We start from the raw sequence: 144,179 nt of genomic DNA, 5'->3' as shown, positions 1-144,179 counted from the left end.
TAGGGTACCTCAACTAAATGGAGCAAAAAGGGAAAATGTTAAGACTTGGTAAATCTAGTTGGTGAGTACACAAATATCCACTCTGTTTTTCTCTTAGGTTGCATGTATATCTGAAGCATTTCATAATACTTTCAGAATTAAAAAATACATGAATAGATTAAAATAAGTCATGAATGTTTCATTCTTTGCTTGTTTCTACATACAGAAGAGGAAAAAATTCCCATTCTCTATGTGCTGTAATTAACACATAAGGGGAAATAAAATAAGAACCCTCCAACTCCATTAAAATGACATGTAGCTGGACCTCATAAAAATTTAGAAATCAGTCTCTTCTCTCCCTCCAATTGGTCTCTCATCTCTACTTTTTATGTATCTATTTCTTCTTTCTGACTCTTCACCAAAAGTCATCTATACTTCCATGACTTCAGCTGAAGCACCTACACTAACTGTGTCTCTATGTATCTCAGTCCAAAGTCCTGACTGACCACAGCTAAACACATGGATTATCTATCTGGCCTTGGGTCAAATATATACTTCTAATTCAATCAGTTTGGGATAAGAGAAAGGGAGTAATATGATCAATAAGGATCCCTTCAAGGGTTTTGTTGACAGAATGAAAATTTCAAGAAAGGTAAGATATTCAAACTCCCCCCACCCAGTTCATCAGCTTACTTTAAAAAGGAGGAAAGAGCATGGAATTAGAACAGAAACCTGCTCAGAAATAAAGAATGTTCTTGAGGCAGAAGCTTCTGTCAATCCACACTACTTCTTGAGTGACCATCTCAAGGCTAAATAAAGATAATTGCTCACATGGAATTATTGGCATGGATGACAAACTCCGTGCATATATATGCATGTATGAGAGCCAGGTGCATATATATGCATGTATGAGAGCCAGATGGAAGAGTAGCACTGTACAGAGAATGGGAGCAGTGAAAGCTAGAGGTCTTCTGGGGAGCCCTTACAGGCAAGAAGTCAGACATGACACTAAACCTGATCATTGCAGTAGCCAGAGCCCAAACTGAATTCACTATCTCCACCTCCAATCCATGCAGGAAAACTCTTTTTTTCTGAAACTCTTATCTCAATAAATAGTGTTCCTCTTTTAGCCAGAAACCCTAAGGGTAATCTTGTATCCCACATAATCCTAACCTACCACAACATTCTGCAACTTCCTCCCCCTTTCCATTGGTCATTGCCTTCTCCCACCATTTCAACTTGCTCTTATCTGTCACCTGGTTTTCCACAAGACATATTCCCTATCTCTTGCATTCATTCCACCATCACTTATTACATTTCCACAACGTGTCAGCCACTGTGATGAGCATTAGAAACAGCCTGGTTAGAAAAGTCAAAGGGATCCAGGCATTCTCAGTGGTGGACAGACAGCCATTAACAAATAAACGTGGAAAGTTGAATTGTAAGTTGGATATTTTTTAACCAGGGAAACTGCAGCAGTTGGGAAAAACTTCTCTGGGCAGTGGACATTTGCCCTGACATCTGACAGAGCTGCAGTCCCCTTCTCAAAATCTTTCATTACTTCCCCTTTTTAAGGATGAAGATAATACATGGCAAAGCCAGAAATAATTCAGCTTTTACTTCCCTTCTTCTCTGACTTCGTCTTCAATTTCTTCCCTGCATTCCTCTCTCCAGCCACCCTAAACACCTATCTGATCCCTGCAAATATTAAGAAAACCCTTCTTGTCCATTTCTCTCAGCCAATCATTCATCAGGTATCCATTAAATGTCACTTCTTCCAGGAAGCCAAACATGAGCATCCTTTTGAAAAGGGGGTCTTCTTGAGTTTGAGTACCATACATATTGTTACTTCCAAATACCAAATGCTCTGGTGATCATCTCTTCAAAATCACTTAGAACCCTATCTTTTCTATTTTGTATTTCCCATGAGATTGGGAAATTTTGAAAGAACAGGAATTTGTTTCTTACATTTCTGGTGGCTAGGAATTCCCTGTTGAGGGTTAGCATCTGACCCTACTGTATTATCCCCGTGGTAGAAGGCAGAAGAAAGAATGTGAGAGACAGAGAGATCAAACTCACAACCTAGGTCCTCTTTATAATCAACACTAATCCATTCATGAGAGTGGAGCCCTCAACCTAAACACTTCTCATTTAGGCCCCATCGCCAAATACCATTGCATTGGGAATTAAGTTTGAGGGCCACATTCAAATGCTTGCAAACTCTAAGCTCCATGTGGGCAGGAAAATTTCTGTCTTGTTTCGCATATATCCCCAGAGCCTGGCTTATTAAAGGGGCTTAAGATATAACTGCTAAATAATCAAAGAAATAAAATAAATGCCCTCACTGATGTGTCTTTGTAGAAACTCAGAACCTTAGAACTTAAAAGATCCTCAAAGTCACCTGTTTTTCTTTCCAACAGATCATGCACAGTACACATTACATCTTTTGCCAACATTGCACCTATCTCCCCAGATCATCAGTGAGTTCCTCAAGGGCAGAGACAGTGGCTTATCCAGCTTAGTATCTCCTTACCCTATAGAATCACTAACCAAATAGTTCCAAGACAATTATTATCCCCACCACAACCTAGAAGCATGTAATATAGAATCAGCAAGTGACCTGTCTCCAGAGATTCGAACAGATCCAACTGCAAAAGCATTAACCCGGCCTCCTTCTGGTTCATTTCTCCATTGGCAGTTTCACTGAAGGTCACTCTAAACTCATGGCAACCCTGCCCTATAAGCCATTCCATAGTGCCCAAGATTCCCACTTTACGACTTTCCATTTTCTTCCCAGCACACCCATGCCAAGTTTCACAGTGCCTCTGCATTCTGACTAAATGCCTAGTGAGGCCCTGGGATTATCTGCAGCACTGCAATCTCTATCATAAGGAATTACCAAGGAGCCAAAATTCAGGGCGTATGCATGCGTGCATGCCCAAGCAGGCGCATGCCCAAGCAGGCGCATACCCAAGCAGGCGCATGCCCAAGCAGGCGCATGCCCAAGCAGGCGCACGCCCGCGCGTGCGCACGCGCGCGCACACACACACACACACACACACACACACAGGCACACAAAGCTCCAGAAATGGAATTTGCTTCATTTCCCCATCTTTAGGGCAGCCTCCAGCTCCAAGTCCTCTACTCTTGGCAGCATCCTTTGCCTTTGGGAGAAAGACAAGCAACTTTAGAGTGATATGGAAATCACTCCCTAAACATTTGCAAGCCTTGCAGGACTTGGAGCTGGTCCCAAACCAAATTCAATCAGCCCTTTTTTCCCCCCACATTTGCTGCCTCCAGCTGAGATCCTTCTCATACAGTGAAGCCCAGTGAATGGGGTGCACCTGATGAGTCCCAAGAGGCCCCTGCCCCACAGAAAGTCATGCGAGAAAGGAGGAACGGGGGAGGAAAGGAAACAGAGCCAGGCCTGGGACAGCTGCCATCCTGCGCTCGCTTTTAACAGAGGCCTCTGCCTACACTGAGAAGGACCTTCGCCTAAAAACACAAATGTACACGCAAGGAAGTGATGCTGCTAGCCTGTGGGGCCCAGTTCCTGAGCTTTTAAAGACTGAAAATGTTCAGCTTCTCAGTGTTTGACTCAGAAAGCCCTAAATCCTTCTGGCTTCTCAGGTTAATAAATGGTATTTGCAACTGGATGCTGTGATACTGGCTCTTCTCCCCATCTCTTATCCATAGAAACCTAATTGTAAAGCATTCATTGGATTCGATCCTCTGATGAAACAATGAAATTTCAAAGGATCCATAAAGAGGCTGAAGAAAGCCTTCAGCACACATTTTATGTGCTCTGAAAATATAATAGTGAATGTGTGTAATTGTGTCTCTCCTATCAATAGGAAAATTGGGTGATTCATGAGAAGGGCACAATCTTAAGGACCAGAGACTGGCCAAATGAATATAGGGTGAATATTGGATACAAATTTCATAGGGCAGCCACCCAGGACCTAATTCAAGCTGTTTGCCCTAATCCTTCTCAATATTGATGGTTACACAATATGTTCTCCACCTGTCACACATTACAAACTCTCTGACTGCCACGGGTACACACAAACCCAGGATTTTCCTAACAAAGCCACCACCAAATCCTGTTATATCAAAATATTTGGAGGATTTGAAAACCCCTAAGTGATGTCTCTCTTCTAACATGGTCACTGTCTAACAGTCTAAAGTGGAATTAGAAAATCTAAATGATGGAAACCCCTCCCACTTCAGCTTTAGAAAGCTGTCATGGTCCTTTAAGCAACAAGATATTTTGTTTTGTTGTGTTCTGGTCTGTTTTTTTGTCCCTATTGCACCTGTGTTTAGAGAAATAAAACAGAAACACTGAGGCCAAATGGTCATGATTTTGTGACCTGAGACTAAACTCTCAACTTCTTAGCACCTTGATACCCTGGGGTACAAATAAGGGTAGGGATGGGAATGACACACTCTGTATTTTTGTGAGACCAGTAAGTGTTGTTATCAGTGACATTTGTGATTTGTGAAACCTGCTAAGTTCATCACAAAGTCCCTGTGAAAAAGATCTCCAAAGCCTGCCCTGCTCTGGCAGTACAACACCAGGACCTACAAAGTTACACGAATGAGAAAGCCCTGTTTGCTGAGCCCTGCTGGTAAATGATACCAAATCCTCATGAATTATACAAAATGCCTCATGTGTAAACAGAGATATCATTTAAAGCAACAAAGTCACTTCTGAATTTTGCTTCAGTGGCCATGAACTATGGATTCTTACTTAGCTGCAACTTCTGATTTCCTAATTAAATCCTGTCTCCCAAAAAGGAGACTGAAAGCATATGCTACCTCCCCCTGGAGGACAGTCATCTCTGAGAATGGACTTGAGAGCACTGGTCACCTACGTGTCCCTAAGGTACCCTGCTCCTTCGGCAGTGCATTCTAACAGTGGAGTTATTTCCCAGACTCAGGGTCCATGCAGACTGCTGGGGTCAAGTTCATTTCCTGCCTGCAGTCTGTTTCATTCCTTCTGAGTCCCTTCTCCTGCACTAAGTCAAGGATGCAGCTGTGTTTGTGCTGACATTCCTGCAGAGGGGAGAGAACATTGCTACAAGGCAATAAGAGGATGATAATTAAAACAAACAATAAAATGAAATTTTCATCAGCATTTTAAAAATATGAGTTTTTAACCAACAGCATTTTATACTGAGCTGGGACAATTCCATTTTGGCAGACATCCTAAATCCTTTGAAGCAGGGAGACTACCCATGTCCTTTCAGGAGAGGGATCTGGCTGGGCCCTCTGGAGAACTGGCCAGGAGAGCATATGTTGATCATGGCCTGGGTCTTCCCTTTGCTATGAGCTTGGGCTATACTGCTCTTGTAATGTGATTGCAAGAGCTCTGAAATATCATGCTCTAAGAGGCAAATGGGAAGGAGAAGAGACATTCATCAAAGGCATTGAGCCAATCATCTCTGATTTGGGAAACCTGACAAATACAAACAAATGGGGAAGAAGATGCAACCAGATTAGATAGGACAAGGCTGAAAAAAAGGCTAAGAATTCAAAAGGCACCTAAGGGTAAAAGCCAGACTTAAAAGCTGGCCAGGTAGTCCTCAGAAAAGCTAATAGGCCAGAGAGGAGAACGTCCCGAGTCTGGAGCAGGTGGTATAAAAGAGAAGGGAAATGGATAGAGCATAGTAGCAGAACAGTTGGAAGAAGATTATAGAAGAGGATTGCCTGGGCTTTTCAAGATGATCTTTGATAATCAAAATGAGTAGCTAAGACTGTGGACAGAGTCTAACTGAGGTCCAGCCCTAAGGAAGCACACATCTATCTTCCGAAGAGTCAGAGGCTGCAGCCCCATGGAACTGTAGCAGAATGTAGGAATGGAGCACCACAACAGGAAGCCCACAGCTGGTACACAATGGGAAGAGCAAGAATCTTCCAAATAATCAAAGCTGCTTCAGAGATGGCAAGACACGCCAAAGAGAAAGCCCCTCCAATCAGAAATCCACCATGTGTATCCTCAACTATTTATAAATTTTTTGTATTCCTCAAGTTCCTTCTAAGGTATAGTGTATATTTAAAAACCTGATTTTTTTCTAATTACCAAAGCAATATATATTCTCAGCAGAAAAAAATACAGAAAGCACAAGGAAGTGTAAAAATTACCTATACATCCCCCACTCCATGAGTAATCATTATTTATGTTGATGTTTATTCTTTATTCTTTATATATCTATATTATAGTGTCACAAGTTCAAGATCATAATGCACAATCTATTTTGTAGCATAATATTTCACCCAAAATGGCATGAAAACTCTTCTACATTGTGTCTGTCTCAATCAACAATTGTTTATGCAAAAATGGAGCTGAATAAAACTCAATAACCATAGGAATTTAGGACATAAATTAGGAATCTTTCACAAAATGCAAGAAATGACAGCAGGAATATGACATTTAAGGACCCTTCCTTACTGTCCCAGGCACACAGTGTCCTCTCCACTCTCTCTGCTCAGTGCATGGTGCTCTCTGTGACCCAATTCCCTGATTCTATGCACAGTAAGTAGCAAGCAACAGCAGACCAGCCCCACCAGCTCCAGTGGACCTCTCTCATCCTGAAGGCATAACAGCAATCTCCTAAACTCCCAAATCCAGATGCCCACAGTAGGTAATCTCTGTTGAACTCCATGTACATCATCTTCACACCCCTGAAGTAATCAGCATAGCTGTTGGAACTGGAAGAGGCAGGGACTGATGTGCCAGTCCATTAGAGACATGGACTTACTTACAAATGTTATTTACTGTTTCTTCAAAGGATATGCCAAGAAAACAGCCTGCATTAGTCAGGGGAAACAATTGCTATTTACAAAAACCCCAATGACTTATTTTTTGCTCACATACCAGCCTACTCTAGACCAGTGGGGATGGTGGGGGTGGGAGTCAGGGGGTCATTCAGAGACTGGTTTCTTCCATCTGTGGCTCCCCCATATTGTAGGACTTTGGAGTCCTCTACTGGACTCTTTCAAACAAACCTGTGTGGAGAGCAAATGAAGAAGTCTATGTAGAGAAGCACTGAGGGCTCAGCAAACAGGCAGAACCTGTCAACACATATACCAGTAAATGAGCCTTCAATACTCCCAATCTCCAGCTACCATTCTCCCTGCTAAACCCTAAACACTGGGGGAGTAGAAATGAGATGTCCCTGCTATGTCCTGTTTGAATTTCTGATGCACAGAAGCTAGGAGTATAATAAATGGCTTATGGTATCAAGTTGCAGGGTGATTTGTTACAGCCATAATAGCAAGAATATATTCGATGCTTCCACATTTCTGTATCCTTTCTATTTCCTTATTTTTCTTGCAAATCATCTCGTTCTTTCCTAATTCTTTTTTTCTTATAATATCTTGCAAAGGCAGTCAATAAAAGCCCACCATGCCTATATGTATACTCACTGCTAATATTCTATTTTCCAAATACTTCTCCTAGAGCTAAAATCTCCCTTCCAAATACCATTTTGTAAGCTTTTACAAATTGCTTTGCCTATGCAACATGGGATTCTCCAGCCTTTTAGTCTCTGGCCTGGGTTTTTTTCACTATCCACTGCCTGATTGTAAAATAAGCATCCCATGTTTAAACTTTATTGTTAGGGAAGTACTCATTTCTGAAATCAATTTCTATATTATTCAAGGTAGACTAACTTCTGTAGCCAGGCCACCATTTACAGAGTCCTATTTATCATTCACATCCTGGCCTGAGCCTGTGGAAGGGTCACTGCTCCTTCTGTCCAGTTGATTCTCCATCTCCAGCACTCAGCAATCAGCCTGGGTCTTGTGCATTTGCCATTGGAGGGGATCCTGGCACTCCCAGGAGACCTGGGCCTAGAAGTAGCCCCGTCATCTTACCCACATTCCATTGGCCACAACTCAGCCACATGACCCTTCATAGCTACAGTTAGTGTCCCCTTACCTGTGATTTCCTTTTCTGTGATTTGTAACCCCTGAGAAATTGTGGTCTGAAAATATTAAATAGAGAATTTCAGAAATAAACAATTCATAAATTTTAAGGTATACACTATTTTAAATCTTGCATGGTCTTGCTCTTCCCTGATGTGAATCAGCCCTTTGACCAACATATCCATGCTATATATACTGTCACCCATTAGTTAGTTAGTAGCTGTCTCAGGCATCAGATGGACTGTAGCTCATCCCAAAGCTTGTATTCAAGTAACTCTTTTAGAGGACCCTAATGCTACCTTATAATGCCTACATCATACACTTCATTTCATCTCATCAAAGAGTCATTGTATCATCTAACATCAATGCAAGAAAGGTAAGTACAGTACAATAAAATATTTTGAAAGAATACATTCACACAATTTCTATAATGGTATAGTGTTATAATTCTTCTATTTTATTATTAGTTATTATTGTTAAACTCTGGCTGTTCTTAATTCACATTAACCTTTACCATAGGTGTATATATATAGAAAAAAACATGGCATACATGAGATTTAGTATTATTGCACTTAGTATGTATCTCTCATGGACAAGAGGACTACTATATAAAGATGGCTTATGAAATTAGTTGTGCCCCCAAGAAGAAGAAATGGATTTAATGAGCATCTAACCAGCTTCCACTACACTACCAAAAGTGAGAAAGAGTTTTGGCATAGTCATTTGTAAGAAAGTGGGGAACTGGAGAACACCATATAAGTGAAATAAGTCACTCAGAAAGTCAAGGGTAGTATGTTTTCTCATATGTGTAAACAAGAGCAAAAAATAAGTGGAAAAAAGGGACCTCATGGAAATTGAAGTGAGACCAGTTGAGGGGAAAGAAAGGGGTAATAAAAAGCAAAATATTGGAGAAAGAAATTGATCAAATTATGATGTGTGCTCAATGAATTCCACTATTAAAATGCACCAATAATTTTTTTAAAAAAGAAAATATCTGCTTTCTTTCCTCTCACCCTTGAGGTGATGTCTCATAGCCTACCAAATGCCAAATTGAACAGGTGGTGTTAGAGAGTTTGGGAAAGTTTTTCACATTCAACATAGTATTTCTTGTAGTTATGAAGATAGTGAAATGCCATATTATCACTCTTTCAAGATAGACTCCTCTACCCATTTCCTATCAATGAATCATTCACAAATTGAAGGGAAAAAATAAAAATTGCCAGCCCAGTGTTATCATTCTACATACATGTGATGCCCTGACCAGTTGCCTGCCCAGAGCCCCTGCTCTGTGAGACCAGGCCTTCTAGCAGCTCATTCTTGGAGAATTGCTAAGATTTTGGTAGGTATTGCCAGAAGGGTAGGCACAATATTGAACCCCCATAGATGTCCATGTCCTAACCCCAGACCATGAGAATATATCACCTTAATGGCTAAAGGGGCCTTACAGATATAATGCTAAAGGCTTTGAGATTGGCCTAGATTATGTGAAAGGGCCAATCTAAAGTCAAAATTCCTCAAAAGCAGAGAAACCTTTCTTGGCTATGGTCAAAAATGGAGTTGCACTCAGAGAGAGGTACTGTCCCTGGCTTGAGCCCAGAAACCAAGGAATTCTAGACGTTCAGAGTCGGAAGCAACCACAGAAAAGAAACCAAGAAAGGTGCATGACCCTGCTGACATGTTGGTTTTAGTTCACTTGGGCTTCTGACCTATAGAACAGTAAAATAGTAAATGTATTTTAAACCCACAAGTTTTGTGTCATTTGTTACTGCAGCAATAGAAAAACTAAACAACCAGAAACTGCTCTAAGCCCTAGAGGCTGAGTCTTAACATTTTACTAGCACGCAGTGCCCAGTGCTCTGTACTAGGAGCACACGGTAGGAGTACATTCCATGTTCCTCAAACCAGAATCTGGAAACTCCAAGGGCAGCCTTTTCTAGAACTCTAGCCTGTCTTCTACACACACACACACACACACACACACACACACACACCCCACTCCATCCCTCTTCTCTTTCTCCCCTGCACCCAAACCTCTGAGAGTCATGCTCTGAAGGAGGTCCTATCAGTGAACCAGGCAGTGAACATCCATCTGAACACATTTGTCTGCCACATGCTGTGAAGCTCTGGATCTGCTTTTGAGCTTGGCCTCTGGTAGAGCAGAAACACAGCAAACTGACCAAGAACTGTTGGTCTTCCACCCAGGAAGGGTAGTATGTTTTCTCATATGTGTAAACAAGAGCAAAAAATAAGTGGAAAAAAGGGACCTCATGGAAATTGAAGTGAGACCAGTTGAGGGGAAAGAAAGGGGGAATAAAAGGCAAAATATTGGAGAAAGAAATTGATCAAATTATGATGTGTGCTCAATGAATTCCACTATTAAAATGCACCAATAAATTTTTTAAAAAAGAAAATATTTGCTTTCTTTCCTCTCACCCTTGAGGTGATGTCTCATAGCCTACCAAATGCCAAATTGAACAGGTGGTGTTATAGGAGGTACGCTGCTTCTACACAGATCCAACCTGCTCAAAGACAATGTGACCACTGTAGTCTTACCATCTCCAACAACTCTCCTCAAAAAAGGATTTGAAAATTACCCCTCTCCCTGTAGATATTAAAGATGATAGTGTAAAACTTTATGTGGTCACTTACATGCCCATGGAAACAGGCCCATTTTACATCCTCTATGGTTTAAGCCAAAAAAAAAAAAAAAACCCTCAAAGTGTAGGATTTTAGGTAGCGTGTGAAGTATGAATAGGATTATTTGAGTCTCTGCTTTCAGCCTTCCATGTCTGATATGCTACCTGCCCACCTCTAAATGTAGTCTATCCTAGCCATGAAACTATGTACACCTTTGGGGCAGAAAATAAGGAGGAGAGCTAGACAGAAAGGAAGAGAAGTAAGAACTGCAAGTACATGTGTAGAACTGAATAACATTCTGGCTGAAGCATGGGAAATGCAGCCCTTGGGGGTTAGAAGGATGTTTAAAATTCTGTGAGTGGGAAGAGAGAAGTGAAGAGCAGGGGATGGACTATTGGCCCCCGTGTTTTACGGGGGCTCTGACTTGTGGTAAGGTGGCAGCTCCTTCAGCAGTGCAGAGCCGGTGCCAAGCACACATCCTACCCCGCAGCCCACCCAGAAACCTCCACTGCTTTTCCTGGAACAATAACCTTCAAAGGCCCCCAGCTGTCCCCTCCTGGCTCTTTCCAGACCTGTTCTCCTTGAAGGCTTTTCCTCATTTCCCAGGGCCACACTTCCTCGGCTACTGGGTGGGCCAGGCAGTGAGGTGGAGAAGCTTCCCAACTCTGTGGGGTCTTGGGGTGCTCTCCCAAGAACCTCCCAAGTCCTAGAACAGCCTCTTCAGATCCTCTGGGGAATTCCTGACATAAACTCAACCGGGATTCCCTCTGATGAGCCATAAAAATTGATTAGCATAATTAGATCAGACATACTATGATATCATTACAGTCTCCTCTGCTGTCTTCTCCCTTCATTAATAAAATGTACACTCAGAATATAATTGTCTAGTGCTGTCTTTGCTGGCTCTGAGTGAAGTCCTGTGTGGACAAAAAAAAAAAAAAAAAAAAAAGCAGAGAGAGAACAGAACTAGGGGGTGACTTTTGGCCCTTCTCACTCACATTCCTTCATGCCTCCTCTCTGTGCCTGTGTACTCCTCCCCAGCTGGAACTGCCAGGCACCAGGTTTCTGCAGGAGGGGGAAATGCACATTGAACTTGGAGTGCCGGTGCTAAACCTGTTGTCTAGAGGTGGCTCATGGACTGACCTTCCTGAGGCTAAAGGAGGACACAGCTTACATAAGTATCAAAGATGAGGGACTGCAGCATTCAGGAAAGCACACACAACCCTGAGGCAGGGACACATATACAGTAGCAGTGAAGTGTTCCCAGCTCAATCACAGAGAGAAGAGCAGGAAAAGTTTGAGCTAAAGGGACTTTGCACATTATCTGGGTCCCTCTGTTTAACTGAAAATTTCTAATGGGTCTTTGTTCCTCAAGACACATTTCAGTTTCATCTCTCTAGCCCAACCTTTAGATGATCAAAATATTGAAGCTTTCTTCAAAGATTGTACCAAAAGAAATCCCCTTATTCCATTCAATAAAGAATCTAGGCCAGTGATATCATAAGATTTAAGGACCAAGGTGATCCATCTGGGAGGGAAGCAAGCTGAACCCACAGGCCAGGTGTCCTGTCACCCAGCCCCATGTTCTCATAGTTGTATATACAATGGAGTTGTTTACAATAACCTGGTAGAAAATGGAATATACTTGAGTATTTTACAATAAAAGCCACCTTCTGCTTTCTAACATACATCTGACATATTATTTCATGACTTCTGAGACAACAGGTACATGTTATGGTGCATCTTCCAAAGGTTCATGCCTGAGTGCATTACCCAAAGACTCATGTGCTGAAAGCTTGGTCCACAGAATGGTGGTGTTTGGGAGGTAGTAAGGCCTTTAGAGGCGAAGACTAGTAGAAGGTGGTTAGGTCATTGGGGGCTCCACCCTGGGAAAGGATTGACTCTGACTAGTGACTAATTCTGAGGACAAGCAGTTATAATGAAAATTTGGCACTCTCTCTCTCTCCCTCTCCCCATTTCTTTCTCTCTCCTCCCCCCACCTTCCTGTCTTGCATTGCCATGTTTGTGATCTCCTCTGCATATGTTCCCACCACTGTGATACTATCAACAATGAGACCCTCATCAGAGTGAAGCAGATGCTGGTGTCATCAATAGTCTTGAACTTCCAGAACTGAGAGTTAAATAAACATCTTTTCTTTATAAAGTACTTGGCCTTAAATATTTTGTTATAGCATCAAAAAATGAACTAATACAAGGAATCAAATTCAAAATATATCAACAGCAAAGATATGAAAATGGTCAGAGATATTTTCTTCTGTGAGAATGTTATTAACAACCTTATCAAGTGAAAGTAGCATTGGGGGTGGGGGAGCACTTGGACATGTCAGGCCTCTCCTCTGTTAAGTATTTCTTTATGCATTCCATTCATTATTCCTCCTAAACATCCCAGGAAGGAATGATTGTCATTGCCCCCATTTTCCAATGAAGCAGCAAAATAATAGAAAAAGTAACTCTCCTCATGTCACTTGATTGATAAAGCACTGAGTAGGGATTCAAACCAGACCTGGGTGGCTCTCAGCCTTTCTGCTCAATTTCAGTTCTGATTCAACCCCTGGGCCCTTTCCCTCGGCCCTATGGTGGAAGTAGACTCAAAATTCTTCTAATCACTAAGGGACAGGTGTCTATTGACTGCATAACAATGTCACCAGTGTTCTTATAGGTACTGACAGTAACACAACCAACAGAGCAAGCAAGACCTCTGCTGTCTTGGTGGAGCCTGGTAGCACTGAGAAATAGACCAAAAAAAAAAAAAAAACCATGAAAATTAGAAAATTACACACTCTGTGAGAAGGTGATAAGTTTAAATGCAATGGGGGGAAAAGGGCAGGAAAAAAGAGAAGAGAAATGCTAGAGCAGTCTAATTTTAAAAAGGGTGTTCAGGGAAGGCTCACCTAGAAACTGACATGGGAACAAAGACTTGAAAAGGTTAGGAAGCATGTGCATGGTATATAGAAGCTGTTCGAGGAAAAGTTCTCCCCTCCCAGGCATGGAAGACCCTAATTTCTCAGAAGCTCAACATTTATTTCTTTATAAAGAAATACAGGATGTGTGATACTTACTGGCACAGAGTAGGTATTCACCATATGCTAATTTCCTTGCCTCTTAACAAGGATGGGTTTTCTTTCTAGGAAGAATATTTTTAAAGAGTTCAGAAATTTGGGTTATTGAAGGACTGGAATAGAGATGAAACTGAAAGGGGCTTTGAGGAACAAAGGCTCATTAATAATTCTCCGTTAAGCAGAAGGACCCAGCCCTGTCACAAAGATCAAATTAAAGATGCTGCCTTTCCTTCTGTAATGGAAGGGACTTTGTATGCTTAAGGCCTGATCCCCGTATCTCAGAATGTGACCTTATTTAGAAATAAGGTCATTATAGATGTAATTAGGTAAGATGAGGTCATACTAGAGTGGAATGGGCCCCTGTTTAACATGCCTAGTGTCCTTTTTAAAAGGGAAAAATTTGGACACGGAGACAAATACACAGAAAGAATGTCACATGAAGATGGAATAAGAGCTAGGGTTATAGAGCAAAAGCCAAGGAACAGCAGACTTGGCCAGTGACCCATCAGAAACTAGGATAGGGCCTGGAACATCATCTCACTCAGCAGGAACAACCCTGGGGACCCTTAAATCTTAGACTTTCAGCCTCCAAATTTATTTTGGGGAAGCCATCCCGCTTGCAGGACTCTGTTATGGCAGCTCTAACAAACTAATACAGCTTCCAGGCCTATCGTTTCTGATGTCTCGTGGTGGCTGTTATTCGACTGAGAGAGGGGGCCATGGAGAAAAAGAAGGAAAAAAAAAAAAAACACTTGAGAACAAAATCTTGGAAAGAAGTTCAGGTGCTGATGCTAGCATTTGGAACTGAATAGAAGCAAATAGTTCAGAAACCTATCAAGTGTTCGTGGAAGTGAGTACCAAAGAATCTATTAGCAGGCCTACAAGACATGTCAGTGAAAAGCACCTGCCAGTAGAAAGGGTATTCCCTGGGGCTGTCCTCAAATGTGACCACAGGAGGAGACAGAAAAGGAGGAATCTCCAGAGGGTAGGGCAGGAATTCTGGAGAACAATGGACAAGAACATTTCTCTCCAAAAACAGAAACAGAGTTCAGGTAAGGAACAGGCCCGTGGCCAGGTAAAGCATTCTCACGGGGCCAGATGTCATCCCTTCCGTGGGTGTCGTGTGCCTGCAACTGACACAGTCTAATGGGCGTTCTTGGTAGTTAGCTTGACCTCTCTTCTCTCTTGTATCCTGAGGGTAGGTAAATTGCCCTTCTACTTCATAGGTAGAAAGGAAGGAAGGCTTGAGAAAGAGTACGTGCTGGAGGTCAGGCTGTGTGGAGGTGTTTTGCATGGGGAGGAGAGCACAGGCAGCTTGCCAGCTGTCCTCAGCAACCAGGTTTCTGTTTTCCTCCTCTTTCTGAGCAATGTAAGACTGTATGGGAGTCTTCCCTTATCTGCAATTTTGCTTTCAGTGGTTTCAGTTAGCTGTGGTCAAGTGACATCTGAAAATAGTAAATAGGAAATTCCAAAAATAAACAATTCACAAGTTTTAAGTAATTTCTATTACAGGATATTGTTAAAATTGTATCTTATTAGTTGTTATTAATTTCTTCCTGTACCTAGTTTGCAAATTAAACTTTATCATGGGTATGTGTATATAGGAAAAACACCTAGTATATTTAATGTTTGGTAGTATTCTTGGTTTCAGGCTTCTGTAGGCTATCTTGGATCTTATCTCCCATGGATTAGGGTGGACTACTGTATTTCTTAGTCTCTCTCATGATTAGGTATGGCCACTTACTCGAGCTCTCCCCAGTATAACCTGGGTAAAACAGATGTGTTTCTTTTCTAGGCCAAAGCTTCTAAGAAGCCTCTGTTCCCCTCCCAGCTCTCTGGCCTTCCTCCATCTTTAGGAAGAGACAGAAGAGCCTTGGGAGATCAGAGAATAAAAGACCACACAGTAAAAGATCTTGAGTTCTTGAATCATTGTGGCATGGAACGCCATCTGCTGATCAGAAATTCTGCTTTGTACTGTTACATGAGCAAGAAATAAACTTCCACTGCACCAAGCAACTGACCTTTCAGAGCAGCTAGAGTTACCTTATTTAATACGTGCTGCTCAGTCCACCTAATAGCAGAAGCTCTTCTCTGGGGAGACATCATAGTGTCCTGAGCTAAGGCCTGGAGTAAAGTTATTTCCAGAATCAGCTCTGTCATAAACCAGCTCCTTGACCAGAACAAGACATGAACATCATGTTTTCACACTGCATGCCTTTGGCACCCAGCAGTGTGGTCTTAAGGGCTGAGTGAATGGGGCTTCAGGCAGCGTCTCCACTACAAAGAATTGCCAGCCTTGATTGTTAGGTGTTCTGGGCTAGCATGTAAGGTTTTTTCTGAGGACACAAGAGTGTAAGAGGTATACCAATACAAAGAAAACTGAAAGCCCCTGCTCCAAGGGCATCCCTGAGGATCTTTGTCTTGGTCAAAGAGACTCAACAACTCCAGGCTCTCCAGTTGATGGTACCACAAAGTCAGAATGCAGATCTGGCTCCCTGAAAATCAGACCCCTCGTAGATACATCTGAGGGGCCCACAGTTATTGACCAGTGGAGCAAGGAAAGCATAAAAACAGAGGGCCTTGTGTGGTATAGACACCCTCCATTCAATTCTCTGCACTTACACAACAGGCAATATTTTCCCTTCCATACACATAACAAACCTCAGGTTCAGAGAGTGACCAGGCATGCCAGAGGTCACACTGCTAGGTGACATAGCTAGAACTGCAACACACATCTGCTTGACTCCAAAGCCTCTAACACCAACCCAGTGTCACATCCACATCCTCTCTGTGTGACCAACTGGAAGAGCCTGGTGTCTTCTCTCTACCCCTCTGTCCTTCACCACACCCATCCATAACCACCAAGCCAGGGAGGAGCCCCCTTCCCCACCATGCCAGGTAGGGGGATACCCTGTTTCAGAGAACAGACTGTTTTTCCAAAGCTCCTTTCTCCTATCAGTGTGGAGGTAACATAGATTCTTCTGCCTTCAAAGCAATGCTTCACAAATATCTTAAATATTCACTGTGATTTAATGTAAATGTGCATATTTCTATACCTTATTACAACACCATTTCAAACATAACCCAAGGAACCTGGATAAACCACCCCTCTACTGTTTCCTCCCTCCTTCTCTCCTTTTCTTCCTTTATTGTTTTATTTTATGTTTTGTCACCCTAAATCCCTAAATCCTTTCCACTACCTGTCCATCTAAATGCTAAGGCAAGCTAAACTAATTATATTGCTAAATTTCTTGGATAAAAAAATTAAACATCATTTTGTCATAAAGTAAAAATTATTTTATTGTCTTCTATTTAACATTACCCACAAGCAATTTCAAATCAAAATTTAACTGAGAATGGGAATGTCTGGTTCTAACAATCACAGCTTATGGAACACAAAGATATGCAGGGTTTTATGTGAAGGTCACAGCTATGGGACATGCACCAGGCAGCTGCCATTATCCCCATGAAACTGATGAGAAAATTGAATCTCAAACATATTATGTGAATTTCTTGAGGGAGTACAAGGTAGCCAAGGGATGGGAGCATTTCTTGAGGACCTGTGGGCATATATATAGATGGGGAAGCTCTTCACCCTTCCACCTTCTCCACTCTTCAACACCTGCAAACATGCAGGTCCAGCCCAACATCTGCAGTAAGATCAAAAAAGTTTTAGCAGAATAAACCTCTGGCATATTATTCATTTGAATGGCAGTGCATAATGTGAAGATGAATTTCAGAGTTTGGAGCCAAAGATTGAACTTAGAAGTGGGTTCATGTTGGAATATTAATGTCAGAGGTGGGAATGGAGAGGACGAGGCAGCGAAAGCCAGAGAGGGAAAAGAGAGCTGTCTACTTCTGTCAGGCGGGAGCTCCAGAGCAATAGAGATATACTGGGAGTTCAATTTCTGTTTGCCTGAGCCAGGGAGAAAATCTAATTAAATATGGTGTCTGAGTTTGGAGAAGCTGGGATGGGGCTGGAATATAAAGTGTGGCAGCTACCCATAGATCAGAGGGCAATATTAATAAACCCACAGAAAGGGACAGCAGGATCCGCCTGTGGTATTGATAAAATGCAAAGCAAAGACAAAGCAGGCTGGGAATATTGCATGATAATGCTGATAAAAGCGCACTAGGGACGCCTCCCCTTCCACCCCATCGAGGCTGGGATTGCTGCCTGAGGAAGTTGGAGGCACAGCTGCTCTTCCCCTTCCCTCTTCCTCCTTCTCCTCTTCACCCTGACTCTGGTCTCACTTCTGCTTCCCACAAGCATGCGAACTCAGCATCAGTGAGCTTTTCTGAGAACAACTGAAGTCAGGATGGGCTATAAAGAATGAACAAGGGGAATAAATGAGTCTCCATTTCAGCTGAGAACATTTGGCAAAGAAAGAAATAATAAAGACTACAGAATTCCTGTCTCTGTTTCTGCAAACTTCAAGAAGCGGCTGTCGGCACATTTGGTTCATATAGAGGAGTTGTGCTTAGAGGCTGAGGCTGCCTAGGTGACCCTATGGAAATGTCTCTTGCTAAGCAAACCATGAAAGTGTTGGAAATTTGCAGCATTTTCCAGCCCCCTGACACTTCCAAAACCAAAGCAGGAGCCTTGAGAACTTACATAAGTCCAATTGTGTGAAAGCTTGGGACTCCTTGGAAGTCTAAAGGTATAGGCCAATACAGTTTCAAGGACAGCCTGGAAACTAATTGCCGCTCTTTCCTGGCTCCTCAGGTTTCCTGAGAACTATACCCCAAAGGGGTAGACTGGGGGCTTTTCCTGGCAGGTAAGAAGGACCCCCTCCTTCATTCTTCCCCCACCCCCTGTCTTTCTCAGTGGCCACCGTCCCAGTTGCAGCAAGTCCCTAGGATTTTAGCTTTAGTCATCTGTAGTTAATGACCATCTACTGGCATGTTAAGATTTTGTCTTTTGTCTTCTTTTCCTAAGCTTTCTGTGTTCTAACAGGCATAGAGTATTTGATTGTGCATTTCTGTGCAGCCTATAATGCTGTATCATTTTCCAAGGAGCCTGTGTGTGACAGTAACAACAGCCATTTCTCTAAATAAGTCCATCTCTGCTTACGTCAATCCAACTTTAAATCTTTACCTTGACCTGCCCCTATCCTACCTACACCTACATTTCTTCTGAATCTAGATTAAAATGGTTTTCATTGAAAACCCATCTTCATCACTTGTGTGTATTAACTGCTCTGAATTCCCTGAACCTCAGTTTCCTTTTTCACTAAATGGGAATAATAATCATTTCCACCACACTGGATGGAGTAAGAGGTTTTTATGAGATCATCTATGAAAAAGATAATCAAGTTCTGACACTGGTTTCTGGCCACAAGCCTGGAGAAATGGAAATTTGTTCCACCATCAGGAGAGGGCCTAATTATTGGGATAACGGATTGTGTTTTGTTTCCATTGTGTGTCACAGCTTCTAGCAGCCCTTATCAAACATTTCATTTGATCTTGACAATCTCTTATGAGGTTTGGCAGCGCTGTCCTCATTTTATAGATGAGAAAACTGGATCATAAAATGAAAAGAGATCTTGTAAGACTCCAAGCCGATCATATCATTCTGCTGTTTCCTTAAACTTTTATCTAAGGAAAATGACTGTTCAGAATCCTAATCAGAGCCCAAGGCCCACTGAGCCTCACCCAGGATACCCTTTGCCAGGCTCTTCCTGGGTCATTTGTCCTCACTCTCCACACTAACTGTATCTCCTTGGAGAAGGCACTTACAATCACTCAACTCAACTGCAAGTCCCCACCCACTAGGTTCTTCCTGCTCATTCTGCTCCAACTGCAACAGCTGCTTCTTAGACGGTCCAAGCCCACTTATGCCTCAGAGCTTTAGCAGGTACTATTTCTTGTCCCTGGAACCCCCTTTTCTAGATACTGGTAATTCACTTCTTCACCTCATTTGAGTTCATCCCCAAATGTTACCTGTTAGCAAAACTCTCAGTCACCACAATATTTAAAACAGCAACCTGAAACCACTGTCTGTCAATTCTCTGCTTTACTTTCTTTCAAAGCATATAGTATCATGGGCCTTCTAACTATTGTCTATCTAACAAAATTTATCCACTGCCTGTCATCTATTATCTACCTTTCAATCTGTCTACCTGTCACCTATTTATCTTTCTATCACCTCTCCTCTGTCTGTAAATGTGCTTATTTTCTACCCCATCCTCCCCAAAATGTAAGAGCAGGTCCTTACTTTTACTGACTACTGTGACTTCAGAGCCTGTAAAAGTGTCTGGCAACTAACAGGTGCTCAGGAGACAGCAGCAGTAAATATTCCTGTTTTTCTATTTCATTCTCACAATAATTTCAACCATCAATAGGAGGTATGTACAGGTTAATAGGTGTACAGGTTAAGAACCAGACAATAAAAGCAAAAATCTTGGTTTCTCCCTTGGTAATCTGTGGGATCTTTCCCTAGTTCCTTGGGCTCCCTGGATCTCAGCTCCACCACCTATAAATACAGATGCACAGGGCTGGGGATGTGGCTCAAGCGGTAGCGCGCTCGCCTGGCATGCGTGCGGCCCGGGTTCGATCCTCAGCACCACATACCAACAAAGATGTTGTGTCCGCCGAGAAGTAAAAAATAAATATTAAAAAAAAATTCTCTTCTCTCTCTCTCTCTCCTCTCTCACTCTCTCTTTAAAAAAAAAAATACAGATGCACACAGCACCAATGTAAGGTTGTTTAGGGGAGTAAGGGATGATGTAACTAAGCATGGAGTAAATATTCAGTAGATGTTACCTATTACCATTATTATAATTGTCATCATTGGCATGGTCATCACCACCATCATCATTGTTAGCTTTAACCTGGTGAATTAGACCCAATGAATACAGTGCTCAAAATAAATAAATAAATAAACAAACAAACAAATAAATAAATAAATCCATCCCAGGGAGGTTAATTGTCTCAAGAAACAACAATAACAAAAAAGTGACTGTCACAACTGAGAAAAGAGCCAGTCTACATATCTACTAGCCAAGATTCCTGCCATCATGTCCCCTCTGTACCACAGGTGGGTACAGAGCATCCAAATGGCAGAAGGAGCAAACTCCTTCCCTTGCACCATCCCTACATGGCAGCCAGCCTTTGATATGGAAAACTTTCATTCCTGTTTTAGTTAACTTTTTCACTGCTGTGACTTAAAGACCTGACCAGAACAATTGTAGAGAAGGAAAAATTTGAGGGCTAATGGTTTCATAGGTAATAGTCTATAGAAGGCCAACTCCATTCCTCAGGGCTCAAGATAAGGCAGAACATCATGGCAGAAGAGTGTGGCAGAGGGAAGCAGCTCACATGATGATCAGTGACCAGAGAGGGAGAGACTCCACTCACCAGATACAAATATATAGAACAAAAATCCACACCTCTAATGAACTACTTCCTCCAACCACAGCCACCTGCCTCCAGCACCACTCAGTCAATCCCATCTGGGATCAATTTACTCATTAGGTTAAGGCTATAACCCAATCTTTTTTCCTCCAAACCTGCTTGCTTTATCTCACATGTGAGCTTTTGGGGAACACAGCATCTAAACCATAACACTTTCCAAGACTTACAATTGATGTTGTTTGTTGCCTGTCCTGTAGCCATTTCCCCTCATCTTTATTGCAACCAAATCTCATTTCTATTTTGACAATGTTCCCAGTCCCCAGGATGAATCATCACTGCCCTAAATCAGTCACAGAAACCTGACTCTCCCTTGACCAATACTGACCAACAAGATGGAAGGGTACCCTGCAGAAATCTCACGGGTAATATTTCCTCTAATAAACAAGAGAGAGCCACCCCAAGAAAAGATCCTTTTGCACCTCCCTTGGCCTCTCTACTTGGGATGCTGCTGTGTGCTGACATAGTGCTTTGGGCTGTAGTCTTCATCTTGCAACCACAAGCTGATCACATGAGAAAACAGTGTACGTAGGCCAGCTGAATATGCAGGAGGAGGGACTGAGAGAAGCCAGCCCTGAAACTGTCTTCTCTGGGAAACTAGCCTAATCCTGGAAGCTGTGGTGTGAGAGGATTATATGGCTTGATCATTCAGCCATTGCTAGTCTTGTGTTCTATCACTTGCTACCAAAAGCATTCTGATACCACTCACCTGGGACCTCCATCCTTTTCCTGGCATCACCCCTTCATGGTTTATCTGGTTTTCTGTCTATTGCTTGCAATGCCAGTCTGCAGTTGCACAGCTGAAATAGGCAATGAGCCTATTTTCTTGATGTGCACAAGCCCCAGCAACTGTGTACTACAGCCGAACTCTCCCTCACCAGCTTTCTTCAGCATCTTCCCAGAAGAAAAAACCCTAAGCTCTGTCATCTCACTGGTCATGTTCATTGACCCTGGTGTCCAGCTCAGACCCTCCCCAACAGTTTTCACATATTCACTTGTGAAACCTGCCATGTGAAAAGAACTGAATAGTTGTACTGGAGAGAGAGAGTGAACAAGATACACATGGTTTTCACCTTCATGGAAGGCACTTATGTCATACTTTACACTTCTTGATCTTTCAATCATGCTATTAAGATAGGACAGAAATCAGCAGTTCAATAGTTCATTGTAGATATGTAATATTTAAATGAGGCTCAGAGAAATTAAGTCATTTGCCCTTAATTACATCTAAGAAGTAACAGAGTTAGGATCTCAAACTTGATTTTCTTTCTATCATATGAAAGCCTAAATTCTGAATAAATACAATTCAAGTCTACTGTGATACAAAGAGGAGGTCTATGGTCAAAGACATCCTTTAGTGACAAAGATTGTTAGAGTCTGTAAAAAAGTCAGGATGGCGCCTGGCATTTTGCCAGGGGGAGTGGTTTGTGAGGTGGCGCCAGCGAGTCATTAAGTGTGAAGATTTCTTATTGGTTGACTGCTGTATCTAGTTTATGTTAATTAAGATAAGCTGTGTGGAATGTATATATACCCCTCCTGTCCTACAATAAACGGCTCCCACTCCTGCTGTATCGATCTACACAAGTTGTTTGTCACCCCCCGGTTATTTTGCCCAGCCAGCCGGACTGCGGCAAAAGATGTCACTACAAGTTATGCCAGCTGTTGGGCCCTCTTGGGCCATGCCATGTGCCCCTATAGCCACTCATTTCATTTCACTGTAGCACCAAGAACAACTTAACATCAAGGTCTTAGCCAGGCCTCCTAAGCACAAGGGAGCAAAAAGATTGGTGAAACTGTAACACACCCCCTGTTTCCAGACCTTCCCAACAATTTAGACAGGACCAACTCTGAGTTGAGGGCACTTCAACAGTCCCATGTCCATGTCCCAGAAAGGTAAGCTGAGGGTCTACCTACACAGAATGACTTGCCTATTCTCTTTGGAGAAAAGAGGCACAAGAGGAGGAGTTATCGAAGTCAAGTGGCTGAACCACAGTCTCACAGTAGCATGGACCCAGCTGGACTGCCTCCCTCCACTTTCCTCCATGTAGCTCACCAGGGTGCTATCCTTGTGAAGACAGCTGGAAGCGTGCAAACTCAAAGAATGACACTCTCTTCACTTTCACTTCATGAGCATTATTTGTTCCGCAGGGTAGTGAAATGTGCACAAACATTCACAGATACCCCTTTGCCCATGTTTCTTCAGTGTGAATGGTGACATTCTCCTGGTAACACATAGAATGGCCAAACCGATGATGGTGGATTGGTCTTTGCAGTAAGCACAGCCAACCCTCTTCTGGAAGAATTCAGAAAAAGCTAGAAACCCAAGAAGCCTTATGTGGGTTGGATTAAAAGTAAGGGAGTCAGGATGGGAGGGGAGGTGGTAATGGGTTCAATAGGTTTTTTTTCTATAGCTTGTTTCACTCAACTTCTCTTTTGTTAACTCTCTTGGACCACAGCTGGGCAAGACACTCGAAGGTAGTCTCAGGTATAACTGGCCAAATATATCCCTAAAGACCATGTGAAAGGCATAAAAGATGTAGAATATCCTGCTGCTGACTGTGGAGCGGCAAGTTGTCTAAGGGAAACCGCATATTCATCTCCGTGTGTCTCAATCATAGCCTGAGGATAGCTGTTTTAGTATCACCCAGAGGGCACTGATAAAAATGCAAGTTCCTTGGCTCCATGGCCAGCCTATCAGACAATATGAATCAGAGTGGTGCCCACTGATCTGGATTTTTAACAAGTCCCTTCCTGGCACTGGCCTAGCCAGGAAAGTCAATGAAGAGTCGCTCTACCCCAAGCTCAGATGACTTACGTCCCAAACTTAGGTCCCAAAAGGAGGCTCCTGAGCACTGGATTGTGATTCACAGCAATGTTTCTTCCTTTATCTGTGCTGGCCATGCCTGACCCCTCACCCCAGCCCCTCTCACAGGAATCTTAGCTGGATCAGAAGACCCAAGTGCTGTGCAGGCAGAAATGTTGTGTTTATGGAATGGTCAAAAATAAATGAATTTACTCCCCTGCTAATCACCTCTAGAACCTGCTGCAGCCAAGGGGGAGCATGCACTTCTCCTCTAATAGAATAAAAGGTCGACTATCCTCTGCTCCCAGCTGGAGTCACTTCTGTCTTGAGAGGGCAGAAGAGGAGTTCACCCACTGGAAGGACAACCACAGAGTCAACTGCAGTGCCAGTGGGAGTATACTGCTGTTTGGGCACAGAATGCTGCGTGGAGATCATCTGAGCACTCCTTTTGGGATTGACCCCGGCCTTTGGGATTACCAAGAGGGCCCAACAGCTGGCATAACCGTGCCAACAGCACCATCTACTGGTCACCCAGCACCATAGCACCTTCCTCCAGGTCCAAACCCAGAGGAGCCTTTCCTCCCTGCCACCAGGCACTGTTCCTAGAGTGTGGGAAGTCCTGGGGCCAGGCCCTTCCCAGGAGGACCTCTCTTCAGAGCCCATAGAACCAGGACTCAAGCACGAAGAGGAACTAATCCCATCTTGGCTAAACATGAATCTATGTTGACAAACTCTCGCTCCCAGATGTACACTGAACTTTTTTTTTCCCCAATGCTGGAGATTGAACTCAGGGTCTCATGTATGCTAGGCAATTGCCCAACCACTGAGTCATACCCCCAGTTCTAACACTAAATATTTTTAGTTTTCTTAGATATTTGTGGTTCCCCGTTATCTTTACAGATCTCTACAATCTTTCATGTTACAGTATAAGTTCCTAGAGGGAACAATGACTGGGTATTTCTTTGCGGAGTGACTAGGTCACCAGCTCACATCGCAATAGACTTTGGAGAGAGTTCGTGGATGTGAGGAACAATAACCAGCACTTGTCATTTGTAGAAAGCACTGTGCTCTCGATGATGGCACTTCCCTCTTCCTGGCATGAGTCATTGTGGCTGTTCTGCGCTGAGGCTTACCAAATGTCAGGTGTATGCAGCACACTCCACAGGGGTTATCTCACTTAATCTTCACAAGGACTCTAGGAAAATGATTCAGAGAGAGATTAAGCAACCTGCTCAAGATCACATTGCCACCAAATGGGAGAGCCAAGATTCCAGGCCTGAGCAATCCAAAGCTGGAAACTCCCATCTTAACAGTTATGCTATCTGCCTCCCAGAAAAGCCCATGCAGTCAATTCCTCATTAAGCCTTCAGCATTCTACCTATCAGGTGGAAACTGCCACAACTCCCTTCTCCCTTTAATCACTTCTCAAACATCAGTTCTTCCTGTATGACCAGGTGGCCTCATTTGCCGAACCTGCAGGCCTGCCCACGTAGGAGGAACTGGGAGGGTGGAGAAGGCCCTAGAACCAAAGTTAGCACTAAGAGTTAACAAAAACCAAACTCAGACGTGAGATCCCTGCAGTCATTCCTTTGTTCTACAACTTTTTATTGAGCACCTACCAAGTAACATATAGGGGGAACTAGAGAAACAGCAATAAATGGAGATGGGTGTGTACAAATATGTAACAATAAATCCCACCAGTGTGTACAACTATAATACACCAAGTAAAAAGATGTGAGAAAGAAAGAAGGGCCCTCCCTGTCCCTCTGGAGGTGTATATCATAATGGTGGAGACAATTGGCAAATAAAGAAATGGGCAAATAATCATAGACAGTGGTTATGCCAAGAGGGCTGAAAAGAAAGTGGATGGTTTGCTCTCTGCTCTCTGATCATCATGTGAGCCACTTCCATCTGCCACACTCTTCTGCCATGATATCCTGCCTCACCTCGAACCCTGAGGAATGAAGCCTGCTGTCTATGGACTGAGACTTCTGACACCATAAGTATGTCAGAGTGGAATTGTTGAAACAGTACCATATGTTCCAGTGAAAGGTATTCTTTCAAAGAAAGAGGCTTAGCAGAGTGAAGAGGATTGAGGGAGCAGCCTAGGACCACCAATTGGTGAGAATACTCACAATTGTCCTTCTTTCTGAACTCCCACAAAACTGTACCTGAAGCTTTGTTTCCTGCATAAAAAAAACAGCAATTGAGGATATTATTTTCATCTTCCATCAAAATCCACATCCTCAAGAAGATCATTAGGCCCTGTGGAATTCAGTGTCTCTACCTAGCCTCTGAGGAAACCTCACCACCTACAAGTAGGAATCTAAGACGCTGCCTTTCTGCTTCCCTGGAAGAAGTGTGTGTTACTCAACTGGAACTATGCAAAGCCTTGTGGTTAATCTGGTATGATGGGAGTACTGGGGAGATATAAGAAGTCAATTCCAGATGCAGAAAGCATCTCAGTAGGTAACTGAAAACCAAAGATAATGTTTCCAGCTGGTTTGGGGTTGAGGAGTGATGTTGGAGAAGAACCACACATCTCTGATCTCAAAGGAGACCCAGTAGATGAATGTTAAAGAATGATCCTCACTATCTGGGAAATCCATGGTTGGAAAATTGGTAGTTAACTGTTCTCACTCTTTGCCAAATAGCATATGTTACAGCTACCCAATATCAACCATGACCTGGACCTACTAGAATTTATAAACAATCTGGAAGAACAATAAGAAAACTCTTATTGGAGTTCTGTCTGTATATCCCTTATGAAAGTGAATGATCTCTGATGGAGAAGAGGGGAGGGTCAGGAAAAGAGAGGAATGGTGGAATGAAACCTACACCAAACTATCCTACGTACGTATATGAATATACATAGCAAATTTTACCTTTATGTATATCTATAATGCACTAATTTAAAATAAAAACTATAAGTTAATGGAAGAAAGGCCATCAGAATAGAGAAAAGGGAAAGGGGAAGGAGTGGGAAAGGAAGGGGATTAGGAGTGAGGACTGATTTGGAGCAAATTATATTCCATGCATGTATGATTGTGTCAAAATAAACCCCAAAAATATGCATAACTCTAACGCATTAGTAAATATTTTTAAAGTGGAAAAAAACACAGAAAGTGGATGGTTGAAAGCCACTAGGCTGGTTCCATAACTTGGCTATTGTGACTGCACTGTTATAATGCCTCCATTATAGTTTGTTGATTTTAGTTCTTTTGGATAAAGTAGGAGTAAAATAGCTCATCAGATGGTGGTTCCATTCCTAGTCTTTTGAGAAATCTGATAATGATTTCCATAGTGGTTGTAGAGAATTGCAGTCCCACCAACAATGTCTGTGTTATAACACAATGGAAGTCTGCTCAGCCATAAATGAAGGTCTGCTCAGCCATGTCATCTGCTGGTAAATAGATGGAACGGGAGAACATCATGTTAAGTGAAGTAAGCCAGACTCAGAAAGTTAAGGATTGAATACTTGCTTTCATATGTGGAAGCTAGAGGAAATCAATCGAATTATACTATGTGCATATGCAAATATACCCCAATGAATCCCACTTTCCTGTATAATTATAATGCACTAATTTTTAAAAAATAACAGAAGGGTGAACGGTAGAAGAAAGGAAGGGGACCAAGGGGAGGGGAAAAGCGGCAAAAGAGGAAGTACTGGGTAATGAAATGGAGCATATTTGTGTTATGTATAAATATGTGATGATGAACCCACTATTATAATCCACTTTAAAAAAAAAAAAAAAGAAAGATTGGGCTGGGGATGTGGCTCTAGCGGTAGCGCGCTCGCCTGGCATGCGTGCGGCCGGGGTTCGATCCTCAGCACCACATACAAACAAAGATGTTGTGTCCACCGAAAACTAAAAAAATAAATATTAAAAAAAAATTCTCTCTCTCTCTCTCTCTCTCTCTCTCTCTCTCTCTCTCTCTCTCTCTCTCTCTCAAAAAAAAAAAAAAGAAAAGAAAAAAGAAAGTAACCGGTTTGGAGCTCCTCCACGAACCAGTCCCTGGCTTTTTGAGCAGGGTGCAGGGAGCGGGGTTGGAAACCTGGAGGCCTGGGGTCCCCAGGGCTCAGCCTCTTCCTGCATCCCGCGCGCTCAGTTCCCAGTTCTGGCTGGCTGCTTCAAAGTTTCCCAACTCGCAAGAGCAGCTGCCGCTTTCTCTTGCCTTTGTTTTCCCCCTCTCAGGATGGAAAATGAATTTCGAGCATCGCTGCGGAGGCTGCCAAGTAATTGGAAAACATGTCGAACAATGTGTCTGGTTGCTCCGCGGGGGCGCGGTGCCCCCCTTCTGGTGGTTTCCTTGTCGTTCCAGGAGAGGACGAGCAGCACCCTCCCCAGGCTGTGAAGTCACCGCCACACCCAGGGTGGGAGAAGCTGAGAAGCAGCTTGTGTGGAGAGAAGGGTGTCATTTGGGCACCTATATAAAACAGGCCGATATCAGAGCCGCGGGGCATACCGCAAACAGAAGCAGAAGCTGTCCGGGTGTATGCCCTCTACGTGGAGGAAGTGCTGACCTATAAGTCATCAGAGGCGGATCTACGCCCAGCAGCCAGAGCTTTTACCTCAGACCCCACAGGGGCTGAAACACAGGGCCCTATCGGCTCTCCCCACTCCTTCTCCACCTCCAGCACCCTCCTCCCCATCCATCTGCCCCAGGCCAATTCTCCTGGGCGGAGCACCAACCTGGCAGCTCACAGGGAGCATCTGCTTCCAACATTTTGAGCCCAACATGGCCCATTTTTATGTGCTGATTTGGCATCCTTGCCTAACCTCCTTCTCTGGGAATGAACCAGTGCCCCACCCCATCTAGCAATGGATACCCAGGACACTGGCTGTGTCTTCACTTTGGGAGTCCCCACGACATTTACTGCAGTTCGTGAGAGCAGCGTTTTAAGTCCCCCTTACATCTCACTCTACATTGACTGTCTCTGGAGACTCCTGCGTATAGCTGATATAAACAAACCCATCTCCCCTTTCGCTCCCTGGCTAGGCTTCGCATAAGGTCTGTCTTGGATGAGATATACCAAAAGGCCCAAGTTGGGTCTAGGTCCCTGTCTGTCTAGGATTAAAAAGGTCCTATGAGGAAGGGACACACACCTAGATGATAAAGACAGACCAATGCCCCTCCCCAACTAGCACTTCAAGAAGTTCCTGGGTATGACCTGTACCTGTGCAAGCCTAGACCCTGCGTACCTGCCCACCTCCCTCTCCTAGCCCTCTCATCAGGGAGAGATCCATGACCCAAAAAGCCTATATTAGCTCTTTCAGCTCCATTTAACTACACAAATGGTTTGGTCACAGCTGACTGGTCCCAAATTTGCCAGTGATTTTCTTTTAATTTACCGTGGCTCAGTCCCCCTGTAATACAGGTAAAGGAGGCATATTTGTTTCCAAACTCCCCTCCTGGGGTTAATCATGCACAGAACAAAACTCCATTTGAGCCACTTAATGATTTCATTTCCACCCTAGGTTTAAAGGCATTGTAGCTATAATACTAATGTGGGTCCCTCTATCCCCAAACTCCAGATGTTTGTGTATGCTCAAGAAAGTGAGAGCTTGTCATTGTTCAACCATTCCCTACCAGGCCAGAGCTGGCAATAGTAAGTATCTGTCACTTTCTGCATGGGATGGGCCCCCCCCCCCTCTTTTCCTAGGCTCATCTTCTGTCTCATAGGAAGCCATATTTGTCTCATGTGATTATTTTTACACCCACCTGTAGGATCTGCAGTAACCTCTCAGCTTCTTCCCTCCTGCCATGTGCTTCTCCCCAGCCTCCCTTGCATTCCAGACATTCAGAGCCAGGCCTATTTCCCTAAACATCATCACATCTCTCCATATGAGCATTTCCTATACCTTGAGGACTCCTCCTTTATCATAAGAGTCTGGCAACACCTCCAAAACTCTGCTTAAACATCACCTCTGTGGCAATCAGCTGATTCTTTAACTCTCTAGCACAGAAAGTCAATCCCACCTCTGTTCCACCATCTATATTCTTTTGGCTTATTTTCACACAGTATCTCATTTTGGTTTGCATGGCAGCCCTTCCACCCTCTCTGAGTTCCCTGGGGGTAGAAGATTATTCTATATTCTAGCATAACACTAGGTATAAATGCTCGATATGTTTTATTTGAATGAACAGCCCCTATATCATTTTATGTATGTGGCTATGAATTATATTCATAACTAAGTAAAATATACAAAGGCAGTCCATCTGCTTAGGCTTCCCAAAAGGTGCTAAAATCTATACCAGGCCCTGCACAGGAGCTGACTCAGGAAAGACCAAGTCACCTTCAGAAAATGTAGTTTTTGCATGCAAATGGCGCCATCTGGTGGTTTGAGTCAAAACAGCACGTCAGCTTGTCATAGTGGACAAAAGGCTTCACCCCTGGGGTCCTGAGATTGGTGTTCCCTTCAGAAGGCTCCCTACCCTCTCTACCTCTCTTCTGCTGAGATCTAGGTAGAGCCCTTCCTTAAACAGTCAAGGGCCTTTCCTTGCCAGCAGCTCTTGGATGTGCAACTTCTCCACTTTGAACATTCTCCAAGCTTGCACCTCAGTTTGTACCTGGAACTCAGCCTTGTGTCCACCCTCGATGAGCTCAGGACCCAAACTGAACTTCTCCCTTTAGCCTTGGTCTATCCTATCCTCAGGACCCTTATCATCACTTGTCCATGAAACACATATTGCAAGTCACCTATCCTGTCTCAAATCCACCCTCTTCTCACCTCTCCTTGGCCTAGCCCATACCAGCACCCTTTCTAATGTTCCAGGAGCATCCACATTGCCTTCAACATACATTGCTGAAAATTGCCTGTCACCTCCCCTCAAAGTTGTCAGCCACATGTCCCCAGAGCCAGACTTCCAGCATTGGATGGATGAGTGGGTGGGTAGATGGCAGGCATAGCATCTGTGCCAACACCAGGGCAGGTTGTTAAATAGCTTGTCTCTTTATTAGCAGTTCAGCAAGAAGATTCCAGTGCTACCACTGTCAAAATGAAGGGCTCACCCACTGGAGTCTCTCTGCCCAGGTCTGGTCACCCTTCAGGTCAAGCGGGAGGTGGACCTTCTTCTGACACAGGCTGCTCCTTGACCCTGAAAGCCTTCAACAGGGAAGCAGACAAACGTTTCAGGGGCGCATCATGCAGATGTGATGTCTTCTTGTAAGCCTACTGTTTTTCATATTCTCACCAGGAAAACTCACAAAAGAAAAGTGGTAGTGGTATATCAGACTGTTGGGATTGAAGCCTGGCTCTGATTATTCCAACTTCAGAAGCCACTGAAAGTTGCTTACACCCATCCCAGCACCTGTGATTTCTCATCTCCAGGAATATTAGCAAACAATTGATGTGTGTTTACCATGTGCTAGACAGTCCCCCCAAGACAACCCTCTGACATAAACACTGCAATTGTAGATGAAGAAATTGAGGCACAGAAGCACCTGTCATGGGTCAGCTGGATTAGACCCTGGCTTGGTTTACCCTCTGCTGTCTGTAAAATGGTTGATTTGGGATCAAATGAGAAACCTTGACAAAGCGTCTTATGCAAAACCTGGAATATAGTAAGTGTTCGATAAATGCTAACATTTTATCTCCATAGCCTTCTTTAAGTATGTAAAGGCTGGCTGTGAGTAAATCATGCCTTTAACCCCCACAACAACCAGAGCAGTTTTTCATCCCAGCAGGGATGCACTGACTGTTTCTAGCAAAGATCCTGTGTTGGAATTGCCCTGCCATTGACCTTCCACCTTCTGAAACTACATGAACAGCCACTTTTACAACAACTAGTACTGAGCACAATCAAAGAGGCTATGTATGACATGTACCCAAAGTCATGTACAATATCCCTGGTTGGTGCCAGGTCCAAAATCGATTTACCCTCTCTCTGTGATCCTGTGACTCAAAGTGAGGCTGGTAGACCAGCATGAGGCATTACAGAAGCCTGAGCAGCACTGCCCAGGAACTATTAGAAATGCAGAAATGCAGCCCTACCAAAACCTCAAATATGATGTACTAAGCCTGCGAAGGATTGAGAAATACTGGTCTCTGGCACCACAGTTAAGAGAGACAGAGAGGCCATTCTGAAACTTAGTGATATGTCTTTTCATAAATTTAAGAGAGTCTTTTGTAAGAACTTAACAGCAGCTGCCGTCTCCCTGGGCCTCATTGCCCCCAAGCGCATCTGCCCCACCCACCCACACACACTAATAGAGATATAAACTATGCCTTATTATGGAGTTCCCCATCCCAGAACTCTTTCTTACTACCCAGGATAACCATCTGCTCAGCCCAGTTCCTCACCTGCCTGCTCTCTCACCTGTGACTCTCAGCAGTTTGAGAGGGAAGATCGGAAACTTGTGTCCTGACATGAGTCAGTCCTAAGATGGGAAATGCTGTAGGAGACAGGAGAGGGGTGGGGTGGAGAGGAAGCTGCTGGGTGGCAAAACCTATCCAAACCAAATACCCAGATGACAGCACAGGGGCAGGGGCTGCAGTGGGCAGGATGTGGTTGGGCCATCACCACCTGTAGACCTAGGAATGAAGTCCTAGGAAGAGAGCCACAGCCCAGAGCCCTTCTGTGAGTTGGAAGGCACTGTGGGAGGCCTATGGAGCCACCACCATGTATAAAACAGGAGAGAGAACAGTAGCCCTGGGAACTGCTTGTCCCTGCCCTCGGTGTTAGAACAAACACTAAAAAGAACATAGCTGGGTTTGGGCAGGAAATCCAACAGTGGCTCCCACCCCACCTACCCCAGGTGAGAAATGCAAAGCATCCTGTCTCAGTGACTTACCTTCGTCTCACTTGCTCTATTCGATCTTGTATGACGTCATCCATCATCTCACTTGGCACTTGGAAGACACGGGTATGGCTGCAAAATGTGATTCAGACATGGGGATCCTGAGCTCCTTTTGAACTAGGCATAGTGAAACTGCCAGAGTTGAGATCATAGGAACAACGCTGTTGCCTATTGCTGTGAACTTTGAAGCTGACTCCTCACCGTTCTCATGTAAGGTTGTTTTGTTTTGGTTTTATTCTGTTCTGGTTTTTGTTGTTGTTGTTGTTGTTGTTGTTTTTGTTTTTAACTAACCAACTACTGGTGAACCACCCAATCATGCTGAGCAGGCAGCAAATGTTCCTAAGGTGAGTTAAAAAAACAAAAAAAGCTTAATCCTTACTAATGCCAGCAAGACATTGGTCTTGCGGAAATCTCAATTCCCCTCTAACTTTATTTTCAGCTCTTATGATCAGTATCATACCATATATACTATGACTTAGAGAATTTTCTAGAAAATTCTGTCACAAGGAAGCTGCAGACACCTCCTTGTTATCTTTTCTGCTTGACTTCACCAAGCTGGACTTGCCTCCCCCTTTCTAGCCCACTTGGCACCCTTTCAGATTCTGAATCCCAGTTCCCTTCAGAAACCTGTGATCTGTCCACTGAATACCCCACTTCAGTGCCCATCAACACTGCCCTCCCAAGGCAATGACCTTTTCCTGGTGCTGTGGGCATTTGAAAGTGACAACAGCATTGATACTGCCTCCAATGGTCCTCTGCCCACGAGGAGGTAAAGGTGTAATCCTGAATATGGAGCCTACAAGGCAGAGACAGATCAGCACCCAGATGAGGAGATGAAGCCAAGGAATTGTCCCCAATTGAGGGAGGAATTCCCAGCCTGGAAGGGAAAGGAGTGCTCCAGAGAAGAAGGGGTCACAGCCTTGGACCCTGGATACACATGGGATACCATGGGTACCTGACTCTCCTGGTCTCTGAAACTCTCATCCTATCCCCTGTTTCTCCAGTAATGGCTAGTTCAAGAGCCAGTCCTGGCAAAAGGCCTGCTATGGAGTTTCTCAAAAATCCTGGGCAGCAAAGCCCAGCACATGCGTGACCTACGTCCCCCATGCTGTGCTCACAGATACTCCGTAGGACTTCCCTAACACTTTCTTTAACTTTCTCACACCATATCTACCAGGTCAACTTTTAACCCTCTGAAATTAATGACTGTGTCTTGTTCTTTTCTCTCCTCCAATGGGGCCAGCAAACATTGGTGGTGAGTACCTGTCTATTAAACCATTTGTGTGGGTGGGAAACAGGAAGATGCTGTTGGTTTAAAATCTCCATTGAAAATCCAGAGTAAAAAACTTGTATGTTGAAAATCTGCTGATTCCTATATTTTTTCTAAAGCTTAAATCTAATTAGGCTATACAGCAAAGATTTTAAAATACTATAAGATGATGTGCATATTATCCAAGAAATACAACACTTAGAATTCCATAGTGCAACTGCTATGGAGAACCTTGGATTACAATCGACAACATTAATGATTTAAGGATCCCTGGCAAGTTTCTCATTCAAGAAGCTCCTTCCCAGAGAGTTCTCAAATTCCACCGTTGGTTATCCCTTCCTGTTATGTGGTTACTGCACATTTAAATTCTCCTAAAATGTAGGTGCCACTGGAAAACCTGATATCCTGAAACAAAAATACATGTCTTGAGAAATACAGCCTCCTTGAGAGCAAAGAACAAAACCAAAGATTAGTGCAGAAGAGTTGAAAGATGAGAGTATTCTTCAGTTTTCTATAGACCCGTTTAAGCCCACAATCTGTCTACTAGGAAGGGATTTGGAGTTGTCCAAAGCTTCAGCCGAATTCAGGGACCAGAAAGGAAGTTAAAAGCCTCTGCCCAAAGAGGGGCAGCTTCACACCAGCTCTCTCTTCCCTTAGTGTTAGCATCATCACAACCCAGAGAAAGGCTAGCCTGCAGAGAATAACGAAGCCACCATCATGTGGTTTTGTCACAGCATTCTAGCCTTGGGCACTGGGAAACTACCACACACCTCAGTTGCAGAGGAGGCCTTTGACTTTTGCATTTTAGAGATTATTTTTTCGGGCAGCTCTTAAAGTACAGGCACTTCTGAACAATTCAAGTGCAAAAAAATGACAGAAGTCCGAAATGTATTCGGAAGCATTTAGGGAACAGAGAGCAAGCCCAGTTTCCCAACCCCTCAAGTCATTTAAAAATATACGAATGATCTGAGCTTTCAAGATAGCAAAAATATTCCCTTAAGACCCCAAAGCAAGACTGAGAAATTTTGTGTAACTAATTACAACAAATAAATAAACAAAAAAGACTGAGAAATTTCTTAGCCAAAGGAGATGGCATCTCTAGAGAAGAGCAGTTGTAGGTTTGTATTGGCCCAGGGGGTCCTGGAGAGAAGTACCTGTGCTTTCTCATCGGCCCTCCCCACCTCTTTGCTCAGGGAAAATTATGCTTTACCTCCATCTTATGAACTGAATCCTTGTTCTTTCCTCCAGTACCTCTTGACTCTGGTTTGCTAATAGATCAGACTTCGAAAGTTGGTGCTTCACCTAGGAAATCCAGGCAGGGGTCCATGTGATTACTGGCCAGCATGGGCCCCCATAGCTGGGAATGGGCTGAGCCCTGGCCCAGCATCCCTCATAGTGGGTCATCCTGCCTCTCCTCAAACCCTCATTCCCAGGGTAATCATCTCAAACACAGTTACCACATCTCTGGTCACGTGCACATCTTGGCCATGAGTAGGAGAAGAGTTGGTGGACATCTTCTCCTTTATGTCCTGGGAAGCCTCTTCTTCTGTCTGAAAAGGGAGTAATTTCCTCCTGAGAGTGTCATTCTCCTTTTTTTTTTTTTTTCTTCATACCAGGGATTGTGCTTAACCACATCCCCACATCCCCAGCCCTCTTTATGTTTTATTTTGAGACAAGGTCTTGCTAAGTTGCTTAGGGCCTTGCTAAGTTACAAAGGCTGGCTTTGAACTTGTGATCCTCCTGCCTCGGCCTCCTGAGCCTCTGGGATTATAGTTTTTCATGACAACACCAAACATCACTCCCCTTTAATTCTGAGTCTTCCTCTTTTATTCCTTCTCTTTTCTTCTCCATCATACCACACATAACATGCATCCATGAACATATACTCCATACCCAACAGTTCCTGCACTAAGCTCCTCTGTTTCTACTCTCCTTGAGGTCCCAGGGAACTCCCCAAGTCCCTGGCCCTATCTCACAGTGTTCCTGAGACATGTGCCTGGTTTATGCTGATGCTAACACATATCTTACCAGGACAAGAGCCTCATTGTCTTTGTGGACATTTGGATGAATTAGATTCAACTCTAAGCAGGTATCTCATAATGAACTTGAGTTTCCCAGTTTTATGAAGAGAGAAGTCTAGATCCTTGGCCCCCCAAAACTATCTTTCTAGATCTTTGGATACCCAGAATCAGAGAAGTATCCTACTCACCTTTTTCAACCAGTGCTCTACTACCGATACAGCCTCACTTTCCACAACTTCAACATCCTGCAACAAATAGGTAATTGGATAATCTCAGAAAACCTAGAACCCAGCCCCCACCCCATGTCCCTTATCCAAACATAATACTTTAATCTTTTTTTGAAGTGCAGTGGGGGTGCAGTGGGGAGAAGGTAAATGGGGAAAAATTTCACATGGCTACCACCAAAACCACTTACCGAACTCATCCTTGGTGGGAAGGGGAGCCCTATACCTTTCCGGGCGAGAATGTACAAAATCCATGTTGTAATGATCATCTTTGAACTTACACTAGGCCACCTTCTTAGCTCCCTCCTTCCATTGAAGCTGCCTGAGAACTTCTATAGGACAGAGAGGTCATTGGAGGGAAATGCCCACCTGATTGGCTGACCAATGATGATGTGACAATGACCTCTCTTAATCTCCAGGCTCAGAGTAGAGATGGAGAAGAGAGACTAGGAAATTCCCATCTTAGTGATGATCCTAGCTCAGAAGGGTGGTGGGGAATGAGAAGTAAGGGTAAACTATTGCCAGTAAGAGCCCAAGAAGACACCAAGGAGAATTTACCCAAACCATGGATAGAAAATGTTAGGGTGGAGCCTGGAGTTGGGGGTAGATTGATGACTGGTTCAAGTCCTAAAAAAATGCTCAAAAAGAGATTTTTCAAATCAAAAGAATAAATCTGTGGCAAAAATTACCCGAGCCTTCTAGATAGTCATTCACAACAATGTCAGAGGTATTTCCTGTTCTCCTTATGTATAGGGGCACAAGAAAGCTTGTTATCTATCCAGAAAACACCAAATATGGGACAACAATTTTCTCTTCAGGGATATTTGCTTTATTTTTTGTCTACTTTAAATTTAAATCATTTAAAAAAAAAAGCAAACAATAAGAAGTAGGGAGTAAACAGTGAAAGCATATTTCTTTGAAAGACATTTCCTGATGACTTTAGTTCATCCTGGGTGGAAAAAGAATAAAGAAAAGGACAAGGAGATCTCCTGTGACTTGAGACTTGGGGGCAAAACAAAACCTGATAAGGGTTCAGATAGCTACTCTTTCTTCCCATCTAGACTTTTTACCAGGAATTGAAAGAAGCTCGGAACATCCCAAAGAACCCTGAGCCATGTGCAGCGGCTCTCAACAGCAGCTGGAGTTCAACTCAGTGGATTCTGAGATGTTAGGCTACTCTCAAGGTCTCAGAAACTAGGCCTATAATTCTGTCTCTCCGTTAACTTGTTCCATGCCCTTGACCTGATCTCTGGTCTGAGTTTCTTTGTTCTTAAAATGAAAATAAAATGGGATCTCTAGTCTCCATCTGGCTCTAATCTTCTATCAATCTCCCCATTCTTATTCTTCTAAGTATTGTAGAAAACCTTTCTCTCTCTCCTCAATTTTCCCAGTATAACCACTAAGTCTCCTCATTCTCAACAAATCACCTCAATTTTATGTCATCCCTGTTTGGGGCAGAATAGGATAAACTGTGTTAAAAGTTGAGGAAACAAATGATCTTCCAAATCAAAAAAGGTTTCTTTTGCACTTTCAAAAGCTCCAGTGCACGGTAGGCAACTCTTCAGAGCAGCTGGGCTCCACGTGGTGACTCAGAGATGCTGGAAGCTTCCATTTTTCGGCTGCATGCCTTTCAGGATGTGTCCTCCATTACAAAACTGGGGGAAAGAGCACACTGAGGGGTCAAATCAGCTCTTCTGGGTTTCTGCCCAGAGGCTGCTCATACTTAGAGAGCCTTTGGGCTGTACTAGTCACAGGGCCCCAACATATCTCCAAAAGAGACTGGAAATTGTATAGAAAACATTTTTTTGTCATTATATTCGTGTCTGCTTCCACCTCCTAAAAATTATGTGTTCTTCCTTTTGAAATAATTTTATTTTTTAATAGCAAAATATTAATATGATTCAAAAATCAAAACTATGTGAAAAAGAGAAATTTCATCTTCTCCCCTAGACCATTCTAAATCACTTCAGAAGTAAATTTTCATAGTTTCTAGGATGTATATTCTGTGTTTATGTTATCAAAATGAAGCAGATACATAAATATACTCTTGCTTTTTATTACTATATAAAAGCATTTAGTAAAATGTAAAAATATATCTGTACCCAGAAAAATTTTTACAAATACACCAATTTGGCCACTTCCACATAAAGAAATGTATATTTCTAATACGCCAGCCAACTTCCAGACAATACTTTCCCAATAGCATTTTTTACCTCACTTGCTATAGTTTAAGTTCTGCCTAGAAAGATACAGTATGTATTCTTTTCTCTCCAGCCTCCTTCACTTAACATTATGTTGTTTCACGAATCTGAATCTGTAATTTATCGTTTCATTTCCTGATAGTATTCTGTTCTACTACTGTAGTGCCAATTATCAAATTTATTATTAATATGCATTTTTATTATAACTAGCTTGATGCTTTTAAAAATAATACTACTAGGTCTTGGGTTGTCACTCAGTGGAAGAACACTTGCCTCTCCTGTGAGGCACTAGGTTTCATCCTCAGCACCACATAAAAATAAAAAAATTTTAAAAAGATATTTTGTCCATCTACAATTTAAAATATTTTTTAAAAGAATGCTACTATGAACATTCTTTACTTGTGTTTTGATTGACATACAACTAAATCTTCTGAGTATATACCAGATATTGGAATTGTTCATGATAAGTTTTAAAGATATTCAAAATTAGTATATATCAAAAAGTAATGCAAAGTGTTTGTACCAATCTACTGCCCATAAACAATGCGTGAAAGTAATAATTGCTCCATATTTGTGTCAACACTTGGTATAGCCACCTCTCTAATTCAGCCAGCCTGGTAAAGTGATAATTTATAATAATTTAATTTGTCTTTAACTGATTATTAATGGGATTAAGCATCTTTTTTATTTGCCAATTGATTCTTTGGGGTATTCTCTGTGTGTGAAATGCCTCTTCAAGTCTGGTGCTGCCCTTCAAATATCAGTGTTTTCTTTACTGATTTGTAGATCTTTTTTTTTCTTTATTTATTTCTTTGCTTTTGTTTTTATTTTTAGTACTCGGGATTGAACCCAGGGATGCTTTACTACTGAGCTACATCCTCAGCCCTTTTCATTTTTTCTTTTGAGGCGAGGTCTCACTAAGTTGTTGAGGGTCTTGCTAAACATACTGAGTCTGGACTCCAACTTGCCATCCTCCTGCCTTGGCCTCTTGATTCACTGGGACTCCAGGCATACACCACCACACATGGCTCTAGGATTTCTTTATTGTGGATAGGAGTGAAGCCAGATTTAAAGTTAGGTAGTCAGTGTAGTTAGGTAAATCGGGTCTAATATCGAGTGAAATCTAAAATGGAGGCCATGCTGGGAATGACTCAGGGAAAACACAGGACAACTCATGGAATGTTAATGAAGTCCCGAAAAGGCTCTAGGCCAAAGTCCACCTCAAAGAAACAGCCCCCAACAGATTTGGAGATAGCCCATCCCAGAGAAGTGATAAGCCCATCCCAAAAGTCCTTCCTGCCCGTTTGGCCCACCTGTGTCCTAACCCTTCCCACCTACATTCCATCACCAAAACTACAAAAAGGGGAAACAACTGCACTTCCACGGATTCCACCTCTTGGGTCCCCTTCTTCCTCCGGGAGAAGTCTTTTCTGCTGTCCTTTAATAAACTTCTAATTTCTCTTCTGACCTTGCCTCGGCGTGCTTCTTTGGTGTTATTCTTCAACATCGGGGAAGCAAGGACTCGTCACCGGTCAACAGCGGTAACAGGAGTACTTTATAAATATGTGTTTTACAACTATTTTATCCCAATCTATGATGTGGATTTTCACTTTTAGTATTGTCTTTTAAGGAATAGAGACTCTTAATTTTTATTTTTGTTTTTTTTTTTTATTGTTGTTGTTGTTTGTTTTTGGTGTGTGTGTGTGTGTGTGTGTGTTGCTAAGAATCAAACCCAGGACCTTCTGCATGCTAGGCAGATGCTATACCACAGAGCTATATTCCCAGCCCTGAGACTCTTAATTTTCAAAGTGAGTTTTATTGATTAAATATTATACAGTTCACCCATCATAATGTGTAATTAAATGATTTTAGTAGATTTATAGGATTATGCAATCCTCACAGCAATCCAGTGTTAGATCATTTCTACCACCCCCAAAATCTCTGCCATACCCATTTCCAGTTAATCACTGTTTCTATTCTCTGCCCCAGTCCACTTTCTACCTCAATAAACTTGCTTTGTCTGGACAGTTCATAATCTATTTTCTGTCTCTGTGGATTTACTTATTCTTACCTTTTCATGTGAATAAAATCATATAATACTTGTTCTTTTGTGACTAATTCCTGCAACTTAACACAATGTTTTTGAGGGTCATTCACACTATAGCATATAGCAGTCATTTCATTTTCTTATTGAAAACAAGTAATGTCCCTCACTTATTTCATTGAGCATGATGTTTTTAGAGGGTTATCTACAGGGTGGTATGTATCCTAAATGTGTTCCTTTTTATCAAGGAGTAATACTCTTCTCTCTCTCTCTCTCTCTCTCTCTCTCTCTCTCTATATATATATATATATATATATATATATATATATATACTACATTTGTTTACCCATTCACCAGTTGACGAGCATATAGATTGTTTCCTATATATATTTACATATATGTGTGTTTGTGTGTGTATGTACATGTGTTTTATTCTCTTGTATAGATTAGCAGGAATGTATTGGTAATTTTATGCTTAACCTTTATGTTTCATGGTGCCATGGGTCAAACTCAGGACTTCATGCATGCTAGACAAGTACTCTACCATTGAGCTATATCCCCAGTTTTCTCTTTTTTTTAACAGATTTATTGAGACATAATTACATTCCATAAATTCACCTATTTAAAATATACAAGTCAGTAGTTTTCAGTATATTCAGAGATGTGCAATAATCACCTCTATCCAATTTTAGAATATTTCCATCACTCCAAAAAAGAAACTTTGTACCCATTAGCAGTCAAATCCCATTTCCCCCTAACCTTCCCTCAGCTCCAGGCAACCACTAATCTACTTTCTGTCTCTGTGAATTTACTTATTCTTACCTTTTCATATGAATAAAATCATACAATACTTGTTTTTTTGTGACTAATTCCTGCAACTTAACACAATGTTTTTGAGGGTCATTCACACTATAGCAGCAGTCATTTCATTTTCTTATTGAAAACAAGTATTTCATTGGCTGGATATACCACATTTTGTTTATCCATTCTTTGGTTGATGGACATTTGGATTGTTTCTATGTTTTGGTATGAACATTGTGTTCATATATACCATGAGCATTGTGTTCAGGTTTTTATGTGGATATGTTTTCTCTTGGTTTATTCCTAGCAGCTGAATTGCTGAATCATTCGGTAGCCCTATGATTAACATTCTGAGAAAACCAAATGTTTTCTAAATGGCTGCACCACTTTAACTTTCCACCATCAGTACAGGAGGGTTCCAATTTCACCACATTCTTGTCGACATTGTTGAATCCATTAAGCTGACTGCAGCCATCCTAGTGAGTGTGAGGTAGTGTCTCATCCTAGTTTTGATTTGTATCTTCCTAATAATTAATGATGCTGAGCATTTCTTCATGTGTTTAACAGCCATTTGTATATCTTCTTTGGAGAAATAGCTATTCAAATCCTTTGTCACTTTATAACTGGATCCTTTGTCTTTTTATTATTGAGTTTTAAGCACCCTATACATATTCTGTAATATATATAACATATTTATTAGCATGATATATGGCTAGCAAACATTTTCTCCCATTTTGTGGATTGTATTTTCATATTTTTGGCAGCATAATTTGAAGTTTTGAATTTTGACAAAGTCCAATTTATCTATTTTTACTTTTGTTTCACGACTAAGAAACCATTGCCTCATCTGTTGATCATGAAGATTTACTCCTATGTCTCTCCAGAATTAAATAGTTGTAGCTCTTAAGTTTTGTTATGATCCATTTTTAATTTTTATAGAATGTGTGAAGGTGGTGTCCAGCTTCATCTTTTTGGATGTGGATGTCTCACTGTCTCAGCACTGTTAAAAGAACATTCTCTATTGATTGTCTTGGCACCTTTGTCAAAAATCAATTAACCATAAAGGTAGAGTTTATTTTTGGAGTGTAAGTTAACCTTTTTTTGCCTGTCTATATGCAAATATCAGTTTTTATGACCAGCTTTCTGGTATGTTTTGACATTGGAAAAGCATGAGTTTTCCAACTTCACTCTTCCCGTCTCCCCCAAGATTATCTTTACAGGTTTCTTAAATTTCCATGTTAACTATTAAGATTAGTTTGTCAATTTCTATCCCTTCAAAAATCTGCTGGCACTTCATTAGGGATTGCATTAAATGTGTTCATCAATTTGGGGAGTATTGTCATATTGATGATACTAAGTCTTCAATTCATAAAAATGGAGTGTCTTTCTATTAATTTAGATCTTAAATTTCCTTCAGTGAGTTTTTGCAGTTTCAATGTATAAGTCTTCTACTTCATTTGTTATTATTCTTAAGTATTTATTCTTTTTCATGCTATTGTAGATAGAATTTTTTTCTTAATTACATTTTGGATTTTTCATTGTTACTGTATAGAAGTACAGTGGATTTTTGAACAATGGTCTTGTACCTGTGATATTGTTGAACTCATTTATTGTAACCAATTTTTAGTGGTTTCCTTAGAATGTTCTCTTTTTTAATTAATCAGCAAAGAAAGTCAAATATATAAAATATGATCATATATATATATACATACATATGAAGGTATATAGTTTGTATGTATACATATATAAGGAGAGTATATATCGAATGTGAACCCTTTTCACTAGTTTTGTTAGAATATTCTGACAAGGTGAAGAAAAGTAAATTATGAAAATACATAAGAATTTGTGTAAAATATTGTTTTACCTAGATTTTTTATATACTCACTATAAGAACTTATCAATTCATCAGTTAATAAGAAGACTGAGAACACATGTCCACTTTGAAATTAGTAAGACTTTTTCCTTAATTTCTGTAGTCATATATTTTGTTTTTTCTTCTCAGTACCCAGACATGCTTAAATACAAGATCAAACGATCTGCAAATAGATATAATTTTCCTTTCTTTCCAATCCGGATGCCTTTTTACTCCTCACCCCACTTGCCTAATGGTCCCAGCTACACAATATTAAGTAAAACTGGAGAGAACAAGCACCCTTTTTACTATTAAGATGATGTTAGATGAGGGTTACTTTTTTTAAGATGATACCTTTTATCAGATTGAGGAAGTACCCTTCTTGTTCCTAGTTTTTTTAGTGCTTTTATCACCAAAGGGCACTGGGTTTTGTCAAATGCTTTTTCTCTACCAAGGAGATCATTTGGTTTCTGCCTATTATTAATATCACATGTTACATTTTTATCTTTATTTTCAGATGTCAAATCCCTCCTGGGATAATATCATTTGATCATGGTATATAATCTTTTTTATTGTGCTGGAGTTGTCTTGCTAGTATTTTGCTGAGGATCTTCACATCTCTGAGAGACGCTGGCCTATAGTTGTGTTTTCAGGTGTCTTGTTTCAGGTGCCTTGTCTTGTTTTGGCATCAGATTGCTACTGAGTTCATAGCATGAACTGGGATATGTTCCTTTCTCTTCTGTTTTTCTAAAGAATTTATAAAAAGATGAGCAGCAGATCGGTATACATTTAAATTCTTAATAAATGCCTAAAGTTTTCCAACAAGACTGTAATGTTTTACTCTCTCATCAGCATTGTATAAAGTTCAACCTTCTCCCCATCTTCATGACATTCATATTGCCTTTTTTGACATGGCTCTTCTAGTTGGGGTATAAAAAGACATATCGTCTGTCTTAATTTAAAATTTTTAGATCTGATTATGTTATTAATCTTTTATGTGTGCTATTTCCTACATGTATTAGTGTAACATCCAACTCACTTATTTTTTTTTCTTTTTCTGGAGTTACAAGAGTTCTTTACATGTTCTGAATGCAGTTACTTGAACAAATAACATGATTTGTAAATAATTTCCTTCCATCTGTGGCCTTTTTTTTTTCATTTTCTTAATGTTATCTTTTGAATGGAAAAAAAAAGTTTTAATTTTGATGAAATCAATTTTTTCCACTCATGGAATCCTTTTGGTATCACATCTGCACAGTCCAAGGTCAAGTAGAATATTTCCTGTTTTCTCCTAAAAGTTTATGATCTTAGTGTTTATGTGTTGGTGTATGGTTCACTCTGAGTCATTTTGTAATGTACGCTATGGTTTGAATGTGGTTTGTCCCCTCTGAAACTCATGTTGAAATTTAATCCCAGTTATAAGATAGTAAGAAATGAGATCTAAAAGTGATTATGGCTCTTCCTTCACGAATGGATCAATTCATTCATGCAATTAGTGAATTTATGAATTAATGTGTTAATAAATTATCTCCAAGGTATATGCTTTAAAAAGTCAGTTTGGCCAAGTCTACTGCACACTCCTTGTCTCTCGTCCTGCGCTATCATGACTCTGCCCACAAGAAGGCCATCACCAGGTGCAGCTTCTCCATCTTATACCAGGACCCATACTTGACCTGATGTGGGAAAGCATTCTAGCCAATCATGGCAGAACACACATCTTTGTAAGTATGCTCGAAATATTCTCTAAAATAAAAATGTGCTGTTGTCATAAAAGAAATCTCAATAAATTCTTAAAAATTAAATAAAAAAATATATTGTCTGAATACAAAAGCATTAAATTAGGATTCAACAATGGGGAGAAATTTGGAAATCCCTAGTTATTTGAAAGTTAAATAATATACTCCTAAACAACACATGGGTAAAATGATAAGTTACCAAATTATAATATATTTTAGAATTGAATTTATATGAATTGGTAGAATACAACTAAAACTATGTATAAAAGGAAATCTATATCTAACACCTATAGTAGGAAAGAAGAAATATTTCAAATCAATAATCTAATCTTCCACCTTAATAAATTAGATAAAGAACAACTAAACCCATACGGGGAAAAAGAAATGATAAAAACAAGAATTAAAAATCAATAGATTAGAGAACAGAAAATCAAAAGGAAAACAATGGGGGATCTCAATATAAACAAAAAATGATCTTTGAAAACATTTTTTTTAAATTAACAAATCTTTAGCTAGGATGAACAGGAAAAAGGAGAGAATATATAAATTACCAAAATTAGGATTTAAAGAGAGGACATTATCACTGACCTCATAGACATTAAAAAGTTTCTATGGATACACTATGATATGCTTTATACCATAAATTTGACAACTTAAGTAAATTGATCTATAACTTCAAAATAATGCCTATCAAAATTCCCGCATGGTCGGGCGTGATGGCACATGCCTGTAATCTCAGCAGCATGGGAGGCTGAGGCAGGAAGATGGCAAGTTCAAAGCCAGCCTCAGCAATGGCGAAGCGCTAAGCAATGCAGTGAGACCCTGTCTCTGAATAAAATACAAAATAGGGCTGGAGATGTGGCTCAGTGGTTGAGTGCCCCTGAGTTCAATCCCTGGTACCAAAAAATAATAAAATTTTTAAAAAATTCCAGCATGCTTTTTTTCTTCAGTCTGTTACTGTGAGGTATTATATGGATTGATTTTTTAATACTGGACCATCCCTGCATTCCAGGAATAAACCCCACTTGGTCATGGTATATGATTTTTTAGTATGCTGTTGAATTCAGTGTGCTATCCTTTTTTGAGGATTTTTGAATTGATATTCATAAAGCATATCAGCTTCTATATTTCTGGTTTTGCAACCTCTTTGTCTGCTTTGGTATCAGGACATAAATGACCTAAAAGAATGAGTTTAGGCTGGGCACAGTGGTGCATGCCTGTAATCTCAATGGCTTAGGAGGCTAAGGCAGGAGGATCACAAGTTCAAAGCCAGCCTCAGCAATTTGTCCAGGCCCTAAGCAACTTAGGGAAACCCCATCTCAATACAAAAATTTTTTTAAAAGGATTGTGGATGTGCCTCAGTGTTTAAATGCCCCTGGGTTCAGTGCCTGGTACAAGTGGGGGAAATGAGTATAAGTGTTCCCTCCTCTTTAGTTTTTTTGGAAGAGTTTTGGAAGGGTTGCTGTTACCTCTTTAAATGTGTGGCACAATTTGCCAGCAAAGGCATCTGGTCCTTGGCTTTTCTTTAGTGGGAAGTTTTTTATTATTGGTTCAATTTCTTTAATAGTTATAAGCCTATTAAGATTTTTTGTTTCTTAATGATTTAGTCTTGGTAGATCACGTATTTCTAGAAATTTGTCTATTTCTTCTGTATTATACAATTTGTTGGCATACAATTGCTCATAGCACTGTCTTATAATCATCTTCATTTTTATAAAATTGGTTATGGTATTCTCTCTTTTATGTCTAATTTTAGTTATCTGTTACTCTCTTTTTTTATTAGTCGACCTGATTAAATAAAGTCCTATCAATTTTGTTGATCTTTTCTTAGGACTTCCTGGTTTCATCAGTTTTTTATATTTCCATTCTCTATTTTGTTTATCTCTGCTACTATTTATTTATTTCCTTCTGCCACCTTTGTGTTTAGTTTGTTCTTTTCTTCATTCCCCAGGGTATAAACTTAGCAGGGATTATAGGCATGTGTCACTGCACCTGGCAGTTTTTGTTCTTTCTTTTTTTTTTTTTTTTTTTTTTTTAATGGTACTGGGGATTGAACTCAGAGGCACTCAACCACTGAATTTTGTATTTTATTCAGAGTCAGGGTCTCACTGAGTTGCTTAGCACTTCAAGGTTGCTGAAGCTGGCTTTGAACTTGTCATCTTCCTGCCTTGGCCTCCCAAGCTGCTGAGATCATAGGCATGCGCCACCATGCCCAGCTGAAGTTTTTGTTCTTTTTAATGTAAGCATTTATAGCTACAAATTTCCCTCACCACTGTTTTCATCGTGTTCCATAAGCTTTGGTATATTGTGTTTTCATTTTCATATGTCTCAATTATTTTCTAATTTCTCTTGTAATTTCTTTTTGTCCCACTGGTTATTTACATTCTGGGAAACATTTGTGGATTTTCCAGTTTTCCTTCCACTATTGATTTCTAGTTTTATTTTATTGTGATTAGGAAAAATACTAAGTGTGATTTCAATCTTTTTAATTGTAGTATAATTTATTGTGGAGCTGGGGCCTAGTGATAGAACACTTGCCTAGCATGCACAAAGCCTTTATTTTGGTCCCCAGCACTGAAAAAGAAATAGAAAAGAAAAGAAAAAGGAAGGGAAAAAAAAGATTTGTTTTGAGACCTGACATATGGTGGATCTTGGAGAATGTCCCATGAGCACTTGAGGAAAATATGTATTTACCTGTTGCTGAATGTAGTGTTTTTTTATGTCTTTTAAGTCACAGTGGTTTAGACTTACTCAAGCCCTTTATTTCCTTATTAATCTTCTAACTGGGGATTTAGATGAATTTTCTATTCACCCACCCATTTACTTTGACCAGTATTCTTCATTTCTTCATGTGACTTTGAGTTACTATGTGTTTCATTTCCTTTCAGTATGAAAGAATTCCTTTGATATTCCTTATAAGGCAAGTGTGATAGGACACATTTTCTCAGTTGTTTGTTAGGAAATATCTTTATTTCATCTTTTTTTAAAAAGATTGTTTTTTTCTAAATATGAAAGTCTTGATTGACTATTTTTTTTGTCCTTTCATCATTTTCAATACAGGCTTCATTCAGTATCCACAGGGTATTGGTTCCAGAACCCTGTGGATACCAAAATCCATAGATGCTCATGTCTATTAAATAAAATGACATAGTAGATTCATAAGCCTATTCACATCCTCCAATATTATTTAAATCATCTCTAGATTACTTATAATACTTAATTAAGTATAAATACTATGTTGTCATACTGTATTGCTTAGGAAATAATGACAAAGTAAAAGATGTGTACATGTTCAATACAGATACAACGTTTTAAAAATATTTTCAATCTGTGGTTCATTCAGTCTTGTTGTTTTGGAGGGCTAACTGTATGTCCTGTATTGTTTCTATTGGGAAGTTATCTATTAATTATGTTGCTGTTCCCTGTATATGATAAGTCATTCTTCTTCTATTCTTTGTGATGGTTAATTTCACATGTCAACTTGGCTAAGCCATGGTGCCCAGTAGTTTGGTTAAATGCTAGTCTAGATGTTGCCATGAATATCTTCTGTAGATGTGATTAACATTTACTATCAGTTGACTTTAAGTAGACTAAGTAGTCATTTTTGTGTCATTCTGACCCAAATACCTGATAAGTATCACTTAGAGAAGGAAAAGTTTATTTGGAGCTCACTCTTTCAGAGGTCTCAGTCCATAGATGGCTGACTCCATTGCTCTGGGCCCAAGATGAGGCCAAATGTCAGGGCAGAGAAAAGAAGCTCACTTCATGAGGGCCAGGAAGCAGAAAAAGAGAGGGAAGGCCCCTAGGAAAGATGAACCCTTCCTGTGCACACCCCAGTGACCTGCAGCCATGCCCCTGCGGCCTATAGTTACCACCCAGTCAGTCTGTTCAAATTAGGATGGACTGATTAGGTCATGGCTCTCATGATCCAGTCAGTTCACCTCCAAACAATCCTGCATCAACACGGGAGCTTTTAGGGGACACCTTATATCCTTACTATCCATAACATGGGTGGGCTTCATTCAATCAATTGAAGGTTTGAAGAGAAAATGCCAAGGTGTTCCCAAGAACAATGAATTCTGCATTAAGAAGGCAACATAGAAATTCTGCCAGTTTCCAACCTGCTGGTCTTCTCTGAAGATTTGGGCTTTCTGGAAACCATAATTTTATGACCTAACTCCTTAAATAAATGTTTTGATCAATAGATGACAGATAGATGATAGACATACCTATGTCTATGAAGATGTAGCTATAGATATTTTATTATTTCTATTTCTCTAGAGAACCCTGAATAATACAGACTTTGGTACCAAGAGGGGTTCCAGAGGATAGAATACTAAGGATAATTTTTCTGAATGATTTTGGGATTTCTGTATTTGGTTCTCCACTAGTAAAGAGAGCACTGATAGCATGAGATGGCAATAGAGATATGAAAAATATAACCACTGGTTCTCCTAATAAAATACTTTTAAGAAACAAGGTTCTCAGTAACCTTGTATTTGATATGTTAGAACATTTTTGTTAAACTAAGGAATTGTAATGACTTTGCCAGATGGCTCTTAATTATACTAGACATAATAGGAAAAGAAAAGAATGTGTGCAAGGACTCAGATTTTTAGGTTAAGCACTGCATAAATGACATGAAAGTTTCTGTGTCTGCCATGAAAGAAAGTCTTATCTCTTCTGATCACAGAAAGGAGGTTGCTGAAAACCAAACCAAGTCTCACCCTGTGAGTTGTTGAATTACAACACAGATTGAATTCCCAATTCTCTTACTCCTTTCAGAATTCTATAGCAAAATACCTTAGACTGTATAATTTCTAAGCAAATGGAATTGATTGTTCATAGTTCTTGAGGCTGGGAAGTTCAAGATCAAGGCACTGGCAGATTCAGCATCTTGCAAGAGCTCATTCTACTCCATATGTGGTACCTGTGCATCCTCACATGGTGAAAGTACAAGGCAGCTCCCTTCAACCTCTGTTATAAGGGCACCCATCCCTCTCATGAGGGTGGAGCCCTCACAACTTAATCACTTACCAAAGACTCTAACTCTTTAACACTATTATATCAAGGATTGATTTTCAACAAATTAATTTTAAGAGGAAACCAGTAATCAGAGCATCAAGTGTGCAAGGTGTTTGCTGTTGAAGTGAGCACCTTGATTGTGAAATAGTGGGACCCTCAAATTCAAAATAAGAATATATAGAAAGATCCTCAGGTAGCTGTGGACATGAAAAACCTAAATTCTTCTGAGTCTTTTTTTCCAGAAGCTGTTCTTCCATTCCTTCTGAGGAAATCAGCCCTGCTTTGCTCGAGCAACCTGTAATAGATTCCCTTGTAGTATCTGCCTTGCAAGAAAATGCTCATTCTCCCCAGGAGCTGTGCCCACTACCCCTTTGCTTCTATTCTGCAAGTACATTCAAGTCCCAACAGTCACCATAAGACAAAGTGTGGCCAATGAGGGGATAAGCAAGCCTCGAAAAGAACTAAATGGTTTTTTTAAGTGTATTCAGACCAAAATTTGGGGAAGATATATTTTAAAGAATATTAAGGATATAGGAGAATGGTGAAAGGAACATAAAGCTTGATTAAGCTGAGTGTATTCATATGGGCCCACTAAGCAGAGATTCTGGATTGAATATTACAGCTCAAAGAGTAAGAAAGAGTCATATTTTTTTTTTTTTGCATGTGTGAACCCTCCATATGCTTTCCCCATTTCCCTATTGAACATTTAACTATAGGTTGGATTCTTGAGAGTTTTCTTATGCATTAGGTATACTAGACCTATATCTTTAATACATGTTGCAAATATATATTTCTCAGTTTGTCATTTTTCACTTTCAGCCTTATTTACGGTGTTTTGCCATGGAATTTTTTTTCCGATTTTTATGTAGTCAAATGTATTTTTTTAATTGTGTCAGGATTCTGAGTTATAGTGAAAAAGCTTTTTGTCACAACCTAAATTATGTAGGAATTTACCTATGCTTTCTTCCAGGACTTGTGTGGATACAATTTGTACTTTAGCTCTCTAATCCTTTGGGAGTTAATTAAAAATATCAGTTTATCTTAGTATCATTATTGATTGTATAAATAATGGTGTATTAAAAATGAACTATAAAATGTCAGTGAGACCGAAAAATTAAGTCTTCATTATTCATAAATTCTTGGAATAATAAACACTTGGAAACATGGATTCCTATTTCTGGAATCAACTAGACATCAGAGTTGTCTCTCCATATCCTGCCTAGGGTCACCCACATATCTGGGAATCAGCTAACATACTGGCTTCTTATACAGGCTTCATTCCAATTGGAGCGATGTGGCTCTGCTCCATGTCTTAGTAATCTTCCAGCAGGCCATCATGAGCATGTTCCCATGGCAAGGGAAAAAACACAACAGAGCAAGCACTAACACAGGCTCATTTCACGCCTTCACATGTGTAACATATGCTGACATCCCCTTGGGCAAGCCTAGTCAAACCCAGAGGAAAGAGGAAAGAGGAAAGGCTCTAGAGGGTTTGAATATAGGAAAGGTATAGAATAGAGGTCATCTTTGCAATACACTACATCCTGTAGTCTCCCAGACCTAGTTTAATCTAGATTTCTCATCATCTCAGGTTTCTTGAGAGTCATTGTCACTATCTCCATTTCCTCCTTTCCCTTTTACCCAATCCACTGCAAATCATCTTACTCTCCTGATATTTCTATCATACTATTTTCAACAAGGTTGCCAATAGTCTCTAAACTGCCAACCCAACATGTATTGTTTCATGTTACAGCATGTTAGTTGAGCATGAGCCTAAGTCAATTCCTTCTGAAATCAGGTCATGTTTGTGCCAGACATCTTCTTATTGTCCCTCAAGATCTACTTTCCATTCCACCCTTCCCTTTCTTCTACTACCTAGGTCACATCAATGGACTTTTATGCCTTCTAGTTTTTTCTTGGCCTTTACATGCAGGAATTCTTACCTAGAGATGGGTGGGGAAAATGAGTGAGATCAAGGTATTTTTTCCCTTAGTTTCACATCCATGAGGTCATCTTGGGCTGACTGAAACTCTTAACACCACCCCTTTCAAATAGAGACCTGATCTATTTCATTCCTCTTTCCCAACTATAGAGGCCCCTCTTTCTTTTTGTCTTCAGGCTTAGAATGGTGACAGCCAGCCATTAATTGCCTTGGATCTTGCACTATCCATATGGTCTCACATCTAAGAAAATTGTCTCTTTAGGAATCAATGTTTCTGCAAATGATTTGTATTCAATTAAATGTATCTATCTCTTGTTGAAACCCCAACTTATATAATACAGCATCATTCAGCATTCTTCTTTCCATCCCTAGTATATATCCATTTGCATTTAGGACTTGGATATTGTTTCTTCTGCTCAATAAATTACAGAATTTACATATGACACATAAGGGAAAAAAATGGAGAGAACCCCTCTGATCCTTACCCTTTGATATTCTAGGAATTGGGTGTTCTGACAGGAAACAAAAATAATCATGTAAAACAAAACAAAACAAAAGTAGGACTTCATGTAAACAGTACATGGATCTCTCTAGCCGATGGAGCACAGTACTCATATGTGCATTCTTCACATTTGGATATGCTCATCTCTATCTATGCTGGTAATAGCAGGAGCAGGAAACATCCTGAAATATACAATCAGCTGCTGTAATGTCCTTGAATGAGGGCTCTTGAGTTTCCATACTCATCAGAAGCAAGAAAGATATCCAGGATTGGTTCTGTACTTCATGTAAAGACTCTTGAGGATTCTGAGAAACAAAAGAATAAGGGACCCTGAAAAACTGCCCTTCCTATTTACTTGCCAAATGAGACACATTCATTAAAATATATGGTTCCAATATAAAGCTAACCTGATTTCCACCCCATCTTGTGAAGACATACAGGAGATATTCATGACCTTTCTCATTTTGACCCTGTGATCATTTCTCCTTCTTGACTCTCTGCTCCCTAATTCTCCTTCTATCTTTCTGATCCATCCTTCTAGGTATCCTTCATAGGTGTTCTTTTCTCTACCTGCCCCTTCAACTTGGGAATTCACCAGGATTCTATTCTTGGCCACTGTCCCTCCCTCTCTCCATAAGCAAACATATTCACTTTCGTGGTTTAACTGGAGGCTTCACCTGTTCTTCCTCTGCAACATAATGACTTACGAAAAAGTGTTGGAAAAATCTCAGGGCCAGATAGTAAACTCCATGGTTCTGGGAGAAATTTTGGTATGTGGAGATAGCTGAACCCCAGGGGAAGACAATTACAGCCATAAGTCTGTGCCTGTTTTCTCTGTCCTCCAAGGAGCAGAGAAGGACTGGGCAAGGGAGTTCTTCTCTCCCCTTGGTGTCTTGAAGGAAGGTTGGAAACCTCTTGCTGCTATGTTGCTGACACAAAGGGTCTAAAATGTTATTTGCAGAAGTGCATACTCTAAAGACTTCATCTCCTATGAACATATATCTAAGAAAAGAACTTGCAATCAGAATATTTAAGATAAAGGATTGTTAAGAGTAAGTAATAAGTAATAAACATTCACAAATTCATATGATGTACTGGCATGCATTCATAGATATCATTTTTTATACACACATGTAATTAAATATATATTAAAATAAGTATCAGAGAATGCATAATCTGAGAAATGAGAATTGCAAAATTAATTCTAATAATAGCTTAAAATAGATGTACTGAACTCTCACAAAATCTAGATATTAAAATGGGGAAATAGATATAAAAATGTTCAAAAATATCTTTCAAGTTTGGAAAGAGAAAAATATGGAAAGGGAAAATCTCCAATGTCCCAGAATATTCAAGATGGAGGGAGCAGTCAGATAACAGAGTGTCTCGGTGGAGAAAGAGGTGGGTATCTGTTATCATTTGGAAATATGAACTTGATTGGTTGCTTTGGAATGAAGTATAATTTTTAGTGGAATGGAAAATGATAGTTGATTTTCACATCTAAGAAAATTGTCTCTTTAAGAATCAATGTTTCTGCAAAATGAATAGATTTGTATTCAATTAAATGTATCTATCTCTTGTTGAAACCCCAACTTACATAATAGCATCATTCAGCATTCTTCTTTCCATCCCTAGTATATATCCATTTGCATTCTTGACTTGGATATTGTTTCTTCTGCTCAATAAATTACATAATTTACATATGACACATAAGGGGAAAAAATGGAGAGAATCCCTGATCTTTACTCTTTGAGATTCTAGGAATTGGGTTTTCTGACAGGAAACAAAAATAATCATGTAAAACAAAACAAAACAAAAGTAGGACTTCGGGATCTCTCTAGCCTATGGAGCACAATACTCATATGTCCTTGAATGAGGGCTCTTAAAAACAGGACTCCAGAAAACAGACGGAATTATAAACCAGAGTTCTAAGCATGAACTGATGCCCCAAATGTAATGAGGAAGTAAAAAAGAAATTAAATAGCAGCTAAAAAATGAACAGCATAAACCATCAAAAATAAGAAAAAGGAAAATCAGGAAATCACAGAATAAGATGAATTCAAAATACAAGATAAGAGAATTACGCATAAAGTGTAACAGTTGTCACTCAATGTGAATTAACTGAATGCTCATTTGAGAAACAGCCACTATCAGATGGAATTAAATACTTCTATAAGTATCCTATTTAGGAAAAAAAATAGCATACTTTAAACAAAAACAAAGAAACGTTGGAGACTTCCAGTGTTGGTAAGAGGACTAAAAACACCATCCTAAAAGACTCCTGCCCCCCAAATCTAGAAGGCTGAATGAGCTGTAACAAGCATACTTCTGAATGCATAGTTTGTAATTGCTAATAGCCAAAAATGAAGAGGGAATTGGAAACCAGAGTTCTAAGCATGAACTGATGTCCCAGTTGACCTGGGCAGAGAAAGACAGCAAGAGGAAAGGTGAGGATTCAGGCTCATAAGGAAAAAGCTGGATTTTATCACCAGGGGAGAGTGTAGGCTTATGCAAGGCAAATTGTTGGTCCTGATGAACCACATAAAGCCAGGATCCTCAAAGGACCAATCCTTCAATAAAGGAACAATGCAGGGAGATAGAATGTTCATCTGTCTTTATCTGAGTTTGAAGTTTATTTATTTCTTCTCCTACATCTCTCAATTAAGTGTTCCTATTTGCCCATCTTTAATTAGATTTATTCCTTTTTATCTTATTTTGCTGTTGTCATTATATTACAAATGTACATTTTAAGTCATGCTATTTTTTGCTGGAATAAAGTAACAACATCAGTCTCAGACCCAGAAAATTTTCCTCATTATTTTAGTATTTCTATTAGTTTGTCCGTAGATTCTCACATTTTCTACATAGATACTTATATTATTTGAAGATAATAAAAGTCTTGTTTTATTTTCCAAATTCCAAAATTTTTATCAATTTTCTTTTTTAACACCATCAGTTGAATTTCCATTCAACAGTGCACTTTGAAGTTAATATTTTTTCTTGTTCCATACTTTAAAAGGAATGCTGCTCATACTTCACCATAGATAATACTTCCTGTGGGGTTTTGGTAGGCACTCAGTACTGTAACAACATGTTCAACCATTAGCATCAGCCTCTGAAAGATAATCGGTGTGAGAAGCTCAGTCCCCAACCCATCCTTTCCTTGGTGAATGGAAAGCACTCTAACTCAACCAGAAAACAGTCAGCTGGTGGATTTTTTGGTTTTCTTATAGCAGATTCATTTTAGTATGCCATCTTTTTTGAGCTCTGAGATTATGTCTTCCATATTCTACAAAGAAATTCTCACCTATCTATTTCATTTCATGTGGACCATTATTCTTATTAGACTTCCAAGAACCATTCCAGTAGCTACTAGAATCACCTTCCAGGGCCCTTGAAAAATTGCTAAATCCTGTATCATGGGGGAATGTCACCATATTAAAATCCCCCCTAAAGAACTTTATACTCTGTCATCCTTGACCCAGTAGCCCAAGGATCTATTCCAGGGCACATTCCTCCAAGTTCCTGCTCAATACACGTTAGCCTGGTTCCCTATCTCCTTGAAGAAATCTTCTCCTCCCTCAGCAGACTCAACACAGCAGTAGGGTCAGTGACATAGTTTTTGTCTAAGTGATAAGAAGGGACAAATGAGGCAGCTGCTGAGGAAGTTAAGTGCCTCATTTGAAGCATCTACCTGTTCTTCAAGCAAGAAGGGGCTTCATCTTCCAACAAGGACTAGAGGTCTCAGGGAGGTTTAAGGTCTTCTAACACATTTGTCTATATATTCCTATCACAGATTTCAGGGTCTTACTGCTTTCCTATCACGACCAAAATTTCAGCACAGGAGATTCATTCAGGCTGAGATTCCAAAATTCTGCTACTCTCCTAACTGCATACCAGTTCGGGTCCTTGGCTTTGTCTGCCCTTCTTCTACTTATGGAGGTCTCTTTAAAGCTGACAAAGAAGCATTCTGACTCATTTTGTATTAAATTAGCAATTGGTTGTCTTGATCTTGCATTTTCTCTCTTCAAAGCATCAACAGCAAAGGCTGTTGTTCTTCAACAGCCACTCCATCCCACAGTTCCTAGAAAAATTCTTCCTCCAGTGTCTCTCTAATGTAAAATGTTCTATGAACCAGTAAATCCCTTTTGCTTGTACCCAGCCTCAGTTCTGCAGCTACAAGCAGTTTTTAGTACAAGCAGCTACACTGTTAGCATATGACAGGGTCTATTAACACTGTACTACTATATTAGGGTTTTATTGCTAGCCAGTTGGTAAGGGATCCAGCTGCAGAATTCCATCCATAGAGACTCCTGGAAATATGTCTTAGAATGGTATCTCTATATGCAAAGCCTAAGACAGGCAATCAGGGGTATATAGGTTTACCCTTCAAAAAAAAAAAAGAAAAAGAAAAACCATAAGGCAATAAAGAAAGCTAGACAGAATCGGGGTAAGAAGCGACCAGAATAGTCTCAGGTGAATTCTAGCCTTGGCCTAACCCCGGAGATTGTGATAGAGGTGCTCTACTCCGTGGCAAAGGGGGTAGCAATTTTTATTCCTGTAACAGACACAACTTTTTATATTACTTCTTGGGGGAGAAATATATAACCTCTTAGGCAAGGGGGCTCATGCCAGTCAAGGCTAGCTCTCCAGCAGGGAACCTGTGAGCCACTTATCATCAACATTAAAAGAATACTCAGTGCACCCATCCAGTACACTGAGACACTACCATGCTTCTAAATCTCAAACCAATGTCTTGGAAAACCCATTCAGTGATTAGCAAATTCCCCTGTGTTGTCAGAACATCCCCTCTGCCTCCTAGCTTTTGATTAGTCCATAGTCATTGTTCAACTTTCTCTTTAACACATTCCACCCCAGTGGCTTTTATGAACCCTTTCTCTTCTCCATCTTTCTTCTCTTCTTCACATTTAAATACCATCTCCACCGACTAGAGTTCTAAACTCATACATCAGGAGCATCTCCAAAACCATTTCAAACTTTGTGACTTTTGATTTCCCTCCCCTCTTTCCTCAGTCCTCTCATTCCCAGTTTCTCATATAGAAACCTGACAGTCACTCTTGATTCTTTAATGTTATGGTTTAGATATAAAAAGTGTTCCCTGAAAGCTCATTTGTTGGGCAATAAAAGAATGTTCAGAGGTGAAAAATGGGATTTTAGAGATGTAATTTCATCAGTGGATCAATCCAATTGATAGATTAATAATTTAATGTGTTACTGGGTGGTAACTAGAGGCAGGTGAGTATGTCTGGAGGAAGTAGGTTACTGGGGGTATGTTTTCAGGGACTATATCTTTTCTCTGGCTTCTCACACTTTCTCTCCCTCTCCCTCAACTCTCCCTCCTTCCTGGCTGCCATCAGCTGAGAAGCTTTCCTCTGCCATGCCTTTCCACCATGATATTCTGCCTTCGTTTCAGGCCCAGAGCAATGGAGTCAGCCAACCATGAACTGAGACCTCTGAAACCATGAGCTCATGTGAGCTCTCAAATAAACTTTTTCTCCTCTAATTTGTTCTTGTCAGATATTTTGGCCACAGAAATGAAAGCTAACAGACTCTCTTTCCCTCACCTCTGAAGTGTAGTTTCTCAGCAAGCCTGACAACTCTCCCTTACATACATACCCAAATTTACCTGAACTCTTTCCATCTTCACTATAGATGCCTTAGTCTAAAATGCCATCTTCCCAACTTTAGGTCATATTAGTGATCTTCTCACTGGTCTCCTGCTTCTCTGCTCTTACCTTTCTTATGGTTCACTCTCCACCAGCAGATCTTTTTAAAGGACAAATTAGCTCATGTCTTTTCCCCAGCCTAAAACTCTCTAATGACTTCCCATCACCCTAAAAATAAAAACCAATTCCTCATTCTGGCTTACTGCAGTACTATTTTCCCCCACTCTCTCCCTCCTCACTTATATTTCTATTCATCAAACAGAGCCGACTCACTTCTGCACTAGATCTGTATTAACTGTACTCTCTACCTAGGATGCTCTTTTTGACAGAATTTCAGCTAGCTGGTCCCTTCTCGAAAGCAATGTGACAAGGCTTATAGGTTAGTTTGGAGAGTTCTTCCCTAACCTCCCAACAGAAAGCAAACTACCAGTTACTCTATGCTGTACTATCCCACTCAATTCTGCATATTCCTATTACAATTTAATATTGACTAATCAGCTGATGGACAACTGATTACTGACTCTCTACACCAGAATACAGGTTGCAGGAAAGAGAACATCTGCTGGTTCTGAGCTGTTCCTCCCTCCTTACACCCACTCCTCTGAAATGTGTGCTCTTTGGATGGGCCATCTTACCCCACTCTCTATTGTTTACATCTCCCATGGTCAAGATCCCCTTTTTATTCATTGAAAGTTTTAGCACTTGCCTCTCAATCTTCCTCTTTACAACTTCACTTATTTTTCTCAGTGATAAATCCACCCAGGTGATCTATCCACCACTCTGGTCTCTTAATTTTTGGAGCACTTAATCTTTGGTGAACTTTTTTTTTTTTTAACCTTACCTGAGTCATCTTTTCCCACTATCAGACTGTGAACCTAGTAATTACCAGAAAATCTTTCTTTAAATTGTTAAAACCAGAATCTGACTACAAGTTTCTATTCTTTAATCACAGTACTTCAATGCTATCTCTGTCACACTCAAAAACTGAGTAGTAATCAAGACTCCAAAATGGACCCATCATTTAGTCATCAGTCTTATCCTCCTGTTTACTTAACAACCTTCAGATTCCATGGTTTCAAATGATTGTTCTTTTATAATCACCCTCAACTACTTTGTCCCACTTCCCTTCATATACTTTCCTAGAAAATTCATAATTCTGGCTAAACCACAACCTATTAATAATCACCAACTTCAAACTGACACAAACCCTAGCCTAGCAATTCTTAGCATTTCTCTGGGAAGCTCATTTATTCTTCACATTTTCTCCCCACCGCTATGGCACCTCTGGCCTTTCAGCTGATAATATGTTTCTCAATTCACGAGAAAACACAAGTCCTCAAATGAGAGCTCTCTCCAATTCTCATGATATCACAGACTCTTCTTCCTTCTGGGCAATACATCCATATGCGTTCTGGTCCCCTTCACTCTCGCTGCATGAGTAACCATGCTCTTTGAGTCAACGTTTATTCTGGTATCATCAGTCACTTCTTCTATTGGATGATTTTGGAAGCAAAAAAAAATATGCTTTAATGTCATCTAACTAAAAAATAAATGATGCCCATCCTCTTGGCACATGCTTTCACTGGCTACCATCCATGTCTCTGCACCCATTTGCTAATAAATATGTTAACCTTGTCTTTATTTCCCGTATTCCTAAGATTTGACATGTGAGCCTTGCTGACCCTGGAGGGACTGACCTCCCAAAGCTAGCCAATTCCTAGAAAGAGTAAAAAACACATCCATGAATGTAATTTTTAAATGCAAAGGTCATACCTTTACCCCCTGCTCTATGAGGATCTCACCTGCTGAGCCACTATCCTCCTGCCCTAGTCAATTCAGAGCCAAACACCAGACTACAAGGATCCCTATGCCAACAACCCACTGCAGCTATTGAAACTAGCCAATACTAAATCTTCTTACCTGGCATCATACATTCCTTCCCATAGAAACTACAGTAAATTCTCTTGTCCATATTTTCCCCCTCTCTCTCTGTCTCCTGACCAACTGCACAGTTGCCCTTTGTGGCCCCCATGGCTTGGCATGGCTTGACATGCCATGGCATGTCCCTTCTCTCAGGAACTGTAACTACCTTTCCAAAGATAATTTGTCTTTTTATCTGTTGGCCTTGCTATACCTCAAACGTTCTATTAAATATTCCATTTTAAAACACTACACTTCTCAAAAGTGTTGTCCATATAACCTTATCTCTCTAATCACTCATTTTCTTCTCTTTGCTTCACCCTGATTTAGTTTCTGCTTCCATCATTCCACAGAAGTTGTTTTTATCAAGGGCACAGACAACCTCCATGATAAATGATGTCGAATATTAAAGATATTTTTTTCTGAACAGTCATTTATCCTTTTGATAAATGTATTTTAAGTTTTTCTTTTGGGACCTATCACATTCTACTAGCAACTGGGACTTAAGTAACTCCTTGGAGGAACCCACCTCCAAAGAGTTCACACACTAGTAAAGTGGACTTACAATGAGCAAGTAAAACAGTGTTAAGAGATACTTCCTATGGCCTGTCAATAGGAGAGTGACAAATGCCCCAAACTGAGGACACACAGGAGCTAAGTACCTCTCCTCAAGAAAGCTGGTTGCCTCCAGCACGGCTTCCCAAGAGGAATCGCAGATGGCTCTGCACCACTCACCATTTCTATGGCTGGTAAGATAGAGCTAGAGAGGGAGATGAAAGGGAGGGTTGAAATCCAGACTCTCTGGCCTCAGGAAGAGCACCTATAAATGCTCAGAGGTGTTTCCATCCTTCCCTTTGTGGGTGGAAACTAAGTCCTTCCTCCTCAAAACCAAGTGAAATAACAGCTCTAACATAATCACTTGTAGAGATTGGGGTTGCCAATGAGAAGGGGAAAGTGGCATGCCCCTTCTTGGAATGGCTGCCACTGAGCTGCAGAACATGGTATCTCCACCTGGAGCTGCTATGGGAGTCCCTCAGAGCTTGCTCCCTGGTGTTTGAGAGGATATACAAACACAAAGAAGGTACTCCTCCCCGTCACTGTTTCTGGAGGGATACTGGCTGCCTCCTCCAGAGTTCCCTCAGAATAGTTAAGTGCTGTTCCCAGGTTCATCCCTCACTGAATGGTAGAACAAGGACATGGACTTCTTCCCTGGGAGGGAACAGAAGTAAGCCCTAGTAAAGGAAGATGGTTTATACACATGGACTGAGGAGTCAGAGGAAAGCATTGTTCTTAGCAACAGGACAAAGAAGCTGGGACCTCAGGGTCCTGCTCATCCCCCCACTGATGAAATAACTAGAGCATCTAAAAATTCCTCTTGCACACTAGGTTTGTAGACAAAGGTCCTGGCCATGGAGGAAAAGGGTTCCATGGAAAGAGGGCCCAAAAAGGGAGATTAGGAACACACACAAAAAAAGACTTTGGCTAATCTGTAGGACTGACTTGGGTACCTCCACAAACCTAAAAGCAAGGGGTCTTGGCCTGCAAAATCAGTTGTCCTGAGGTTTATCTAGCCTATAAGGTTTGCTGTAATGTGGACTCCCCACAGCCCTCTCTTCATCACATTAATTTATTTGAATCTTCACTAATAAATGTATTGCACTGCTCAGTGATTTCCAAGGGATTATATGACTTCACTTGGGGGAATACAGGAATCCTGGGGACTATGCCGTGTCCCTGTGAAAGGAATTCTAAGGGGGAAAGTGGTGGGGCCTCATTTTTACTTTCTAGGCAACTTCTTGGTACCTTAAAGCCTTTGTGGAACAAGAGTAGGAAAGGAAAGGAGGGAACGATGGAGGGAGGGAGCAAGGAGGAAAGGAGAGGAAAGGAAAGGAAAGGAAGAGCCATCGATTAGCTCACTCACTGGTTCCCACCAAGTATTCCCACTAAGTATTTTACTTAACACATAAAATTACTCTCAGTGCCAATAAAATAAACACGAAGTTATTTTGTAAACTATGAAATACTTTGTCAACATGAAGTTAGAACCAAATTTTAAAATACACTAAACTTCAGCCAGGCACAGTGGTGCAGTCCTGTAATCCCAGCAGTTCAGGAGGCAGAGGCAGGAGGATCTCAAGTTAAAAGCCAGTATCAGCAACTTAGTGAGGCCTTAGGTAACTTAGCAAGACCTTGTCTCAAAATAAAAACTAAAAAGGGCTAGAGGGAAGTGGCTCAGTGGTAAAGCACCCTGGTTTCAATCCCTGGTACCAAAAAAAAAAAAAAAAAAAAAAAGGCTAAAATTCTTTAAATATCACAATTTAACACAGAAGTTCCTCCTAAAAAATTTATTTTATCTCACTCCTTTTTATTTATTTATTATTTATATTTTGCTTTGCCTCGGAGCTTGCAAATATTTAAAAAAAAAGGGGGGGTATCGAAGTCAACAACCTCACCTGTAAAAGACCTATTCCTGGGAGGACCCTGATGTGGGTGAAACTCAGGACTTCACGTTCATAAGATGGGTTTGGCAATGTTGGCTGTGTTCGTTTGTATAAAAGGGAGGCATCAAATCACTCCATGTATCAGCTTTTAAAAATTAAGAATAGAATCCTAATTAGAATAAATTATACTCCATGTATGTATATGTCAAAATTCACTTTACATACATCTAAAAAAGAAAAAAATTTTAAAAAGAAATACAAAAAATTTCAGGTCAAAGTGTATAAGAAACAAAAAAAAATATGTATTTTCATTATGACCTGGTAATAAAAAGACAGAGGAAAGAAGAACTGGAAATGAGTTAAGAATGAGAACTGTGACTGCCAATTGAAGCAGAGGAAAGCTGTATGAATTCTAGAAGGTTCCCATGGTATAACATCTCCACCTGACAGTTTCTAGGGGTTCCATATGCAGATTTTTTAACCATAACAGATGTTATGAAATTTGTAGATGGACTTATTTTTTGATTGTTTGTTTTCTTCACTTGGAACAACAGGCATAAAAAGATCATATTTCAGCATATTTCCCCTCCAACAAAATCCAAAATAAAATGAGAAGTAAGCATAGTCAGAGTTGATAGCCTGGGGGTAGTGCCTAGACAGAAGATAGGACATTAACAAATGAGAATGATGATGTGGTCAGGGAAGGAAAGGATTTCAATTAAGACAGGCGACTATACCACACCACCCTGGAGAATAAAATGGTGAAAGTTGCTAATCCCTTCAAGTGAAGGAAAAGACACAGTTCAATGGCAAGAAGTCACTTGACCTTGACTCAAAGCATATGAAATTTTTCTGTTGGAGGACTCATTTAGACAAGGTGGAGTCAAATCAGAAAGTGACTTCATCACATCATTGCAGAGTCAGAAAACATTTCAGGCATTGTAAATAGGCTACAAAGTAAAGAGGTTTATAAAATATACCTTCAACACTAAAATTGGTTACCCTCTTGCAGTTCTTGCTCAAGTACTACCTTCCTGGTGAATCCCACTCCGATTATTCCTGTTTTGCCTCCAATCAACTCCCTCCTCCTAGACATCAGTTGCTCCGGATCCAATTGGATTTTTTTTTCAAAAGCACTGACCACCTTATTGCATTCTATGTAATTTTCTTGTTGCAATAATCATTTATTACCTGTTCCCCCTACCATTAGAATATACATCCTCTAAGAACAGGAACTTTGTCGATTTTCTTTACTGGTGGATCCCAAGAGAACATTTCAGTGATTCACACATAATATACCCTCAGCATATATTTGTGCAATGAATGAAGAGTACCTACTTTAACTCTAAGCCTTAAATCTTCTCAGAATCATTGTTCAGCTATGAGTTTACAAAGGGTTGATTAGGGAGACCTAGGGCCAGCAGTGAAATCAGTTAACATCAGAAAATACTTCCTAGGTACAAACAATAATTAGAAAATGAATTTTTTTAGCAAATGTTTATTTATATCAAAATACAAAACATTTCTGAAGCAGAGTAATGTTACATGAGGAGCAATTAAATACTAAACTTCTTTTAATCAGTTTAACTTGCAACACTCCCAGGGCTACCTTCACTGACTACACATCTGGTCATTTGATGTGGCTTTTTCTTCTCTCCCCTTTTGTTTGTTTGCTTATGTACTTGTTTGCTCATTTTGACTTTTAATTCAGGATATGAACATGCAGTGTTACTGGCGATGAGTTGGATAGTATTCAGCAAGCCTGAAAATACCAGCGAGTGGAGCCTGGCATGGCAGCCTGAACTAAGGCAGACTGTAAATTCTCTCCCTTCTTGAGTTTGGGGTATTACCTTTAACTGGCAAGTCTAAGGCCAAAGGAATCACTGTCATTGGTAGCCAGAGCAGGAATTATTGCTTAGGGCCATGGAGCAGGTGTGGCTTATGGGTCATCTCCAGTGGGGTCTTCTCAGTGGGTTGGAAAGGAGTAGGACAGCCAAATGGCAGCCTAGAGAGAGGTGGCAGCTACAATAGGCCCCAGGTCAAGGAACAGAAGGTGCAGGCATCCTGTTGGAGCAACTTTCTTCCCCAAGAAACCAAGCAAGGGTTAGGGAGAAGAAAGGTTCCTTCTAGTCTTGGATGTCTGTGATTTGGTGGCTAGAGGTACCTGCCCCTAGGATGGGCCCTTTATAAATGCTTAGAGTTTGAATATTTTGAGGAAAAAGCACCTGGTTGAGAGTGTAGCTATTTCTAATACACTTCCACTCCCTGACCGAGAAAAAAGGGAAGGATGTGGGAAACAGAAGAGACCATGTCCCCCTTCGTTCCCACAACTGCCCCATTCCCAGGGCCAACCTGGGTCTCCCTTTCAAGCCCCCAGTTAGCACATTCACTTTGGCATCGTGCACCTGTAATCTTACACACACACACACACACATACACACACATGTGCACATGTACTCCACACACACACACACTCACAAATGCCTGGTTCTCTTTCAGCATTTGCTCAATAGAATAGTACCCCATCTTTACCATCATCCTCTACTCCCAGGGGACCCCTTGGCTCACAGGTCCCTAAGACCCAGCCCCAGGCTTGGCACATGCTGGCATTCCCAGGCTTTTGAGAACAGGGTGATGGAGCAGGGAGCTCCGCAGAGACACGTTATACAGAGTGTAGAATATTTTTGAATAAGGCTTTGGTACAGCACCGATTTAATGTTCTTATAGTTTGATTTCTATGTTACCTTTTAGAAGAAAAAAAAAACTTACTGAAAAAATAGTTTTTATTTACTTTTGAGTTACATACCTGAAGTTCAAAAAGTAAGCCTCTAGTTGCCATCAAATTCACAGAGAGGTGTTCTGTGCACAGCTGTACAATTTGTTGGTTTGTCTTTAATTTGGAACCAAAGTCAGCCAACCAATATCACAAAGTCAGCTGCCCATGGTAACTGACCTTAACCAATCCATACATACAGAGAAGACATAAAGAGAGAGAACACAAAAGCCACCCCTAAATCTCCCACCCCAAATCCCTAGAGGAAAAAAAAAACTCACAGAAGATAAAATACAGCAAGATCTAAGGGACCAGTAGGACAAAAGCAGTTCTGTCCAGCTGGCATCTTCAGGAACAGCACCAAAAAGCACCCTAGCGCAGTGATGTTGTAATACTCAACATTCAAGAAATGAAAATGAGGTTTGAATGGTCTTTACAAGAAGATCTGGCATGGATGGGGGAACCCCCCAAAAAAGTTGAGTAAGGAAAAAAAGTTCGAAATGAGAGCAAGAAATCTCATGACGAAACCGATAGTCTTATCCAGACTTGTTAGAAAAGAAGAAATAAAAGCAAGAGGCTGCCAAGCATCTGGAGGTATGGAGTTGGTAAGAGGTCTTGGGGAAGAAACATTGAGAGCTCCTTCCTCCACACCATCTCTTCACCCCCACCCTCTGTGTCTATAGACCACAGGGTGACAGGAGGAAAGAAATTCACATCAAAATGATGACCTCCAGGAATGCAATGTAAGAAATATATCCAGATGATATAGTCCCTCCTGGTGGAAGAGATAAAGTTGATAATAAAAGAGGCCAAAAGTTACTGACAGGAAGCACGATGTAGCCCCTTCATGTCAACAATTTGGACAAGAACAAGCAACCAGGGAAAGTGCACCCCATCCACACCTTTAATCTCTGGTCCCACAAATGGCAGACAGAAAACAAAATCTGAATGGAGCTTTAAAACTTTCTTATACTGATGTATATGAACTTAGTAAATGGAGTGTTAGATCACCATTTCCCCATCTAACACCTCAGTCTAAAAATTTTAGCATGAAGATCTTCCATAAAGCTACCCTTCCCAGTCCCTGGATTCAACATTAGTAGTTTACTAAACAGGAGAGACCCCCCACATTCCAGTATCATGATGAATTTCTCATGGAGAGAAAGTGAGCCATTTGTAGGCTCACTTGTTCTTCCACATCGTACACTGATATTGCCCAAAGTGGTTCAATATGAACAAAGAGGAGTGGGAGGGCCCAGCCAAAGCCAAGGAGAAATGGACAAGCCCCTCTTCTCCAAGCTCCTGGTTGATGACAATGTGAAGACAGATTCCACCCTGGTCCCTGGGACAGCAATTTTCAGCAGGTCTACTCCACAGTCTTATTCCACACAGTAGACAGAGGTAGCAAAACTACAACTCTATAAAGATTTTTCCCCACCTCCTTCTCAAAGAGAAAGCACCAAAATTCAGTATCCCTTCTGTATCCTGGGGACCAAGAAGAAAGTCACAAGCACATGGAGGAACTCAGAGTCCTGAAAGCAGCTGTAGGTCTCAAAGGCCTCATCAGAGCACCTCTCCCACCTACCAGTCCAATTAACTGAGAGGTTCAAAGATAAGACATCCTGCTTACTCCATATATAATCAGATCTCAATCCCCTTTGTTCCAAGAAATGGGAGATTTATACTGTGCTTAGCAGTCTTTTCTTCTCTAATGCCCACCCCTTGCACCATCTTGCTGAGAGCTGTGTCAAGGAAAGGACATAGGTAACACATTCTCTCCAGGCTCTAAAGTTGCAATTGTCTTCTCCTTTTTCCCCAAAATGAAGGGTTCTGGTTGACATTGAGGAAATGTACAGACTCCCAATCTCATGTACCTTGGTGCTACTGAGGTTTCTAAGGATCAAGCATTTGGCTCAATGTAGAAAGAGCAGAGTATTGTAGGAGCCCTGGGGCCTCATGGAGTATGAGCCCTCTAAGGTGCTCGTGAGCTGAAGTGATTGACTCTGCTGGTGACATACAACCACAAGTGGGAGAGAGTCTATAGAGAAGAAGAGGTGGGCTCTAAGAGCCAAAAGAATAGTAATGGAAATCCTGCTTTGGTAGCTCAGGAGAGTTGCAACCTGCAAAGGGACATAGAATTTGCTGCTCTTCCACTTGCTCAACCTCCCAGAAAAATCTTACAAGAAACACCTTGCTGTGTACTCCTTAAGCCTCCTGAGGAGATTACAGGAAAGACTGGTCACCTGCAAAGATGGACCCAGTATCAAAGCCCTTCCAATATTATTGAAGAGAGCCAATTTTCTCGCAGTATCTTTGAAAAACAGGAAGTATTTTGAGCAGATAACCCCGGAGAGCCAAGAACAATGCCCTCATGAATGACAGGGTCACATAAGGTCTAGGATCAGGATTTAGACTCAAGCTTCTCACCAACCCACTCTTCCCATAATACCCCCAAGTAAATAAAGAGCCTTTCCCATGGTGGAGGCATTTGAATTCCTCTAATGATCAAACTCCATGGACAGAGCTCTTAGATAGCATAACATTTGGTTGAGAAAGAGGGGTTACTATTGCCCTTTTTGAGTGACAAGCAGGAGTAAGAGCTGAGAGATTGCAGTTATGAGTCTCTCCTGGCTGCATGCACCATCTGGCACTACACCAGCTTCAAACACATCCCTGTGAGTTCTTGGCAAGTCAGATGAACGAGCAAGCACCTAGGAGATGCTGGCAGTGGCTACAAGACATATGGCCTTGCAGGGTGCGTGAGGTCTTGCATTCTCAAAGAGGTATTCTTCAGGTCACCCAGTTTCCTATTCAAACACAAACGAACTCCTGCTCCATTCTTGATCATATTCTTTCAAAAACACTGTTCAGTTTTTTAGGTCCCAGGCTGAGTGCAGAAGGAGATCCTCCTAGGACCCATCTTTCCAGTCTTGCCCCAAACTAATCTCCCATTCCTGATCCTCCACTTGTCCTAGGATTGGAGCACCCCATTTCCAATGGCACTTTATTTTCCAATTAAAAATAAATGAAAACAGGAGAGATGACATATTTATACTAGATAATCACATTCACACTTGTTCCAAGAATCTATAGCAATAATTATCAGGGTGTCTCTTCATCAAGACTGAGCCCAAGCTGCCAGCCTCACAATCTCTCTTACCACCATACCCTCCAGGAACTGCTAAGCCCAGGTGCTATAAACTGAAACAGGTGTTAACTCTAAGTCCCTAGATAATCTCAACCTCCCACTTTCCAAGCTACTAAGCTGAATTCCTTCCATGGAACTGGGTACCAACCCATAGCCACACAGGGATGGAATCACAGTTTCCAACTCTCCATCATTCTTACTATATATCAAACACTCCTTTCAAATAGTTCAAATCAGTGTCCCCTCCAGTAGCAAGAGACATGTGGATCTGGATTCCCTACAGCTATTAGATCTAATATATCCTACAACTGTCAACTCACCTGTCCTTTCTGAGAGTTCTTTGTTTCGTTATTTTAAAGTTTGTTTCACAAATACATATTTCCATCAGAGAGACCCAAGAAACTCTGAACAGAGAGTCTATCTCGGGAAAGATGGAGAAGAGGTGTCATCAGGCATGAGCTAGTACCCCAGACCACCTGGGGATGGTGATACTGCTCAAAGCATCTCTAAGCACAGGTACAAAAATAAAGCAAACTATGACTGCATATAGGTATATAGATATGTAGATAAGATAGACAGATATACTTTATATAGGTTTTCTTCATATTTATATATGTGTGCAGAGGGCATGAGTCCCCACTCATCCTGCACAGCTTGCATTTCTTGCCCACCCACTCCCAACTCCCCACATGGACCACTTGCCTGAAGTTTCCACTGTTAGTCACCACTATTGCATCTGATTCTTGCCCACCCCCCCACGTAAGTTCCCCTCTCTCCTTAAAATAGAACAAGTTTTATATATTTATATAATTTTATATACAATCTCCATAAAAAATACACTTAAGATAGTGTATTACTAATTTGACCCTCCTACCCAAAATAAAAGTTGTCTAGCAAAGAAAAAGCCAACCAAAAAGAGTGTCTCCTAGGCCTGATGCTATTCAGGCAAAGCAGTGTGTTCCTATAAATCTATTACACACACATACGACATGCATACATTCATGCACCACACACACATCCCATATCACTCACACCATACTATATACTCATACATACAACACACTTACAGATACCATACATGCCACAAACACACATCGAACATATAGATACCATGTATACACTACACACTCATACACACAACACAGTCATTGCACACCCCATCACACTTACTTCCTGAACCCAGGAAAGGAACACTGAAATAGAGAACAGGAAGATAACCTGGTGCCTGCAGAGAGACCGGTGAGGTAATCCAACTTCTCTGACCTAGTCAGGACAATGTCAACTCATGACAGGCTTATCTTTGTTCATGGAAGTCACTATAAATATTCACTGATAGAATGACTGACAGTTTCCCTTCCAAGGATAGCAAGATGACCATTCATTCCCCTCCATCAGATAAAATGTTCCATAAGTCCCTAAGTCAAAAAGAAGCAAAATGCCCCTATGCCCTCATCACCAGAATGAGAAGCATCAAGCATTTGCCCCTACCATCTACTTATGTGAAGATCCCACATGGTGCCCAAAAGCATGCTTGCAGTATTTCTCAGGCTGCAAATGCAAATTCCCCTCCCAGCCCAACCCCTGTGCCCTCCCCAATTCCTTTCCCCACCCAACTACCTCCCTATCATAAACCATGCACAATTTCAAGATCCCTGGAGCCACATAGAAGTGGGGGACAGAAGGAAAGGGAACCTAATTGATGTGTATCAGAGGTAGAGAGGGACAGTTTGCCCTAGTTCCTAAAATAAATCCAAGAAACCTAGTACCAGGAGGAGATGGGATTGGTAGGGCACATTTCTTCAAGACCCTGAAGAAAAACAGGTCAGATATTCATTCATGTCACCATTTAGTAGACAACCAAAAGACCAAGGATGGGAGCTGAGAAATTGTACCACACTAGTTGAATTTCTCAAACTAGCTTTCCCAGCAAGTGGTCCAAGTCAGACAACTATGTCATCAGCTCTCTTCAGAATCCCAACTACTGCCACTGACCCACTACAGAAGAGAATGTCCAAGTGATTTCAATGACCATTTGCTATTCTACCAAAGTACTTAGTGATCGAGATATCCTGACTCTTCTTCCCCTAAGCCAAGCCAGCCATTAACAATATTTCACTAATGCTTAATTTTCCTTATCCTACACAGAACTATGGATTGCTTCGGTCCAGGCTTAATTTATGGGGAATTTTTCTATCAACTTAAAAAAAGATCATGAAAAAAAATACCTTCTCCACAATTAAATGCATAAAACTTCTGGTGGGGATGTTTTATTTACTCCTGAAAGACTTATTTGAAAGTATAGATAGGGGTCCAGAAATAAGGCTCTGGACCTGTGCAGATTCACTATGGGTCAGACGGAGGGGGTAGTAAGAGACACCCCTATTTAAACTTTAAGTTGGTATGAATGCTAAATTCCAATCTGGGCTTTGATCCTTGGTTTATAGATTTCTTCTAAAGAAGAGATTTTAAATTCTGCCTCTTGATCCAAAAGGAAGCAGAGCTGGAGACATTAAGGAGGACAGAAGATTGGCTGGTCTCTGATTACAGGGTGAAACATTTTCATCTACTCACCTCAGCCAAACTAGTGACTTTTTAACTTATCAAAAGAAAAAGTGAAGCCTAGGCATGAAGCCACTATGTAGCTTTGTGACCTGAAGTAATTTCCTAGACCTCAAGAAGAAAGGATGACAAATATAGATGCCAGGCCCCATTCCTCTTCTACCGTCATCTCCAAAGTCTTGTGAACATTTTTAAATAATGAATGAGGAGGAAAAGCAACCGACCACTTCTTATGAGAGCAAACACACAAAGCTCATAAAAAGGATCCTTTCTTCTCTGCTGACCAAGAGCTAGTGATAGAAGGAGCATTTCAAGGAACCCTCCTAGCTTTAGACCTGAGGAAACCTGAAAACCAACAGATAAAGCTGAAGTAGATGGTGAAGATGTTCATACATGGGCACTTAGTGTTAGAGGCTAATTTTGGAAGAAGCAAAGAAGTCTAGCTAAGAGCAAGACCCAGTCTGAGCCTGCATGCCAGCCCCTACCCACAATCTGCTCTCAGTGGCTAATCCCCCTCCCCCACTGATCCTGCCTCTTCACTGCTACCACTCCTCAGCCTGTCCCCTACCAGGCAGGCACTGTTTTTTCTTGGAATGTGTACACTACTCTATTATTTGTAACTAAGTTATCACATGCCCCAAAGATAATGGTAAGGCTCGATGTCCCCTGCTTTGGGGTTTACAATCCCTGGATCCTCTCTCCCTACTTCCAGACTAATCTAACGTTCTGTTTCCTTCCAGCCTCACATATACCTGGCAAAGGATCAGGGTTCTTCTCCATACTCCACCTCTCCAACTACCCTTCCTTGAGTCCCCCTGCACCATCATTACCATACTCAGCATAGAACTAATCATCAAAACACCTCCCAAATACTCCACAAATGCAGCCATGTAGGGCTCTGAATCTCTGTCTTACTGGAGTTTGCTTCTGACTTTATTTTGGAGAAGACACAAAAGGTAGGACTGACCCCAGGAGCACTACTGGCAATGCTCATGGTTCTCACTGAGAGCATCCAAGAGCTTCCCTAGGTTCCCAGTCATCATTGCCCTTTGACTTCTTCCCACTGCTCCCCCCAAATCCCTGCCGTGCCCCCAAAGCTCCTTTACATGCAAGCAAAGCAAGCCCAAGAGTAACCGTTAGCTTTTCTTTTCCTAGGGTTTTCTACATATTAATAAAATGTACTTATCTACAATTCTTCCCTCAGCCCACCCCCGAACCCCAAAAGGCTTTTGCTAACAAAACTGAAAGAAACATCCCCAGTCACAGACATCTCAGCTCTGGATTCAAATTCTAGGCAGTGGCAAAGATACAATGATGCTCTGTGACATCTGTTTCTCTCCTGAAGCTACTGTTTGTCAAGCTTGTAGGAAAAAAAAAAGAAAAAGAAAATTCCACATCTGAATTTACCTTACTGAGTATCTTATGCATGAAAAGAGCAGGAGAATAAATAACTGAAATCTGTTCAACCCCAAATATTTTAGATTGCAAATCAAAAATCAAGGCAGAGTACATGGAAAAAGATCAACAAGTACTTACCCCTATCCACCCCTCTGGATCCTTCCCCCAAGGACATGATCATGTGACCCAAACCCTTCCTCATAGGAGGGTGCAGACCCTGTCAGCCCTTTGGAATAAAGGCATCCTTCCTGTTGAGAAAGTAGAATCTGAGAAGGCCTCTCCTACCCCCAGTCTCTCAAGGGAAGTTGTTATGAAGACAAGTTGGCCAACAGGCAGGGTCCACTCCCAGTTGCTGGGGCCACACTGACAATCCACACCAGATTCCACTGGTGGCCAGCCAGCCAACCAAGAAACAGGATCTACCATCTCCTTCTTATTGCTCGCTTTCCCTAAAACAAATTGCAGTCTCTCATGTACCTTAAAGAGCCACTTTATCCTCTTCCTGCTCTGTGGATCACCAAATGGTGAAACAGCCACTGTTTCCAGTCAAGATGCAGAAGGAAGAGGCCGACAAAAATCTGAGCTACAGGAATAGGTTTTTATCTGAGTTACTTCTACTGCAAGGCTACCAGATCCTAAAGGGGTTTGGAAGACAATGTGATCTCCCACAGAGTGGAGGGGGAAAGTACTAGAAAACTTAAGAGTGGTCATTGCTGTGTTCAAAGGCAGAGTGCAAAGGACATTGGTTCCCAAAAGTGGAAACACCCCCAGCATCCATATGTTCCCAACTGGACTATTATACACGTGCCCATACCCAGCATGTAGTGTGACACCTTGGCCATCCACCCCATGGACATAGAGAGGACCATATTTTGTCAATTTCCTTTGCAGTCCTTCAAGTAAAGACTAAAATAGCTCCCAGGGATGCAGGAAGGCTGATGGCCTCCAAGGTCACTGTCACAAGAAGGAAGCCCCCATTGGAAGGAGAATGAGTCCAAGGCCACAGAGAAATAGGTAGGCCTTGGGTCTCTTCCCTGCCCTGAGGACACCACAGCACAGCTGCCACCTAGTGGCCAGCAGAAAACACAGCTCCCACCATTTGGTCTGATATGCTGAGGTAAAGGGCACTGGCAGAGGCAAGAAAAGAAGGGAGTCAGCACCTTTGTTGGCACAGGACCCCTGGAAAGCCCAGTTGTAGGCAGAGACGCCTCAGCCCACAACGTTTGGCTCTTGGCCCTGTATAACATCCTAAAGAAGCAAAGCCTTCCATATCAGCTGCTCTTCTTCTTTTCTAACCTCAAGGCCCAGATGGCCTCAGGGACTAGAAGTCCCAGGAGGGACTAATTTATCCCATAGTTCTCCAGACCTGATGCATGGCAATCACCTTCCATTGCAGGACCTTGGCTGGCCAGCCCGGTGGGACAAAGACTACAGACTGACCTGCTGTAAGCCCCCACATTCCACACTGATATTTCAGGTAGGTCTGCTCCCCACACATCCTGGGAGAGATGCTCTAGTGAGCAGTCCATGTGGCACAGTGGCAGTGGTAGCACCACCTCTGAAAAAAAACTCAAAGAGGCACACAACTCTACTTTTCCAATTTGCTAGAGATGCTGCCCAGTAGTCAAGTGGACTCCAATGCCCCACAGAATGCATTAGCTGAGGGTCCAGGTTCCACACCAAGGGTGCACAGCCTAGTCCCAGAGCAATACAACACCATCTGCTGCACATTCTTCACCCTTGTCCATAAATGATCTGTAGCTGTGGTATAGCTCACATGGCAGAGCCTCAACGGTTGGTCCCCAGTTCACTAGGAAAGAGTAGGAAGCACCAGGGCCTAGCTGACAGAGGCAAATTCCATCCCCCAAAGTGGAAGCTCCAACAAAGGACCAGCTTCCCAGCCCTCAGAGGCCATGTCTTGCCTAGGTCATTGGGCCGAGCCATTGGCAACTGCAATGAGACTAGCAGAAGCCTTCTAGTGCTTTGACTTACTTGGTCAATGTCCAAGCAGGTCACTGGGGAAGAAATGAATGTCCCCAAACCTACCAAGGCAGTAGCACCAAGAAGGAAATACTTCAAGGTTCCTAGCAATTTCCATTATTCTAGGCCAGGCCAAAAGGGTAGCCTCCTATACAAGAAGAGGGGAGAGTGAAAACAGTTCCTGTCTCTGCCCCATTCTTGGTCTTCTGTTCTGTTCTTGGGCAGCACCATTATCTCATGGAAAGAGAAAGAGATATCTGAGTAGGAAGATAGCCTCAAAAAAGCTTCTGGGTGCTAGTTTGAACTATGATAAGATTTTGGTAGAGGAAGGACCAAGGCCCACACCCCTGCCTACTCCCTTTTTCACCTCCATTCCTATGCCTCAAAAAGCTTTATTCAAGAGTACTTGGAAAAGAGTACCCCAGAACACAGTTATCTGAGGCATCCTCAGGATATGCTACTAGGGCTTGGGTCCCCAGGGTGGAGGGGGACCCCAGGGTAAAGCAGAGATGGCAGGCAGCAAGTGGCAAGTATGCAAAGGAGCCGCAGGCAGCATTACACAAGTGGCAATTAATCAATCTGGAGAATTAGCTCCCACAATAGGAAAGGAGGAGCCAATCAGCCACCATGGAGCAACACTCCAGAGAGTGCAGAGCTGGAGAGTGATATAAATAGAGCTGAGGCAGCTTGGTGCTCTGCACAGGTGGCCCCAGAATGAGAGAACCTTAGGCTGCAGGGCTCCTGGCCCTGGCTAGACCAAAAGGAACAGCTGATGCATGATTGCGTGAGCTCGGGTTTGTGCACCAGGGCCTGCCATTGCTTGGTTGTACACCGGGGCCTGCCACTGCAAAGCAGCATCTACCTCTGTCACATGGGCCAAACTGTGGAAGGTAAGAAGATGCCAGTCTGGCCTTGTGCCTGGCCACCCTTTCTTCACCTGGCAACCAAGCAAGAAAGGCTTGTGTTTATTTCAGTGGTAACAGTTTGCTAAACCTGCAAAGCAGGCAGCTGGCAATCATGGCAGGGCCCCATTTCTGTTCTGGTAAGGGCAAGTTAGAGAGAACAATGGTAAATTTAGCTGAGAGACATGAATCCTGTTTCAGCAAGAATAATCCCTCGAGACAGACATGAGGGCACCCAGCCAGCTCACAGCCAACCCTGCTCACAAACCCCAGCTGTCCACTGCCCTCCTCTTTCCTTCATTGACCACAGAAAGAAACAGCATTTTGCTTCAATGTACATATATATACACATAGAGAAACCCACCAACTACATACATGTGCATTTGTATCTATATCTATATATATGTGGAATTTGAAAGATGTATGGAAGTCTAGCCATCTCCCAGCACTCAAAAAAACTAAAACAGAAGCAGAGAGCAGTAAAAGCCATTGCTTTCCTCTTCTTCACTTTCAAAGACATTGAAGAAGCGAGAAAAATCAAGGGAGAGGTGGGTGGAGACAGATGCCCTTCTGTCCCCAACTTGCTCCCTGACTTTGACCCACAGGCAGAAGGTCTGCCCCAGCCCTCTGTCCTGTGGACAAGACCAACTGGCCAGGATCTGGGGGAAGACTTCCACTCTGGCAGGAGAGAGGGCACACAGGACAAAGGTCTGAGCCATGTGTTAGTGGACAGAGGATGAGGCCCCACATGATGTCCCTCCCTGCCCCCACAGCCCAGGACCCTGCCCTGGGACACTTAGAGTGGTGTGGAGTCATAGCAGAGTGGCATGGCCTGGGTCATCATGATCCACACTGTTGAGGATTGCTGTCTGGTCTTCTGGAAGCTGGCGGTGGCACAAGTCTGAGAGCCGGGCAAAAGGGTCAGGACGAGAGTGTCTTTTCTTCTTTCGGAGGCAGACAGCTTCGTCGGGCCACAGAACCTGAGAGTTGGGAAGCTGCTGAGCCTGGGAGGCAGAACCGTCTAAAGAGAAGGAAACAGACACACCAAAGAAAAGAGAAAGGAGGTGAAAAGGAAGAATGCAGCCTCATGCACTCACCTTTGGCACTAGCGAGGACATATATGCTAAGTTTCTAATAGTGAAACAAAGGGATCACCCGAGTGTACTAGAGATGAGACTGAATTAAAGAGAAACCACCTTCTTTACTGCTAAGGCAACAACCAACCTGACCTTGCTCAACCTGACCTTATTCATTATAATGAGAGTCAAAAAAGTTGGATAGATATGATTTTTCCTTCTATAAATTCATAGATCTCATGAATCAATATACAAATATTTCCTTGGCATTATCTACAGGGTACCAAGTATCATTATAGGAACCAGGAATCAGGGCTTCTAAGAATGGGCTGGGACACAATACATTTTTTGCATCTACCTCAAACAGTGATGAACATTACAGTGATTTTAATCATTTGCAATAGATTCAGGCCTGGACCCTTCCTATACTGCCAGGGGCACTCTCTGTCTCATGGCCAATCAAGGCAGGAGAGGAGGGGGGTGTAGACTGCAATTTTAGCAGTAGACACAGCACACACTGGCCAGGTTCAGGATATATTATAAAGGTTGAGCCAATAGACCTTACCAAAGGAACTGGGTATAATGGGAAAGGCCTGCTTTCTATAGGATTATACTTTAGTATGGGGGTTGGGAGAAAGAGAAACAGAATTTTCAGATGCCATAAGTACAACAATGAAAGATAAAGCACTCCTGTGATAACAAACAACTGAGGCACTGCTTCTGCTCCCTAATGGTTTAACACTTGAATTGAGTCTTCAATTATAAGACTTCCACAGACCTAAAGGAAAATTATTCCATCACAAGGAACAGCCAGTGCAAAAGTTCTGAGTTAAGAGCAAATGTAGCATGTTCCACAGCCCAGGAAGACTGACAGGAGTGTTGAAGGAGATTGAGATCTGTACTGGTTACAAGGGGTAGGCTTCTGACAGGTTTTAACCAGAAGCAAATGTGTGCATGTATGTACCCACATACCACTGAAAAAGAGAAAATTGTTCTGTCCTCTAACACTCACTCTGGTAGCTATGTGCAGCACAAGGAGTGAGGGTAGGACAGGAGAACCAGATGTAAGGTACTGCAACAGTCAAGGCAAGAGAGGAGGGGAATGCAGACTGCAATTTTTGCAGTAGATACAGCACACACTGGCCAAGTTCAGGATATGTTATAAAGGTTGAGCCAACAGACCTTACCAAAGGAACTGGGTATAAGCCATGAGAGCAAAAGAAGAATCCAGGTAAAAAGCCAATGTCATTTACTAAACTGAGGAAGAAGTGGGAGGGAGCTACTTTGGAAAGAATAATCAATAACTCTACGGGACATTATAAAAGTTTCTAAAACATCCAAGTGCATGTTCAACAGTCAACTGGAAACACAAAACTTGACTTTATAGATGAGACCTGGGCTAAGGACAGACATGAGAGTTGTCAACATAGAACAGGTTCCAGGTCCACCATCATCAGAACAAGAGAATCTGACAAGGCTTATTTTGCAATAAGAAAATAAATTTTGTTTATTATTATAACTTACAATCACATATTACATAACAACATTTTTGCCAACAGTGAACCACATATACAACAATAGTCCCTTAAGATACCACCTAGTGATGTCCTAGCCATCCCAGTTTTAGTTGACAAAATTGCCTCAAGATGAATTTCTTAGAATATTGTTAGGTGATACTTGACTACACACACACACACACACACACACACACACACACACCAAAAAAAAAAAAAAGATGGGTTTAAACAGATCACAAATTCAGCTTTGGGGTCTGATTTCTCCCCCAAACCTTGAAAACTCATTTTCTTTTTTAACCTCAATATGACCATCTATAAACTGATAGGAAACCAGCACCACACAAGGCTAAGGGATAGATCATCAATCACCATATCCTAATGATTCAGATGGCTTCACATTTGTGACACTTTTCTATTATCTTATCTATGAAAGAAGTTGCTCTATAGTAGTGATCAAAGGTCTGCAAAGAAACTGTTGAGCATTCTTCCTGACAGCAACATTCTTAACCATTGGTAGAAACAGTATTTTGCTAAATCTCAAGGAACTTTCTGAAGGAGGACTGAGTCATTTTGTGCTATTTTAGAAGCTACCTTTCACTGTTGGATAAACATTAGACATATTTCAATGGAGGTGCCTTTTACATGATAATGAGACTTTACTCGATGTAACTGAGAAAAGTTTGATCAACCTGTAGAGGCTGGTCCATGCCACATGTAATCTAAGCACCATTACTCCTGTGTTAACTAGAAGACTTGAAATTTTAGAGGAAAAATACATAAGGAAAAGGTCTATTTGCACAGTATGCTATAAAATTGAAAAAAAAACACAGTGCTATTTATGTTATTCAAAAACACCTTAAAACAATGAGCTATATGTTCAAAAGCTACATGCACAGAAAATACTCTGCAGACACATAGAGTGGTGGTTTCCTAGGTGAGAGGAAATTAATTGAGTGAGGGGGACAGTCAGATTTGAACCTTATCTTTCTCATTTTATAGATGAAAATTACATTTGTGTATTACTTGAAAATGAATGTTTAAAAAGAAATCAAGAGGGCCGAGGCTACTATAGCTTAGTGGTAGAGCACTTGGCTAGCATGTGTGAAGCATTGGGTACAATCCTCAGCATCACATAAAAATGAGTATTAAAAAAAAAATTTTTTTTTAAACCAAGAACAAGAGAAGCTGACGAATTTGATTCTAGAGAAAACCCAAGGTTGGAATCCTGGACCTAACTGACAAGCCTCATGACAATAGAAAAGGTGGAAAGAGAGGAGCAGGTGCTTCCCACCATTTACCGGATCGTTTCTTTGACTTCGAAGAGCCCTTGGATGACTTTTTGGGCTTCTTTATCCGTTGGTATTTCAGAGCCTCCAGCCTCTCAGGTGCAGCAGCATTCCCGGACGCAGGTGGAAGTGTTCTGAAAGGGACAATTAGAGAGGTACAGGTCAGCTCCCACATGAGGGAGCTTTGGAAGAGGGCTGGAAGAAAGCCAAAGAGCCGGCCCATAGAAGGATGGAGCCCAGGGCTACAGAGTCCGAGGTATCCACAATGGTTCCTTGACACCTGCCTTTCTATTGCTCCTGGAAGGAAGAAAACCCAGTAGAAAGCTCCAGCACCAGGTGGCCTATCTCAGGAAAGAAACCTGTAGAACATCAGAAGACCCTAAGAAAGGGAGAGAGAGAGAGACTTTAATCGTAAGCCCCATCACACATGACTCAGGCTGGGATGAGTAAATGTCAGAGAAAAAGTGGGTTCAACGTCCACATTTCCTAGAAATCAGCACAATCAAGACCTTTAGCTGAAAAGTAAAAGGACAGTTTTAAGCAGAAGGTGAGCAATTCTTAATCCCAATTAACTGACCTCCATCTCTAGAAAATGGAAGGGCAAAACAAGAAGCCCAATGCCCAGTGTGATGGAGGCTCCATAAGACCCAACTGCACTGGGTAGCTTCCCCTCTGTCTGCAATATTGAGCCAGAATCTTGCAGCAAATAGCAAAAAATAATGGTCACAAAGCAACATTTTCAGCAGGAATATGTAGTTGACCCTCTGCAGATTAAGCTGATTTCCTTCATCTTATAAGAGAACAGAAGAGAGTAGAAGTAGATTATGACAGGGTATTCAAATCTGCAGCCTCACAAAGCCCTTACTGTCTGTAATAAGTATCCTGTGAATTCTACATTTTAAGATTTAACAAAGACACTGAAGTTAGGAGGGAGGAACCACGTACATAGGTCTCTTCACCCCAGGTATGGGGAAGAGTTGGATTTTGTTATTTATTTGATGGACTGACTACCTGGCAAGGATAGGCAACTGTTTAACCAGAGCCTAACCAGTCCAAGTAATCAAGGAGATCCAAGTGAAGTGAGAGGAGAGCAGTGTGTGACCATCTGGGCCCACTAGAGAGAATTTTCATAAGTCGTAACTGAAGAAAATCTGGAAGACGTGTTTATCAAGACATATTTATCAATGTCATTTCTTCTCAAAGGAAGCCAGCTTGGAGCCTGAGAAATAAAGGGGGAAAGAGAGAGAAGACGCTCTTTCTTCCCACAGCACTGGTATTAGCTCGTGAGCAAGGAAGTAGAAACATTTTAGGACCATGGCGGCAGCGGAGGGAGGTGACTCACATTCTTCCCCTCCTCAGTCTTCACATCTCCCTCCCCCATCTCCATCACAATCATGTTTTTTATAAATCTTGATCAAAAGACAGATAACACTGGGAGGGCCAAAGAAGTCCCCAAAGGTCAGCAAGACATCTGAAGTTAAAAAGAAGAAAAAAAAAAAAAAGTAAAGAAAAACAATGAGAGGGGTATGAAAAGACCGTAAACCCATCTCCCCAACATCAGATGTCTCTATGAGCACCAGGGAAGAGGAAACTTACAGATTCATTGTCGATAAGCCTCTGGTCTCTGCAGTAATTGGCAATGAAGTGGCCTCCATCTTCTTTGATGGATGTCACCATTCTGAAGTCTTTGGGCACATAAAGTATCAAGAAGCCCCCTCAAAGTTCAAGTCAAGAGACAACTTTTTTCTTGACTCTCCACAGCTTCCTGACAGTAGTGCTAATTAGCCCACAGGTGTCACATGAAATAGTAGTAGTCTGACTCACATCAGAAGTCAGGTCTTTTCCCAAGTCCCCATAGATCAATACCCCACTCCTTTCTTTTCTACAAATCCCAGAGTCTACCCAGAGAGACTTTCTACCATAGTAACAGCTGGAAGGGAATTTGGATGGCTAGGGCAGGAGGGAACCTGCCTTCCCGAGGCTGGGAGACTGTCCTCATCCCCTTATCAGCCTTGACCAAGGCTTCTTCATGCTGCCTAAAAGGAAAATCAAAGATGTGAATCCAACTGTTCAGTTATCTCCATCTCCTGGTCTTGGGCAGTTTCTTCAGAAAGACCATAAAGCTGAGGAATATACAGTCTGAGGAGGCACACAATAGGCAAGAATAGTGTTCTCCAATATAATCCTGGGTAAGCTACAGTTAGACATAGTTTTGGGTTACCCCCCAGTCAATGGGCAGAAGCAGTGGTTTAAAGAGCAGTTTCTGGCACACATGGTGGTATCCACCTATAGTCACAACTACTCTGGAGGCTGAGGCAGGAGGATCATAAGTTCAAAGCCAGTCTGGACCATTTAGAGAAACCCTTTCTCAAAATAAAAAGCAGTTTCCTCCTCTATTAATTATCTGAATACAAACTTCACTTGTCTGCTGAGATACTGTAGATGGGACACAGAGGAAATCCCTCACGTACACACTCAGACCAGGGAAAAAGTGAGTGCATCCATTCTCCATGCACCCAGCAGACTGGTAGGAGTGTACGTCAGCACCAACCCAGCCCGACCACAAGCTAGTCGCTCTCAGTGAGGTCAGAATACAGACTGTCAGTGAGAAGTTGGTATAGGGCACCCTGAAAATTCCTATGGATTCTTCAAGCCAGGTGAAGGCTTGAAGGAGGGATGTTATTACAATCAATATATTATTATTATCATCATTTTTACCACACTGCATCTGTTTACCACTTACCATGCCAGGCACTGTTCTATATTGTCTACAATAATTGTCTTTAATCTTTACCCTCAGGGATAACTTCACATTTCACATGGAGAAACTGAAGTTTAGAGAGATTGAGCAATTTATCCAATAATCCAGTATCACGAAACAGAGTCAAGATTCATTAGTATTAGACTAAATTACTCTTCAAATTATTTCCCCAATAAAAATAGAAACAGAAGCTCCAACAAAACGAGAACACTGCTTCCATACCACACCTGAGAATTAACTCTTCCCTGTAATATACTAGTTGCTAGTCACCAATGTGCTCTTGGTAAGACAGACTGGAGATGGGGAAAAACTGGCTGAAGTTATGTCTTCAAGGCAAAAATTCCCAAACAGTAATGATTCAGTGAGAAGGAGAAAGAAATATCCCCTTGAGAAACAGCCAGACTCCAGTCCTTTCAGGATACTTGCTCCCCACCTGATGTAGCTCCTGACTCAGTGCAATCTGACAAAAGTCTCCTGGGTACCTCAGGACACTAGCCTAATGCCAGAGGAAAAAATAAGTGTCTAGCAGGACAGGTGGGAAGGAAGAGAGCAGGAAAAATGGATCTATTTATGGTAAATTTTACAGAAAAGACACATGAAATGTGTTCTAACAGACTTTACCAACAGCATGAAGTCCTCTGAAATCAAAATGCCTCCCTTTTTTAGCAAGGGTGATCATCTTTCCCTGTTAATATCAAGCTCAACTGATACCTTTCTGGTTTTGGAGCCTCTGGTGCTGATATCTTGGACAGGAAGCTGGGATTAGGCAACTCCATTCCTAACCCCAGAATAAAGCTATCAAGCAAACCTGTGCTTGACCTATAAAAGACCCTGTTGCAACAGAACCTAACCTTAGGTCCCTATTTTCCCCGAAATCAGCCAAAATCCTCTAAACATATAAGAATGCTGTAAACTCTGAAGTTCTCCTTCCAGGAAGTAAAGAATACCACTGAAAAATGAGCTTAAGCCTTTGGAGTTTAGTGGGTCTCCCCTTTTTCCATATATTTCAATTACTGACCCAATGGCATTTTAGTGTTTATTGAAGTTCAGAACTACCAAAAATTGCTAGGATTCTAATTTTTTTTAATACTTTTTAGTTGTAGCTGACAGAATACCTTTATATTTTATTTATATGTGGTGCTGAGGCCTCGCACATGGCAAGTAAGCGCTCTACCGCTGAGCCACAACCCCAGCCTAGATTCTATTTTAATACTCCCCTCCTCCTCCTCCTTCTTTCCCTCTCCCTCTCCCTCTCCCTCTCCCTCTCCCTTTCTCTCTCTCTCTCTCTCTCTCTCTCTTTCTCTCTCTCTCTCTCTCTCTCTCTCTCTCTCTCTCTCTCTCTCTCTCGATGCACACAAAACCCCAATCATGCTTATTTAACACAGGAGGTCTTAGCTGCTTGGTTCTTTACTTAAGTAAGATAGCGAAGGAACAAGGCAGTCAGGTTCAAAATAGACAAACTTCAGGGGAAATAAAGAAATCAGAATCATCTGGACACTTCTTTCCCTGGATGCCCTATGAGCTAACCATTACAACACAGTTCCCAGTTACCCCCCAGTCAACAGGCAGAAACAGTGGTTTAAAGAGCAGTTTCCTCCTCTTCTTCACTGCCTGAACACAAACTCCACTTGCTCAGTGAGATACTGTGGGTGGGAGGCAGAGGAAATCTACTCATGTACACACTATGACCAGAGAAAAGGTGAGTCCATTCTCCAAGTGCCTCACAGACAGCCAGGAGTGTACAGGTCAGCACCAACCCAGCCTGACCCCAAGATAGTCCCTCTCAGTAAAGACAGGGTACAGACCAAGTCTCTGCCTCAGAACCTCAAAACTCAGGAGAGGTTTATATGCAAATGGGGGTTCCCTCCTATGTTCACCTATTAAAGGCAGATGCACCCTTGCTTCCAAATCCCCTGCACCACTGAGGTCACAACAGGTAGTAAGGTGGAAGGGAGTTAGATGAAGATGTGAGCACGGGGTGCTACCAGCATCAGACGTGAACTGAGCGAACAGCTCTGCCCCTAGCAATCCACACAAGGACAGGTCCACACAATACAACTCCACATGTTGAGATGGGAGTTGGGAAGAGGAGAAAAGGGGGAGAAAGAAAAGAGGAGAGATGGGGGAGACAACAACAGGCATGGGAAGAAGGAATAGGAGAGAAATTGAAGGGGAAAGAAACAGCAAGAACGAACGTAGACAAGAGGCGTCACAACTTCTCCAAGCAAGACCCAGGGGGAAAACATGCAAAGGCGCAGCATGAAGACAGCATCTACAGAGGAGCCTGTCATCTCCCCATGGCCCCAGCAGCAACTGCGCCCCAGGGAGGCTCTCAGCAAGCAGGAGAGCGAGCAGAGGCTCCTGTTGCCCAGCACCATGAAGTTCTAACTCGGAGGATGTGGGAGGATTTCGTTCTCCTAGGCAGGAGATGCTGGCCACCCCGAGAGAGAAACAAGTCCCTCATTGCTGCCCCTGGTTTCTGGGTTTGCCACAACAGTGATAGGATAGCTGGGTTCTCTCAGATCTGGCATGGTGGGGTCACTAGGGAAAAAGAGGTTCAACAGAATAGGGAGTGGGGAGTAGAAGTAACCAATGAGAATGGAGTCCAGGCACTTTTCAGGAGTTGGAGTGAAAGCTAGTCTAGAGCTACCTACCCCAAGGGCAACAGAGTCATAACTGGGGGACAACAAGGAAGAGTGGGAAGGTGCAGTTTGGCCAGTCACTCTCACTCCTCTATACTATTCAACCAGGAAGCCATGGGAGGATCCTGGAGCAAGTGAGCTTATTAATGTTGCCTGCTGGTCCTCATCCTCCCTCCAGTCCTGGGGACTGCAGCATGACACTAGTAACCTCATATACAATTCCAGGGCCTCTTGGCTACTGACAGTTGTTTAGCTGCAGGTGATCAAAAACTATGTCAAGGCAGTCCTCTTTATGTTAGGCCATTCTTAAGACCTAAAGTGACTTAGAGTCCTGAATTAGAAAAATCAGCCTCTCTTGGCATTGCAAGGTGGGAAATGGTAACTACTTCTCATCTAGAGAAGCCAAAAGCACTTAGATAAAAGACTCTCTCCCTCCCATGCAGGTGCTCAGTGCAGTGCCATGCTCTCAGAAGCATGGTCAGTGTCATCCATGACCAAAATAAGCTTCTTTTTAGGTAACCATGAGAGAGAGAGCCTGGAGTGTCCTGGGCCTGTTGAGAGACTCAGTGGCCCCCTACAATGGCCATATTCTTTTGGCCTCCACCCAAAAGGATGGTAGAGAAAGGAGTCACCCATGCAGGGCAGGCTCCTGCAGTGCTGATCCCTTGTTCTTCCCTCTTGCTAACTCAACTTCCTTATGCCTAGAGGAGGGAGCTCCTGCCAAGGCCCTTTCTCTTGGAGGTCTGCATAGCAATTACAGGGACCTTGAAAAGCAATTTGGACCAAGGATGAGGTCACACTTCAGTCTTAAAACAACCAAGAACAGGCTGCAGATCCAAGGAGTATGGGGCAAGTGGTAACATTTTACCACTCTTGCTCTAACATGCTGAGAAGCCACCTGACTCTAGGAAGACCCAAATGTTGAGGGGGTGGGACACTCGAGCTCCTTGAGATAACCTAATATTATGATTCTAAGAAGTGGGTAAGGGACCAGCAACCCCAGGGGAAGATCCAAGCCTTTGTAGGCTGGGTAGTGAAGAGAGGGACCCTAAGCCTAAGGCTGCTGGGAAAACAGGGCAGAGGTTTGAGGGTAAGGGGAAGGTCCTAAATATTAATGTGGGTACAGATAGGTCCCCAAGGATGGAGATGCAAAGCAGATCTTGGGCATCCTGGTCCCTTGGGTGCATGCAGGGTCCCGGGCTGCTGGGGAAGAGGTTCTAGATGTGTTGGCAGCAGGATGATGGGAGTCTGAGAGGGAGCAACTGCAGGGGCTCTGGGAGGGACTAGACATGGGCTGGGAGGTTACAAGCTGCAGCTAGGGGTGTCTGGGAAGAGCTCATTGTACAGCTGGAGCAGCCTGAGAAGCACAATGTGGGGAACCCAGAAGCCATGGGAATCCAGGAGCGGCAGCTGCCCCCCATGGGCAGTGAGGGAATGTGGTTTGGATCCCCTGTCAAGGAAGCGATGGCCCTGCCAAAGCCCCGTCCACCTGCCCACCCCCGCCCGCCCCCGAGGAGCTCCCTTACCTATTGAGCTGAGGAGAGGCTTGTCTCGACAACACTGCCCAGATAGCTGAGATCAATCAGAAACAAAGCAGTTACCAACACCGGCCAGGGGGAACCACCCACGCACACCCAGAGGGGAGGAGGGGGAAGCACAGCTAGCAGAGACCCACAGGCGAGGCCAGAGAATGGGGTGAGGGAGGAGAGGAGAGAGACAGAGAACCAGACGCACGATGGAACAAAGCAGGTGAGCGGGCTGCACAAAGCAGACAGGGCGACGACAGCATCTCCTGCAGACAGAGGCGGGATGCCCTAGCCAGAGCTCTCCTCCACCTCCCTACCTTCTCCACCCTTCTCCACCCACCCACCAGGAGCCCCCGCAGTGGTACTGAGGGTGGGAGGTGGGCTTGCACTTCCAGGTACCAGAGAGGGTGGGAGGGAATGGGGGCAGGGGAAGGTTGCCGGGCTCCTCTTCCCCAGCCACCTACCAGCCCCTACCACCAGGCCAGCCTCCTCTGGAACTCTGCTCCCCTCCACAGGCAGCTACATCAAGAAGAAAGACCAAAGGACGGAACCAGAGGGAGAGAAAGAGAGAGAGAGAGGGAAAGAGGCAGGAGAAAGGGAAGGGGATGGGGGAGATCAAGGGGTACTACAGAGTCATGGCAGGCTCTTCTGAGCAAGTCGGGTCAACCCAAAGGCAATGGAAACGAAAGAAAGGTGGACAGAGACTGACTAGAGAAGGAAGGAAGGGTGAGGAGAAGGAGGAGGAGGAAGGTAGGGTAGAAAGACAGAGAAGAAGAGGTATGGACAGATGTCCAGGCTGACTCTGGTACCTGGAATACCAGCTGCTACAGTTTAGAGTGTGCTCTCTCAGGCGGGCTGATCGCGGGAGCTTGTCTGTCTGTCTGTCTCTCTGCAGTTTCCTGTGAGGCACACAGGTGGGGATGGGGGATGTGGCTCCCAGCACACAAGGCCTAAGGTTTTTCTCCCAGCCTCCAGGATGCACCCTTCCTGTAGAGGCTGTGGACAGGGCCTGGAGTCCAGCGCTCACTAGGGTTACTAATGGGCAGGAGTTTGGGAACAAGCATCCCTTGACCTGGTAGTCCTAGGAAGTCAGGCTCTGGAGTCCTGGTTAGCAAGAAGGAGGGGCGAGGGAAGAGAAGGAGGCTATACAGGAGGTCTCTGGGCAACTCCAGGGAACCACAACCCAATGTCAAGATCATAGGGACATGGAAGGCCTCGACTTCAAGGGCATTACTCACAGAAATCACTCCTACACCATGTTCCCCTCCCCTGCCCCAAACTCCCCAGTATGCTGTGGGTCTCCTGAGAGCTCTGGGCTGGGTGGAGAAGATCCCTTAAGCTCCTGGTAGAATACCTGGGCAGGTAAGCCCATCCCACCCCACCCCAGTCACCACACCCTGCCAATGCCGCGGTCAGAACTCCTACCAAAGGGATGCTGCAGCATGTCCACACAAGCCCTGTCATTGGGGCGATGGAAAGGTGGAGGGCAAGGTGAGGCATGTGGGGAGGAAGTTGACCAGGTGAGGTGGGTAAGAGATAGCAGCTCATACTCACCCTGAAGTAGGTAATGTTGTTGGGGGCTCTGGTCGGAGCAACTCCTCCCCCATCCTCCGAGGGGAAGGTGTCTGTCCAAACACATCCAAGTTGTCCCCAGGTGCCGCAGGGGCAGGGCCCGGCGGTGGGGAGGGGTAGCCTGTGGCCAGAGTGGTGAAGCCCATGGCGGGCCGGTAGCTGGGGCTCCCACTGCGACTGCTCTGGGAAGGGGAGCCCGTGGATGGCGTGGACTTTCGAGAGAAGCTGACTGCAGCTGGAGGCTGCAGGGTGATCTCCGACATCTCTGCCTGCTGTAGGAGGCCCGGGCGAGGCCGGGCACGGGCGGCGAGCTCTGGAGAGCCAGTGCGGGAGCTGAGGGGACTTTGGGTCAGAGGTGAGAGCCGGGAAGGCTGTAGCACCACTTGATGTAAACTGGGCTCGGTGCGCCGGGCCTGCCGGGGGCTGGGCCGAGGCCGGGGCTCATACCACCGGGTGTCCAGGCCAAATGTGCTGGGGCTGCCGTGCCCCCCGGGCTCAGCTGGCTCGGGGTAAGGCAACACGGGTATGCCCATACCTTGGCTGGTATGTCTTAGCTGCCCTTGGCTCACCAGAGGTTGCATAGGTCTGTCCTGCCACTTGGCGGCGGGCGGCACTGGGACAGGGCCCCTGCCTGGTGACTTGCCTGCCCAACCCTTGGATGCCTCCAGAGACAGGATGCCTGGGTAGGCCGCAGGCACCTGAAGGGAGGAGGGGGGCAGTCCTCGGGGCAGGCAGGCCTTGGGCTGCAGACTCTCGGCCACATCACAGGGGTGCAGCTGGTGGGGGAACATCATGGCTGGGGTATCCAGCCCCCCAAAGGGGAATTCTGGCCGGCCCCAGGGCTCAGGGGAGCGCCCTCCCGTAGGGGTTTGAGTCAAGGGCAGCGTGCTGTTAGAAGCATTTTCTCCATTTTCCTCAGGGATGGTTGGGTGACCAAATGGCCCCTCTGTGTGCAGGGGTGGGGACGACATGACTGAGCTCAGGGGGCTGCCCACTTCTGGCATGTAGAAGGGTGGCGGTTCCACCTCCCCAGGGCTGCTGCTGCTCAGATACCCATAATACTGGCCATGGTGGAAGGGCCGAGGGGCAGGGGGCCTGGTTTGGCCGGTGGCCTGGAGTCGACCTCCCAGGCCACTGGGGCCCTCCAGCCCACGGGGCTGGAACCGAGGGCTATATGCTGGTGGTGGCAGGTAGGACTCCTGGCTGGAAGACAAGGGAGTCAGCTGGGACTTCAGGGCAGCCACAGATGTGGGCACCAGCGGGTCCTCATTCTCCTCGTCAGACTGACGGAACTCAGGGTACATGTCTGTCTCTTCTGCAAAGGGGAAGCCCTCAATGCGTCTGCTTTTCATGGAAGGCTCTATCTCAGAGGGATCCATTACAAAGCGGCCATCAGGGCCTCTGCTGATCAGCTCGATGGGGGTCGTGGCCTCAGCCTCTGCCTCAGCCTTGGCCACACTGTACTTCTTGCTGCTGATGGCCCTCTTGGTCTTTTTATACAAGGACAGCTCCTTCTCCCGTGTGGGACTCAGCATCCTCTTGGCTGCGGGCTGGCCCTGGTCATCGGAGGACTCAGATGGAGCACGAAGTGTGCGGATGCTCTCCGGACTCACCTTGCCAGAGGACAAGCTGCAGGGAGAGTAAGAGCAGGGTTATTGTCCGTTTTTGGAATGAACACCCACATTGCTACTTTTATTCTGGCCTACCCCTATATTTGGCACACTCTGTCTAAGCACACCTCCAACTGCATTCCCAGGTTGTTCAAGAAATTCAACCTCATTTTAATACCAACTTAAGTATAACACATCATTTAGGCTAATCTGTTAGGGGATAAAAAATTATAGAAGTACATCACAAGGCTAAAGAGAAATAAATAACCTATTGATTTTGATTATCTACATTACCACTCCCTTCATCTCTATGGACAACTTAAAAGTAACATGCAGATCAGTCAACAGCTAAGAAACACAGAAATGGGGCAAAGCAAGGCAAATTGTCCATCTACATCTAGGCTTCCCATCCTCCCCACATACCAACAACAGCCAGAGACACTTACGGAGACTCAAGACTCTTCCTGCAGTGAGTGATGGAGAGCGGAGGGTCTAGAGGGGCAAATGAATGGAGAAAGCCCTTTGAGGCCTGAATTCACAAAAATACAGCATCCCACACCCTGGTATCAATGCAGATCCACACAAGGGAAGGCACTGTGTTTGTACTGCATCTTCAAGTTCAGCTCAGAGGCCTATGCCCACCACCAGGCCCTACCTTCCCTTCAGTCTTCCCTGTAACCTGCTTCCCTCCTCTCTTTCAAATCAAGTCCCACACTGGCAGCTCTATGAGCAGATACCAGTTTCCCAAATTCCAAGGAAGAGGAGAGACTGGGGTGAAGGAGGATGCTACAAATGGTCCATCTTTACTGATGGGGAGCATTTGAAACAGGGCCACATAGAGAAGGGGAGGAGACAGACACCTACCTTTTTTTCGCTTGAGCTTGCGCTTGCGCTGCTTGTTGACAAAGCAAGCAGCCAGAGTACTGAACAAGATGGCAGCTGCCAAGAAGCAAATGGTAGCAACAATTCCAGCCAATACAGGCCGGGCCAGCCCATCATCAGTCAGGTCCGGCTGTGGGAAAATGTCTGCAAGGGAGACCAGGGAGCACTATAGGTCCCATCCCTCTCCACAACAACCCCTCACCCAGACACTCGATCTCCAAGTTTCTTCCCCTATTGCTGTATAATAGGCAATGCTGGGGCTCAGCCTTGAAGCTCAACTCCAACACTAAGGAGGTGTGGTTATGTGAAGAGGAAAAAAGAGGGGTTTTATAAAAAAAAGGGGGGGAGGGTTCTATAAAAGTCGAGTAACCTCTACATAGCTCATAAAGAAACAGCATCCATTTCAATGATCATCTATATTTGTCTAGTGCTTTAATTGGTGCAAAACATTTCTGTGCATGTTATTAGATCTTCTCCCATTAACCCCATGAGCGAGACAGAGCACACAAACTGCTTTCACTCCCTAAATGTAAACACTGTGATTCACTTTGAGTGACCAGTTCATGTTACATCAGTATCCTAATCACAGCCCAGTTGTTTTGACCTCCAGTCCAGGAATTTCTGATTTTTCCCATGCCATGTCTGCCAAATGAGAGCCCAGTGGTGAAAGCACTTTGACAGTAAAATTCTAGAGCAGGAGAGGGCTTGTTGCAATAGTATTCAGACCCATCTATTTTCAACTCATTACAGACAGGCATGCAGCTTCCTATAGCAAGGATTAGCATGCCCAGGTCACCTAAGTTACAGAAGATGCTAGAGCTGGCAGGGAAGGTAAAGATGGGTTCAGTTCTCTCATTTTATACGTAAAGATCTAAGCCTTACTATGGACTCAAATTCCCAGAGCTAGTTAGTGCCAGAGCCATGACTGGACCCCAATCTATTATATTTGACCCAAAAGACAACTGCATCAGTAAGTGCCACTCTTCAGGTTCATCAAAGGGAAATTCGATATATAGTGATATATTTGGCCACAAGTCCTTGCTATGTCAATAATAATAATGGATAAAAATAATCCAAATTATGCTGATGGGCTGAGTGGAAATTGAATGCCACAGCCTTTGCAAATGGGGGACTTAAATACAGGGAATGCTGAGATTGCTACATCCTCATTGCCTGTGTGGAATCATCTGACTAGGCATGTTTCCTTTCGGAGGCCAAGCAGAAAGCTACCGAATACAGAAGAGTTTACAGAAATGAGCCCACAAAACGCTCAAGCCTTCAACTTTGGCTTTGGCTGTAAGCTTCCTTGTTCCTGCATCTCTCTGAGTCTTCCCTGGAGAGAAGCCAAGACAGAAGTAAGTAAAGTTCTACTGCCTGTAGGAGGTAACTCTATTTTACAACAAAACCCTAGGGTGTCTAATATATATGACAGAAATCACACTCCACTTCTTCCCCTCCCCCAAGCTCCCTTGAAGCTCCAGTTCTGCCCTTCCTCAATCTGGCCTCATCAGTGCTTCTGTAACTTCAGGAGGCTCAGTGAGTGAGCTTTTGGCCAAGATCCTTGTCCCTGGTCCCAGAGGCCTCTGTGCATGCAGAACCCAAGGAAACGGGGCCATGGTTTGCTTGCTATGCAAGAGCCTCTTCCATACCAAGGATGCTGCTTCCCTGGGGGAGGGGACTTTGCTCTGTTTCAGGAACTTGAGCTGGAGAGAAGACGTGTAGAAATGGGACTGGTGCCAAGAGAAAGAGAGATAAATGGAGAAAATGCTAGGGAGTTGGCTTTATTTAGCCTGAAAAAAATCTAGGGAGAGGAAGGAAGGCAAGAAAACAACACCAAACAACAATTTTCCAAATAAAACCCATATAATTATAAAGAAGCCTATAATAGGCATCCAATAAACACTTGTTGACCCTCTGCTTCTTCCCTCCAATGCATGTCCCACCCCCAGAACACAGTACAGCACTAGAAAAAAACAGAAAATGTATAGCAAAACAATATTTAAATCAAGTTCTTTGTGACAACTCTAATGAGATTTGTTGAATTTCCTTCTATGGTTATCCCAAAGAACTGTCAGAAAACCAGCTTTTTAATAGGATAAAATGCCATGCATCATGGAAACATGGATCTGAAGGGTTTCAGAAATGCTTTGACTCATGCAGTTTCAACTAAATATCTTAGTTTCCAGCCCAATTTGTCCTGTTTCACAAAAGGACTTTCATGCAGTTCTGGGTTTTATGTCCCTATTACTATAGCAGTACCTCCACACCCAAAGTACCTGTGCTGGAGACTCCGGCGATGTTGCTGGGCTCACTGATCAGATCCTGCATGACAGCCAGAACCCGGAACTCATACCAGGTGTCCTACAGCACCAGGGACAACACCTAGTCAGTGGAGGAACCTGAGACAACACTTCTTCCATCACTATATATCCTTAAAATGACTTCCACAGAAAGAGCACCTGAGTACTGAGGTCCCTGGTGAGTATTTAATGGTGATTGCTAGCATTGGCCAGTTGCTATGGTATAAATATTCCCACTATGGCTGATATAAAGCTGCAGACGTGAGGTCACTGAAAGACTTGCACAGATACATGTGCAATGGGCTCTCAAAAGTCACTGTGAGCCCATCTCAGCATACCACTAAATGAGAGTCCAGGGGGAAAAGACAGAATGATAACATGAGATTGCATCTGAGCTGTTTCCTCTCCCAATAGAGACACATGCATGATTAAGGAGAGATTGCTTAAAAAAAAAAAGTATTTTCCTCCAGTGGCTCTAAATTGTTAAAAGACACATTCTTTGTTGGGCTAACCTAGGGGAAAATCCTTCTGGGACCTCCTCTGCCCATCCCTCAGCAAAAGCTAAGGACAGTGTTCTGAAGACATACATTGGCCTCTCACCCTGCCCTAGCTGGTGTTTGTCCTTAAGAAAAGCCATCTATGCAGCACAAGTACCCCCTGCCACCAAGCAGGCCCTGAACCTGAGGGACCTCAGCAGCCATGACCCAAGGAACCCAAACCGTGATAGCAGATCTAGGAGAATCCAGGAATGTTATAGGGAGGAACAGTGTAGGGCTTAGCCTCAGACCCCTGATCTGAGTTACTCCAAGTTTCTGGTGGCTCTAGAAAGAGTTGTGACACTTCCAGAATCTGGGAAGAAGAGGCAAGGAAAAGCAAGCCCCACCTGTGATAGATCCTTGGCAAAGAAATCTCCATCAGTGCCTGGAATGGCATCATCTAGCATCTCCCAGCGCTCCCCGACTCGGAATTCCATGATATAGCGATCAATAGGGAAGCTGTGATTGGCAGGTGGGAGCCAGGACAGGAGCACACCCTGCTGGGTCCGATTGGCTGTGAGGCACCTTGGTGGGGTAACCAGCACCAGGGGTTCTGGAGTTGTAATAGGGAATGCTGCAACAGAGGGAAAAGGAAGATGGCATCAGGAATACTGAGGTGGCCATGTCCTCCCCCACCCACGCTGGGAGCAAGAGTCGACCAGGAACCAATGCACCATTTTAGAGGGGAAGAGGGTGTCACCTAGAGTGGCCCTCCTGGTCCAAGAGAAGGGAAGTCAAGGACAGTGGCTACCATCAGAGTGGGTCTAAAAAACATACATGAAGGAATCAGATACGTACTTAAAAGGGAAAAAATGGGAACTATAGGGAGGAAGGAAGAATTAAGTGTAATTTAAATACAATCATACATCGTATAACATTTTGGTCAATAAGGACCCATATATGGTACTGGTCCCATAAGACTATAATGGAGCTAAAAAATTCCCATTGGTGTATGACATAGTAGCCAACGTAACATCATAGAATAATGCTTTATTCAAATGTGTGGTGATGCTGTGCAAACTAAACTTTTGTGCTGCCAGTCATGTAAAACTGTGGCACATACAACTGTATACAGTACAGAATACTTAAAAATAAGCAACAATGTCACTTGGTTTATGTATTTACTATACTATACTTTTTATCATCACAGCTTCATATATCTCATATTTACAGTGTCTCTTGATCACATCATTTTCTCTTGGGCTGTACCATTCAGGTTTGCTTAAGTACACTTTATAGTGTTCACGCAAGGATAGTACTGCTTAATAGCACATTTCACAGGGATCCTCAGATTGCACCCCTGCTAATAAGTGACATATGACTGTATCTTTTGTTCCCTTCCTAGAAACTAGGAAAATCTTCTTGTGGCACACTGTTCACTCTCTCAATTCCATTCTTAGCCCAGGGGCACAAAATGAGGCCCAGCAGAGGTACTTTAGATCTGAGGGTGAGCATCCTACCCCTGCTGCTCATCCTTGTGGAAGTACAGGAAAGGATTATGACAATGGGGCCTGAGTTGTGCCCCTGACTCTACCTACCAAAAGCAAAAAAAAAAAAAAAAAGAGGAGGGCAAACACATCAATAGGAAAAAGATTCCCAGTCTCCCCTGTAACCCACAGGACATGTAAACATGTGGCCTAATGAGGAAGGGCAAAATAGAAAAGCTCTTCTTTCTATCTGAGGATGCAGTAGGAATTTGGCTAAATATATTATGACATTGGACCAGACAAATCCAACAGAAGAACATGACAAGTCATCAAAGGGAACCACTATAGAGAGTACTTAGTAAGGTACTAAGCCCTAAACAATAGCTCTAGACCGTGGCCATCATCATCTTTATCCCAGCTCTGTGAGAAAACAGCCCCAGACATACCAGTCCCGGACCCTCACCTAAAGTGTTCACAGTGACCACCTCACTGAAGGCGCTGGTTCCCAGCTTGTTCTGGGCCAGGACACTGAACTGGTATGCAGTCTCAGGCTCCAGGGTGTCCACCAGCAACCAGTTAGGGCCCGGTGGCACTGACAAGGACAGCCAGTCATGGGGCCCAAACTGTGCCCGCTTCATCCTGGCCGAAAAAAGAATGGGGGACAAGGGGTGGGGTGGGTCACACTGGAGAGAAGAGCATGCATGCAAGGTCCTCAAGGATAAGGCAGTGAGAGGTCAAGCATTCCCAGGTTCCAGGACAGGAAGAGGGGATGGCCAAGGTAGGGTGACCTGTCTGGCTCTGGCTGTGCCAACCCCCATAACGCAGGGTCACCTACCACCACTGGTACTTCTACTACATAAAGGCAGTCTCCCATATAAATCATGCTAAAGACACTATAAGATTACGAGCTGCACTGTGGGACAATCCCACCCTGCACACCCCTAAGAGTAGGCACTGCCTTGGGAGTACTGGGAAGTAAAGATAAGCATCTGTGCAATAGCAGGACTAGGGAAGGAACCCAGGTGACCATGGCTGCCCACCTCCCAGGGAGAGCTCAAAGTGAGACCCAGAATAACCCAGGAAGCTCATTCAGTCCAATCAGATTTGGGTCATCTGAGGATGTCCAAAGAATATGGCAAAAATGACCAGGGGTTTTCTCATGGTGGGACCAGGATCCCTAAGGCCTTGAGGGTTAGAAATCATAATCTAGGAGGTCACACTGTGTGTGTGTAGGGGTGAGTGTTTTCTATTGTTCTAAAGGGCCCCCAAACTTCCAACAGGCAATGAAGCCACCTACTGCAGGTGCAGTACCACCACATTACCACAGAGAGGAGACATTGTCCTGTGGGATTGGCCCGCTTTGGCAAACCTGCACTGTAACTTAGCTGATGCCCACAGGCTTCCCCGCTAGGTTTAAAGGCTGCTACCATGTATGCCCAGGAGAGTGAGCTGAGGCAGCAGAAAGCATAGCAAAAAGAAGTAGCGTCAAACATCTGAGTCAGTACAGGGAGAGTTTGAGGCAGTCAGAAAAGAAAGAAGGGAAAGAAACCTCCCCAACCTTGGCACCCACCTTTTTCCCACCCAGGGCACCAAAGCAAGTGAGCAGAGTATGATAAAGCAATGCAGATGAGCAGCCGTGTGGAACAGCACCACAAGCAGCAAGGAAGCCCCCAGATGTGTGCCCAACCCTTCCACTCGGGCACCCCCAAAGATGGCTTAGCCATGCCAAACACCCCTTCCCCTAGCCAGCATCCTGTAGCAGCCCCTGGGTGGTATGAGGAGTTCCCTCCCTTTGCCCTGCCATGGAAGGAAAAGAGATAATGAGTTTGAATGATGTTCTGGTTGCAGCTTCCCCCCCTCCAGGAACACATCACCTATCCAAAACTCAAGATACCCATCACCTATCCAAAACTCAAGATACCCATCACCTATCCAAAACTCAAGATACTCAAGATATTCGGCCTGGGAATAACCCTAAACCACTATGACAGAAAAAGGAACAGGCTCCCTTCTTAAGCTCCTGTGCTGTTGAGGAGCATCTCATGGGGCCTCCATGAGTCCCCCTGAATTCTGCTCTGACATCTGATTTTTTCCCCCTCCCCACACACTCAGACTGAGCCTGGCTAGAAACATAGGCCCAGGTGGGAGAGGAGAAAAGGAGGAAGGGAGGAGGTCTGACCTCCCTACACAAGGACGTGAACAGTGACACAGGCGGAAGTTCTTAGCTCAGGACAAGAGTGTGGAGAGACAGAACTCTACAGTGATGGGAGGGAATTCCATTGGACTTCTCTTCCACCATTCCTGTACCTCCTGTGCTTACTCTGGTTCACACATTTTTTAAATCTTTACTTATCCCAAAGTTTGGACAAAAATCTCACATCACTGCATCTGGCTGAATTAATAATGAGACATGAAAACAAATAGATATAGGATTCTGCAAAGTGCAGCTGCTGGAGACAGGGTCAGTAACGTGAACAGAAGCTCTCCATACTGGCTTCTAGAACCACTGGGCATGGGAAAGAATAAAAAGTATACCTTCATTTCAGGTCAAGCTATTTCATAAAGTTCTTAACAATTAGGAATCTCTTCCAGATTCCAGAGGAACCTCAAAAAAAAAAAAAAAAAAAGAACAAGAGATACACCAGGTATGGTTGCATATGCCTATAATCTCAGCAACTCGGGAGGCTGAAGCATCACAATTTCAAGGCCAGCCTCAGCAACTTAGCAAGGCCCTAAGCAACTTGAAAGACCCTATCTCAAAATAAAAAGTAAAAAGTCTGGGGATGTGGCGTAGTGGTTAAGCACCCCTGTCTTCAATCCCCAGTCCAAAAAAAAAAAAAAAAAAAGAAAGAAAGAAAGAAAGGGAGGACACAACAGTTGTTGGGGATTTATCTCAAGCTGGGAAAGAGCTACAGAGGGTCACAGACAATTTACGCAAAGGCTCAAACAGACTTCCCTAATCTTCAGGGTGGGAACTCAGGAGTGCTGAGTCCCTTATGAATCCCCAGAGCCCATAAGAACCTAGTCACTGTCTGACCCACTTTGCTGTCTACAGGGCTAGCAGGCTCAGACCCAAAATCTCCTTGGACCCTCTACCCACCCCAGGACTGCCTGTGTTGGACAGGAAAGGGAGAAGCAGAGAGCAAAGCATGCGGGGCTGACTCACAGAGGTCCGTACCAAACTGAGAATGTCTGCTCGTAGCCTCCATCATAGCCTGGTTCCCAGGACACGTTGGCAGTTGTCATGGAGACCTGGACCCGGACACTGCCCGGGGCATGGGGGCTGGTGCCTGGAGACCAAGGGAGACCTCTCAGACTTAAAGGAGCTGAACCCATTTGCTGGGCACCCATAATCTTGCTGCAGGGAACTCAAGAGAGACCAAAGTATAGAGTACCAACATGCAATACCTCAAATGGTTGAAGACAAGTGGAGTCTCTGAGGTGCTGCCACCCACCCACCCCCACCCTACCAATATCAGAAAGAGAAGCCTATCTCACCATGCAGTCTAGTCTCACTAGCAAGAGGCCACTTGAACTTTAAGAGTATAGAACTAAGGGTAATCTTCAACCCAGGCCAAACTCCTGTGCTCCTCTGAGGTCCTGAGCAAACCAAAAAGTGTCACTTCCTATAAAGAGTCACCTTGCATCCAAACGCTGGTGTGAGACAACCCAACATGGCAGGTAACACAGCAACTCAGGTCTGAATCCTGGTCCCACCTGTTATATGACACTGGTCAATGTGCTAAGTCCACACCAGTCTCATTCTAATGTAACCTGGGGATCCATCAGCTCCCACCTCCCAGGTTGTAAATGACTAGGTATGCAGACCAGTTGGTTCAGAGCACAACACTGAAGGTGAATGCTCAGAGACAGTTAGCCATGGTTATGATTATGGCTCAGAACCCAGTGGAACAGGCAGGCTACAAGGAGACAGGCTGAGATTGGGGATGCACACCCTAGGCAATCAGACCCAGAAATGCCCGCAAATAGGAATACCAGTCACTTTCTACTGCACCAGTCTCCTATGCCAGCTGAGCCCTCAGGCCTCAGCTTGTTTCCCTGTCCAAGATGCCACATGGCTCAATTGTCCCTCATTCCAGTTCTACCAGCTTTCCCACAGCTCTTTAAATTCTAAGTCTCCAGTGTCCTTGCTGACCACACAGCTGCATTTTTTATCAGGTGGGTTTCTAGGTACATTTATTTGCCTGTCCTTCCCAAGAACTAGACTCATGTGGACCTTCATTTACAGAGCCTGCAGAGGACAAAGGCTCTGGGGTCAAGGTTGGATTGACCTAAGAAGGATAGCTGCAGAGCATGGATAAAAGAATGCCCCTTTGGTGTCCGATGCCCAGACCCAACTCTGCCCTACCACCCACCCCGCCCAGCCCACTGTTCACATACCAATGACAGTGAGGTGGGTGCTGGCAGTGATGCTTGTGACCACATTAGTGGCAACACATTCCCACTCCCCGTGGTCCTCCTTACTCAGAGCACGAAACTGGAGACTCCCGCTGGGCAGGGCACTGTGCTTGCTTCTGCTGGGCTTCCCCACCTTGGCCAAACAAGAGGACAAGGAAAACGTGGGAGCAGAGACCAAGGTTAGGAAAGGAGCAGACAATAGCTCAAGAGTCTGAGGAGGATAAGGATGTTGAAGGACAATCCCCAGGTCCTTGGGAACCACACCCTCCCACTGTTCCTTCTCAGATCACCCACTGATCTACATCCCCCTTAACATCCCACTTGACATCTGACCCATTAGAGTGGGTCCAGAGCAGATCTGGTCACTGGGTTCTCCCACCTACATCACAGCCCAGGAGATCAAGAGCCCAGGTACCTTTCTCCAAGTGATGACAGGGAAGGGGTCCCCTGCAGCTGCACAAGGGATGAGCAGCTCCCGGCCAGCCTCCTGCCTATACTCCCAACCTGGTAGCACCGTGAAATACGGGGGATCCTGAGGGAAGCAAAGGCATGTGCGTGAAGTTGGGCTTTCAGGTGCCCCCGCTCATGAAGCCACATGCAGCCCTAGAGTCTCACCTTCAGGACAAGCCGTGCAGGCGCAGACTGGCCCATGGTCCCCAAGGTGTTGTAAGGCACACAGGTGTAAGTGCCAAGAGCCTCTTCTGTGGCCTCCTCAATTCGGATAGAGCCATCCTCCATCAAGGTCCAACCCAGGTTCTGCCAGAGACAGACAAGAGCAGGGAACAGTGGTCAGGGAGCGGATGCTCTGACCCACCACTCCAGACAGAGCACAGGACAGAACAGCAGCTACAGCCTAGGGCAGGCGCCACCTAGGTGCCCTGGGAAAACAGCCAAACCTCTGTGGGACTTTTTTTTTTTTAATCTTCTTTTTTTTTTTTTTTTTTTTTTTTTTAGAGATGGAGGAGCTCTGGCAGAGAACCAGAACCCAGAGCTAGCAAAGGGATCAGAAAGGCACTTCTCATTCTGAATGCCAACAAGCATCTCACTCGCACCTTCTCCACCTGCAGGGGGCGGCCGTCCTTGTTCCACTTCACCACGGTGGCTGGTGGCTCTGCATCCACAGGGCAGCGGATATAGCCATGGATTCCCACGGGCACATAAATTACAGGGGGCATGTTGAGGACACGGGCTGGGTCTGCAAAGGGGTAGTGTGGGTGGAGAGAAGAGCTCTATGAGAAAAGCCAGATGAGAAATCCAGGCAGGAGATGAACCAGGACACAAAAGGCATTGTGCTTGCAAGGCACACCATCATATCTATCCAGCAGTCAGCAAATACTTACCACATGGCTCCTCAGTGCTCAACACAGCATTATGGGCCAGGGCCACAATGGTTAATGGGGGCCAATAAACCTAGCTCTCTGGAAATTCTAGCCCCGGGGGCACACATAGCCAGCCAGGTCAGGCTGCAGACTTTTATCTGCCACATCTACCATGTTTTTAAGAACTTTAAGCATTTTTAAAGAATGCTTGGTGGCATTTAAGGGCCCCAGTTTTCAGTTCTCCTAAATTCCTCAATTCACAGATATTCTCCATGTCCAATTCCCTCAGTCCTAAATTCTGAACCTCAAAGCCAACAGTGGCCATGTCTTTCCCCTCTAGTTCTTTATCCCAAGGTTTCTCTTGAGCAGCAAGCAGTTGGCTCTCTCTGCACATCCTGAGCCAACATAGCAACTTCAGTTCTAGGCATGAGGCTATCATGGGGTAATCACAGTCGGTCCTTTTTCTCCTCTCTGTTCCTTCTGCTGGTTGTTCAGCTCCCTCTGCCTCCGTTTTGTCATTGGCCTCTGCAGTTGAAATGCAGAATCAACCCTGGCCACAGCAGATGAAAGGCTCTGAGACAGAGGATAATGGCCCTGGATCCCTGTGATGCAGCTGAGTCACCTCCGTTCAGTTCTCCCCAGTCCCTCCAAGGGTTATGGAGAAGCATCCAGAACTAGGGAGGCTGTGAGGATGAATGAGCTGGTAACTTTTAAGCATTTGAGCTCTTCAGAGAAAGCATTACATAAATACCAGGCCGAGTTATATATTTAGACATAGCTTCCTACTTTTGTATGGTAGAGTCTTTTTTTTTTCCTTCAAGGTTTTCAAAGGGTTTATGAATGGGAAATACTCTGAACGCTGATCTTTAGCAGAAATAAAGATCCTCTCACCCACCTGTAAATCTCAGCCCCCTGGATTCTCTTTGAAGGCAGGAAGGAGGTAAAAAAGGACAAGTGGGAGTGGGTGGTGGTGCCGGCGCTGGGGAGAGATGGGGAAACCAAACACTTCTCCCAGCAGAAAGATGGCCTACATCTTCAAGCATGGAATCTTCATCTTAATTAGGGTCATCATCCTTCTGAAGACCACCCCTTTTCACACCCCTGCCCACCATAGTCATTGCCACCTTCTTGTTCAGGTGGCACACCTGCATACAGCCCAGAGAGATAGGAGACATCTATGAGATGGAGTCTGCTCCTTCTTTCAGGACCTTCAGCATCTGGACAACTTGGACACATCCCAAGTCACTTAGGAGCAATTTCTTCACCTACTAGTCAGGCTTTCACCCAATGTTCTGGGTGTCACAGCACTTTAAAGCTTGGAACTTATACTATACCATGCTACAAGTCTTTTCAAGTTGCTGTCAGTAAAACTGGAGAACAGAGACCTTTGCTATCCCATGCAGTCATTCCACAGAGGTGAGAAGATGATACAAGTCTGAGGTGAGGGGTTCAATGAGGCTCAGTAGGCCCATCTTGGCTCCACTACCTTGGCTACTCAAGGGCAATTGTGTCCCAAACACCCAGCTTGGTGCAGCAGAGTTGGAGGAGTTCTACCTCTCAGGCCACAACTATTCCTCTACTTCTCTTCAGCTCCTAGGCTACTACACTTCTCACTCCTGCCACTCTGTGCCTTGGGTGTATGCAATCCTCCCATACCAGCCCTCCAATGATGAAGTGTCTGTCACCTACAGCAACATTGTGGAGCATTTGTTGCCTGAGTGATGGGGTTATCCACAAATCAAAAGCAGGATATTAATCCTCATTACTCATCCTTCTTTCTCTGTCTTTCTCACAATGCTCAGCTTGCCAGGGGGTGGGAAAGCAACCAAAGACACTCAGGTATTAAAGATTAGCAAACTGAATTGTTGTGCTCACACTGAGGCCCTCAATTGTTCTGGCACAAGAATGAGGCTCATTCACTTGGGATCTCTAGCAGCCCTGGAAAGGAGCAAGGAGGCAGACACAGGGAGCCAGGCATGGCAAATGGACCAACCTATTCCAGAAAAGGGTCCTCTTCCCCTCACCCCAGATTTGGCCACAGTGTGGAAAGACAGAGTGAGGCTGGCAGAAAAACTAACCCTGTACTGGTTCTAAGCTGTGCTCCCTTAAAAACCTGAGAGAAAAATCAAACAACATGACTGGTTCAAGGTATAGAATTCAATGCCAGAACAACTATTCTGAAGGGAAATTGTTCAAAGAGAAGGTCAGATTATCCTTGAACCAGACCTATGCTTGGCTGATGCAATGAATTAATGATCACATAGTGATGCCTGGCCCATAGAAGATGCCTAGCAAGAGTTAGCCCTATCCTCGCTTGTTCTTTCCTCCATCCACACTCCCCTGAAATGTGCTTAGTCTTAGCTATCCTCCAGCCTCCAATCTGGGCAATGTGGCTTGAATCTTTTGGAACACCCACAAATGCTCTCCCTCACCCCTACTCACACTGCACAGTCAGGTAAGCCGAGGCAGAGGGGGAGCGCCCCAGGCTGTTGCTAGGAACGCAGGTGTACTTCCCAGCATCCTCTGGCTTCACCCGGAAGATGATCAGCGTCCCATCAATTAGGATGCGCACCCTCAGCTTCAGGTCGCTGCAAAGCCAGCAAGGAAACAAGGAGGCGAGTGCTATTGGTAGGTGGGAGAAGAGGATCTCATAGCAAACACTCAAGCAAGGGTTGCCTTCACCTCCCCTCGGTGCAGCAAGGAGACCCACTATTCCTGTCACTCTCGGGTCCCTCTCTCAAGGTCCTTTCATGCAAAGACTGGTCTGAGTATGTGAGACACAAGACCCAGACTTTCCACTTTCCCCCCTTCTGCAAGTCTCTGGAGCCCACAGGCAGCCTGCAAAGCCCATGTTTAGAGCCCCTTCCCCCTGCTGATCTGGGGAACCCCTGTGAGCTGCTCACTTCTGGAAGTAGACGTTCTCATCCTGCCAGTACCAGGTGTAGGTGAGGTTGCCGGGATACGCCTCTGCCCTGCAGGTGAGCAGAGCATCCTGGGAGATGTTGACTGTGATGTTCTCAGGAGGGGAAACAATAAAAGGAGGCCCTAGAGAGAACAGGAAACAAACATCACCTCCTGATGGGGCAGACCAATGACACCAAGCCTCCCGGGAAGGTCTGAGGTGGTCAGGGAGGAGCACTATGGGCAGTATAGCCTGAATAGTTGTCACAATGACTTCTAGCCAATACAGGCTCAAGCATCCTCCCTCTACCCCACCCTCATGGTTCCCAGACCAGCCATCTATCCACCCCACACACATACCCTTCCTGCAAAGCTTGAATAGGAGACATGCAGGAGGGAAGAAGTCTGGTTTATAAAAATCTGCAGCAAAGAATAATCTTGTCTCTGGAGAAGACAGAGCCTTGTGACTGCTTAGTTGCCAAAGGTAAAGATGGCAACTCAGCAGAGAAGAGGCTGGGGGCTGAAGGGAGAGTGAAATTCCAGAAGTTCCTGGTACTTGCTGTGGGAAAGAGAGGCAGAGCTGCAGCCAGCTCTTTCCTGAGAGGGGCAGCTTCCAGCCAAGCTATAGAGGGACCTCTGGCCCTGGTTACTGCTCAACCCTTAGGGGAAGGAGCAAATACTATTGTTGCCATTCTTTCAGCCAGACACAGCTGCCACCAACTCTCCCTATCCCTCCAGCAGGTGGTAGGTGGAAAAGCAAAAACCTCTCCACAGGATTCCACACATTCTGGGCAGTGAGTATGAGTATCCAACCCTTCTGGGGCACTCCTGGGACCAAGGCTGGACAGAGTGGCATCTCTCGGTGCTGACTGTACAGACCCAGCTCTGCCAAATGCTCTTGGTGTTGTTTAAATGTCTGGGGCTTGGATCAAATCCTTATCTTTATTTATTGATTCCATCACTAATGGATAGATAACCCAAGGGAGGTCTCCTCTTTTGAGGAGGTGCAGGCATGGTAGAGATGCTATCCAGACAGAGGGAAACCAGAAATCCACTTAGCACAGTGCTTCCCTGCTACACTGTGTGATGCTCTTTCCCAGGCAGGCCAGGATGAAAGATGCAACCAGTGAGCTATGTGTGATACAGGAGCCTTTGTCCAGCTTTTGTGGTCTGCCCATATCTCCACCACCCCCAGCTATGAAACCTATAGCCCAGGAAAATACCACTGTAGCTCAGCAGGGTTGGGCATCCCCTGCAAGAGCTCAGGAGGAAAAGAGGAAATAGTCCATCTACCTTGTACCAGCAGGTGGGTTGTGTGCATAGCCTCCCCCTGGATACTGTATGCTCGACAGGTATAGGCGCCTCTGTCCTCACGACTGACTGATGTCACCGTCAGGCTGCCGTCACTCACCTAGGGGTGGAGAACAAACACAGTTCACACCCACCTCTGGGCCCCACAAATGTAGCCCTCAGGCTGAGAGATACAGGCAAAGAAGCTGGACTGGAGAAGTTCCCAGGAACACATGCATCAGGGGATCCAGAGAGTAGGTGCCTCCTTATCTATCTGTCTCCCTCCAAGACACCCAGAGGGGATGCCTGCAGCCAGGCCAGGCTGTGGGCTTTTCTGCCTCCAACTTCTACCTGCACAAGTAGTATCAATAGTCATCTGCCTTGGAGGGGAGAGAAGGGCAGGGAGGGAGGGTGAAGAAGAGTGACTGCAGCAGTCCCAGCCTATAGCCACGCTCACCTGGTACTTCCCACTAGCACCGAGGAGCGTTCCCTCCTTGAGCCAGGTGACGATGGGCTTGGGGTTCCCAAAAGCTGTGCAGGTCATGGTAATACTGCCACCCTCCTTGGCCTCGATGTACTGGGGGGGTGTTTCTGTAAAGGTGGGAGGGGCTGCAAAGGAGACCACGAAGGTGAGGAATGGAACCAGCCCACCCATACAGAACTCTCATTGCAACTCGGCAGAATGCAAGGATGGAACAACAAAAGTGGAGATGGGGAAAGTCCTGCCCAGGGATATCATAGGGAAGGGGAGATGTGGGATCCAATCTTAGTCTGGCTCTAAGGATAGCCCCAGTTTCTGAATACCAGCCCTAAAGCAAGCCACTCTGAGCACCTCTAAAGGCACCCAAAGCTCGGGATCCAAATTCTATGATTTACCTACCAAACTTAAATACTTCCCAGTAAAATATTATTGAGCATCTACTACAGGGAAGTTGCCATAGTCAGCACTAGGTAAATGACATACACAAGACAGCTCTCTATGTTCCCAAAATTTTCTACCACCTTTCAGTGTTTCCACTCAGGATTATTGTGATGCATAGGAACTATACTTCCTGCATTCCAGCTCAGCCAGGCCCTCATACTTCTAGGACATTTGCCATCTGAGCCCCATCCAGACCTAAAACAGATCCCAGGCCAAGGCTAATTTAAAAATAATCTTAAATTCCCAGATTCTGCAGAGAAAAAGTATCTATCTGCCTCCCTATCTGGCTTCCATAGGTAAAGGTGAACAGTTCCCTCTGCAGGTTACTCCCTCCATAACTGTCCTCCGATTATGCCAGGTTATCTTTCCCCTGCATTGAAATGTGACTAAAACTCCATCCTGTTTGTATAATCAACTTTTAAGAGACGCAGTCCCATCACCTGAGCTGCTTATAGAAGTCATCCAGTAAATCTTAAACCCTTAGACTATTGGTTCTAGGATCTTCCAAAATGGCAAGATAAGGATGGCCCCAATTTCTGAATACCAGCCCTAAAGCAAGCCACTCTGAGCACCTCTAAAGGCACCCAAAGCTCAGGATCCAAATTCAACTGCTAGCCTGCCACTTGCCATAACCTTGGTTCCTCAACCTCCCTGGGCTTTATCTAAAACCTCCACCCTCTGGAATTGATGTGAGGAATAAATGAGATCATGTTTGTGAAAAGGATCTTATAAAATACAAACATATTTTTTAAATAGTTATTCTGCTATTACTTCCCTACTTATCATTTCCCTGAGAGCTACTGAAGCTACTGAGCTTTCAGGGGCTCCCTCTCATCCACACAGCCCTGAACTTAGAACTCATCACTCATTTAGAATTTGGTCCTGACCAGCCCTAACCTCTTCTCCTAAAACATTCATCCCCTCCTGTGCTTTAGACACATCACTTCCTTAGTCTTCCCCAAATGTGGCAAGAACTTCCAACTTCAGGGTCTTATGTATTTGAGGTCCTCTCTAGAACTCTATACCCATATCTCACTCCTCCTGTTCATACAAGTCTGTCGAATGCTACCTCTGCCTTACCTAATCAGTCCATTTCAGATAGTACTTCTAGAATTCCCTGCTCCCTTGCACTGTTCTATTTCTGTTAAGGAACTTATCAGAACTAACATCCATATATATGTATGTGTTTTGTTCTTTTTTTGTGGTACTGCAGTTGAATCCAAGGCCTTATACATGGTAAGCAAGCACTCTACAATTGAGCTACATTCCCAAGTTCAAATACATGTATTTGCTTACATGTTTCTTATAAGTCCCAATTTTGGGGAATAGTGGCTCCCTGAAAACAGACACCTTTTCTGCAGTGCCACTGAATGTATAGCTTTTAACACCATTTCTGGATGAAACAAGGTTCTTAGCAAATATTTGTTGAATGAAAGAATAAGTAAAGTGAATGAACAAATAAATGAAGGCTTCTTCCAACATAAATTTAAATACATAAAACTTCTTAAGAGCAAGACCATGGCAAGATCACCTTGGTCTATAATCTTCAAAGCCCCATGGCTCAATGTAGAGACACAGAAGGCATTTGAAGAAGGATGATGGAACGTATTAAGAAGCATACTTGCTGGGCATGGTGGTGCACATCTATAATCCCACAGGCTCAGGAGGCTGAGGCAGGAGGATCGTGAGTTCAGAGCCAGCCACAGCATAAGCAAGGCACTAAGCAACTCAGTGAAACCTTGTCTCTAAATAAAATGCAAATGCAAAACAGGGCTGGGGGTGTGACTCAATGGTCGCATGCCCCTGAGTTCAATCCCTGGAACTGCACCCCCCCAAAAAAAGACAAGAAGCACACATCGTCACAATCAGAAGCATATATAATATATATTCTTGAGAAAATCAATTGTCAGCCAGCATTTAAGAATAGACTAATGGCAAAAAATCATTTCAAGTCCTTGTAAAGGGATTCTGGAGTCCTAGCCCCTAGGCCCCAGGAACATGTGCTCATCTCCAACAGAGCCATCCTCACCCAACCTGCTCCCTGAAATACAGTTAATACAGCCATAGCCTCTGTTACCTCTGGTCTCAAGCTTAAAAGAAAAGATAATAAATTAAACTACGTCCTGAAGTGACAAATTAATTACTAATTACATAATTACTTTATTATTTAGGTGCTAATCAGGAAAGTACTTTGAACAATTTCGAGTTTTCAGGAAAATAATGGTTTGACTCTCGATTATTTACTGAATTAGGTGTTAGCTTGCCAGCTGCATTTCCAAGCTTAATTCTTTTTGCATGTGCCCTATAATTAATAGTGCAGGTTAGAAACAGGCTGGCCTCTCCTCCAAGTAATTTGCCAACCTAAAGCAAGACTTGGCTTGAGCTTTTGGGGTATTTTATATATGATAAAGAAATAACTGGGTTTGTTTCCACCCAACTGGTCTTCAAAGAAAGCACAGAAGGGGAATGAGACAATTTGTAATTCTAATTTTTCACTGGCCTTTCAATTTCTCAAGGTAATGCTGTTTAAAATTAAAAAAAAAAAATGCCTGACATTAAACCTTCTAGTTTAGAAGAAATAGAATGCTAGCACTTAGGCTATTCCATAATAGAAATATTTATGATGGGAAGGAACCTCAGAATTCAGTTAAGAAGGGAAAGGGGGAATAAGAGAGAGATCTTTCTCTCCTATTGGGAGGCATCTGTTCTGTTCTGCCCATTTCACAGATAAGCTTCATGGTTATAGCAAATTGTTCTATCATTAAGCCCTGGTTCTCAAGCGTGGAGCAGATGGTGTACCATGCTTGGCGTTCCTGCCCAGTGCTTCCATATGAACAACCAACCTGCACTCCCTGAATGAGGAGAGCCACTCTCCTCGCTCAAGGGTTCCAGACATGCTGCTCCTTCTTCCTGGAGTTGCCTTCCCAACCTCCCATCTGCTCCTGGCTGACTCTTCTCACCAGCCAAGCCTCTGAACAGAGGCTATTTCTTCAAAGAAGCTGTCCCTCCTATGTGCTCCCAAAACCACATGGCAATCATCTCTGGACTTGACTGTCTCTGGAGTTTGAAGGATATTCAAAGCCAGAATTGGGTCATGCCCCTTGCCATATACCTGGAGCCTGCCATAAACTGTACACTCAAAAAGAAGTTTTGAATAGATAACTATTAGTGAATTCATGAGGATTTTTAGACTACCAAAGTCCTCTGCATCTTCCAGACTGACATTCTTGCTAACTACACCTTTAACTGGCTTTATCTCTTGAGAAGGAGGGTGGCCAGCATTTTATCCATAACTACCCATATGTAATTAATGTTCCAGACACTGTGCAAGATACTTTCTCACAAAGCATTTCATTGAATCCTCACAACAACTGTGCAAATAGACATCGTTTTTTTGTTGTTGTTGTCCCCGAGGCAACTGAAGCTCAGCGACGTAACTTAACTTGTCCACAATAACATAGTTAACACACAGTAAGTTCATGAAATAAACTAAATCTTTTATGGGTCATGGTCCATGGTTATTCTACTCAGAGCAGTTAGAAACTTCCTAAGAATCAACTCCCACTGGTGCAAACTAAGAAACACATACAATAAAAAAACATACATTTCCAAACTAGATTCTACTTTCCCACCATGTGTCAACTGAACACCTGGTATCTCAGGTTTCCGAAATGGACACCACCATCCAGAATGATGCAAAAGAAAAGGAGGCAGCAGCTCTAGACAGGTTCCAACCATTTAGGAAAGGGCCCTGGAGAGAAAGGAAATAATGTGGGGACTCTTGGCTTGCTATTCAACCAGAGAAACTTTGAGCAGCAGATTCACCTTCCTAATTATATTTTGCCTGGGTTAATATTAAGATGAGTTTGCATTCACTGCACACACAACAGCTGGCATCAAAATGAAGTGACTCAAAATCTTGCTGGGTGGTAAGGACAAACCACCCAAGATTTAAAATCTGTCTACAATTAGCCTCTTCAGACTGATTGGCAGGAAATAACCACATCTAATGCCTGAGCCAACATTGACCTAGGGCTACCATCTTTAACATTTCCTGTCCTCTGGGCCAACACTCTTGATTAAATACTCTGTTCTAGGGCTGGGGCTATAACTCAGTGGTAGAATGCTTGTCTGGCATGCACAAAACTGGGTTTGATCCCCAGCCTGGGAAAAAATAAATAGATAGATAGATAGATAGATAGATAGATAGATAGATAGATGATAGATAGATAGATAGCAGGCTTTGTTCTTCCAAGACCCTGGATAGGTTCTCAGATTCAGAAAGAGCATGGGTCTGATCCAACCCTACTAGGTAGGACAGAGTCATCCTTCAAGGCAGATCAATACTGAGAGAAGCCTCCAAGCCAGGAACAACTCTAATTTCTCTTTTCCAACCACAGCAGCTATAGTATCAGAATCCAAACCAGAAAGACCTACAATGTATGTGGCATATCTAAGCACATGTGCTGTCAAAGCCTCAATAACCAGAGTGGTGTCTACAACACAGTGAATCTGAATACATTTTTGTCATCAGTTGAATAAAGAGGAATAAGCATCTGGCCAAAAGAACAAAGCAAAACAAAAATAAAATATGCCATTCCCTCCCACTATGAAGACCACTTCTTCTCTATCCTTTCTCTATGGTTCCAGCTTTCTGACTCCTCCAGAGCATCTGCTCCTAGATAAGAACACTCAGAGACACAGAGGGTACATTCTCCCTCTGAGGAGACCCTGAAGACTCAGCCTCTAGCGACATCACCATCATAGACCCAGGCCCCCAGCCTCAGCCAACACAAAGGAGCTGGGCGAGTTCACTCAAGCTCCCTTGCCCCCATATGGATATTTGAAAAACATCTGTACGCAGCATGATCCATTTAACCTGAGCTATAAATAACTGACAGCCATTAAAATTGTTCCTCTTGCCAGGATTCTTACATTTTATTAGCTGGTAAACTGTGTACAAACAGGGACTGAGTCTGGGTTTCCTTACTGTTATTTACCCATCATCTGGTGCAAGGCTAGGCGCATAATAGACCCTCAATACTTATTATCCAAATAAATATATTTAACAAGAAACCACAGTATCAACCTAAAAACACTAATACTAGACTCCAGGAACTCCACTGGAGAGAGGGAATGCACTCTCTGGGGTAGCACTAATATCCCAAAGCTGGAATGACATTAGTATTAGCCCTCCTGGTTTCCAGAAGCAGATTCCCATCTCCCTCTTAGGAACTCTGAGACCACCTTGCACATAGGGAATTGCTGCTTCTATGCACCTCCACTGACCCCAGAGGCTCCAGGAAGACAATGGAGGCAGGCAGAGGAGTGAGCAGAGATCTCATGGGGCCAAGGTTTGTCCAGGCTCCTCTGCAGCAAGAATTGGGGGAAGGGATGGGATTCCTTCTAGAGCAGGCCCTCAGAGGAGGTCTTCTTGGGCTCTTTCCAGGAAGGGGGCCCATACGCACCGTTGATGGTGAGATGGACCCAGCTGCCATTGTGGAAGGTGTCATACTGCTGGTCCAGCATGAGCACTTTGCACTCGTACCAGCCCTGATCCTCAGAGCGCACCTGCTCCAACCGCAGGGATGCTTTATCATGAAGACTGGCCCGGCCTGGGGGAACACAGTGGACAAAAGCCCAAGAGGCCATCAGGGCAAGAACAGCAGCTTGCTACCCCCACCCCAAACCAAGCTAAAGACAGGAGACCCATCACAACCTTCAGATCACTTCCCACAGCAAGGCCCCAAAATGACAGCTGGCACCCATCCCTGCCAGCTGCAGGTGGTAAAGGGAAAGGCATGACACTTGGCCATGGAGCCACTGTCCCTCCCCAGCTGGCCCTGCCCCAGCCTACACTGGCAGTTCAGTGCACTTGGCACTGAGAAAACCTTCATCTCCTTAGAACACTCCCATTCTTTTGAAGCTCTCTTGAAACAAAAATAAAAGAAAAAAGAAAAGAAAGAAAGAAAAGCAGATGGATACAGAGCTGAGAAGAAATGAAAAAAAGAGGGTAAGAATAGAAAAGAATAGGCCAGGGGTATCCAGAAGGTCCCAGTGCATCTCCATTCCAGTTGAGCAATATACCTATCCTAGGCAGGGTGCCCAGAACTGCCTCACTCAGCTTCTATCTGTTTTTGCCTTCCCTATGGTAGGGCAGAAGGCAGGCAGGCCAGGAATCAGGACTAGGGGTCCTCCTCATCATGCTGCCAGAGCCAGAAAAACTACGTATCTCAATAAAACGCAGAGACTCCCATAAACCTGAGGACAAGGAAGGGAAGGGTGGGCAAACATAGCAAAAATACCGCAGCCACCCTTCCTTAACTACATCAGGAGGCAATTCCTGTGATATTCCAAGCACTGAGAAAGTAAGTGTTGTTGCAGGACCCCTTCCTGCACACAAGCAGGAAAAAGCAGCCCTCAGGGTCCCCTTCAGCCCACCTTTACTCCAACTCAATATCCCCACTTCTGTCTGTTTTCCTCCTTGTTTGGCACTGGGAATCTGCCTAAAAACAAACTATTAAAACCAAGCCCAGCCAAAAGGAGAGTGAGAGATATTAGCTCAGAAGAAAGAGAGACAGAAAAAGAAGCCTTCTTAGACGAAGGCAACTCAGACCTCATAAGCCACAACAAGACAAAATAAAAGCAGTGCCCTGCCTGTTTCCTGTCTTCCTCACAATACCAGCATATGTTCATCCTCACAGACATTCACTCACTCATACACACATACACACACACACACACACACACACACACACCCCACACCCTCCTCCCAGGCAGGCTGGCGGGCGGCAGCAGTGAGTCACAGGGAGGCCACTGCTGACAGAGTAATTGCAGAGCAGGACACAAACAGGGCCAAGGGAAGGGGAGGACAGGTGGCAGAAGAGACAGAGACTGACACCTACCAGGGGCACAGATGGGCGGGTAGGCGGGGGCATGGAGAAGCACGCTACACTCAGGGATGGAAGGCCACCCCAACTTCAGAACCAGGAGGGAGTGAGTGGGCCTAATCAGACTGGAGATTCTGCAGCACACCTGCCTAAGGGTGGGGCAGTCTGACTCCCCTCCTTCCCTGGAGAGGGAGTCCTTGCTTTCTCACAGTGGGGCCTCTCTCTCTCTAGCTTGCCCTAGGACTTCTGGCCTCTCTCCAAACCCCCAGCTGTGTGGTTTAGGAGGGCTTTAAGTCTGTCTCCTATTTCCTCCCCTTCTGCCACTTAATGAAAATCTATCAGTGGGAAAAGATGGGAGCGAAGAGGCAGAAATGGTGAAAAACAGAGATAATGGAACAGTCAAGACAAAGATAAAAACTGATAGAGACAAAAGCAAAGGCACTTGGGAACTCATGGGTGACCACTAAGGCCTGGATAGGAGCAGAAAGGTCAAAATGAGAGGAAGATCTTGTCCTCAGGTTTATAGTACCCACTGCCCTCAGGTCCTAAGTCTCCCTAGGGGGCAGGGCTCAGTATCCAAACCTTACCTGCATACTCAGGGTCCACGTGGGGCGGGTAGTAGCCAAACTTGATGAAGATAGGAATGGGGACCCCAAACTTGAACCACTCTACAACATAGGGCGGGGGCTGTCCTGTCACCGGGTGGATCACATCGCATCGCAGGACCACGCCCTCGCCAGCTCTTGCAGTCACAAACTCAGGCTCCTCTCGCAGGCCGTGGGCACCTAATGGAGACAACCAAGTTGGGACATGGAAAGGTGACAAAGAGATCCTGCTCCAGCAGCCTTATGCACCCCTTATCAAAGGGTGGCCTCTGCTTCCCTTGTTAAAACCATCCTCCATTCAATTCCTAGGCTTATCCCACCTGCTTTCCCTGAGAGGTCCCAGTATACCCTCCACCTGCTCTCCACCTGTCTATTCGTAGGTCTCTCTGCCCTGGGGGCCTTTGGGCATCCACAAAGCTGGGGGCTAAAAGGAAGAAAGGAGAAGGAAGTAATTTTTTCAGTCCTAGAAGCCAGACCTTCCCTCCCCAATTCCAAAGAACAGCAGGCATAATTGTGCCCTGTTCCACTGGGACAACATCCCCCACCAGAATTATAAGGAGCCATAGACATGGAGGTGGAAAGGCCTCAGGGCCTGGGAATGTGAAATAGTCTCCCTGAAGCAAGATGCTTCCCACTAGAGCCTGGTAGATGACAGAGCCAGCTCTCCTCCACTGCCCCACCCCCAATTCAGCCTGATGTTCACAGCACTAAACAAGAGTACTCCATACAGGATCAGGGGAATCCCTAACAAGAAAAGCTGAGGCTGCTCATGGCAACACCAGAGGGAAAACCCCACCAGTCTGAGCTGGCTTCTCCAGCCCCTCCTCCTACCAGCACACAGAGCCAGCCCTGCTGCAGAGGGGAGTGGGAGGGGCTGCAGTCCTCCAGTTTCCAAGCCCCAAATGGAGCTGATTCTCACAGAAGCCCCAGACATCACCATTAGGAGAGTAGGATGCTGGGGGCGGAGAAGGGGAACCCTGTGTTGGTCCCTGCCTTTGGCAGAGAACATCAAAACCAGGCAGCTAGATAGGACACACCCATCCTGGCTGGCAGTGGGTGCAGTGTGGGGGGGTGGCAAGGAAGGAAGCAGGAGTGAGAAACCCCCAACCCCACCCAAGCAGTGAAAAGACTAAACCACAGGAGTACTGTCCATGCCCACAGCACCCACTCCTGGACTCCAAACAGGCATGTGTGCAGCCTACCTCTAGCAGACATTCCTCCCATACCAGGTCTCCTCCATGACCAGACACAGCAAGGCAGCTGGCAAGGTCACCTTGTCTAGTACATCCAGTGAAAGGGGCAGCCTTGTCCCCTTCCTCCCCTGTTCTACCCACCACTCCCAAGCTTACCACAGGCTTTCCCCATCCCCGACCCTCCCAGTCCAGTGTGAGCATCTCTACTCTCCAGGGCAGCACCTAGGACAGCAACCGACTGACTGCAGGCTCAAAGCCAGGAGTCTGTGGGCCCTCCCACCCAGAGAGGATGCCAGAGGAGAGCAGCACTGATCTTTGGATCTTTGTCCACCTAGGTCTGACTGTCTGCATCTCTGACCCCTGTGGGCTCCCACCTCTTTCTGTCATTTATGTCTTTGTGTCTGGCTGCGAGTATGTGTGTGTCCTGTGTCTACCTCTGTCAGTTTTCTCTCTGTCTTTGTCTCCTCTATGTCTCTCTACATATCTCTGTCTCTGTGTCTCCTGTGTCTATTTTTCTCTGTCTTCCTCTCTCTTTCTGGCTCCTTCTCTGTATCTCTGTTTCTCCATTCTCTCTCTCCTTCTCTGTGTGTGTGTGTGTCTCTCTCTCTCTGGTTCTTTATGTTTGTCTATTATGTATGTCTTTCCCCACTTCCCATGTCTCTGTATTTCTCTGGATCCTTCTCCATGTCTCTGTCTCTCTGTAAGTCTCTCTGTCTCTTGCTCCCACTCCGTGTGGGTGATTCTGTCTACCTGCCTGCCTTTCTCCCTGTTTCTGTTTCTATTTGTGTGTGTGTGTGTGTGTGTGTGTGTGTGTGTGTGTGTGTGTGTTAGGGAACAGGGGTCTAAGATTTCTACTGGCTTGTGGGAAGGGAAGGGGTTTTGCTTGACTGGGGGGAGGGGGTCTCTATGTTCATGTGTGCTTCTGTGAATTTCCGTGTGTCTGTCTGTATGTCGTCTGTGTGTCTCATTCTTCTCCCTCCCCCTCCTCTCGACTTGCGGAAGGAAGAGGAGGAGGAGGAGGAGGCAAGCCCTCCCAGAAGCTGATTGGCTCCCGGTGACATCACTGTTTTCTAGAGAAAGAGCTAAGATCACAGAGTATTTTTGGAGCAAAGCAGAGTGTTGCACTCACCTGCCCAAGGCCCCAGCAGGTTTCCCAACTCCCCCTCCCCCAAACTTGCTTCAGGCTAGGTTTACAGCAAGGTCCCTTAGGGAAAGGAGAGAGCCCAGCTGCAGCTGGCGTCTGGCCCACACCCCCAGAGGCACCTGGGTAGGGGAGCCTGCCTACCACATCTGCACAAAGGCCAAGGCTGGACCAAGAGGAACAGGTGAACATTGAACAGCAGCACCTGAGCAAGCAGGCGAAGCAGCACGTGTGCATGTATGTGCACATTTGTATGAGCATACATATGCACACAAGTATGTGCATATACACACTCAACAACTGAGTATCCACAGCACAGATGAAGAAACAAACCACAGGCACCTGGTGGTAGGGAAGGGAGTTATTCCCAGGAGCCAGGGTACCTGGGAAAGATATAGTGAGGGGCTTCTTTGGCCCTAGAATCTAAGCAGGAGAACAGAGCTAGGGGAACAGCTGAGCACTTCTAACAGTGAAACTGCTCTGGAGAGCTGGCTGCTGGGGTTGAAGGCTGTGGGGGGCAATACCAAGAGGCAGGTGGGCTTTGACATGGCTTCCCACAGTGCCAGCTGCTCATTTGCACCTAGCCCTGCCTTATTCTCACTGCATGGAAATGAAGCAGCCTCCTTCACGCCTCTCTTCCAGGGTATTGATGAAGGTCCCAGGTTGCCACCTCCAGCCCCAGCCAGCCCCTGAGCTTAGCACAAAGCCCCCAGCATAAGGCCCACCCACAAAGCAGTTGGCCTCAGTCACCTAGCATCTCCTCTGGAGGAACTTTTCAACCACAGAGAAGCAGCTACAGACATGACACATCCCAAAGATGACACAACAAAATGAGAAGGATTTCTCCAAAAGAAAGCAGGGGGTTGCAGGGGTTGTGGCTTAGTGGCATAGCATCTGCCTAGCATGTGTGAGGCACTGGGTTCGATCCTCAGCACCACATAAAAATAAATAAATAAAATAAAGGCATGCTGTCCATCTACAACTATGTTTAAAAAAAATAAAAAACAAAGCAGAGGGGGCAGGCTAATCCCAGCCTCCACTCTCAGCCTAAGGCCTCCAGGTTTTCTGGATCCTAAAATATTCATCTGCTTTTCTTATTTGCCTACACACACACACACACACACACACACACACACACACACACTTGCACAAGCACAGATCATGTTCTCTCACCCCATCACCCACAAGTACTTCTCCCTAAGCTGATCCTTTCTGCACAAGAGTGTGTCTAATACAACACTGTCTCCAGAAATGCTTAGAGAGAGAGAGAGAGAGAGAGAGAGAGAGAGAGAGAGAGAAATCAGGCTGGCAGTAAAGAGAGAAGAGGGGCTTAATGGAGGAGATACAAAAAGCTCAAACACAGGAGGAAACCAAACCCAAAGCCAGGAGTGAAAGAGATACAGAAGCAAGGAGGGAGGGAGGCCCAGATGGGCTGGGCCTCCTACTAGCCAGACACAGGCCAAGCCCAACCAGGAGACAGCTCAGGGGTACAACACAACAAAGAGGAACACAGGGACACAAAGACACAGACCCTCACAGCACCCCAGAATGAGGGGGATACAAAACTAAGCCTGGGCATCCAGGCAGATTTTCTTTTTCAGCAGGGCCAGCTGGAGTAAAGAAAAGACAGAGGAAGGGAAAGCAGAGGGAAGAGAAGGGAGAGTGCTTGAGGACAGGGGACCCTAACCCCTCCCCTTCACAGCAGCTAGTAAGGGGCCCAGAGGAGCCAAGCTTATCCATCCAGAGAGGAAACTGGCCTTGGCAGAAGGTGAGCACATTAAGAAAAAGGCTATGAAGAGCCACAGGTCACATATACCCTTTATCCAGAAGGCAGAAAACTAGACACCCTGAGCCTAGCCAATCTGCATCTTGGGGGGCTGCCCAGCCCACCTTGGAGCTCTGCCATTCTGGCAGGGAAGAAAAGGAGGGGCAGGCAGGGATTTTGAGGTGGCTCCCCATGGGCTGGCTGACCTTTCAAAAAGCCCATAGGATACAAATCTCCCACTCCCTGGGCCAGGTGGTACCCAGTGGGTGACTAAGTCCAGGGCTGCCAGCAGACCCCCACTGTAGGCACAGAACAACAAGGTGTCCAGGGCCTGACATGGCTGCGCATCCAACACTAAAGCCTGGAGCTGGGTAAGAAGGGTCCTGAGTCTTGGAAACAATCTAAATTATAGGGGAAGAGATAAGAGCAAGGCAGAGAAAGCCTCAGCAGGCAAAACTCTACTACCTACCAGGCTCTGTGAAATCGATCTCACTGAACACCCTCAATGGCCACCTTGCCACAAATACTATTTTCTCTGTTGTGCAAATGATGAGGCTATGTGCCTACCCCAAAGTTATCCAGGTAACAGGTGGCAAAATCCGGATTCGCACTCTATGCCACCCTCCTGCCCCAACCACAGACCTAGAAAACCAAGCCCTCTCTTTTACAGCCCCACCCCTTCATTGTGGCACAGAGCTTAGTCACTCTCACCCCATACTCTGGACAGGTTCTGGGAGTCCAGATTCTGCAGCCCAGGAGGACCCAAGAAGGATTACTGGGCAGGCCTGTCTCAGAAGGTAGCTGGAGCATCTCTGACCCGCCATAGCATGAATGTAATTCTTTCTGAGAACCTGGAGCCCCTGCCTAAGTCTGGTGGTAGCTGAGGGAGGGAAGGGACGCGGGCTGAGCATCAGCCTCCAGGGCTCATTAATCTTTGTTGCAGCCTCCTCCTCTTCCTCCTCCTCTGGGCACCAGACTCAAACCACAGGCCTGTTGTCTAATAATACCAGCGACAGCCACCGCCACCTCCATCTGCCAGTCTAAAAATAATCCCTGCTGAGTCCAAAAAAGGCGCAGCCCCCAATAGTCCCCCAATCCCTCCTCCTCAACAAGCCAGGAGGCTCCAGGAGATTCCAGGAAGCAGGCAGACTCAGGGCTCTCACCAAGTGGGAGGCTCACACCCAGAGGACAGCATGAGGAAGGCAGAGGCTGGCTCTCTACTGCCCAAAGCAAAGGAAACACCCAGAAAGTCTGGCTTGGAGAAGAGACCTGTGCCCAGACAAAGAAGTTGTTCTGCTCTTCTCACAAGGCAGGTGGGCTAGAGACCACCTTGGAGATCCCTCTGCCTCTAGGAAGCACACCCCACATGTCTACCCCTACCCTCCCCACCAGTGTCTTCACAGCCTGTCCAGCTGTACCTCCCTATCAAGCCTCAGGGTCTACAGTCAGAGGTCAGGTGTGCCTAAAGTAAGCCTATCCAGAAATCCTAGCAACCTTACTATGAAAAGCAAGGTACTGGAGTAGGAGACAGGAATGGCTGGCTCCTTCATTCTGTGGGTGCCTCTCCTTCTGAGCTGGGCTCCCCCCAGCAGCTGGTGAGGCAGAGATGCTATTAGCAACCTTAATTTGCTTGGCTAGATTGTATTTCCAAGAGCCCTTTCCCCATGAGCCACTGGCAGGAAGGAAGTCAGTAATTCAATCTCAGTTCTGCTCCTTTAATGGCTCCTCAGCAGAAAAGTGAAGCCACACCCCCTCCCATACCCACAACTCTTTCCCTACCACCTGGGCACAGGCCTGCCCCTGTACACTCACCCCCAAGCCAGAAGGCAGGCAGCAAGGCCAGCCCAGTGAGGGCATTACAGGCTAGGCCTGTCACCAGGCCAGGATCCTGGGGTAAGGGGCCAAATTGGCACAATTACTAAGTGGGAAATCAAAGTTCCATATTTACTCCTGGTGAAACATCAACACTCCCTACTCTGGAGCCAGAAAATGAGGACAGTGACTCACCTCATACAATATTTGCCTGTGTGCAAGTTGTATGCCACAGCCCTGTCTCAATGGGCACATGTGACCAGGAATGAAGTAAGGGACTACAAGGGGGGAAAGGTTGCTTGTCAGTCCCCTGTCTTCTCAAAAGGATTGTGGGGCTGACAGAGACCTCCCTCACAGCCATGGCCCCATGGAATCTTTCTCAAAAACCCTCATGGACAGAGGCCCCATCTCTGCTCACCACTCTTCTGCTTATTCACGCAAGAGAGAACAGAAAAGCAGGAAGATTCTTACGAAAAATAGGTCAGCTGCCTCTAGCAGACCAGGCCAACACCCATTGGCAGTGCCCCTGGGCAATGGGTGGGGGCTGACTATAAGCTGCCTCTCCCACCCCTGCCTCCTCTCCCACCTCCCCAGGGACCCAGCCCCTTCTGTGTTCTACACTATGCCTGGATGATGGCATCTGATGCCACAGTTCCCCTTTTAGACAGATAGGCCATTTTCAGTGTCCCCATAAGCTCAGATTCTGTCCTACCATTTAAGTTTTCTCTCTAGAACCCCAGCCATCCTTTAATGTTAATAACTGCTGAGCTGCCTAGACTCAGGTACAGAGCAAGGGGATCAGAAAGCAAGGAATATACTGAAGCAGTAGTCTCACTGCCACCCACAGCACTAGGGGAGAAGTGGCTCCTACCTCATGGCTGCACCTAACTACCTTGCCCTGCTGCAGTCCACATATGTGCACATATATACACAGGTGCTTGCACACACACATATAACATACAAAAGGCTGTACACAAACCTGTGCACATATATGGGAATACATATACAAGTGCAGGTATACATACAGTTATATATACAAATGCACACACATACAGGTATGCATACAATGCAGGGACACATTCAGATACACACACACACACACACACACACACACACACATATCTAGAAGTTCTCACCAATTACAGATCTTTTCACCATTGAAATCCATTCTTAACAAGTTGCTTAACACATTCCAGCAAGCAAGCATCCCAGCAAGCAAATGGAAGAAGACTTCTCCCTAGGGACCCTGAATCCCAGCTGAGAAGGCCATAGGATGTTGGGGAAGGAGACTCTCCTGGAGAAGAGAACTGGTTAAATCTCAGGCCCTGCCTTCTATGGGGTTTATCACCCACCCCCACATCTTCAGCTCAGCAAACAGGAAGGCTATGGGGAAACAAGCCAGGATCCAGCAGGGCTGAGAAGGAGTGGGCCAAGGGAGAATGCATACAGAGGGTCAGCCTCTGAGAGCTGGCACCTGGCTGGGAAAAGGGCAGAGAGAAAGGTATAGGAGGGAGGGCCAGAGAGAGAATAGGTTTCAGCATTTCTCAGAGAGGCAGTCTTTGCTCCTCAGGTAACCAGATTCTAGCTTTCTGTCTCAGAACCATAAACATGAAACCAACTAGGACCTAAGACCTGACAACTCCAGAGATTGGCATATGTCAAGCTACAGGCCAACAGCTGAAAGCTCATTCTTCTCACTGTCTCTTGATCATCCCCTTTCCAAAACATGGCCTCCCCAGCTTTTCCCAGGGTACAGGCTGCCAGACACACCCCTGACTCCAACATATATGCACTGGGGACATATATACACAAACACACCACACACACACACACACACACAATGAACACTTCCTGGGCCAAGTCTTCTCATTTGATAGGACCAGTGAGGTTTCAACCTCCTCTCTCCTATCTTCAATGCCAAAGGACAAAGGGTAGGTCAAAGCCAGGGAGAGAATAGAGGGCACTGGTCCAACCACCATCAAGATCTGAGTCAGAATTCCACTTTATCTGGGGATACTGGAGGCAGGAATAATTCAACCATAGGATTTGTGGCAAAGAGGGGAGGCAGCCTTGAGAATAAAGCCCAGACTTCCCACTATGTCTGAGGTTCAGAGTGAGCCAAGCAAGGCCCAGGGTATTCCCACAGTGTGGAAACTCCCCTCGACTTGCTAGGCAGACATCTGGGATGAGGAAACTATACCAATAGTCCCTCTCTTTTCCTCACCCTCCCAACCTATCCAATGACCTCAATCACACACCACCAAAGTCAAAAAAAGAAGTCTATCTCCATATTTGTCCCATATCCCTGGGTTGACCCACTCCTAAACCAACATGGCTTGAGGAACCCATCCCATTTTACCCTCTGCCCAAGCAGCCCCTGCTTCAGCCAAATCCTAGAGTGGCATCTAAATGTCCTTCCAGTTTAGGGATCTCCCCAGAAGTCACCTCTGTCAGGCAGAGAAAAGCTGAGCTCTCACAAGGAGTCCCACCAGCACCCCAACATTGGCTGGTGCTGCTCACAGGAGGAGACACCCACTCACTCCAAAGGCTAGGTTTTGCATCCTTCCCTAAGCCTTTGTCCATTAACAATTGAGCTCTGCAGACCTTTAGAAGGATTTCCAAGTAGCTCTGAAGATTGCACACCCTGCACATGTCTCTGGATGCAGGGAAACAAGAGGCTCTGCCCAGACAAGGTCACCATAAAGGGATCTCCAATTCTGACAGAGGCAGTCCCCTTAACTTCTCCCCAAACAGTCCCAAAAGGGTCCCAAGTGGACCAAAGAGGAAAAAGTAGAGGAGGGGCCAGGAACCCCAGAGATATTGAAATAATGTTAACATTTAATGAGCACATACTGTATAACATATAACAGGTAGCCACTTGTTTCTTTATAACACTAATGTGTTTTTTTTTGGGGGGGGGGACTATAAGCTCATACTATTAACCCATTTTCCACTGAGGCAAGTGACATTTAGAGAGGTCAAGCAATTTGTCCAAGGTCACAGGGTCAGCAAGTGGTAGAGCCATGTCTTAAATCCAGGTGATTTAACTCTAAACCTAGGTCCCTAGCCACCATACCTAGAGCCACTATGGTAAAAAGACCCTGAGACCAATAAGGATATCCCTGCTTTCAGAAAGGGGTGCATGCCAAACCATCTCAGACAGAAGGACCTCTGCACTCTATAAGAAGGCATAACCTTCATGCCCAACAACCTGAAATGTTGAGAAGTTCTTCCTGTCTTGATATTTTGTGTGTTGCTGCAATATAAATCCATTTGCCTTTATTCTGTGCATAAACTTTAAAAAAAAATTTTTTTAAAGTCCATTGCCCCTACCCTGGCTTAGATTTAGAAGCTATATCAGAGCCTTCCTTCAGTGTCTCTTCTATTCAAAGATCCCAGCACATCCTTTTGTGCTTTCAGCGACAGTCCCATAGCAGGAACATACCAAAAACTGGAGGGGAGAAGGATGAGGACATAGGAAGACTACAAGGAAACAGGGGAGAGGATGAGGATGAGGCAAATATTCTCGGGCATAACCCGAGTCACCTCACCTCCACTCTCAATCCATAAACCTTGGCAGTCAACCTAGACTCAGTTTTCCCACCTGACAAATGGAGAGTTTCAAAACTATTCAAATAAACATACCACTTGACTAAATCATCCTTCCCTTCACCCTTCGCTCCTTCTGTTTTCAGATGTCCCCCTCCCAAGTAGCATAGCGACATATTCCATTCCAGAAACTTTCTTAAATCACCCTCCCCCCGCCTCAACACACACAAACACAGGCCTAGACAAGGAGGCAAGAAGACCCTGGAAAGGACGCCTCCCGCAGACCCCTTCTGCTAAGAGTGGGTGCGCTGGTTGGCGGGTCTCCAACGCCTACTTCCACCTACAGACCGGTTCTCTCCAGCCGCCATCTCCTACAGGCTCTGTGAACTTGCCCTCAACCAGGTCGTGTGTGCGCGCTGAGAACCATGAGCTCAGAGTCGGGGCAGCCTCCAGGCTCCGCTTCTACTTCCATACAAGGGCTGAGAGCCGGGGGTGCCACCCAGAGGCTCGCAGGTCGCTCTGCCGGTCTCCAAAGCAAAAGCCCGCGCGCTCTCGCACACATCACCCAACACAAGGGTTCCCTCTTGCTTCTTCTCCGACTCAGAACAGAGAAAGCAGAAAGAGGAAAATCCCCCACCCCATTCTTGATGCATTAGTGGGGACATCTCCCGCGTCGCCTTCGCCCCTAGAAAGCTCTGCCTCATAGCTAGGGAAGGCAGCATGAGGTCGTCGCTGCTGCGACGCGCTGCCGGGGAACTTTTGCTTGGCCGGGGCCCAGGTGCGGCTAAAACCGGCGCGGGAGACTGTCAGGGCCAGCCCAAAGCGGGCTCTCCTCTGCCGGGTTCATCAATTCTCTTCTCACTAGGTGTCTACGGACCCCCGCCCCAGCGAGTGATCCGACCTCCAACTGCCAAGCTGTATGGACAGGAGGGGCGTGAGCTGGAGCGGTAGCTGCCCGCAGGGCCGAGAACCCTGTCTCTTAGACGTGGGTGCAGAGTCCCAAGCCTCGGTGTCGCGCCTCTCAGTAAGAACCCTTCAGTGGAGCAGTGGCACTGCACCGGGCTGGAACGTGCTGCAGACTGCCTGATGACCTGCAAACTCCCCAGCAGTCAGAGTTAGGAGAGCCACTGCCTCCCCCAAAGCTCGAACAGGAGGCTGCTCCAACTAGAGGCAACGGGTTCGACGTGCCGGTGTGGACCATAGGGCCCAAGGTGAGCGAAGTCGACCACGATTCCAAAACATTCTTTCCTCAAGTGCCGGGTAGCCTATTTGCTCTAGCCCCTTCCCGCCGGGGTCCTCCAGCCCGCGGCCCCCAGGCCCTCCCCAATAGTGCCCCGAGGCGCGCCTGGCCAGAGCTGGAGCCTCACCCGCAATAAGCAGCGGCGTTCTGCGGAGTCGGGGAGCTAGAGCCAGGAGAAAAGGGCTGAGAGCGCCGGGAGGGGCAGAGGAGGGACGCTGCACTTCAACTCACCTTGAGCCGCAAGACCTCGGGTGCTGATCACACTTGCTATCAAAGTGGCCACATACCAAATCATAGTACTACCACGCCAGCCAAGAGCCTCATCCTATCTCAAAGTGCTCTTGCACCCGCACACTTCTCGTGCCCGAGCGCCCGTATCTCGCCCGCCTACGACCCGCGCCGGTGCTTCTGCAACCCGGGCTGCCCGCTCTCCATCCCTCCCTGGCTCAGCTTGGCTCGGCGCGCAGCCTCCCCGGCCCCAGCGCAGCGGCACCTGCACTACTAGTGGAGGCAGAGCACAGCCAGTTCTACGGTGAAGCCTAGCCCGGCCTCTGGGCCCGCCCCCGCCGCCTATTTATTGGTCTGTTTTCATAAGTCTGCGGACCGATTGGTTAAAAGATCTGCCCGTCGCGGCGCGAAGGAGGCGAGCCCATTTCAAGGTGCGTTGAAGTGTGGCAAGCATAGAGCCGCAGAATCATGCGCATTGCCTGGGAGAAGGCGTTGTAGCGTCTTCGCTGTATTCTGTTCTCTCTTCACACTGCATGGCAAGTTAAAGGTGAAAGAAGAGCTAGCTTCTCGGGCTGGCTAACGGACCGTAAGAGTCTCAATTACCCCTGACAAGTCTGAGGGGATGGAGCCCCCGCCCACCCAGGGAACCCAACATCCGGTTTCCATCCAGCAAAAAGCAGTTCCCGGGAGAACCATGCTGATTCAGTGATGGGGAAACCCTGGAGCGGGCAGCCTGGGGAAGCTCGGGAATGTCCTTCGCTGGAGATCTTTTCCAAAGAGGTCACGCGCTGCCTTCCCCACCCCCACTCCTTTACACACACAGACACTCTTAGCCCAGAGCGATACACCACCTCCACCAAACGTGATATCAAGTTAGGCTCCATCCAGCCTGAAGGCAGGGGGATGACTAAAATGACCTCTAAAAGTCGCTGAGATTTTAAATGAGTCATTGACTCAGCTGAGGCGTGTCATAGACCCCTCTAGAACACAATGTACACACTGCCACCCCCAGTGCCGGTCCTCGTTGCTCATCATTACTAAATCCCAACTTTCAGTAATAAAAGTTTTTTCCCCTCTCCTAAATAAACGCTGCTTCCTCCTGCACATGATCCCACCCTCCCCACCTTACTCAGTGCCTAGCCGCCTCTCAGCAACTTGAAACCAAGATGAATTTGGAGAGCAGTTTAGAGGCTTGGGGGTGGAGAAGACCCAGAGAAAGGGAGGAGCCTCTTATTCCTACAGAGAAAAATAATTACAGATCTTGGGTGGTCTTCATATTTCCCAGTCTTCCTACTCTAGCCTCTCCTCGTCCCCTCCCCCAATACAGTTGTATTTGCAGAAGGAATAAATGAGTGTCATGGAAACATCTACTACAATCACCTCACACCCAGCATGCTGAGACTGCAGTGAAGATGTTTGTTCTTTCAAGGAGTGAAAGCAGTGGTAAGAATCACACTGCTCCCTAAGGTGGGCTATTGGCCAAGGAAGGAAGACAAAGGGACAGCAAAGGAGAGCTCAAGAATTTCACCAGCTTAGAGCACTCATTAGCCACAAAGCCCTGCCTCTAGGACATGAAGCTTCCAAAAGAACAAGGAGACTTACTCTTAGGAAAACACACATGCACAGAAACACACACCTTGCATAGAAAGTAGTCTTGAAGATGGAGAAACAGCCTTCCCTGAAACTTGAACTCTCTTAGCTCACTACCAGACAACAGATAGAAAGCTGGGACCCCAAGCAGAATAGCAAATACACTAGTAAAGTTTGACATCTGAATATCATTAAGTAACCTGCTACCTACCCACCCACTCTATTCATGCAAACACACTCAAGATATATCACTCTGGGGACAACTCTACCTGAACCATTGACTTAGATTCTCTTTCAAGACCAAATGCCTTTCTTGGGACTATGAAGTGAGCTGGAAGCTCTAGGCCTCATTGGTGTACTAATTCCCAAACAAAATACCCCAAAAATAACAACTCCACCCTGAGCACAGGCACACACGCACAATCTCCCTGAATCCTAGAACTGTGAAGTCTTATTGGAATCCATTTGCAGGATTGGTGCTATAGTTTAGAAATGGTTTAATTGTGCTCACTCAAAGTGTTTTTGGTCAGCTTTTTTGCTTCTGTGACTAAAAGACTCAACCAACACAATTATAGAGGAGGCAAAGTTGATTTAGAGGCTCATAGTTTCAGAGTCTCAATCCATAGACAGCAGTTTCCATTTCTTGGGGCTAGAGGTAAGACAAGACATCATGGCAAAGATTGTGGCAGAGGGAAGCAGCTCACATGATGATAAGAAAGCAGAGAGTTTCCACTCTCCAGATACAAAATATATACCCCCAAAGCTACACCCCCAAGTCCCACCTCCTCCAGCCACACCCCACCACTGCAGTTATCACTCAGTTAATCTCTATTAGGGGATTAATTCACTAATTGGGTTAAGACCCTTATAACCCATCGTTTCTCCTCTGAACCTTCTTGCATTGTCTCACATGTGAGATTTTGGGGGACGCCTCACATCCAAACCATAATACAAAGGTTCATGTGATTAGAGGCTTGACCCCCAAAGCAGCAGTCTTAGGAGGTATGGAACCTTTAAGATATGAGTGCTAAATCCTTAGGGGAATGGTCTCAGAAGGCTGTTCTGTTGGGAGACCTTGCTAGTTCTCCCAAGAAGGTTTGTTATAAAAGAAGCAAGTCTGGCTCCTTCCTCTCTGCTTCTTGTGTTGAAGTGTAACCTCAAGCCCAGACACATGTCACCATTATTGCCATCTGCTATCTGCTCTGGGGTCCTTACCAGACCTGAACTGTAGGTACCATGACCTTGAACCTTCAAAACTATGAGCTAAATACACCTCTTCTCTTTATGGAGTTAACTGTCTCAGGCATTTTGTTAAGGTTAAAAAAAAGAAAATTGACTAATACAAATGGTAATAATAGGATTCTTCCCCTTCCAAAACCTATAAGCAGCTCATTGTGGCCTACAGGGTTCTCTAGGTCTAACCTTACTTCCTTATTCTTTAGTGGCATAAATAGGTAGGGGAATGAGAAGCATCTGGGCTCATAGAAATTTCCTTCCAATGGTCTGCAAACTGAAGAAAATGGACAGAGCCTCTATCACCATCCAAATTGGTCATATTTGCTTGGCCATCCACTTTGTCCTATTCAAGGTGATGGTTTCTGCTAGGAAACTGAAGCTGTCAGGTTGGAAAGAAAAAAAGTACACAGTATAGCTTAAATGCATAACTCATGAGATAGTTCAAAGGAACCTCTTAAAATGAGAATAACTTTCTGGATAAGTCTGTTGGAAGTAGAGTAGAACAAGGAGGTGAAGAAGAAAGGAAAAGGAAAAATTTAAGATACAAAGGGGAAATTTAGCATCATCTTTATCATCAAATTTGTGTCAGTTGAGTTACAGATCAGCTCAGGAGAGACATGCTATATCAACTGACAATGAGGAATGAGTCCAATCAAATCTTTTCCTCTTAACATATTGTTGAGCTTTGAATCCAGGAAGGATGGAAACTCCTACCTCACATGGACACCCAATTGAGTATTCAAAGGCAGCATAGATCCCAACTTATCAAAGGAGAAACATAACCCAACTCCAAGAACAACTCCAAGATGTACCTAGCTTTTCACTGATGTCCCTAATAAATGTGGTGCTGAATCTAGGAATGTTGTATATGTCAGGTATGGAAACTTCTGTCATCTTCTCTTAACCTCACAGAAGTGTTTGTTTTTTTGGAAATACAGAATGCTAGGCTTATTAGTTATCCAATGTAAAAACCACACCTAGCCATACACCATGCCCATAGGTTCTTTCACAGGAGACTCAAGTCTAAAAGAGAAGAGTGTCTTCATTCTTTCTTCCCATCCACTGAACAAGCATGACTCAAAAACATTAGTTTGCTTACCTGTCACTTCTAACCTTCCTCAGTGATTCCAGTCTTTTTTGTAGAATGTGATTGGGACAGCTCTTTCCAGGAAAAAGAGGAAATTTTAAATCAAAGAATGTGCCCCAAATGAACTTATAAATTCTAGGACTTATATGACTAGAAAACTGTATAAGTTATCTTGTAACCCATCCTCAAATAATGTAGTGGCTTAAAATAACAAGTCATTTGCTTGTGCATGTATCTACAATTTGGACAGGTATGGTGGGAATGGTCCTCTACTCCATGTGGCATCAGTTCCACTAGAACATGGATGTATTCAAGATAGCTTACTCACATGGATGGCAAGTTGATGTTGGGTGTTAGCCAGGGCTATCAGCAAAGAGTAGTATTTTATCCTCATGTGAACTTCTCTATAGGTTGCTTGTGCTTACATATGACTTGGTGTCTGGCGTCTAAGACCTCACATCTCAATAGAACCAGCTGGAAGATACACTGTCCTTTATGTCCCAGACTGGGAAGACACATAGTGCCACTTCCATGGGTATCAAACACCTGCCCAAATTTAAAGGGAGAGGATGTATATTCCATCTTTTGATATAGCAATATCTGTTCCACATTACAAGAAGAGTTTGTGGGATGGGAGATGGTGTTGCAGTTTTGGAACTGAAAAAATTTCCATGAAAACATTTTTTTTAATTAAAACAAAAATGAACTCTAGAGGAATTATCTAGAAAGGTATTTTAGATTTTAGCTTTTAGTCACAGTTTTCAGAGAAATAAAACCTGTGTGTGTGTGTGTGTGGTGTGTGTGTGTGTGTGTGTGTGTGTGTGTGTGTAAGAAGAGAGAAGTGAAGAAAAAAGAAAGAAAGGGATTTATTATGGGAATTGGCTCAGCAATTATGGAAGCTGAGAAGTCCAACAACATGCCATCAAAAAGCTGAAGATTCAGGGAAGCTGGTGGCATGAGTCAGTCTGAGTCCAAAAGCCTGAGAAACTGTTTTAAGTCCTGATATCCAAAGATCTGAGTATCTGAAGTTCTGATGTTGAAGCTCAGGAGAAGAGAATGCCCCAGCTCTAGCAGAGATGGAAAATCTGCCCTTTCTCTGTCTTTCTGTTCTATCCTGGCCCTCAACATATTGGACGGTGTCCACTGCATTTTTAAGGGTGGACTTTCTTTATTCAGTCTACTGATTCAAATTTTCATTTATTTGAGGAAAACAACCTCATAGACATACACACAAACAAAATAATGTTTTGCCAGCTATCTGAGTACCTTAACGAAGTCATGTTGACACCTAAAATTAACCATCATAAAGAGCTTGACATACAGTATCTGGACCTGATGTTTTAATTCAATCCCAGGTCCTGAGGATGTGCCCTTAGCCCTGATAAAATACTACCCCTTTCACCTTGTGAAATATACAGAGATACCAGTCAGCATGTTTTAAAACAACTTAGAAGAGAAGAAAATAAAGGAAATTGGGTCTCCAAAATATAAAAAACTGATCTTAAGATCTGATGCAGGTGAAGTGGAGAAAAGCTCTACAAGTTTCTTAAACCTTGTTATTATGAAAAATTTATATCTAGACTCAAAATTTTATCTATTTAGACTCAAAATTTGTAGATACCTTGTTTGGCTTCCTTCTCTGCCAATAGTTGTTGGTCTCTTGGGCAGGTGACCTAGGATCATAAGTTGTTTTTATGGACCCAAGTAGCTATTTTAATAGTCCACCTTTCCCTCTTCAAAAATAAGTGGGTCATTGTTGCCATTGTTATTTGTGTTGTTGTTGTAGTTGTTGTTTTGTGGTGCTGGGAATTGAACCCATGGCCTTGTGGATGCTAGGCAAGTGTTGTACCTCTGAGTTACATCCCCAGCCCCAACATCAGTTCTTAAAGACTTATAGAGTTCTCCTCCTCAGTTGCAATTACTCCTGAAGTCTTGTTGAATGATGCTGAATAACTCAAGAGACTGAAACAGTCCTTCATGGCATGTGATACCTGTTCTGATCACTATAGGATCATTTCATGACATCTTGTCCAGATGAGTCCATAGCCCAGTATGTTAGTCAGATTTTCAAAGTACCTGACCAGAACAACTTAAAGGAGGAAAAGTTTATTTTGGCTCACAGTTTCAGAGGTCTCAGTCCAACCATGAGAATCTAAAACATGAATATCTAATCTTAAAATTCATTGCTCTGGACTTTAGGTGAGGCAAAACATCATGGTGGAAGTGTGTGGTAAAGGAAAGCTGTCAACTTGTGGCAGCTAAGAATCAGAAAGAGAGACATCAAGGCACCAGGGACAAAATATAAACCACAAAGGCATGCCCCCGGTAAAATACTTCCTCCAGCTACACCCTACCTGACTACAGTTAACACTCAGTACAGTGTTAGGACTTATATGATTAGAAAACTGTATAAGTTATCTTGTAATACAAAAACCCATCCTCAAATAATGTAGTGGCTTAAAATAACAAGTCATTTGCTTGTGCATGTATTTACAATTTGGACAGGCATGGTGGGAATGGTTCTAGATTTCTATCTAGACTCAAAATTTTATCCATTTAGACTCAAAATTTGTAGACACCTTGTTTGTAGTCCTTTCAAATTATGAATTCATAAAATGGATTAATTCACTAAGTGGGTTACAGCTCTCATGATCTAATCATTACACCTCTAAATATTTCTGCATTGTCTCACATACAAGCTTACTGGGGAACATTTTTAAATCCAAACCATAACACCCAGGAAGAGGATCTACCAGAACCACATCCATTGCAGGCATTCAGTCTAAGATTGCATAGATAGACAGAGAGACAGACAGACAGATACACACACACACACACATATGTATGTGTGTGTGTGTGTGTGTGTGTGTGTGTGTGTGTATATATATATATATATATATATATATATACACACATACATATATATATATATCAGATACAGCTCACCTGAAAGCAAGTGGTGGATGCCACTCTACTATAATCTGCACAAGTGTGTAAACATGTATATTTACAGAGCAGAATTCTTTCATGCTGAGCCTGAAGTTGGAGTTCTTAAAGATGTGTTTGTGGCAATGCAGTAGAAATTAAGTGATAAAGAAACCAGGTCCTGGAATTTTAGTCAAACTGTATTCATTTCTTTTCTGGCTGAAAAGGAACAAGTTCTTTCCCAAGGCAGAAAGTAGATCTATAATTTAGGATAAGCTTATTTGAAAACCAGATAAATAGCACCCTCAACTTCCTCCTCTTTCTTCTTACTGTTCCAGGTCAATTCTTAACAACCTCTGAGAAGACATGTTTTATGTTTTTGGGGCTTCATCTAGGAATGCAGAAAAGGGGTTCAATGCTCTGTGTGAAATTTGTGAACTGCCCCCAGAGACACACTACTGTCACTCTTCAGCAATTCCTCACCTTGCCAAAGCCCACTTCATGGAAAGTGTGATGCTCAGGCTTCCTGGGCAACTCTGGCCCACCTGAGTATAGATGTGCCCACCCATGAGTAAAGGCTCCATCAGTGAGGTTTGCAGGTACAGATGGGCAGCAGTAATCCACATGTACACACCCTGGCATATGGGAGTCTAAAACAGCTAGAAGTCAGGTCTCTACTGGACCACGCAAGCTTTGGCCCTAGAGGTTGTAGGTCTGGGCCATTCCCTTACACCTGAGTTCTTCCTCTTCCATTCATAGAAGGAGCAGTAGAATGTGGTAGGAACTGAAGTCTGCAGGAGAGAAGGATTTGAACATTCTGATGGGAAGTTTCTCTGTCATAGACTCCCCAACAGCCAAGTTGTATATCCCTGTGATACTATATAGGAGGCAAATTGAACCTGGACTTTTATCTCAAAGGATTTCTTGGTCAGGAATTCTAATATAGCATAGAAGCTATGTAGCATGTGAGATGATGAACTCAGAAAGCTGGCATCATTGTAACTGGCAAAAGGTTGATGGAAAAAGAAAATAATGAAGATAGTGAAGTCAGTCCAGGAGCAGTTCAAACTAGAAGTCCAGAAATGGGAGACCAAGGACCAAGGCCCAGAAAGAATCAACAGAAGGACTTTCTCAGTGGACCAGTAGCCCCTGAACACCAATCTGAAATAAGCACCATGCCAAGCATTGTGGAAGACATAGTAGTGAAAACCACCATCTTCATCACCTCAGGAGCTTAGCACCTAGGTGGAAAGTTGAGGCTGACCACATGAACAGCAATTACTAAATTCTGTCAACATGGAACCTCAAGAGAGATAGTGGCCCTGTCAATTTTTGTTACTATAACAGAATATTGGGAGACATTTAACTTTATAAAGAAAAGATGTCTATGTAGCTCACAGGTTTGGAGGATAAAAATCTAAGATCAGGTGACTCCATTGGTTTGGCCTCTGGTAAGAGCCCAGCAATGGATGGTATTGTGGTGGGAGTGAGAGAATTTACTGCAATCCAGGAAGCCAGAGAGGGTTTCAGATTTGGGGCTCATTGTTACAACTTACTCTACTGAGAGGTCTCACAAGAACTGCCTTAATTCCTTCCAAGGGCAGCTCCCTCAATGATCTGAGTATTTCCCATGTCCTCAACAACTAAAGATTAAAGGTCCTGCCAACTTTCAACACCACCACACTAATGAGCAATACTTCAACACATGAATCCTTGGGGGACAAATCATATCCAAATCCCAGCACCCAAGCTTGATTGCAATAGACCTGTAAGAAGATGGTTCAAGTTGGTGAGGCTGAGTCAAGTCTGAGCTTAGTCGTCAAAAATGAAGAGGTGGGGTAGACAAAATGAGCCTGCAGGAGAGGGAGACCCCTGGTCTGCAACATGCAGAGGACAGCAACTGGTATGCCAAGCATCCCTGGTGCCTCGGCCAGAGTGAACACTCAATAAGCATTCAAGGCAAATGGATGTGCAGAGGCAATAATAAATTGACCTGTCTAAGAAGTCCGTAGCACAACGTAGGTTTTTCGTGTTCAGAATAGAGACTTCTGGGGTAAGTGAAAAAATACGCAGTTGGGAAAGATCAGAATGAAGAGTAGGCAAATTGGAATAAGCAGATGATGAGGAGGGGTTAACTGGAGGAGGTGAGGAGTATGTTTGGTCCTTTTGTGGTTTAGATATGAGGTGTTCCCCTAAAGCTCATGTATGAAACAATGCAAGAAGTTTTAGAGGTGAAATGATTAGATGATGAGAATTATAACCAAACCAGTGGATTAATCTCCTGATAGGGATTAACTGAGTGGAAACTGAAGGTAGAGTATGGCTGGAGAAGGTAGGTCATAGAGTGTGCCTTTGGGTTAATATTTTGTCCCTGGTGAGCAGAACCAGCATTCCCCCATCTCTTGGTGCCATGTCCTGAGCTACTTTCCTCCTCCATGCCCTCTGTCACAATGTTCTGCCATGCCTCATGCTCAGAGCAACTAGAGTCTGCATCTGTGGAGACTGAGACCTCTGAAACCATGAGTGACAAAATTGTTTTTTCCTCCTCTATGTTGTTCTTGTTATGTCTTTTGGTCACAGCAGAAAAAAAAAAAAACTGACTAAAGCAGGTCCTAAGGAAAACCTAAGGTGCTCCAACAAAGCTGAGGAACACCAAGGTGGGGGCTGGAACATTGAATAAAAAGCCCCTGTAATGGTGACAGAAGATTTGTGCTTCTGCTTTGGAATTACAGTTAGATGGGCTGGGGATGGGGAGAGAGGGACAGGCCTGGGAGCCACAGCTGGAGGACTTGAGGGGGGTCTATTTCTGGCACCCATCAGACCCCAGACCTCTCATTCCTGGACCTTTCCACACTTAGCTCTCAATCCCACACAAAAGGGCCTTGTGAGTGAGTGTTGAGAGATGCCAAATGCATCTTTATGCCTTTACTCCCCTCCCCTTCCCAGAGCCTTGGCATGAGTCTCGCTCTACCAGGTGCAGGAGACAGGAAGGGAGGGACTGGCCACCAGACAGGAGCCAGAGGTCAGAGGGAACAGTCAGCTTCCATTCCCCCTGCTGCCTCCACTCTGACCCTCAGTGTGACCCCATCATTCATCCCTTGCCCCTGTGTCCCCATCCTGATTTCACAGCCCCCCTAGCACAAGACCTCCCTTCTCAATTCTCTCCTTCTCTCTCTTTCTCTCTCCTCTCTCTCTCTATCCACCCCCCCCCCACTTTGCTGGGCTTCAGAGTGGTACAGAGAGCCTAGAGACAGAATTGGATTTATTCTTGGAAAATGTCCATGACAGAGGGTACCACAGCAACAAGTTTCCATGGTGTTTGGACACAAGGCAAATACAGTCTAAGGAGAGATAACTGGCCTCAGAGGCAGAAGACCTGGGTCTGATCCCTGCCTCACCTCACCAGCAGCATATCCTTAAGCTGTGTAACCTCTCTTGCGGGGAATTCTAAAAATGTCCAAACATTTAATCAACTTCATCAGGAATTTCATAAATGTCCAACCCTTTAAATCTGCAGCCTGCACTTCCAAGTATGTATTATTATTTATGGGTGCATATAATCAGTGCAGTCATCATCTTTGCCATCACAGTACTTGCAGTTAGTAGACAATAGGGTTGCTCCACAGAGTAGAGTGAATTTAGCATTAGTACAGAACCAGTTCACAGTTGGCATTCAAGGGGTGCTATGTACATGAGATATATCAGAATCCCAGGGAGGAGAGCGTAGTATATCTTCTATGTATTCCATGAGATGCAGCTGCTATGGCCATGGTTAAAATTTAGGGGATGCTGCTGAATCTCTGAGCCTGCCTACTGCCTGGAATCTGCTTCTAGTTGGTTAGAAACAAGTGACAACATGAGAGAGCAAAGACAAATATACAATGAGACAAAAATCATCTGACATAGGAAGTTCTTGCTAGAGGAGAGATTTGGGTGTATATGAGAAGATATGTTCCTAGGGTGGGGTGGTAGGGATATATAACTAGTGATGGGGGAAAGGAGAAGAGTTTATCCAGAGCCCTAACTTCAGAGGGCTTAGAAGCTAGACTCCCCCACCAAATACACATGATCCCTTTCTAGGAAATCATCTTGGTAAAATTTTAAAAAAAATTAAAAAGATGGACTTGGGGGTAGGCACAGCTGCCAGGGAAGCCTGTGGGGGTGGGGGGAGGAGGCCAGTTTAGACTCTGAAAAGAGAGCCTCATGAGGAATCCAGTACAATGAGCTGATAGAAGGAGGAATGTAGAAAAAAGAAGGACAGAGGGCCAGGCTGCTGTGAAGGCTGCTCCCCTGGCAACCTCCCAAGGTTAATGTAGGGGCACCAAGCAGCTTCTGCGACATTCCAACATGAGGGAGGCTGGTTTGAAAAGAGCATTTGCTGCGGGAGAAGGGACTTTTCTCTGCCCTAGGCTGCTGTTCCTTTGTAAAGATTCTTTGAGGCATGTACCCTGCAAAAAAAAATTAGTGGGGGTAGGAAGCAGAGTAGATGATTTGGTTGAATGATAAATGGCAAACCATCCACTCTGTTTGGCAAATCATCCACTCTTGGTGGATGAGAAGGACTTCAGGGGTTGGTTCAGCTGCCTTGGTCCCTGAGATGATGATAGCTGGGAAATCTCTATATGTGGAATTCCACAGAGTCAAACTCCACCTTATAAATTATGGGCATTTAGAGAAGGGCACAAAGGAAGAGAAGGAAGAAGGGTTGAGTATCAAGTGAAGATTCCCTTTGAGGAAAGAGATCAGGAGTTTACAGTGTGGAAGAAAATGCTGACACTTTTTCAGGACTTCAGATTAAAGGGTTTGGCATAGTCAGAAATGCCCAGGCTTTTACCATATGCTATACTAATACAACTGAAACCCACATATCTCCACAAACAAACACACATAAGCAGCACAGTACACACATACTCGCTGTAGGGACAAACATATGTATGCAAAATCACATGTGTGTAGATGTACACATCAATGCAGGACACTCTTGCACACAGTCATGAGCTGAATCTCTTTGTATTATCACATGTGTTACCTAAAGAGTCCACACCCTCTGAAGGTATTCTCTTGGAAACTGTGTGCTGCATCCTCGTGCATTGTGAAGTTAACAAACATTGAACCACAGTTTTTGTACATGGGACCTTGTGATTTCCCACACCAAAACTCCAGCATGGATAGCTCTATAACACTTTTTTTGCCCAAGTTTTGTTCCAAGAACACTTGTTCACATGAAATCCACCTTCTTCACCTTTGCCCAGAGCCCATTGTCCAGGTCTGCTCTCTGGGGTACCCAGCTCCCCAACCTGCACCAGCTACAGATGCTAGGGGACATTCACCAGCAGGTGGCGCCAGCAGGAGCTCATGTAACCTGAATTGGCATTAATGAGGAAAAATCCACTTTTCTAGGAGGAAACACAGTCCTGCCAGTAGGTAAGTAACTCTCCTTAATATGCCAAGATCAAGTCCCTGTGAGTGGATCTACCAAACACCCAGGCCAAAGAAAGTCACTCCCAAGGGAGAGAACAGATATTCAGCAAGGGAGGGAGGGAGCATTGCAGCACTTTCTGTTTAGGCCTTCCGTGGTAGATGTGTGTGTACATTCAGGTTTTGTGTGAACAAACATTTGTTGTTTGCATGCACATCTGAGTACTGCACTATAATGCTGAGGAGTTACTTATGACTCAGTGGATATGGGCAAAGCATGTCTAAAAAAGCTTCAGCATGTCAATATCTGTGCACATATATGTCTGCATGTATTGCTACACACAGTGCCATTCAGGGAGGGAATAAAGATGAAGCTGAGAAAACTAGGACTCCTCACAACTACAGTTCTGCCAGCAATGCACACACCACAGTTGTTAGCCTCCTCCCACACACTCCCCACACCACATACACTCCAGGGAAACACACACACACATACACACGCTCACACCACCCACACAGACAGGTGCTGTGCTGCCACATACAGACCTGCCCACCCACACACTTTCACACTTATATATGGCCTGTAGAGAACCTGAGGGATACATATAGATATGGCAAAGACATATACTGCTCAACATGTACAGGCTCACGTGTGCACTTTTGAACATTCTGTGTATATCAGTAAATCCTCATGTCTGCACACTCCCAGGAAAGAGGAAGAGAGAGGTTAAGAGAAAAGATATGACTTTTCTGGCCTGTACAGCATACTAGCTTCTGAGCCTCTGGGGATTAAAGAGAGATGAGATCAAAGAGCACCCACCCCCTTCTTGTCTGAGGATAGGAAGAATGGGAGAACAGAAGATAGCAATCCCCACCACATGGGTCCTCCTGAGTCCTCCAGCACTGTGGACAGCATTTTCATAGCAGGGACAGGAAGCCCCTGCACAGTACTCAGAGCTACAAGACACTGAAGCCCATTATCTGCATCCAGAAGAGCAACTAGAGTCAGATATGACCAAGTTTCAATCCCTTTAACTGGGAGTCTTATAAGAAGGAATAAAATGTCTACCTCTCAGGGCTGTTGAGGACCCTATGACTGAAAATCTACAAAGCACTCAGAACAATACTTGTCACATGATAGATTCTTAATAAAGATAATGAAGGCTCTGATTTCCATCCCCATGAACTTCACTATCAGAAGGTGAATCGTCTGTGTAAACATACTAATTAACATGGTGCCATGGCATTACCATGTTGTAGAGTCATGAGGAAGATCTGGGTTCCAGTCTAATCTTGCCAAATTAACTCTAAGATGTAGGCAAACCACTTACCCCATCTGAGACTTAGTTTCTCCTTTTATTAGCCTGAAATGATCACAATAATCACACTAACACAAACGTTGAGTTTCCCATATGCTATACCTGCTATAAGCACTTTATAAAGATTAAATCATTGAATTTGCATGACACTAAATGGAATGATCTGTTATGCTGCCCATTTTATAGAGGAATAAGTAAAAATATTTGCTTAAGAGCAGACCCATAGAAGGGAAAAAGACAGGGCTAAAACCTCGCAGAATCTGTTTTTTAATTCATGACATTGCACTGCATCATTCATGGCATGTTGTGTGCATCAAATGACACATAGGTATAAAACTTATTTGAAGATTGCAAAGCATTATACAAATATGGGGGTATATTGTTATGCATCCCAGCTTAGCTCATGGATAAGTAATTGTACAAAGAGTAAGAACTGCAATAAATATAGGAATCAGGATGGTGATGGGTACCATTTGGGACTGCTATATCACACTGAGAAGCGAGAAATAGGTAAAGGACGGACCAAAAGGGACAAGCAACCAAGCATCCTTGCATGTTTTTTGCCTCTTTCCTTAGTCAATGCATTTATAGCTTGAAGCCCAAACTACTTTATAGAAATTGAAGATAATTTTCAAGTCACCTGTTAATTATAATCATTGTCTCAACAATCTTTTTTTCCCCTTCAGTACCTCCTATCACCACTCCTGGATCACATTCCCAGCACGGATGTGTCACCTGCTCTGTAACATATTGAGAATCACTAATCAGAAGAGAACCACTTCATTAACCCATAATCATCCCAGGACAGGTTTTAGAAATATAGCCAAGTCAAGAGGCCTTAATAGATTACAGAAGGTATCTTTCCTGTTTCCAAGAGTAGGACGTGGAGATAAGGAACTGTTATTGTTTAGATGTGGTGTCCCCCAAAAGCTCATGTGTGAGACAATGGAAGGTTTGGAGAAATGGTTGGGCTATAGCCTTAACCTAATCAGTTAATCAATCCCTGACGGGATTAACTGGGTGGTAGGTGGAGTGTGGCTGGAGGAAGTTGTTCATTGGGGGTGTGGCTATGGGGTACATATTTTGTATCTGGAGAGTGGAGTTTTTCTCTCTCTGCTTTCTGAACATCATGTGAGCTGCTTCCCTCCACTGTACTCTTCTGCCATGATGTTCTGCCTCCCCTGAAGCCCTGAGAAATGGAGCCAGTCTTCTATGGATTAAGACCTCTGAAACCATGGGCCCTCAAATAAACTTTTCCTCCTCTACAATTGTGCTGGTCACAGTGTCAAAAAAAAAAGTTGATTAAAACAGAAACTTTTTTTTTTGCAAATCTCTCAAGAAAAAAGAGACATCTGTTTGGCTTCCAACCTGACTCAGTCTGAAACAATCTACTGCTTCCCATAGAAGATTCCCTGATTCTCAGAAAAGAATCATTTTATGTATATATACAAGGACAAGTCCCATTTTTTGTGCCTCTGTTCTTGGCTAACCACAATATAGGACAGAACGGTCACTGGCCAGGGAGGGAGGATCTTTGTTCAAAACCCCTCATACAACCTCCCCCCTTTTACTTTTTTCCCAGTACTCCTTTTCCTTCTAGAATTCTGAGCAGTCCTCCCCTTCCCCAGGCTGGCCCCCCATCCTTCCTCTCCATCCTGATGAATCCATTAGGACAGAGTTCTTTGCTTGTGTTCCTCAAGCTGGCAAAATTATCTCAGGCATTTAATGGCAATGGCTGTGAATCTGTCACCATTAGCAGTGCAGTGAAGGCACCCAAGCAATCCAAGCTCTCTATTTTGCTCTCGCTCCTTTTCCATCTCCTATTGGGCTTCCCTCCAATTTCACCTGGATCTTCCTTTTGCCTAAGAAAAATGAAATAGCTTCTCCACTAAATCCCAAGGAATGAGAGTCTTCAGGAGCCTCCACTAAATGAGGGAGGTTAGAAATATTAGGGGAAAGTCCCAGTGAACCTCAGGCTAGCCTGGGTTTTAGAACTGTCACTCCACTACTCCCTCTATTCATGACTGGGCTCTCCTATTCTCTCTAGAAGCGTCCCTTCTTTTTCTACTTGCCACTGGCAGACAGAATGCCCCATTACTCCTGCTTCTCTCTTGACAGTCACTTTGCCCTGAGTTGGTACTCCCTGTTCCTGACATTTCTCTCTTCCTTCCACTCCCTGTTTCTCCAAACACAGCTCGTGGGCCACCTGCGTAAGAATCGTATGGAACCCAGAATAAATTCTATCTCAGCTCAGACCAACCCCAGACAGACTGAATCAGAAGTCAGGGGCAGGACTTGAGTCTCTGCTCTCTGCAAAGCCTCCCAGTGGCTCAGGTACTCTACAGCTTGAGGAACCAATGCCCTAATAGTAGCAGGAACCATTCTCTAAAGCCACCTGGGTTACTTCATTTCCCATTAGCCTTCTTCCAGATGAGGATCTGAATGATCCTGAAATATACAAGCTCTTTGACTTATTTGAGAATCGCTATTATAGGAGAACCTTGTACTTCATAGAAACTGTTCAATTGGTTGAATTCATCTGATTTCTGAAGATAATTTTCAAGTCACCCTGTAATCACGTGTATACAGACACACAAGAACACCACTGCAGTAAATTACAGAGGCTCCTCAACTTACAATAAGGTTACACTCAGTGAACCCAGTCCTGCCACTGACTTACCCAGGAATTTGGCATATTGCCACACATATTTGCCTCTGTTTCCTTAGCTATCAAATGGGGCCTGATACTTGTTTCTCACTTTACGATTATGATGTAAGCTTCAAACAAGAAAAGTGAAAGCATACTGAAAGGCCAGAAGACTTGAATAAAGAACACACATTTTATTATTAAGTAAAAAATGCATGAGAATGAAAGATATATTATCTGTCAGGAGATCCTGGTCCCACAACTGCGTGAAGCTTGGCCTCCAGTCCATACCACTCCCTGGGAGTCTCCTCAGAGCTCATCCTGGGTCCATCAGAGGAAAGAAGGCTGGGCTAGAGGTCACGAATTCAAGGAAGGATTGCCTGGGTCTCCTAGGATGAGTCTCCCTCAATATGCCTCAATATGCCCAGAGGCCACCAGCCCCCAACAAGGGCAGTGGGCCCAGCCCTCTGCATTAGCTCCTCTCCCTCTAATTACTCTTTACACACTCTGACGCCAGGCCCGCCAACCAAATTACAATCGATTCTTCACTCCTCCTGGATCAATGCCATCGATCTGGGAAAGGGAGGACAAATCCAAACTCACCCTCTTGGAAGCCAGTGGCCCAAGACAAGCCCAACAGAGTTCTGTATTCCCAAACTTGGAATGTTCATGAATATGCAAGCACACACAGATACACGCAAGTGCACACACTCACTCATTCCTTTGCCCAAGAAGCACATGGACATGTAGGTGTGTATGTGTGTAGGGCCACACCGAGGTATCCACATGCACATATACAGTGTCATATACATACATGGACACCCTCATGTCTATACACATAACTGAAAAGCACACAAGTACACTCATACAAAGAGACACATACACATGCCACTGACTAAAAGAAGAGGACACTTTTGGAACCACAAAATAATGTGCTCTGGCCAAGACACAAGCAGAATTCTAATACATCACCATCCCCTTTCCAAGACCCCTGCTAGCTGCATGCTCTGGAGCACATATTACCTATCAATCATGGATGGGACAACCCCAGCATGCTTTCTTGTAGCACACACCTCTGAGAAGAAGCACTTCTGCCAGGGAGGACCCTTGCTTTCCCTTCTCTGGGATATGCCTTGCCTATTAATCTTGGCCTCCAGTCTCTAGGGGTGTTGGAGAAATGCCCAACCACTTTTCCAGCATACAGGTCCATTACAACTCAGCTGGGCTTTCTCTACACCTCTGTTTTCAAATGAGCTTGGAGTACATCTGTACCTGAGGCCTCAAACAATTGGAAATGAGGTTCCAAATCTTACACATATCAACACAGGATGACAGTCATTAGTCCACTCCCAACCAGCACAAAAAGGGGGACCCAAGTACAAAGGAGAGAAAAGGCAGCATAGGACTACCAAGATGCCCAAGCCCTCATACTACACTGCCCCCACCCTGTGGCCAAGTTTATCTACTGTCCCTCACCCACATACCCATAGGCCACTGGCCTCATGCCAGTATGTAAGTCATAGAAACACAACATCAGAAGTAGAAAATCCTTGGAGACCAAGTCACTCCCTACCTGCATTATCTCAACGTCTAAATTTTCATATTGACATTCTCAACAAATGACTGTCCCTCATACTGCACATGTTCACAGACTCCATGGGGAATGGAGAACTCTCATCAAGCAGCCAGTTTTCTACCTGAGTAGCTCTAAAAGTTATTTAATTCTAAATGATGGGTCCTCCTACTAAATCTGCTTAAAGGGTTGGACCACAATTTTACATCTCTCTTCACAGTTCTCAGTATGAGACTCTGCAGGGACTGATAAGAACCCTGGAAGTAAAATGACCCTTGGAAGAATATGCAGGTTCTGTGACCTCTCAAATCCAAAGGGAAGATCTTGAAAAAGTCTGAGATATATCTTTCTTTTTATTATTGTTGAATTATTTTACTTGATATTTTAAGATTTTACAATATGAATCTTTAATTCACCACAATATACTTGGAGTAATATTGTACTGTTTCACATAAAATATAGGGTCTTTTCAGAATAGTTCCATTTATATTTTCAAACTATGAAAGAAGTATAATGTTGAGTTTCATCTCTAATTTTGTACACTAATTTTTCTAACATTGGGAAGTTCTTGCATCTCACTGGGCCTCAGCTTCCTCCACAATAAAATAAGTGAATAGGATTATAACAGATGATATAAGATATATGAGGTCTGAGAGAGGACATTTTCAGTGCTGCTCATGTATCATGAACATGCCCAAACCTTGTCCAGCATTGGATCCTACATCCCAGCATGGAAAATGGAAATCTCTGTCTTCATGATCTTCACATTAATTTCTGTGTAATATATTCCCACCCCTCACTCAGAGCTTCTTTTTTTCCATACCCTCCCTTGAGGACATAAGAACCATCAGCTATACCCCCTGAATCTATCACACCCCACTAGCTATAAGTGATGGATGGAGGGGAATTTTTTATCATTCCCTGCAGATCAACACAATAGAAAATCCCTCTAATAGAAGAAGCCTGTTTGAGATCCCGATGGCTTGCTCTGTCATCCACATGTCATTTCCACCACCCCACCATCTGTATGAAAAACTGGAAAGCATTTCCCAAATATCCTCTCATTTATGTTTGCAGGTATGTGTTTGATTCCACCAACTGCATGTACTCACACAAGATTTGGAAGACAAACGGAGGCAGAGGTACTCTTCCTCAAGCCCTGGCTGCTGTGGCTTGTCAAAGTCAGAACAGTCTTTCACTTTCTGAGTTGAAAAACAAAGTTTCAGCAGCCTCTTAATCTGACTGCCTCATCAAAGATTTTTACTGTCTCTTCTCCCATCTTCAGTTCTTCAGAGGCTTCTCTGGGCACTTCCTATCTGGATGGATAAGCCCCCATGTTAGTATCAAAGTTACAGCTTCCCAAATCCTTTATTGTCGTGGGAATCATTCTAGTAATCTCATCCCTTAACCTACTTCTTCTGCCCTTCCAACTATTGTGTAAGCACTGAAATTTCTGTAGTAAGTCCTTTTGTGCTTGAATAACCTAGAGTTTTTCCCTTCACTGAACATTGACATACAAGGTACAAGCTGAGTTAAGAGCAGTTATGTTGTCAACTCCACTCAACAGATATTTAGTGAGTATCAATCATTTAACTACAAGGCACTGTGGCTGAGGTAATCTTAGAGACAAGTAAGTCATGCATACAGGTAATCAATGTCCTGACATGTTGAGGTTAGGAAAGATGTGGGAAAGATGTCCCAGTCTCTACCCAGTCAGCTGGGCTCAGAGGAAGGACCATGTGGCAAAGGAAAGGCAGCCTTTGGGATCAGAACTACTGACTCCTGACTCTCATGCTCACTGTGGAACTTGGGCAAAGGTGCTTTCACTCATATGTTGGTCAGCTCTTTGTCACTGTGACCAAAATACCTGACCAAATGCTTGACTTATAGGAGGAAAAGTTTATTTGGGGCTCACAGTTTTAGATGTTCTGTCCATAGTCAGCCAAATTCATTGCACTGGGCTTAAGGTGAGGTAGAATATGATGGCAGAAGGTCATAGTGGAGAACAGCTGCTCAGCTCATGGCAACCAAGAAGCAGAGAGTGTTCAGGGAACCAGGAACAAGACATAATCCCCACGGACACACCCCACCCCCATAAACTACGACTGCCTCCAGTCATGTTCACCTGCTTATAATTACCATGGAGCAGTCTATTCAAATTGTTAATCCATCAAATAAATTAATGTACTAATGAGGTTACAACTCTCATAATCTAATAATTTCACCTCGGAAAATTCCTGCATTGTCCAACACATAAGCTCTCTCAGGCACATTAAAGGTCCAAATTGTAACAATTCATAAGATTCCGTTGTTTTTGCTTTCCTCCAGCATTGCTGCTCCCCTTTGCACTCTTTGTTCACATGCCTCTTCCCAAGAGGTCTTTCAGAATCTCCTCCATCAATGTGTTTGTTCCATACATCACAGAAACTATTCAATATGTTGGATTAATCTGATTCCCATCCCAGCATTTCTTCTTACACGCAGACACCACACACACACACACACACACACACACACACACACACACACACTCTGCTTGAGTAAACTACAGATGCTCCTTGATTCCAATAAGGTTACATCTTGATAAACCCATTGTAAGATGAAAATATCATAAGTGTAAAATGCATTTAATACCCTTAACCTACCAAACATCACAGCAACACAGTATACTATAGGTGTTGGCTGTAAGCCCTGATGATTGCTGCCACTGCCCCTCATTTCAAAAGCGAATCATACTGCATATCACTAGCCATGGAAAGGATCAAAGTTCAAAATTCTGAGTAGAGTTTCTACTGAATGTGTGCAGCTTCTGCACCACCATAAAGCTGAAAAATCCTAAATTGAACCATTGTTATGTTGGGAACCGTCTGTATTTGATTTAGGGGAGGGTCCCCAAACACAAGAT

The 144,179-nt window shown here is 44.1% G+C and overlaps 2 protein-coding genes across 6 annotated transcripts; both read right to left on the bottom strand.

Moving 5' to 3' along the window:
* Positions 1-32,162: 32,162 nt before the first annotated feature.
* On the bottom strand, positions 32,163-36,428 carry SPATA19 (spermatogenesis associated 19; the record flags this gene model as incomplete). The annotated part of the gene is made up of 6 exons (XM_081282307.1): positions 32,163-32,239; positions 32,639-32,716; positions 35,125-35,216; positions 35,372-35,464; positions 36,124-36,180; positions 36,351-36,428. 6 exons carry the CDS (start codon positions 36,426-36,428, stop codon positions 32,173-32,175), a joined length of 465 nt encoding a protein of 154 aa, XP_081138433.1. The 3' UTR covers positions 32,163-32,172.
* Positions 36,429-69,865: 33,437 nt separating this feature from the next.
* IGSF9B (immunoglobulin superfamily member 9B) lies at positions 69,866-123,737 on the bottom strand. 5 transcript variants are annotated; one of them, XM_081278566.1, is made up of 21 exons: positions 123,483-123,737; positions 112,534-112,731; positions 110,525-110,671; positions 104,592-104,743; positions 104,138-104,255; positions 102,847-102,988; positions 102,386-102,531; positions 99,677-99,819; positions 99,240-99,380; positions 99,040-99,156; positions 98,607-98,757; positions 97,384-97,495; positions 94,669-94,844; positions 93,126-93,352; positions 92,219-92,303; positions 89,925-90,086; positions 89,507-89,552; positions 87,433-89,079; positions 86,688-86,777; positions 78,962-79,083; positions 69,866-76,091 (listed from the first exon to the last, which is right to left on the bottom strand). In XM_081278566.1, the coding sequence occupies exons 1-21, from the start codon at positions 123,544-123,546 to the stop codon at positions 75,883-75,885; spliced, it is 4,395 nt and encodes a 1,464-aa protein (XP_081134692.1). In that variant the 5' UTR covers positions 123,547-123,737; the 3' UTR covers positions 69,866-75,882. The 5 variants fall into 5 exon arrangements, with proteins under 5 accessions (XP_081134692.1, XP_081134693.1, XP_081134694.1 ...); XM_081278569.1 differs by lacking the exon at positions 69,866-76,091 and adding an exon at positions 85,879-85,924 and having other exon boundaries at positions 97,372-97,495; XM_081278567.1 differs by lacking the exon at positions 86,688-86,777 and having other exon boundaries at positions 97,372-97,495.
* Positions 123,738-144,179: the final 20,442 nt, after the last annotated feature.

This window comes from Spermophilus citellus, assembly GCF_964194105.1.
Source record: "Spermophilus citellus genome assembly, chromosome: 2".
Lineage (NCBI taxonomy): Eukaryota > Metazoa > Chordata > Mammalia > Rodentia > Sciuridae > Spermophilus > Spermophilus citellus.
The sequence above is the reverse complement of the archived record's forward strand: the minus strand, read 5'-3'. Positions and strand labels throughout refer to the sequence as shown.

Excerpts from the sequence above, each read along its gene's own strand:
- IGSF9B (XM_081278566.1), bottom strand. The coding sequence starts at position 123,546 with ATGATTTGGTATGTGGCCACTTTGATAGCAAGTGTGATCAGCACCCGA. Across the intron at positions 90,087-92,218 it reads CGCCGGAGTCTCCAGCACAG|ACATTTTCCCACAGCCGGAC; the intron begins GTACTTTGGGTG and ends TCTCCCTTGCAG. Across the intron at positions 89,553-89,924 it reads CAAGCTCAAGCGAAAAAAAG|ACCCTCCGCTCTCCATCACT; the intron begins GTAGGTGTCTGT and ends TTGCCCCTCTAG.